Below are 144179 nucleotides of genomic sequence, written 5' to 3'. Positions count from 1 at the left end.
CATGTGTTACAATAGCGTGAGTCTGCCGTGTTCATCTGGTGAAGTCTTGATTGTGTCACCTGTTTGCAATTTACCGTTACGTGTCACCTGGACTAAACGTCAGTGTCCAACAGGCCCGTCCTTATCGTTTTCCACACGACCTTTCATCGGACATGTGAGTATTTTGACTCCACGACGTCCAATTTGGAGGACACGATGAACGTCCCGTGTCTTCATAGGACGCGTGGCCGGTAAAGAGAGGCGAACATAGCTAAATGCGGCGTATAAGTGGTGTACGTGGTATAAAGAGGGGAGAACGTTTCGTGTCGTCACCGGGACTGCGACAGAAGGTGGCTTAAACGATTCCAGAAGGAGATCCGTCAGGCTTTGTGGGATCTACTGCTTAAGCTGTGTGTTCAGGAAGAGGAGCACCGCCCTATCATAGACACGAACGAGCCTGAGTCCCAGTCCAGTACTGGGAAGCGTGAGGGATTCGTGATTGACCTTGAATAACATGGCAATGGTGACGAAAGATTCGAAAGCTAGGCTGGAATATGTAAGATCTGGACTAGATAAGAGAGACAAGAAGCCAGGTAGGTGTTGACAAAGTGTGTTCGTTGGACGACGTCCCTGTCCCGCAACCGCTCGTCGGCGCTGAGAGCCTGACGGGTTGCAGAAGTCACCGACAGTTAAGGGGCGATGCTAAGCGTTTGTCGCTACTGAATTCGATGCCTAAGCGTTTCATGGTGTCACAAAGCCGGAGTGGCGCGACACACGGCGAATGCAGTCCTGCACCTACATTCATAGCGACAGATTAAGGGCGCTACATGAGGCCATGCCATACGTATGTACCCAGTCCAGTGCTTTTGAGACATCGTCACCATTTCGGAGCGCAAGCACCAGATCGTCGGCATAGCTGTACAATGAAATGTAATTTCACGGAGCATCGTGCCCGTAATGTTCTGACAAAGGCCGTATAAAAGGTTCAAGCGCTAGAATATACAGGACTGTCGACAACGCGCATCCCTCCTGTACCTAACGTGTGGTGGAGATAGAGCGCGTCACGCGGCCGTTGATCAAGAAGGCGGATGATCACGGTAATGAAAAGCTGTGGATAACTCATGTTCAGGAGAGTGTGTGTCAACTAAGTGTTGTCGACTCGGTCGAAGGCCTGACTTAGTCCACGGATGCCAGAGGATCTGGTAATTTGTCCGTCTTCGCCGGGACTATAATATCACAACGTCAGTTCAAAACAGCTTGGATATGACTTGGTTCTCATAACGACACGCTTGGTCGGGTGATATGAGGCTAGCCAAGAGCCGTGTCAGTATTTTCATATCACAATTAAGAAGTGTCAAGGGGCGATAGTCGTGAAACACAACTCCACCTTTCGGTTGCGGTACAGCGATGATCATTTCTTCACTGAACGCAGCGGGAATTGATGTCTCCGTGTGCTGTCTCCACATGCATTACATGTAAATACTGGAACGTTCGAGAGAATTCCAAAGGGAGTTCTCTCACGTCTGATATTCTATGGCCCTCGCCTTTACTGATGGGATCAAGAACTCTCTCCTCATTAACGTCTTTCAACCGCCACAGTGGAGATCTGCTGTGTGACTTCCATCATCTTCAGTCGGTCAGGGCCATAAGCCGAGTGGAGCGTGGCTGTGCTGGTGCCGCGTTGTGTTGAAAAGCGCTGCCCATCCTCTGCAGCATGGATAAGGGTTCACTGGCGTCGTTAGCACCCACTGCTAAAGTGATACATGGATGGCCTGTTCATCGCAAACACACAGGTGTCCTTGCGCAGTCAAACGCACGTTCGAAGTGTCAGCGCATGTGTGCCGCGATCTGTCCTTTGACTCTGTTTACGGCGATCTGTTACTCTACTGAGGGTGGCAACGGAATGTATTCACGTGAGACGTTATATTAGAAGTCGAGTGACTGCCAGTTCCGTGCAGCGGCTTCGAGACTAGTGGTGTTTGCCCTTATCGGCTGACGACTGAGTGCCAGGCATCCTCGATGGCAAGTTTGAAGTTGGGGGAAGTCAGATGAGAAGTGTTAAGTTTCCGAGGGTTTTGCTTTCGTCACATCTGCTGGAGGCGAAGTGTGACAACGATTACGTAGGCAAAATGGTCAGTGAAGGCAATTGTTCATAGCTCAGCATCTCACAACGAGACATATATATTTTGTCAATACAGCGGGATGAATGGCTCGTGCAATGGGTGAACCCAGGACGATCTCCTTTCAGATGTTCCCAAGTATCCCTCAGTCTAAGGTCCCAAACAAGGGCCCCCAGTTCAGCACACGGAGAATTTCGTGAGAACTGGTCCTTTGGCGCTAGGACGTTGTTAAAGTCGCCGCCAAGAACGATATCGTCATGTGTGCAATGAAAAAGAGGAACAACTTCTCCCATTAAAAATCACGCACGCTGTCGGCGGCGTGTGGAGCTAGACCGAGCATAGACACCCCTTCAACTGTGAGCGCTATCCCTCTGGCCCAGGGGATGTGCAACACATCATAATCCTGTATAATGCACTAGTCCCGCTGGCATTGCGACGCCGCTACCAGTGCGCGAAAAGTGGAATGTGTAAGCATTATAACCATACATGGCAGGGTAGAGTGCAGTGCTGACCTCATAAAGGAAATGAAACGCCTACAACAATCCTTATGATTTTATTTATTTTGTAGCTACCAGTTTCGGTGCTTCAATGAGCCATCTTCAGGCCATAGTTGATGCTGAGTGGGTTGAAACGATCTCTATATATACCACATCAGTGGCCAACATAAGTGGTTACGCAGATAGGTCTGTAAACCTTCGAGTCAGAACTCCAACCACCATCTGCCAGTCCGCAGTATATAGGATCGCATCAACCCTTCAGCAACAGATACGGCCCGAAGATGGCGCATTGAAGCGCCGAAACTGGTAGCTACAAAATAAATAAAATCATAAGGATGGCTGTAGACGTTTCATTTTCTTACAATAGTAAACGGCCGTGGTTCCCAGGACCTTCATTCAAAAGGAAGGACATACAAAATCTTGAAGGAAGGCTATGTTGACATCAGCTGAGTTTAAGATACTCTATAACAACTTAATGGGTGCGAATGTTGTTGACATTAATGATTGCAATCCTATATATCTGAAATCCATTTCGTCTGTGAAAGGTCATCATCAGGTACTAAGGTGCGAAGGCGGCCCTTGAGCCCTGGCGCAATCACCACTTCCAACGATTCCAATCGTAGTCCCTGTGCAGCATGGGGGGGGGGGGAGGGGGGATGAAGGGGGGGCCGCCTTCATGCTTTTCATCGTCGGCCATTGACACCTCTTCTGTATCATTCATCATTCACCCATGAGATGTGAGCGAGTAATGGTGGTGGGGAGGTATCGTTTGGAACAGCGTAATGCAGACTTGGTGGTCACTCCTGCAGGGGATCGGCTGGAGGGCAGCTCGTGGGGTGGAGACGTGGCTGGCGCATTGATCTCGGTGGCCGCAAGAGATGTCCGTAAGAGACTGTCTTCGAGGGGGGGGGGGGGTGTCCGATGTCGCTTTTTATGCGTCTGTGGCGCGTGTTGCTTACGGACTTGTGACTCAGACGTAAGCTGCGGATGGTGTTTTACCGTCGCATCCCACTCCGAAAGAAAAGCACAGGTCAGAGCAGTCTTAGCTTCTACGTCCAAGACGTCAAACGCTGTGGGTGGCCGACAAATACTGCTGCCGAACAGCACTTATGCTAAAGGACTGGGGTTACTGGGTAAAATTCTTCCAGCTACAATTACCTGCATGTGACTCTATCGATGGTTAGCCCCTCGTGGGACGGGAACGTTAAGCTCGGTGCCCTTCCCCCCCTCTCTCACCCCATAACACACACACACATTACTGTCACATGCTTGTACACTTAACAAATACACTTACCCAGACGACTCTTCGCGAAGGAAAGCTGCCAGCGGGTGCGAGGGATACGGGAAACCTTTCCATTTAGAAAGCTGAACCTGCTCTTCGGGGCCTCCCAGTCGTTCATGCTATACGGTTTCACTTACTGTATTGTACAGAAAGCGAAGCAGACAGAGCAGAGAGGAGGAATTTTTATCAAAGTATTACCGGTCGCATTGCAGAGATGGCTTTCTGTCGTTTGTTTGTATTCCTCTCTCTCCGTGGCTGCATATTTACATCCTTGATGGCGGGAAGCCACGAAGCTGCAAGCCTGTAGGCGTCTTCTCTACTGAAGTTACATTCTTTCCTGTAAATCTCTATAGCTTCCCGGACGTTCCCTTTATAGATGTTGTTCTCTCTGTCCATCCCACGTTCCTTGTTGAAATCAATGTCTTGGCCGCAGAATGCCTGATGTTCCACCACCGCAGATTTCACTCATTGTTTTACTGCGTGCGGTATTTAATATGTCCTTTAACAGTCCTTCCCTTCTCGCTTAAATGCGGTGTGCTACAGCCGCACGTCACTTTAAAGATTCGCGAAGAGTACAGGTGATCTGGTGCGTCGGTTTTCGACAGGGAAATGTCTTTTACTTAGTCTGACAGGAAGATATTGCCAATATACCTTCTTCCAGTATAATTCTGCTAATCTAGTCTGTAAACCCAGAAACCAACTATAGCCTAAAATAATGAAAAGACGGTTCCTCGTCCTTCTTATTAGCATAATTAAAACACAGGTTGACAAATTTTGACTTTTTGCCTGAGGTTTTAATAAAAATATGAATTTCGGACTAACCGGTTCTGCAGATCACGAATATTAACCTGTTTTTCTACAGCTCTTCATGTTTTTGCACCGTCCTTAACATCATCGTCACCATCATCATCATCATCATCATTACAGGAAGAAGGAGCCTAAATGGGACAAAAAATGATGAAAAAAGTAACTTGAGAGACAGACGAATTAGAAGAAGTAAATACGGTGATTTTTGCGCTTAATAAGTGGAGGAAAAATTGACTTTCGTTTACGTTTGCCCGTGAATGAAGGCATCATGCCCTTCCTTTTGTGTATCACATCTCCTTCACGTGTGACACGCCATCAGTAGCCAGACATCATGTTTATTCCCCAACGACCTTGATAACGATGTTCCAGAGTTGTAAGTTGCTGATGGAACCTCTCACCATTTTCCTGTAATGCGTCAGAAAAAATATTCGAGAAAGTTTCCTATGTGGGACATTATAAAATGCAGTTTTGGGGAGACTCCATTCTAACTGTTAGAACGACTGTAGCTCATCTTCCACTACGTCGTGTAATGAAGTTGTTTATTCTGACAAGGAAGCGATGTACAACTTCTCCATGAATAATGTTCTATTTCTGACATCGAGTTCTCAAAGTGTCCATCAGACTTCAAATTAGTATATCCGGCCCAATAAATACTGCTTCGTCAGTCCATATTTGACGTCCAGTAGAAGTAGTAAAATGTGATCTGGTTTAACCAAATGTTCATTGATAATGTGCTCTGTTCTCCAAATCGCAGATATAATAATAAGGTTCTGTTTGCTGGCCGAGAGGTCACCACACTCACCCCACTCTGAAGGAGTACTTTCATGGCACTATGTGGCTCTTTTACATGTGCTTAGAATACGTAACTGGCATTGATGCTAGCTCTTTTAACTTACACAGTCACTTATACACTTCTCACATGTGTAGGAACGAAAAAAAGAGTAACCGATTACATAAAAATCTGGGCTCTAGTTATCAGTGTAAAAATGTATAGTCCGTAAAACTCTTCCAATGTTCCACATTCGGTTTTGTGATGCCTGTAGGTAGCAGCACGACCGTGGAAACGAAGCCTGTGAACTCTCTACAGATACGGAAGTCTTCTGTTATATCTGACCTGTGTTTGGCAACTGGTTTGTGTAGTATTGCTTTGATATCGTAAGTTTATGAGACTTGCTAATAAAATGATTGAAGTTATTTTTTATGGCATATCCGCTCCATTCTTATTTCACCAACAATGCATCTGGGCACGTACAAAACCTGTGGCATACCACAGAAAGAATGTCTAGATTTTTTGCAGTATTTCGGTTATGTATCATTAGAAATTCCTCAGTCGTCTTTGGTGATTATGCCGTCACAAAAGACGTCCACGAGTCTTACACACCCCACATGCTCTCATGCATTCACGGGTCGTAAATTAAAGAATCTTCTAGCATGTTTCCCACACACGGGGAGGGCATAGCGAGCATTTCGTCCAGATTTTGGAAAGAAAGAATACCGAATTATTTAAGTAATGTTAAATCTAATCACCGGTTCATAAATGAGAGGAAGTTAGAAATCTGATAACCAAAATCCTGGGTCAATTGTACGTTTTTTTAATAGGTCTAAAAAGTTAATATACAGATTTCAACAACAATATCCATTTTTCTCGGTGTTCTGGACCTACTGATATGTTGATAATGCTTAGGACCATTGGCAGTAATTCTTGCCATGCATATTGTTTAAAAATGCCCCCAAGATGCTGTTGTTCGTTAAAGGAAAAGTGTGGCTACACTGTCTTCGGGGGGGGGGGGGGGGGGGGTTGTGAGACATCCACGCAGCCCCCTGAAAGGAAGTAGGAGACCGGAACTGGCTTCCTAGTAAGATTGGCTACACAAATTGTATCCTGCGGGAGACAAACTTTCCAGCTCATTTTGTAGCATTTCCTCATCGATGCTATTTAGTATTACGATCGCTCGTAAAGATAGCCATGAGAAGTAGTAGTGTGTTTTAGTCTCCAGCACCTTGTGCAAGGATGTGCCTAGACTCATATGGGTGGGATCCTAGCTGCGTAGCACGAAGATATCTGAAACTAAGGGTGGATGCAGTCTTCTGGTCTGCTAGACGGCGGCATGTCACACGCTGATGGTACATGAGTAAGAGTTGTCACACAAGCCGCTATTTGCTTCAAAGAAATTAAAAATAAAAAATAAAAATAGCAGTTCTCTCATGCATTCACGGGTCGAAAATAGAAGAATATTCTACCATGTGCACCACACACGTGGAGGGCCTAGCGAGCATTTCGTCCAGATTTTGGAAAGAAAGCGGAGGTGGGAAATTTAAGAACGCAAGATGGCGTAGTATATTAGCAGTAATTAAAATTATAACGGCCAATCACACTCTAGTATTTTAGTGGCCATTAACATAAAACAGGCAATCAAAATGCAGCTGTTAAATTTTAAAAAAGACGTTTGAATTGTGTAAAAATGGCGTACTGTTCAAAAAATATCGCGAATACTAGAGCATTTTCAAAACAAATTATATAACCTTATCGTGAACTGCGTAAAATAGCGGCATGTCAAAGAAGAAAAGGAAAAAAATACGTAGTCAATACAGTCTTTCTATGTTGCAAATTTGGTACGATTAACTTGATTTAGTGCTTTGTTCAAAAAAGTGCTGCCAATACTACAGTATTTAAAAAAAATGGCATAAATTTCTTCACCCGATTTCCGTACATGAGCACTATTCATTACACACACACACACGCACAGAGAGAGAGAGAGAGAGAGAGACAGTGTGTGTGTGAGAGAGAGAGACTCATGTGGGACTTATTAAAAAAAAATATTGATCTGATTTATTTTTTCTCATGTTCAGAAAAGAGAACTGGAAGGAACAAAACACAGTTAAAGGTGCTGTAGATATAAATTTTAATATAAACCTTTTTTATTATGTGTTCAAACAATAACTCAGTTACAAACCACATGTAATGCCTCTTAAATTTTCATATATACACTAAAATCCTTCTAAATTTGTCTTGCAGCACAAACAGTTTATCATCCAATGGAAAAATTTAATTTAATTCTTACATATATACACTACCTACCTAGTATTATCATCTGTTGCAAAAATAAGTTCTTGCAGTTGGGAACATCTCTAACATTTAAACAAAATTTAACAGCTCTCTCTGTTTTAATAAAAACGAACTGAGACTGAAGTGCAATTCATCGGCAATTAGCTTTTCAAATATAATGCGTACGAGAAAAATGACACTTCCTTCCTAAGCCCAGGTCCACTTTATTTATACTCTTTAATCTGACTTACAGTTTGCTATAAGATGTTTTAATGTTTTTAGTGGCATTTATAATCGATGATGCTTCAGTCACATCTTGTTTTCTTTTTCCAGTCTTTGCAGTCCATTTAGTTTTGCATCGCCTTTAGATGTTTTATAATCATATGATACATAAAATATACATAAAAATGGATACCATTGGGATAATCCTGGTTAGTTTTTAGGATGACTGATTTTACTTTTCAATCATGATGACTAACATAACACCGGCTTTTATTTAACAATTTAAAATCCTCAGCACACAACTAAGTGATTCAAAAGTGGAGCTTAACTTGATGCCGCGTAACCATTAGTATGCCAGCAAAAGCAGTGAAACAAGCAACTAACTGTGATGTGTTCTATGATTTCCTTACAATAAAAAACTGTCTTGCTCAATATAAAACAATGCTGCAAAGATGACCCACGTTACGGCTCTTACATTTAGATGACTGCTGCTGGGCTGAGCTCTACCTTTACAAATGATGGTCTATTGATAGGGCGACCATTACTACCCAGGAAAAGAGAGACTTATTTATTTTTCACCATTTTTTAAACATTTTGCATGATTTTGTACCAAACATGCTTGTAGTAGCAGTATAACAATGTCTTTGCATAGGCAGTTCTATCCACTTCTTGCCAAGTTTTCCTATTCTGAATGGAGTACCCATCTTCAACTTTGCAATTAGTTTATCCACATCTACAATTTTACGTTCATTAATAGGCAATCTACTCTTCTGTCTCTCCAAGATACACTTTACTAATTGAGCTACACATTCTTCACCCAGTGAACCGGAGAGTCACATTTCTCTTGAACTGGGTATTTTCCATAAACAGTGGATAAATTTGTGACAATTTTGCTGTAACATGCAGGATGTTTGGTTACAATATTCTCTGACATGTAAGGCACTATCTGATAGAAAGTATCCACACACCCTATGTAATCTGGAAGTAACCATCAGATGTCATGAGAGGCAGACGTTTCAGTATAAAAGAAATAAAAAGAGATGTGGAATACTGTGTTATCAACGTGGAAGCAGCACCAGCAGAATGGGTTGATTCGGAGATTTTAATGACTTTTAATGTGGTCTAGTCGTTGGAGATCCCCTGAGTTACAAATCCATCAGGGATATTTAAATTCTTCTAAGACTGTCCAGCCCGACTGTTGGTGATGGGACTGTGAAGTGGAAACATGAAGGAACCACCACAGCTTAAGTAGGATCAAGTACATGCTATGTAGTGATCGACAGGGGCCATTGAATAATGTGGAGGATTATTGTAAGGAATCCCATGTAATCAGTGGAATGCATTATTTCTGAGTTCCAAAGTGCTAGTAACTATCCAGCTACCACAATGCCTGTGTGGTGGAAGTTCAAAATAATGCCCTACAATATTGTAGCAGCTCCTCATTAACCACATATTTCTTTATTCAGTGCTGATTGATGTACTAGATAGTGTGAAGAATAACATGAATGGACAATGGGTGACAGAAAACGAAAGACTGTGAGTGGATAATTACGCTATATCTTGCCACAATCCAAACATAGGACTTTCATGTGACCAATGCCTGGAGAATGCTATAATTTGCTATGTTTGGTGCCGATAGTGGAGGGCAGAGGAGATGGCGGTTGTGCAGTACGGGTTGTTTTTGTTTAGGGTGTAGTCCCCTTATTGAAAGTAAGTAAATGATGAATATATAAGGATGTGAACAATTTTACAGCATTGGGTACTATGTACAGTACACGAACAGCATGGAGCAATAAGTGCTTATATCAACATGACAATGCATCTGTGTGGACAATAACATTCCTGAAATGGAATCTCCTGTCCAGAGTCCACCCCTGAACCCAAAGCATATCTTTGAGATTAATGGAAGTGGTATCCCAATGTGCAATATCACTATGTTCTCTGGATTTGGCTCTTGAGAAAGAATGGGCTGCAGTTATTGAACAGAAACGCAGACAGCTCAATGCAAGTATCAGCAGTAGATCAGTCCAGCACAAAGGCAAAGGGTGAACACACCCCATACTAATATCAAATGTTACAATTTTGCTGTAACATGGATGGCAATTTGCTACCATTTTTCAATAACATGTAAAATTTGTTACAATTTTGTTGTAATGCAGGGAAACCAGGGTCATGTATCAAGCACTTTTTACAGTTTTTTATGCTTATGTGTAACTGAATATAAAATGCTGATACATGGGACATTTTTACATTTCATTGTTATCACATAAGAGCCTCCCAGTGTTATATGTGTTTCCTTGTTTTTTTTCCATGTTAAGGAAAAATGGGACATTAAAAAGAAAACGTAGGAATATTAAAAGAGATATATAGTGGATTGCCAAAAGAAGTAAGAGCTGTCTCTTCACTGAGGAGAATCCCTAATAGCTACAGATGAAATATCATGACAGAATAGCAGTTCTGTCAAGAAATCGAACCTTATTCTGTTGCTAATAACATTTATAGTGATAGATAATACTACAGGTAAATTACTTAAGAAAATATATTCTGTATAAACTTATTGAGTGAACATTTCAATCTAAATCGGTTTCCATATTTATTGCTAGTTTCCACAGCAAGCAAAGTGCGTCAGTATGTAAAATAACATCAAATATAATATGTATGCAGTATCTTACTGTCACTTAATGGAAAGAATAATGACATATTATATTATTTTCATTTTCAGATTGTACTTCAGCATTGGCTACCACTGGATGCAAAAAACTCTCGCCAGATTTGGTCAGAAAATGTCAGGTAGAAGAAGCTGGAGGCAAAGGAAACAATGTGTTTCTGAAAGCAGGAAGTGGTGAAGAAGAAAATTATGTGTATGATGAGGAAGATGATGATGATACTGAAAAAAGCCAGGAAAGAAAATTGTCAGGGCTTTCATGCTCATAAGGAAAACAATCTTTCCCAAACACTTAAATTCAAACAGAGATTCTAAATATTTCCAAATTATTAAGCTTGTGTTAAATAAAAGTAGTGTATTATTATTCAAAGATGATGACATGTGTATCAGTATGGAAGATAACGAAGATGCACTTGCTGTTCGCGATTGGAATGATCTGAATGAATACGTGCAGCACTTGCTAGTTTTGAAAGTGGTGGGCCATAATTCACATGGCAATGAAATAATATCTATTAAGAAGCAGCTTCATGAAACATTGATTATTGCTTGAAGTTGGAGATGATGCCATCATGTACCATTTAGTAGTCAGATGATCAAAACAAATTACAAAATGTTTTAGACAAGATATTGGTATGGTGAAATGACTGGAAATTGACTCTGAGCAAGAAAAAGTCATAAGCTGTCTCCTAGCTACGTAGGGAAAATTACCAGGTAAACCACTGCTCACATGGGAGGACTTCCCGTGTGCTGTTTGAGAGTGGAAGAGTAAAATATTCTGGGGCATTGCACCAGATGGTACTGCCTAAAGTGCACAATATTTCCATGAAACATCTTCTTGTCCTCTTCCATTTTATTTCTGCTCGAAATATTTACATTTCAGAAGTTATGTATTCCTGCAAGCATTATTGGAAGTTACCGGTCTGCCATGCCGGAGTGAGTGCCCAGTTAATCTGACTTCCCGGAGAGGCCAACGCTGTTTAAAAATGTTTCAACAACTTAAAAGCAATGGACTGGCTTTTCAGGCAGTCTTTCTCACAAGTTAAACAGTGGTAGCTAATTTTTTACTACAAGACTGCGGTTACTGCAAGTAGACATTGCCACACAGCATAGAGGTACTTGCATTTATGTTCCTTGAATCAGAGTACCTTCGAAATTTTGTTTCTTGATCCTTGAAATGTGGAAGCGAAATATGATGAGGCTGCATTACATTTTCCTTGATTATGCACATCATGAAACACATGTGTCTTGGAGATCACATTTCTTGTTCCATGAAATATGGAAGCGTAATATGATGCTGATGCCAAGAAGACATGACTTACTGACTAATGTCACTTCCTGACTAATCGCGTTTTTTGCCTTGCAGAACAAATATAAACCAGTTGGAACTAGTTTGATCTTGTTGACTCAGCATAAATGTGTGTTATAAAAGCAGAGAATGTATTTCAAATAGCTTGTTATTGTTTCTGGACGTCATAAGCGCTGTTGATATCATAGTTATGATAATCGTTGAACACTTTTTCTTTCTGCACACATAATGTATGTCTGGTATGCGCAACATAATACTTCTACTGACCAAATTTATATTGTTCTTATCAGTTACTTGTTGTAGATAAAGAAAGTGATTCTTGTCCTTGCTTGTTGCAGTACTCGAAACATCTGTGCGAAAGCAGGACATCACCATTCACTGATAGACTGTCAACATCGGAGAAGGGAGAACGGCGCTGAATATTGACCTCCAGACATAACAACAAGAAATTTGGAACGGCAGTGCTTCTTTATCTTATAACTGTCACTGTTTTAATAAGATGCTAAATGATGGCGTGAAAGTTATAAGACAGTCTATTAAATCCGTAATATGGACGTCACATCAGTGTAGACGTGAGTACAATACAGCTACTTTAGTATAAATGACATTGACGTCCATACCTGTTCTCACCAAAATTGTAATCGCAGGTACTTGAAAATGACGATTAAGCCGAAACAGTCTGTCGTAAATAAAGGTTACTTATTATAAGCAGTTATTTGGTGCATCTACTCTAATGAAGACTGGTGCTTCAGACACAGTAACTGACCAGACTACTGAAGAGCAGTCGGGACACACTACGCGACAGACATCACGCCTGCACCTTACGGCTTTCAATGACAAAATTTCTTGGGAAGTGCGAGAAAAATATAAAAATACAGTTACATTTGCCATTCGCGTTAGTTAAATGATGATTTAGTCGCTATATTTTTGGCACGGACATATTTCATTTGTGGAACAAATCTGTGTCTTGAAACTCGTTTCTGCAAGCCACTGGTTATCACTAGAAAATCAGATCGGAAAATCAGACTGCGCCCAGACTTAAAAGCAACAGTTAACACTCAGACGTTATTGATATCTTTCTCCTTACCATGTATCGATCAGCATATAGATCACGTAGGAAGAGATGCGCTCTATTCCAAATTTGCTTAGGATACCTTCAACTTCCTCTGGTTAAGGAAAGAAAAAATATCTGGTCGCCAATATGCACTCCGGTTTGTATCAATATCAGCGTCATCCCTTCAGATATGCTATCAGCGTCTTTCCATCAGACGTGCATATGCTGTCACCTTGTATCAATGTGTTCTTGAACACGTGATGTAGCAATCTTAGTCCTGTTCAAATTATTTTGATGGCATCATTGTGTCCAGGTAAACGCCCGAACAGCATCTCCAAAATTTAGAGGATACTTTTCAAGTTTTAGCTGAAGCAGGGCTCCAGTGCATTTTCAATGTTCATTTTTCAATATCGAAATTGATTATTTGACGCCCAGGGCACATCCCTCAACAAAGAATTTAGAAGGCAACTGAAAGTTAACTACTCCTAAAAATGTACGAGAACTACAAGCAGTTCTTGTCAGATTTATTGTGGTGTCACCGCCAGACACCACACTTGCTAGGTGGTAGCCTTTAAATCGGCCGCGGTCCGTTGGTATACGTCGGACCCGCGTGTCGCCACTATCAATGATGATTGCAGACCGAGCACCGCCACATGGCAGGTCTAGAGAGACTTCCTAGCACTCGCCCGAGTTGTACAGCCGACTTTGCTAGCGATGGTTCACTGACTTCTACGCTCTCATTTGCCGAGACGATAGTTAGCATAGCCTTCAGCTACATTATTTGCTACGACCTAGCAAGGCGCCAGTATCCGTACTATTGATATTGTGAATAATGTACCATAAAGAGCGAGGTCCTTCATTAATGGATTAAAGTTAAGTATTCCACCAGCTACGTCCGTTTTGCTCAATTCTAATTCCCTTGTCATGTTCCAGACCTCACGTCAGCCTGCGTGAGCTAAAACGCGTGCATTTCGGCCTCCTTTAGTTATACGGGTTGGCTCTCCTGCCAACCACAACATTTATATTTTACATTAAATTTATTCCGAATGCTGTGTAAGTTGCTGCTCCTTTGCAACGCCTCCGACTTAAAAATGTTTTGCACCAGTGGACTGGAGAATGGAAACGTTCCTTGCAAAGGCTGAAAAATTCAATTGTTAGTCACTTATGTTTATTCATTGTGATCCGTAAAAAGCAGTAGTGCTTGCAGCCGATGCATCATAACTTGGAATCGTGGCAGCTTTATCTCATAATTTAGGAAACACTGAATGCCTCATAGCATTCGTGATTAAGACATTGGTCAAGGATCAAGTCAGCTATGATGAACCGGAAACGAAAGTCTTGGCCATCATATATGGCGTCACGATGTTTCATGAATATCTCGCGACTGATCATAAGGCGTTGACTGCCCTTTTTCACACTATAAAACATGTGGTTGATGGTACAGTTCAGGATCTACGACGTTGGTTATTAATTGTTTCGAATTACAACTATGAAATTGTCTATAACCTTTCAGGAAATCGTGCAAACGCAGACACTCTGTCTCTCTTACTCATGGGAAATAACACAGAACTTGACGCACCAGAAGTTTCTTGTCTTCAAACTGATCAGTCTGATTCGCAAGCCCTGTACACATTTCCCATCAATTCTTGGAGGATAGCACAAGCTACCCAACAGAATGAACTGCTACGATTGTCCAAGACGTTTTTATGAGTCGACTCATAATACAAAATCAGTTCAGAAGCTGCAGAATGAAAGTACCACGCACAACGCAACAGCCTTCCTCGTCATAATGGTGCGGTTTTATTGCATGCGCCTAATGAACAAACATGAGTCATGATTTGCACACCTTTGCAGAAATACACTCCTGGAAATTGAAATAAGAACACCGTGAATTCATTGTCCCAGGAAGGGGAAACTTTATTGACACACTCCTGGGGTCAGATACATCACATGATCACACTGACAGAACCACAGGCACATAGACACAGGCAACAGAGCATGCACAATGTCGGCACTAGTAAAGTGTATATCCACCTTTCGCAGCAATGCAGGCTGCTATTCTCCCATGGAGACGATCGTAGAGATGCTGGATGTAGTCCTGTGGAACGGCTTGCCATGCCATTTCTACCTGGCGCCTCAGCTGGACCACCGTTCGTGCTGGACGTGCAGACCGCGTGAGACGACGCTTCATCCAGTCCCAAACATGCTCAATGGGGGACAGATCCCGAGATCTTGCTGGTCAGGATAGTTGACTTAGACCTTCTAGAGCACGTTGGGTGGCACGGGATACATGCGGACGTGCATGGTCCTGTTGGAACAGCAAGTTCAATTGCCGGTCTAGGAATGGGAGAACGATGGGTTGGATGACGGTTTGGATGTACCGTGTACTATTCAGTGTCCCCTCGACGATCACCAGAAGTGTACGGCCAGTGTAGGAGATCGCTCCCCACACCATGATGCCGGGTGTTGGCCCTGTGTGCCTCGGTCGTATGCAGTCCTGATTGTGGCGCTCACCTGCACGGCGCCAAACACGCATACGACCATCATTGGCACCAAGGCAGAAGCGACTCTCATCGCTGAAGACGACACGTCTCCATTCGTCCCTCCATTCACGCCTGTCGCGACACCACTGGAGGCGGGCTGCACGATGTTGGGGCGTGAGCGGAAGACGGCCTAACGGTGTTGGGGACCGTAGCCCAGCTTCATGGAGACGGTTGCGAATGGTCCTCGCCGATACCCCAGGAGCTACAGTGTCCCTAATTTGCTGGGAAGTGGCGGTGCGGTCCCCTACGGTCTTGGCGTGCATCCGTGCGTCGCTGCGGTCCGGTCCCAGGTCGACGGGCACGTGCACCTTTCGCCGACCACTGGCGACAACATCGATGTACTGTGGAGACCTCACGCCCCACGTGTTGAGCAATTCGGCGGTACGTCCACCCGGCCTCCCGCATGCCCACTATACGCCCTCGCTCAAAGTCCGTCAACTGCACATACGGTTCACGTCCACGCTGTCGCGGCATGCTACCAGTGTTAAAGACTGCGATGGAGCTTCGTATGCCACGGCAAACTGGCTGACACTGACGGCGGCAGTGCCCAAATCCTGCTCAGCTAGCGCTATTCGACGGCCAACACCGCGGTTCCTGGTGTGTCCGCTGTGCCGTGCGTGTGATCATTGCTTGTACAGCCCTCTCGCAGTGTCCGGTGGGTCTGACACACCGGTGTCAATGTTCTTTTTTCCATTTCCAGGAGTGTATGTTTTACGACTTTTACATAGAAGACAATGGGAAATAGTTGAAACTAAGCAGCTAGCGCACCAGCATTGTATATGGCTCAGCCTTGAGAAGCAGATTGAACAGAAGATTGACCACCATCTGCATATGTGGATAACCAAAGAGCCTGCGTCAAGAATTTTTCAATTGGCTTCGACCTGACAGTCCTCGGCAATGTATTCGTATTGATTATGCTGATTCTTTCTGTGACACCCTGTGGCTAATTATCATCGACACATACGCTAGCACTATGAAGCACTCTTTTCGGTCTTTCGTTTAGAAAGGTAGCCTCAAACAACTGTTTCAGAAGATGGTGTGCAGTTCTTCTCGTTGGAATTTCATCAGTTTTCCAACAAAATGGAATTCACCAGAGACGAATAGCTATGATCTCTCCTCATTTGAATGGTGAGGCCGAACTTTTCGTTCTCACTTCCATGGTTCACATGCCTAAACTACGTGCTTCGCATTCAAGGGAAAAAGCTTCTTTAGTGGTTTCTTAGCTGTGTAACTAAAAAGCAATCTAAATGTGAACCTTCTGTGATTGATTAATAATATTACGGAAATAGTTAATCTTAGCTACACTCTGTTCATCTCTCAATTAGCTGAAACCTAGTATAAACAAACGTATGTTCCGACATTGGTTGTCGGCTGCATTGCTCAACCACCTGTTGTCGTAACATAACTGGAGGTAGGCTTTTCTTATTTTTAAGGTAGATTTTGTTATACTAGCAGAAATGAACCTCTGTCATAAAAGCTTAGAAATCTTCAAGTTCTATTACTAATCACTGCGATAAATGTTTAAGGCATTTAGTTTTCTTATCAATCTGCGTATTAGCAGTGTCCATATGCACACGTTATTCGTATGGGCGTATCCGAAAATAGGAAAAAGAATGTAGAATGATAGTTTTATGGAGAGAGAGGGTGAAGAGGATGACTTCAGCAGTTCTTCCAAGGGCGCAGAATTACCCACCCCCGTGCGGATCTGTCTGTTATCTCGAAGGACAGACGGCAGTAATGTTTTCGCATATCTGTTCCCAAAAAGAAAGTGAACCGACAGAGCAGCTATGATGCTCTCGGCTGCTTTCAGCACTCATTAAGCGGAAAGCTATTAGCAAGCGGTTAAACGGTGCGGGGAGCCTCTGCATATGACAGCAGTTAGGAACAGCAGCGTACATTTATTTCAGCCGGCAGGAATGCACGTATTCACTCTCGCTTTAATAATCACATCTCTGGAAGCCACCGGAGCGCAAGACTATCTATGAAGTGATTCAGATAGAATTTCTGTCACCAACATACATTATCTCCAAAAGGCACTTGACTACGGAATGGCGAATGGTGTGTTTATAAACGCTATGCAGGTTTTGGATATCATTACATTAACACTACAGACAGATTTCGTGCCAAAGTACTGTGGATTTCAGACACGCGTTTCATAGACTTCTTAATAATTTGTAGTCGTTATGTGGAATCAGTTAAGATGAAAACGATGATGAGAGAAATGCAGTGGAATTTCGCTTGTTTGCGACAAGTGTCTCAACTCTTACACTGACGGAAAAAATCGCAGTACCAAGAAGGAGTTATGCGACATAAACGGAAGTTGGTAGGCGTGTTTCTATACCTGAAAGATGACGTCTGTTCAAATTTCGCGCCAGTATCGTAAAAGCGGAGCCAGTAGCGCCACTAAGAGAATGAAAATCAGCTTTGCTTTAAATGCACGACGTAACGGTCGTGAGCGCAAGTAGCGTTTGAGATTCGGCATGCTGAGCTGATGTTAGTGAAGAATGCCTCTATCAGGAGAATGATGCCATTATCACCAATTCACTGGGCTTGAACGTTGTTTTGTAAAAGGACTACGAGAAACAGGATGATCCTTCTGGGATATCGCAGAAAGGCTTCACAGAATATAGCCACTTTACATGATTGCTCGCAGCAGTGGTCAAGGGAATGTACGGTCGCAAGAAGATCGGACTCTGGATGACCACATGGCCCTACCGAGAGGATTGACCATGATGGTCGCGTTTGGCTCTGGCACATCATACTGCATCTGTATCAGCAATGTGAGCGGCAGTTGGCACCACAGTGACACAACGAACTGGTACAAACAGGTTGCTTCAAGGATAGTCCGAGCCAGACACCCTGCAACGTGAATTCCACTGACCCAAAACGACCGCCATTTGCAATTTCAGTGGTGGCCAGCGAGAGCTCATAGGAGGGCAGGGTGGAGGTCTGTCGTGTTTTCCGATGAAAGCTGATTCCACCCCGGTGCCAGTGACGGCCGTGAGTTGGTTAGGAAGAGGTCAGCTGAGGAACTGCGACCAACCTGTCTGCGCGCTAGACATTCTGTGCCTACACCTAGAGCTAAGATCTGTGGTGGTTATCCCCGCACTCTGACATCAAATTTGCACGTCAGTATGGTCGTTAGAGTATTTGTGCTGCCATTCATGAACAAAGGATCCTGTATTGACTGACCAAGTGCAACAGGCATGGAACTTCATCCCAAAAACTGACATCCAGCACACACAGCGCACAATGCATGAACGTCTACATGCTTGCTTTCAACATTATCCCGGTTACGATGGTTATTAATGTACCTGCATTTTACATTTGTAATGAATTATCTCGCGCTTAAATTAATCTGTGATCTTGCAGTGTTAATAATTTACATATTTCCTACACAAATGAGTGCCCGAAATTTGTTTACTGTACATTACTTTTATTTTGGTGTTACGATTTTTTGTCAGTGTATGTCACCAGTTACTTTGTTATGGGAAAGGACGGTATAGTACCCCCTTTTTAGGTTGTGTACTGCATGCGATCATAGTAGCGAATCTCCGTTTTAGAAAACTAGGATCTGATAGCAATGCGAATTCACTTCCTGCTACAACAAAACTGGAAGCTTCCCGGAAAACGAATATGGAGCTGCGAAATGGAGAAAATTTAGGATTTGCACACTTTGAAATGATAGTCATTTGTTTATATTTTGTGATTCATATTTTCAAATTTAATTTGTCGTTAAAAAGCTATTTATCACTCATACTCATCCTCCAGATCATAGGTACAATTACTATAGATTCCTATTGCAACTGTATTAAAATAAGAACTATTGTCTGGAAATCTGTATCATTCCGAGTTTAGGACTCGTACTACCATATAAAAGATGATTCCTTGATGATGTTACCAACCTCCAAGGATGATGGAGATGAATAAACGTATCAGTTGGAGGGAACAGACCTTTGTCCGTAAACGACCGAATGGAAAGGTATATGCGAAAATCTACTCAAGTTCCGCATAGCGCCGTGCTGCACTCACACTAAGGGCTTCAACTTTCGAACCCTGATAACGACGTACATGATTCCCGCTTTACCCCAAATTGATGCATTTCAGTTGTGCGTCATCCATGAAAGTTTGTGCTATCAGTATGGAATCACCCTGTGTATAACTCTTACCTGCAGGTACAAATTGCTCGAAATGAGTATATATTCAAAGCGTTTACATTTCCAAATTACCGAATTCATGTCACATTAGTATAAGGCCATAAGTTACAGTAATTAGCCCTGGAATAGTAATTCATTACTGCACTATGTTTGGATGCCGGCAGGTGTGGCCGTGCGGTTCTATGCGCTTCAGTCTGGAACGGCGTGACCGCTACGGTCGCAGGTTCGAATCCAGCCTCGGGCATGGATGTTTGTGACCACAGATGTTAAGTCCCATAGTGCTCAGAGCCATTTGAACCATTTATGTTTCGATATTCTTTAGCAGATAACGTGCCTCTTAGTTGTATGATAAATATAGTTTGACATTTGTGGTACAATGAAAACTAACTTTTCCGTTTTGGCGTATTCCGATTTGCGTCCATAGCTGCAAAAAGTTAATCAACATTGCTGTTACTAATACATAAATGTGTAAAAACGTGGCAAATTAGTATAACATTAAAATTTCTGATGTAATTCTTCATGCAGCATCAAGTCTCAGATAGCACCTGAAGAAGACAGCGAGGCACGCTGTTGAAATATCGCGCGAGAACGACGAGAATATGCGGCTGGATTCCCGAATATCCAAGAAGCTAAAATTTCTGTATTATCATTAAAATGTCACATGATAATTTCTGTTTAATACCAGCGACTTGTCTACAACCATATGCTCATTGCATAGATACTGTTGCAACCTAAAAACCTTTAGGTGAGGCCTGCTCAAGATTTATGCGGGAGCTATTCGATGAGTCCGCAGCTCGTGGTCGTGCGGTAGCAGCGTTCTCGCTTCCCACGCCCGGGTTGGATTCCCGGCAGGGTCAGGGATTTTCTCTGCCTCGTGATGACTGGGTGTTGTGTGCTGTCCTTAGGTTAGTTAGGTTTAAGTAGTTCTACGTTCTAGGGGACTGATGACCATCGATGTTAAGTCCCATAGTGCTCAGAGCCATTTGAACCAAGCTATTCGACGAGAACTAAGAGAGATGGGGCACTGAACAAGCCACCAGTGAGGAGCACGATTGTATCATATCTGGTCATACACAATTAGGTTTTCCCGGAATTTTCTTAGACCATTCCAGGGGTTGGATGTTAGTAATGACAAAATAAATCACAGTCGTTTCAAATCTGCTCATTCCGCAGCACTCGTATTCCTGGGGCGTTTGATGTACAGTACGAAATATTAGTCACCACAATATAAAACCTCACTGTCACTTTCGAGTCCTATAGGTGGTGTTCGAGCGGTACTAGGCAGTCATGTGCCCCTTTACTGCTGTATATCACGGCCCTGATGTGGTGTGTATCAACATGCAGGTTGTGTGGAATGAGCGCAGTAGCTTGTGTAGCTGTGGGGTCGTGACATAAAGGCAGAAAATAGCTATCGCATTCGGACGTGCCCATGACAACACCGTGAATGTAGTTTCCTGATCAGTTGGTATCGTTGAACAACAGATCCAATTCCCAGGCGCGGATGTAAATTTGAATTGTTCCTTGGGCCCCACGCCAGAGAAACACATTCGGCGTATACTGTGTGTCACAAACGATATTTGGGACACGCAATGAATGCCAAGGACGCAGAAGGCAGGGCGCCGCTTGTAATACATTCCCACGCAAAGTCGAGATGTAATCAGGGAGTGAAATGAGCGCAGTACGACAGGAACCAATGAGTAATTCTGCGGGCTTTTGCAATACGGAACCATAACATGTAACCCGAACTCAGCCGCTCTACAGCGTCCTAATACCGACGGAAAGTGCGAAGCCAAGGAGAAGTGACAACAATTGAGACACCTCGATGTGGACAAGTTCGCTGACACACACGAATAATGAGGATAAAAAACGGCACCCCGGTCGTGACGACGCTCTGTGCCCCTTGAATACCCCCGTTTCAGAGGCGTCAGTCTCAGTGTCTGGTCATCCCATCTGCATCTCTGAATCCGAAGGAATGACAGTCTCGCTTCTTACGGGGTAACTTGGTTGGCGAATGGTGCCGTGCTGCCTGCTGCCTGAGTGAAGACTTAGCCGCAGAGACTGTAGCGGAACTTAGACGCTGCCCTTTGGTCACGTCCCCTGCTGATAGAGCCTGGTCCTTTCCCTGGTGACCAAGAGACCACAAACTACCGCATGGAACCTGTTGGGCAGATCCTGAGTACCACCTTCCTGGCTGTATGTTCTACCGCCTCCCTGTCTTTACACTGTGTTGATGATTTGTAGGCTTGGGTGTCCAACTTCACGACAACCGCCGTCTGTGATATGATGTTGATACCTGCTCAAGTGCACAACTGTGATCGAGAACGTTGGGGTAGGCCGAATGAGTTAGAGGTGAACCCAGTTCCGGCTAACTTCACAACATCACAATTGGGTTCTGATTTGCTCAGTGACTACAATGGACAAAGAGCTGCATCCACATTCTTTGTCGCACCCAGACCGCAATGCTAGAAAGACAATCCGTACTATGTTTCCAGACAATGCCGTTTAACTGTCACCATGGGGCGTTGAGAGACACTCACTTCAGAGACGGTGAGCAATAAAAGCACCAAATGTTAGGAAAATCTCTGATCTGGATTCAGTCTGAGCATTGCAATTATCTTTACAGCATCCATCATTACGTAGCATCCATCATGCGGTTTTTACGATTCAACATTCAGCCAGGGAGTCCCTGTTATCGATCAGTAGGTAAATCATGAGTTATTACAGAAGATTATTGCGCTTGTAGGTGCCCATTTCAAACTTTCGATGTAACTTTGCCAACCTGACGATTAACTTTATTACCATCTAATTGTGCATTTTTGTTTCTTTGACTTTGTTTATTGCTTGTAGTCATTTCGTTATTTGTACTTTGTTTGAATAAATTGTGCTCATTCAAATCTTGCTATTGTTAGCACATTAAATATGTTGACATTAGTCTATTCCCCCTCCACCCCTTTTGGGTTCAACGCTACAGCCTTAACATTACAGTGTGTTAAATAATCCGTTTATGTACAGTAATTTAGCTTGAGTCTTGAGGTTACCTCTGTTTCATAGTTCACCAACTCCGACATAATCGCATATACAAACAGTGATTCAATACTGTAAAATGCTTTTTTATTCCAGTCTATGATCACAAATGAACTCTTTAGACGATGACCGGCTTCAGTCGGTAATGACCGCCCTCAGATCTTTTTTACGCCATGTCCTAAAGTGATACGGCCATAATGGCATCGTCAAAACATATAAATATAATCAGCATAGTATCGTCACATAGATTTAAAATATGGTGTAGAATAGGCCACATTGTTCACATCTTGGACGGTGACAAGACCCCTCACACCGTGGGGCTACACCGCACGACTGGAGAACCATACCTCCCATGATGTGTAGCGCCAGCAATGAAGTATGGATGAGGTGATGTTAAGGTCTGGTAGTGTTTTTCGTGATGGTGTGGTACCTCAATGCACTTTAAGGAAACGCTAAATGAGGAAGGATACCAAGACAAATGGTTCAAATGGCTCTGAGCACTATGGGACGTAACAGCTGAGGTCATCAATCCCCTAGAACTTAGAACTACTTAAACCTAACTAATCGAAGGACATCACACACATCCATGCCCGAGGCAGGATAAGAACCCAGACTGAAGCGCCTAGAACCGCTCGGCCACTCTGGCCGGCTATACCAAGACATTTTACAGTGTTACGTACTGTGTACAGTTGAACTAGTTGGGCAAGAAGATAATGCAGCCTGTCGTAAAGATGTATTTATGAGTCAATAGTTTCTTGACAATAATAGTCCTGTAATGGATTCAACTGATGAAAATCCCGACCTGAAACCAATGGGAAACCTTTGGGATAAGTTAGAGCGTCGAACCCAGCATCCAAAATCACTACCTTCTCTGGTTTCGGCTTTTGAAGGAGAGTGGGCTACCGTTCCTCCACAGACCTTCAAACGCTTCACTGAAAGTGTCCCCAGCAGATTCAAGCCGTCATAGAAGCGAATGGTGGACACACCCCACCTTAGTAAACACTAACAGGTTTTCGAATACTTTTCATTAGATAGTGTATAGGTCAAGGCGTTGCAATTGTATGACGTTAGTGAAGAATATGTACTCTGTGTAAAACATTTGTGTGACAGTTGGAGACAGGTCATTTCTTATGCCACAGCTCCCATACTGTTGTTATTGGCTGTCCAGCTGTCGTTGGGTTGCGGCACCGTTTTTCCATAAGTTTAATTATCACAACAGATAAACCTAACAGAGACTTCAGTCGTCAACAGTACATTGACCTTCACTATTTGCAACAGTCTGTCAATGCCGGGGTACTTTTTCAGTTCATCGAATGCAGAAATCACGTGGGTGTGAGGCGAAGAACTCGACGAAACATATTCGGAGCACATTTTCAGCCAGAAAGGAATTTCCTTAAACCCCGTTCGATTGAGAGAGGGAAAGATGAAAATTTTAGGGCGAAAGACCAGCTAAACAAGGCGGATGTGGAATGACTTCCCAATCCAATTCCTTCAGAGTGCTTTTTGTCAGTCTAGGCCAATGCGGGCGGCCATTATCGCGCAGTAGCAACACTTCACGCAGTCTTCTAGTCGCTGCTCTTGAACTGCGTCTGCAAGGCGTCGTAATTGTTCACAATAAATGTCAGCAGTGTTTGTTTCACCTCGGGGAAGCAATTCGTAGTACACTGCAGCGTTACCATTCCATCAGATGCATAATATTATCTTTGGTGGACACGCGGAGGTGTTTGTACGGGTAGTTGCTGCTTTGCTTGGGCTCAAACATTCCTTTCTTTTCCTCATGTTAGCGTAAAGACACCGGTAGGAGTGTTCGGTGCTATTCACGAGCCAGCTGATGACGAGCAACCAGAGATGCGTATATGACCACCCACAGATTTTTGTGATTTTGGGTGAGAGAATGCGACACACATCCAGCGAAATTTTGAGCCTTTGCATTGCATGAAGATGTCGTACGGTGGTGGAATGAACACAGTTCACTTTTCAGTCCTCGAATACACTGACGTGGATCATTGTGGATTAAAGCGTTTAAAGGGTCTTCACCGAACCCCGAACGTCATTTTGAACGTGGAGAGTCACTAACTTTAAACCGATGCTCTTCAAAACGAGAAAACTATTTTCTTGCCGTGCTCTGTCCGGTAGTATTACCCCAAACACGGTGCAAATGTTTCTGGCTGCCTCTGTCACTGTTAGCCCTCTATTCAATTCAAACCGTCCGCAGCTCGTGGTCTCGCTGTCGCGTTCTCGCTTCCCGAGCACGGGGTCCTGGGTTCGATTCGGGGTCAGGGATTTTTAACTGCCTGGGTGTTGCCCTCATTATTTCACCATCATTTCTGAAAGTGGCAATATTGGACTGAGCAAAGGTTGGGAATTTGAACGGACGCTGATAACCGCGCAGTTGAGCGCCCCACAAAGAAAACATCATCATCATCAACTCAAACAGAAGAAAATGTCGGAGAAGTTCCGATTTCTTCCCTGGCACTACATTTCCTAGCGACCACAGCTCCACTCACTATCTGATGAGAAAATGACAATACGTAAACTCAAAAAGCAACAGTAAACTATAAATAAAAAATTACAATCCATAAATAAACCCATAGAAACCGGGATACAAACATGCAAAACAAAAACGCCACGAACTTACGCACTCAGCTGATACAAACGACTAAATGTGCATAGAGACGTGATCGTGTAAACAGGAGACATTGGGCTGTTGAAGTGTAGCGCCCACACGTAGCTAGTAATCAGCAGGGTGGCCCCCTTCTGAAGTCCCAAGGCGCGTATTTAGACGTGGAGATAGGAAGCAACAGGTCCCAAATCAAGAGCGCGAGGGTAGCTGCGGCCACAGCGCTAAGGAGGACCTCTCTGCCGGCACGGCGCTGAGCGCCCCCCCCCCCCCCCCCCCCTAGACAGCGCGGTTAACTCCTGTTTACACGCAGCTGCAGCACTTGGGTTTAACTCTACTTGTAAACATTAAACTAATGGAGGATAAGCGTGTATAACGGAGGTAGAACATGCAGCGATGTGCCCTAGAGAGGTTTGCATTCTACGAGGGCGTGCTGAAAAGCAACGCCTTCGAAATTTTTATTCTGTTCTCAGTTTAGATTGAGGTATTACGTGTCACGTGTATTTCTCTGCCGACCGCCCAGCTTCGATGGCGCAAGTTGCAACGCTCTGCCACTAGAGGGTTTGTGACACGGCGGTGTATAACGTAACTATGTCGGTCTACTGCGAGACCCTCAGAAAATTGAAAGCTCGAATTCGCGGGGTTCGTGGGCACATGGAGAACATACGAGACTTAGAAGCAGCAAATCACACAGAAGATCACGACCAGACACAAATCTTACACCACAACATGATACATTGTACAACAGAGATTCAAACGCTGTTATAGAAACGGATGATGACATGAACACATCAATATCAGCGTATACAGGATACGTATACGTCATAGCAGCAATTTACACGACTGCAAGAATAGTACAGGTAAAATATACATGGAATTTGGAAATAAGTTGGATATAAGAAACAGAACAACGAATTTCTCTGTTTGTACAAGACATATAATTGTGCAATATGCATACTGTAAAACATGTCAGTTTTATGATATTGTACATAAACATATACTTGCAGTATCATGAAAATTAACTACACAAACACGAACGCAAAACATAGACAAGAAGTGCCTTTCGGGGACACGAGGCTGAAGGTCACCGCTCCGAAGCTCCTCTCCCACTTAGGGCGCGGGCGAATGGAGCAAGTAATTGCAGTAACAAATAGTACTGTTGAACCTCACACACCATGTGGAGTTAATTTCAAGACATACATAAATACTGTAGTGTCCGTAGTAGAGTAGGATATGCTGATTCAGGTAAGACAGGCTCGACGTTTTCACCGAAACCCTCCCACTGGCAATAGCCAGGGAAAACGACCACTTTTACGTAAATATTCCCTTTCTTATATTATTTCTTCTTAAGATGGTAGTCAAATTATTCCTTTGCTAAAATGTACTTCATGTATCACGTTTTTAATTAACGCTGTAATTATGGGAAAGGCAAGAAAAATAACAACACAGAGAAGCTGTAGGAAAAGACGAGGAGTCTGTCTCTGCAGCTTGTTACTAATTTCTAGTAGCAAACGACTCACCATACTGACCAAGGTGGTGCGTGACTCTGTAATGTTAATAAGTAGATAAATTATAAGAAAAAACCTTTTCATCAGCGTGGCAACGCCAGACCACACATGAGCTCTGTGATTTCTGGAACAATGCGACTCCTTGGGTTCGTTGTCACCGATCATCCTCCATACAGTCCTGACTTGGCCCCATCTGATTTTCATCTGTTTCCAGAACATAAACAGCACCTTAGAAGACTTCACATTCATAGTGATGAAACGGTGCAAGCACAGCTGAGGTTGTGGCTCCGTCAACAAAGTCAGACGTTGTACGACGACCGTATCAACAAACTGATGTATCGCTGGGAGAGACGTGTTCGTGGCCAGGGTGACTATGTTGAGAAATAAATATGTACACGTGAGGAATAAAGAGGAAGAATGTCAATAAAATTTCGTTTATTTAAAAAACTTTAAACGTTTTCGCACAAAAACCTCAGAGACACGTCCTCGTATAATGGCCAGTCAAATGAAAACAAGACAGATGGAAAAAGTAAGTAACCTGATTTTTATTTCAGAGGTAGTCTGTTAATATACTCTACTGGCCATTAAAATGGCTACACCAAGAAGAAATGCAGATGATAAACGGGTATTCATTAGACAAATACATTATACTAGAACTGACGTGTGAATACATTTTCACGCAATTTGGGTGCATAGATTCTGAGAAATCAGTACCCAGAACAACCACCTCTGGTCGTATTAACGGCCTTGATACGCCTGGGCATTGAGGCAAACAGAGCTTGGATGGCGTGTACAGGTACACCTGCCCATGCAGCTTCAACACGAGTAGTGACTGGCTATTGTGACGAGCCAGTTGCTCAGCCACCATTGACCAGACGTTTTCAATCTGGAGAATGTGCTGGCCAGGGCAGCAGTCGAACATTTTCTGTATCCAGAAAGGCCCGTACAGGACCTGCAACATGCGGTCGTGCATTATCCTGCTGAAATATAGGGTTTCGCAGAGATCGAATGAAGGGTAGAGCCACGGGTCGTAACTCATCTGAAATGCAACGTCCACTGTTCAAAGTGCAGTCAATGCGAACAAGAGGTGACCGAGACGTGTGCAACCAATGGCACCCCATACCATCACGCCGGGTGATACGCCAGTATGACGATGACGAATACACGCTTTCAATGTGCGTTCATTCACCGCTATGTCGCCAAACACGGTTGCGACCATCATGATGCTGTAAACAGAACCTGGATTGTGACTTCTGAAATTTTCCCGGCGTATTTGTTCTTCTAATAATTTCCGGGTATGCAGCCGGATCCCGTCGACATTCTGCCACGATATTTCGGCCCAGAGACGTCCGGCCATCATCAGGTGAGTACACAACTACTGAAGAGTCCAGGTGCAGTCGCGGTATTTATACCGATTCTCGCGCACGTGTTGACATGCGCGGCATAGCCGAGTTGTACGTGCTGCCCTCGGTGGTGAAAGTAAAAGATCATCTAGTCATTGAGTATCGAATGACGCTGTCTATTCCGCTGTGAATGTATAATTTTAATAACAGGATCCGGCTGCATACCCGGAAATTATTAGAAGAACAAATACGCCGGGAAAATTTCAGAAGTCACATCAAATACCTTTACGGGGAGGAGATCGTTCAGGATATCCACGTACTGGATAAATTACGTGAGAAAAGAGCCAGGTTGCTGTGTTCACTAAATTCAATTCAAACCGTCCGCAGCTCGTGGTCTCGCTGTCGCGTTCTCGCTTCCCGAGCACGGGGTCCTGGGTTCGATTCGGGGTCAGGGATTTTTAACTGCCTGGGTGTTGCCCTCATTATTTCATCATCATTTCTGAAAGTGGCAATATTGGACTGAGCAAAGGTTGGGAATTTGAACGGACGCTGATAACCGCGCAGTTGAGCGCCCCACAAAGAAAACATCATCATCATCAACTCAAACAGAAGAAAATGTCGGAGAAGTTCTGATTTCTTCCCTGGCACTAGATTTCCTAGCGACCACAGCTCCACTCACTATCTGATGAGAAAATGACAATACGTAAACTCAAAAAGCAACAGTAAACTATAAATAAAAAATTACAATCCATAAATAAACCCATAGAAACCGGGATACAAACATGCAGAACAAAAACGCCACGAACTTACGCACTCAGCTGATACAAACGACTAAATGTGCATAGAGACGTGATCGTGTAAACAGGAGACATTGGGCTGTTGAAGTGTAGCGCCCACACGTAGCTAGTAATCAGCAGGGTGGCCCCCTTCTGAAGTCCCAAGGCGCGTATTTAGACGTGGAGATAGGAAGCAACAGGTCCCAAATCAAGAGCGCGAGGGTAGCTGCGGCCACAGCGCTAAGGAGGACCTCTCTGCCGGCACGGCGCTGAGCGCCCCCCCCCCCCCCCCCCCCCTAGACAGCGCGGTTAACTCCTGTTTACACGCAGCTGCAGCACTTGGGTTTAACTCTACTTGTAAACATTAAACTAATGGAGGATAAGCGTGTATAACGGAGGTAGAACATGCAGCGATGTGCCCTAGAGAGGTTTGCATTCTACGAGGGCGTGCTGAAAAGCAACGCCTTCGAAATTTTTATTCTGTTCTGTTTAGATTGAGGTATTACGTGTCACGTGTATTTCTCTGCCGACCGCCCAGCTTCGATGGCGCAAGTTGCAACGCTCTGCCACTAGAGGGTTTGTGACACGGCGGTGTATAACGTAACTATGTCGGTCTACTGCGAGACCCTCAGAAAATTGAAAGCTCGAATTCGCGGGGTTCGTGGGCACATGGAGAACATACGAGACTTAGAAGCAGCAAATCACACAGAAGATCACGACCAGACACAAATCTTACACCACAACATGATACATTGTACAACAGAGATTCAAACGCTGTTATAGAAACGGATGATGACATGAACACATCAATATCAGCGTATACAGGATACGTATACGTCATAGCAGCAATTTACACGACTGCAAGAATAGTACAGGTAAAATATACATGGAATTTGGAAATAAGTTGGATATAAGAAACAGAACAACGAATTTCTCTGTTTGTACAAGACATATAATTGTGCAATATGCATACTGTAAAACATGTCAGTTTTATGATATTGTACATAAACATATACTTGCAGTATCATGAAAATTAACTACACAAACACGAACGCAAAACATAGACAAGAAGTGCCTTTCGGGGACACGAGGCTGAAGGTCACCGCTCCGAAGCTCCTCTCCCACTTAGGGCGCGGGCGAATGGAGCAAGTAATTGCAGTAACAAATAGTACTGTTGAACCTCACACACCATGTGGAGTTAATTTCAAGACATACATAAATACTGTAGTGTCCGTAGTAGAGTAGGATATGCTGATTCAGGTAAGACAGGCTCGACGTTTTCACCGAAACCCTCCCACTGGCAATAGCCAGGGAAAACGACCACTTTTACGTAAATATTCCCTTTCTTATATTATTTCTTCTTAAGATGGTAGTCAAATTATTCCTTTGCTAAAATGTACTTCATGTATCACGTTTTTAATTAACGCTGTAATTATGGGAAAGGCAAGAAAAATAACAACACAGAGAAGCTGTAGGAAAAGACGAGGAGTCTGTCTCTGCAGCTTGTTACTAATTTCTAGTAGCAAACGACTCACCATACTGACCAAGGTGGTGCGTGACTCTGTAATGTTAATAAGTAGATAAATTATAAGAAAAAACCTTTTCATCAGCGTGGCAACGCCAGACCACACATGAGCTCTGTGATTTCTGGAACAATGCGACTCCTTGGGTTCGTTGTCACCGATCATCCTCCATACAGTCCTGACTTGGCCCCATCTGATTTTCATCTGTTTCCAGAACATAAACAGCACCTTAGAAGACTTCACATTCATAGTGATGAAACGGTGCAAGCACAGCTGAGGTTGTGGCTCCGTCAACAAAGTCAGACGTTGTACGACGACCGTATCAACAAACTGATGTATCGCTGGGAGAGACGTGTTCGTGGCCAGGGTGACTATGTTGAGAAATAAATATGTACACGTGAGGAATAAAGAGGAAGAATGTCAATAAAATTTCGTTTATTTAAAAAACTTTAAACGTTTTCGCACAAAAACCTCAGAGACACGTCCTCGTATAATGGCCAGTCAAATGAAAACAAGACAGATGGAAAAAGTAAGTAACCTGATTTTTATTTCAGAGGTAGTCTGTTAATATACTCTACTGGCCATTAAAATGGCTACACCAAGAAGAAATGCAGATGATAAACGGGTATTCATTAGACAAATACATTATACTAGAACTGACGTGTGAATACATTTTCACGCAATTTGGGTGCATAGATTCTGAGAAATCAGTACCCAGAACAACCACCTCTGGTCGTATTAACGGCCTTGATACGCCTGGGCATTGAGGCAAACAGAGCTTGGATGGCGTGTACAGGTACACCTGCCCATGCAGCTTCAACACGAGTAGTGACTGGCTATTGTGACGAGCCAGTTGCTCAGCCACCATTGACCAGACGTTTTCAATCTGGAGAATGTGCTGGCCAGGGCAGCAGTCGAACATTTTCTGGATCCAGAAAGGCCCGTACAGGACCTGCAACATGCGGTCGTGCATTATCCTGCTGAAATATAGGGTTTCGCAGAGATCGAATGAAGGGTAGAGCCACGGGTCGTAACTCATCTGAAATGCAACGTCCACTGTTCAAAGTGCAGTCAATGCGAACAGGAGGTGACCGAGACGTGTGCAACCAATGGCACCCCATACCATCACGCCGGGTGATACGCCAGTATGACGATGACGAATACACGCTTTCAATGTGCGTTCACCGCTATGTCGCCAAACACGGTTGCGACCATCATGATGCTGTAAACAGAACCTGGATTGTGACTTCTGAAATTTTCCCGGCGTATTTGTTCTTCTAATAATTTCCGGGTATGCAGCCGGATCCCGTCGACATTCTGCCACGATATTTCGGCCCAGAGACGTCCGGCCATCATCAGGCGAGTACACAACTACTGAAGAGTCCAGGTGCAGTCGCGGTATTTATACCGATTCTCGCGCACGTGTTGACATGCGCGGCATAGCCGAGTTGTACGTGCTGCCCTCGGTGGTGAAAGTAAAAGATCATCTAGTCATTGAGTATCGAATGACGCTGTCTATTCCGCTGTGAATGTATAATTTTAATAACAGGATCCGGCTGCATACCCGGAAATTATTAGAAGAACAAATACGCCGGGAAAATTTCAGAAGTCACATCAAATACCTTTACGGGGAGGAGATGGTTCAGGATATCCACGTACTGGATAAATTACGTGAGAAAAGAGCCAGGTTGCTGTGTTCACTAAATTTTTTACTGAAATGTAGAAACAATAACTTGATTCCAACTTTCGCCAGAGTTGTTCATTTTATTAATAGTGTGGCCGCCAACAATATAAAACGCAAGGCGAGTCTGGCTTTATTAAGAGAACGAATCCGTTATACGCGTCGTGAGTTAGACACTGTTGCCAGGAATTTATATTATTTACATCTGAAGATTGCAGCAAGATGTTCTTCCCTTAGCTGGGACTGGATTGACGGTGTATCCTGGGCCAAGGCAGACTGGGCTCACAGGAACAGTACGAACAGGCAAAGTGCGAAGTTTAGCCAACTCGTAACAAGAAAGCCGCAAGAAGCTATCTCTGGACGATCCGTGGTGAACCTTACGGAGAAATCATTTGACGATGCGACGATGTCAGTGCTTGCGAAAGGTTTAAACTTCGCCCCTACTCCTGTTTCACTGCCTTTAACGGATTTCATCAGTTCCATTGAGGAAGCCATTAGACGTCTCCCTGCGGATAATGCAGACGAAATTCGACGTGAATCTTGCCGAACGTTGCTGAAATGTGCGCCACAACGGAGTAACATCTCGCCAGCTGAAAGAGCTGCTCTCCGCAGCCTCAGAGAAGATACTAGCACAGTCGTACTGCCTGCGGATAAGGGTAACGCCACAGTTCTTCTGACAAGGGAAGCCTACAACGAGAAGATATATTGTCAGCTAAATGATTCCACGGACCGCAGAATTGAAAAGGACCCAACAAGCCGAATATCAAGGAAAACTGCTACCCTTTTGAACGACTGTTCTCTACCTGAACAAATTATCAAGAGATTGAGACCACACAATGCAGTACCACCAAGACTCTACGGTCTTCCCAAGATACACAAGGATGGTGCCCCACTACGATTAATAGTGAGTAATATTGGTGCTGCCACCTATTCTACAGCAAAATATCTGGCCTCACTATTAAAGCCGTATGTGGGTAAGTGTTGCCACCATATACGTAATTCCGAGGATTTTGTCAGTCGCTTGAAGGAAGTTAAGCTTAGCAGCTCGGATTTATTAGTCAGCTTTGATGTGGTCTCACTGTTTACCAAAGTGCCTTTAATGGAATCGTTACATCTTATTGGTAACTTATTCAGTGCAGAAATGACGGCCTTGTTTGAACATATACTCTCCTCAACGTACTTTCTATTCAATGACGAATTCTTTGAACAAACAGACGGCGTCGTCATGGGGAGCCCTTTGTCCCCTGTGGTAACTAATCTCTTTATGGAGGACTTTGAGGAGAAAGCACTTGAGTCTGCTGTCTTAAAGCCTACGGTCTTCTGGCGGTACGTAGATGATACTTTTGTTGTATGACCTCATGGCAGACAGGAACTGGAGAAATTCCTTCATCATTTAAACTCTTTACATGAGAACATCAAATTCACGATGGAGATTGAAAAAGATGGCACTTTACCATTTCTAGACGTGCTAGTATGCCGTAAAAATGATGGGTCATTAGGACATTCTGTGTACAGGAAACCGGCTCACACAGATCTGTATCTCCAGGCGTCAAGCTGCCACCACCCAGCACAAACAGCCGGTGTTCTCAGTACCTTAATACATCGAGCGCATGTAATATCGGACGATGAAAACCTCCACGCAGAATTAGAACACTTGGAGAAGGTTTTTAAAGAGAATGGCTACACTTCACGCCAAATAAGAAAGGCCATGCGCAACTGTCATAACAAGAAGCAGCACACTGAGGACGCTGATGACGACTTTAAATCAACTGCGTTTCTTCCATACGCCGGGAATGTGTCGTCGAAAATAGGCCGACTACTGAAGAAGAATAAAATCAAGGTTATCTTCCGTCCACCAGCAAAGAACCAGGCCCTGGTTGGATCCGTTAAAGACGATTTACAACTGAAGAAAGCAGGCGTCTACAAAATTCCCTGTGAATGTGGCTCTGCATATATTGGCCAGACGACAAGAACTGTCCATGAACGATGTACAGAACATGAAAGATACACCCGTCTGCGGCAACCGTCAAAATCGGCAGTAGCAGAGCACTGTATTTCAATGGGACATTCAATGGAATACAATGGAACAAAAATTTTAGCTCCGGTTTCCGGATTTTGGGATTCCGTAATCAAGGAATCAGTGGAAATACGTCTTGCCGATAATCTTATAAATCCTGACAACGGCTTTCAACTGGATAAAACTTGGAATCCTGTTATTAAAATTATACATTCACAGCGGAATAGACAGCGTCATTCGATACTCAATGACTAGATGATCTTTTACTTTCACCACCGAGGGCAGCACGTACAACTCGGCTATGCCGCGCATGTCAACACGTGCGCGAGAATCGGTATAAATACCGCGACTGCACCTGGGCTCTTCAGTAGTTGTGTACTCACCTGATGATGGCCGGACGTCTCTGGGCCGAAATGTCGTGGCAGAATGTCGACGGGATCCGGCTGCATACCCGGAAATTATTAGAAGAACCTGGATTCATCCGAAAAAATGACGTTCTGCCATTCGCGCACCCAGGTTCGTCGTTGAGTACACCATCGCAGGCGCTCCACTCTGTGATGCAGCACCAAGGGTAAACGCAGCCATGGTCTCCGAGCTGATAGTCCATGCTGCTGCAAATGTCGTCGAACTGTTCGTGCAGATGGTTGTTGTCTTGCAAACGTCCTCGGGGATCAAGACGTGGCTGCACGATCCGTTACAGCCATGCGGATAAGATGCCTGTCATATCGACTGCTAGTGATACGAGGCCGTTGGCATCCAGCACGGCGTTCCGTATTACCCTCCTGAACCCACCGATTCCATATTCTGCTAACAGTTGCTGGATCTCGACCAACGCGAGCAGCAATGTCGCGATACGATAAACCGCAATCGCGATAGGCTACAATCCGACCTTCATCAAAGTCGGAACAGTTCAAATGGTTCAAATGGCTCTGAGCACTATGGGACTTAACATCTGTGGTCATCAGTCCTCTAGAACTTAGAACTACTTAAACCTAATTAACCTAAGGACGTCACACACATCCATGCCCGAGGCAGGATGCGAACCTGCGACCGTAGACTCGGAACCGTGATGGTACGCATTTATCCTTACACGAGGCATCACAACAACGTTTCACCAGGCAACGCCGGTCAACTGCTGTTTGTCTATAAGAAATCGGTTGGAAACTTTCCTCATGTCAACAAGTTGTAGTTGTCGCCACCGGCGCCAACCTCGTGTGAATGCTCTGTAAAGCTAATCATCTGCATATCACAGCAGCTTATTCCTGTCGGTTAAATTTCGAATCTGTAGCACGTCATCTGCGTGGTGTAGAAATTTGAATGGCCAGTAGTGTATTTATCTCAACTTGAGACACAACGCCAATGCCTTCACGGGAAAACTTTTGCCGTGGCGTACGGACCCATGGTTGTACGCTGGCATGTATCTCTTCATCCGAATCAAATCGGCGGTATGGGTGCCTTACCTAAAGGCTCCAAAAATGTGGTAATTGCATGGGGACAAGTCGGTAGTGAATGGAGACTGTGTTAGTGTTTTCCAGCGCTTTTGCAGCGTAATCTTCACAACCTTCACAACATGTCTTCTTCTCATCTCTTGTCCATTCTCCTTTTCCATCTTTTATTGCACTTGTCTCGTTTTCATTTGACTGCCACTTACACTAGTACAGTTGTTAAGGTATTACATTCGCTTTGGGTAGATGAGGATCTAAAGTCCTCTTCCGTCCATGTAAATTGATGTTTTATGTGGGTTCCGTCATTCGATGATGCCGATTCTGGAGAAGTTCCTCATAGGTGAATCCAGCTGATTTCCTTCGCTATCCTCGTCTACAACATATTGTGGTCTGTCTCTAATGATATATGCGTAGACGGGAATTTATACCTAACCTTCCATCATTTTCCTTTTTACATCTCTCTGAAAGATGCGCCGTCCACTGATGTAAGTACGTAAGTTGGCGTGACACTAGCACAACTTTTCGTATGGAGTATTCACTACCCGAAGGAGATTAGAATAGGTAAAATGCAAATTGGTTGATGAGCTAGCTTGGGAACGGTTCATGTAATCCATCAGAAGTTGTAGAGAGCAATTTTGGTTTAGCATGAAGTACACTGGTGAGACAATGCATTATGACCACTTTCTTAATAGTGCATTCGTCCATCCTTGGAAAGCAAGGAAGCAGTTATTCTATGTAGCATGGATTCGACAAGTTCTTGATAGGTTTACAGAGGTAAGAGGCACCAGATGGCTACACCTAGATCACGGAATTCCCATAAATTACGGCCCGGTTGGTTTGTGGCTGTGAAGCTGCCATCTGGTATCGTTCAAGATGTGCTCCGTCAGTTTAACTTTTGGCGGCTTTAGTGAGAAGGAGATCAATTTTGAGTTCACTGTTTGTTCCTCGAATCACTGTAGCAGGTTGCACTATGAAATGCACTGCACTATGATGTGGACAGCTATCCTGACGCAAGAAGTCATTCCCGGCGGGAAGTCAGCAAGCACCAAGCGATGCACCACTGTCATGGTGTCTTTGAATAGTACTACACATTCCATGAAAACCCAACCGAATGTCCTCCATAGCATAATATTTCCGCCGATCGGTAGGTCTTCCCAGCAGCCACTCACCTAGATGACGTCGTATGTGGACACGACCGTGGACCTGGTGTTACAAGAATCGTAATTCATCCAGCCTGGTAACAGATTCCATAGACACACTGCAAATCTTTATCCCGTGCCCACTGGAATCATAATTGGTGATGTTGTTGGGACAGGGATCAATCGTGGCTCGTTTGTTGCAGAGCCCCATGTTCAAGCATGTGCGCTGAGCGATGTTCTCCAAAACACTTGTGCCCGCACCAGCATTCTGTTGTGTCGTCGTACAGATCATTGTCCAGCCTATCTTACAGAGCGGGCAAGCCTTCTACCTACACATTCTGTGATGAGAAGTGGATATTCAACACCTTGTCGCCTATTCGTAATTTCATTTTCCTCCAACCATTTTTCATAGAGACTTACAATACAGCCGTCTATCTTCGTAACGATCTGCCATTTGTCAAAGGGTTTCAGCATTTACAGCCCGAATCGTCGCAACAATGATTCTCCATTTGTCTCAGCTAGACTGGTAAACTACACGTAGACTTCTTAGCACAGCCCCCGAGCAGCTGCCATGGGAACTAAACCCAAATTCTTTCTTTACTCTTATTATATTTTGTTAGACTTCTTCAGTTCTTATAAGAGCTTCTATAGTTTATAAAGTATACTAATAGGATGCACAAACAACTAACATAATTATTATTCATATGATTGTTACACACTCTACAAAAATAAATAAATAAAAGACGCACCATAAAGGAATTATCCGAATGGGACGGATATCCCGGAAATCCGTACATGTGATATCCACTGAAGCCCCAAAGAAACTGCGTTAGTATTCATATATAGAGATATATCAACAGACAGAATACGGCGCTGCGGTCGGCAACGCCTTTATAAGACAACGAGTGTCTCGAGCAGTTGTTAGATCGGTTACTGCTACCGAAATGGCAGGTTACCAAGATTTAAGTGAGTTTGAACGTCGTGTTATAATCGGCGCACGAGCGATGGGACACAGCAGCTCAGAGGTAGCGATGAAATGGGGATTTTCCCGTACTGCCATTTCACGAGTGCACCCTGAATGTTAGGAATACGGTAAAACAAATTCCCGACTTCTCTGCGGCCGGAATGAGGTCCTGCAAAAAGAGGACCAACGACGACTAAAGAGAATCGTTCAACGTGAGAGTAGCGCAACCCTTCAGCAAATTGCTGCGGATTTCAGTGCCGGGCCATTAAGAAGTATCAGCGTCCGAATCATTCAACGCAATACCATCAATATGGGCTTTTGAATTCGAAGGCCCGTCGACACCGACATTAGACTATTGATGACTGGAAACATGTTGCCTGGTCGGACGAGTCTCGTTTTAAATTGCATCGAGCGGATGGACGTGTACGGATATGGAGACAACTTCATGAATCAATGGAACCTGCCTGTCAGCAGGGGACTATTCAAGCTGGTGAAGGCTCTGTAATGGTGTGGGGCGTATGCAGAGGGAGTGATGTCTGACACCTGATACGTCTAGTTACGTTTCTGACAGGTCACACGTGCATAAGCATCCTGCCAGATCAGCTGCATCCATTCATGTCCATTGTGCATTCCGACGGACTTGGGCAATTCCAGCAGGACAATGCGATACTCCACACGTCCAGAATTGGTATAGAGTGGCTCCAGGAACACTCTTCTGAGTTTAAACACTTCCGCTTTCCACCAAACTCCCCAGATATGAACATCACTGAGCGAATCTGGGGTGCCTTGCAACGTGCTGTTCAGAAGAGATCTTAGCTCCCTCGTACTCTTACGGATTTATGGGCAATCCTGTAGAATTCTTCGTCTCAGTTGGCTCCAGCACTACTTAAAACATTAGTCGAGTTCCTGCCACGTCGTGTTTCGGAACTTCTACGTGCTCGCGGGGGCTCTAAGCGATATTCGGCAGGTATACCAGTTCCTTTGGCTCTCCAATGTACATGTACAGACGAACAAATTTTTATAGCTTCAGAAAAAGTGGATGATTTATTCGAGAATAAAAATTTCACAAGTTGGTCCTTTTGTCATGAGTTATTCGGTGGGACATCTCTAGACAAATCTTCGGCCTAGAAAATCATTGACTGGTGTAGAATTGCCTTCAGTGACGAATCCTGCTTCGAATTGAGTCCTGATGACAAGCTGAGACGCGTCTGGAGACGACTTGGACTGCAGTGTGATAGCAACGTAACAGTCACCCACCGTACCGCCTTTCAACCAGGAGCGATATTCTGGAGTACCACTTCATTTCATAGCATGCTCCCTTTAGTAGTTTTTCGCCGCATCCTTACAACAAAGTAAAGCGGTAAATCGGCGATACTCTACATCTCATTTTGTTGCCCTTCATGGCAAACCATCCTGGACTTACATTTCAGCAAGATTATGCCCTCCCACACATGGCGTGACTTTTTACTACTTATGTTCGTGCTTGCCAAACCATACCTTGGTCAGCAACGTCACCGCATTCTTCCCAATTGAGATCTTTTGGAGCCCTACGGTATTTTAACTATCTAACGCATCCAGTAAATCTATCTATCAATCAGCGGGATGCTGGATAACTGCTAGCATAGTGCCTAGAGTTGGATCGACATTTTATTGACTTGCTCAATTTGTGAAGCCCTTCCCCTGGAATAAATCATACAATTCTTCATCACATGTACTGAGTTCCGTCCCAAGCGGTTAATTCGTTCGAGGTGGATGAACTTTTTCTTAGAGTTTATTTTTAAATAACGTTTATTTATGGATTGTGACTATGTGTCAATAATGGGATTTAGGATCCTTCATAGTATCTCGACTCTGAATATGAAGTTATTGCAGCTAAAATTAAGTGAGTAATTAATGATTCGTGAATGGTATGGGTTTCCATTGACTTGGTTATTTGAGCTTGAGTGTTTCAGTTGCCTCGGACTAATATGTTTCGTGTACTCTATACACAAGAATCCAAACTTGCTGAAATTATACACTTGATCGCTTGATTACAGGACGACGGAAATTACGTGTGTGGGCAAATGTTTATTTCATGACACTAAGAACACAAGCTTCAAGAGACATCTGTTTTTCAATACTCTTGGTACGTACCTGAACTTCATGTTCATGCGTCATTCAGTGCTACGGACAAAGACCAGAATCGAATAACTCGTTAAGTATGCCGCCATACAGCCGCTCAACCTGGAGCGATATTCTGGGGTTCCATTTCATTTCATAACGGATTCTTTAGTAGTCATTCGTTACATCCTTACAGCAAAACAAAGTGGTACGTCGACGATCTTCTACATCTCGTTTTGTTGCCCATGTTGCTCTACGATGAGGTGAGGATGTAGCAACCTAAGGAAAACAAAAGTCAGTACTGGGCTCAAACGAAAGCTGCTGTTTGAGCTTATATTTGCACGCAAACCTCGCAACGGCTCTCAGACGTTATGAGAAAGAATAGAACTGCAGCCGTAAACGCTGGAACAACCACAGAAATGACGAGAAGCGGCTAAGCATTACGTAGGCCCTTTACAGCATAAAGGGCAGTAAGGACTGAAGCCGTTTCCTGTAAATGGCCAACAAAGCATTTGGCTCTCTAAGAAAAAAAATAAAAAGAGTTCTCAGTGCTTAACAGACGTAACCCTAACGAGCACTATATTTCCCCAGCGTTGGGGCTCATTTTCTGTTGAAAGCATCTCTTAAGGTCTGTTGGAACGTCGAAAAGCCATAGTCAGGTTTATATTGTATCTTCCAAGATCCATCTTTCTTATTTATGCAACGGTATTCGAAACTGTGAATCCAAATCGATCTAGCAATTGTGCAACAAATGTTAACATTTCCTTGAGTTTGCTGTCCATGAATCCATCAAAAGTAGGAGCTTAAAGCCTTCCACGAAATGTCTGCTTGCAAGTTGAAGTCGACCGCTTGAAATGTAGCCATCGTTTTTTCCAAGTGTTTCTAAAATTTCAAGCCTTTCCGATAAATCTACTCTGCTGCCTTTTACTTATTTGTGTAAGTTTACGGTATCCTCTAAATACTTCGCAGTATGAGCAGCAATAAATAAATGTCCTGTAAAAGTAGAACTGCTTACATTACTATCTTCCTTTCCCAATAGATGTTATTTATATATCACCTTGATTGCTCTGCCAATTTATCGAATATAGTAATCGGAGAAATTATTGCAGATCTTTTTGTAAACGCCGGAAATTGAGAACGGACCTTCAGTAATTTTGATAGTTTGCACACGGTTGTTAGTAGAAAAAGTTACCTACCACTTCTACGAGGGTTGAATGAAAAGTAATGCCTCCACCTTCGTTAATTGGGTTTGGATGGGAATATTTCAATAAATCAAACGTAGATATAATCCTTAGAATGTGATCTTTAATTAACAATATTAACTTTTCCACGTAATCACCAGCCAGTTGCATACATTTCTGCCAACGATGAAGAAGTCGACATTCTGTTGCCGCAACCACTGTCCCACAGTTCTCTCACTGTCTCCATCAGAAGCATAATGATATCCCCGCAGTTCGTCTTTCATTATCGGGAACAGATGGAAGTCAGACGGTGCTAAATCTGGACTGTATGGAGGATGCCGTAAGGTGATCAGATTCAGTCTCTGAAGTTCTGCTGTGGTGGCACGTGAAGTGTGTGGGTGTCATTGCCATGCTGCAGGAAAACATTTCCCTTTTTCTTTCGGACCCTTGTTAGCCGTCTGTCTGAGTGAAACGACGATCGTCCTGAATCAATCTGTCAAATTTTACTTGTAAAACTCGGTGGTTTGCTGTCACAGTAATACCAACTGTTCGTTTGTCACGTAGGTCCCTCAACATCTTTAAGCTCACTCGCCCAACGACGGACGGTATTCACATCAACACAATCACCATCAACTGCTTTCATTCTCTGATGCAACTCCTTTGAGGTGACACCTTCTGCTGTCAAGAATTTAATAACTGCACATTGCTTACATCGCACTGACCGACCGTCTGCGCAGGGTTCCATACTTCCTACACTGTAACACTAAGGTTTCCCGCCAACTGGAGCCGTAGGGAAGGAGCTACGGAACAAGCCAATACCTGCCACACACCAATGCTGCCAACTGTTGAAGAGTTACTAAGGTGGAGACATTACTTTTCAGTCAACCCCCGAATTTATTCACAAAAAGGCGTTTAATCCTATAGGACACATTGCCTGAAAACTGGATGGAAACGAATTTATCATTCTTTACTGTAAGCGGATCTCTTACATTGTAGAGTTGAAAATTTGTTTGGTGGTACTCTTACTGGGGATACGACCTACTACATCTTGCTTGTATTCATTCATAGTAGCATTGGATTTTATTACATTAATTTTGTTTTGAAGGTTACCAAGAGACATGGACGTTGTCATATCACTGTCCCTCAAACTACTCCCAGGCGAACAATCGAAGGGAGCCTCATGTAATAAAATGCCATATGGAGACATTACCTTGTAAAAGCTTGTTGCTCACAGCAGTCATGAAGGTAGACGACTTCAGTACACGGAATCTGGACAGTGTCTAACAGGAGAAGCGTTCGGGGACTTGGGGGTGTTCCTCTTTCCAAATGATACAACACGCCTAGTCTAACGAAAAGCCGATGAGGCGTTTAACCCGTATTTAACCTGACTGTAGATGATTCTGCGATCTTTTGGGGAGTTATTCCCGTCATAAGGTGGAGATCTGTGAGGGGACGATGTGTGGGTGGAGACTGATGGCTATTTACCACAATCCGAATGCGGCACAGCTTTCTGCTGTAGAAAAGCCAGAAGTGGCTTTCAGGGTCAGAGATGGGGTCAGTGTCACCTGGGTCAGAGCTTACGTCGTCTCTCTCTCTCTCCTTTCTTCTTTTTTATGACAGGTGTTTTACATTTGGAATCGCAGTTGAAAATATTTATAAGTGGTGACATCCAGTGCAGTTCGCGCATTCGTACTGGCGGCTAAAATATACGCTAGCAATCGTCACTGTTGTTACGTAGGCAAATAATTCCAATTTACTGATGTTGTCAACACACACGGCTAGCTGAAAAATACTCGTGGTTTGTGTAAAACTGTAGTAGTTAGTGCCCGATAGTTAAATACTGTTGGAGAGAGAGACACGATATAATCACTTCAGTAGCTGCACTGTTATTCGCAATCTTACGTAAATTCTTTATTAGACACTAACCTTATATACCGTTAATTATGTTTTGAATAATATTTATGCCAGTGACAACAAGATTTTTACCAGTCAGCGATTTTCTCATAAGCAAGTCTCAGCCTCAATTATTATCTTTGAGTTCGTCGTGTGTGTTTAATGAAAACTTTCTGCCAAAAATATTTTCTTACCCTGATAGCAAAATATTTAAAGTATTTTTTTTATGTTATCTTGTGCTTAATTATATTTCACGTAATGATTGCCAATGCGCCATTACGGCAAAGGAAGAGCAGATGGCCAAAGATAAAACTTAAATTCCAGCTATAATTACACTCCTGGAAATGGAAAAAAGAACACATTGGCACCGGTGTGACAGACCCCCCATACTTGCTCCGGACACTGCGAGAGGGCTGTACAAGCAATGATCACACGCACGGCACAGCGGACACACCAGGAACCGCGGTGTTGGCCGTCGAATGGCGCTAGCTGCGCAGCATTTGTCTACCGCCGTCGTCAGTGTCAGCCAGTTTGCCGTGGCATACGGAGCTCCATCGCAGTCTTTAACACTGGTAGCATGCCGCGACAGCGTGGACGTGAACCGTATGTGCAGTTGACGGACTTTGAGCGAGGGCGTATAGTGGGCATGTGGGAGGCCGGGTGGACGTACCGCCGAATTGCTCAACACGTGGGGCGTGAGGTCTCCACAGTACATCGATGTTGTCGCCAGTGGTCGGCGGAAGGTGCACGTGCCCGTCGACCTGGGACCGGACCGCAGCGACGCACGGATGCACGCCAAGACCGTAGGATCCTACGCAGTGCCGTAGGGGACCGCACCGCCACTTCCCAGCAAATTAGGGACACTGTTGCTCCTGGGGTATCGGCGAGGACCATTCACAACCGTCTCCATGAAGCTGGGCTACGGTCCCGCACACCGTTAGGCCGTCTTCCGCTCACGCCCCAACATCGTGCAGCCCGCCTCCAGTGGTGTCGCGACAGGCGTGAATGGAGGGACGAATGGAGACGTGTCGTCTTCAGCGATGAGAGTCGCTTCTGCCTTGGTGCCAATGATGGTCGTATGCGTGTTTGGCGCCGTGCAGGTGAGCGCCACAATCAGGACTGCATACGACCGAGGCACACAGGGCCAACACCCGGCGACATGGTGTGGGGAGCGATCTCCTACACTGGCCGCACACCTCTGGCGATCGTCGAGGGGACACTGAATAGTGCACGGTACATCCAAACCGTCATCGAACCCATCGTTCTACCATTCGTAGACCGGCAAGGGAACTTGCTGTTCCAACAGGACAATGCAAGTCCGCATGTATCCTGTGCCACCCAACGTGCTCTAGAAGGTGTAAGTCAACTACCCTGGCCAGCAAGATCTCCAGATCTGACCCCATTGAGCATGTTTGGGACTGGATGAAGCGTCGTCTCACGCGGTCTGCACGTCCAGCACGAACGCTGGTCCAACTGAGGCTGCAGGTGGAAATGGCATGGCAAGCCGTTCCACAGGACTACATCCAGCATCTCTACGATCGTCTCCATGGGAGAATAGCAGCCTGCATTCCTGCGAAAGGTGGATATACACTGTACTAGTGCCGACATTGTGGATGCTCTGTTGCCTGTGTCTATGTGCCTGTGGTTCTGTCAGTGTGATCATGTGATGTATCTGACCTCAGGAATGTTTCAATACAGTTTCCCCTTCCTGGGACAATGAATTCACGTTGTTCTTATTTCAATTTCCAGGAGTGTATTTGCACTTAATTATATTCACATGGAGGGAGGGGTATGAAATGTGATTAAAAGGAAAAATATTTTTGTACATATATTGCAAAAAACTTTATGTACAATTAACAAAACAGTGCGTTCAGAAGCAGCCTCGTACCAAAGCGCTTAATAGGTTCGGGAACTGAACAATAGTGATTATTTTATTCATTCAAGCACTTATCCTACAATTATGTAAAAAATCCTTAGTATTTGTTACAGAGAAATATATTTATGGCTAATATTTTTATGTGCAAAACACGTAAACGAGGAAAGTTTTCTCGTTCCAAAAAAATATTTCCATTGATAACACATTTACATACGTAAATTCGCACAGTTTTATTCGTTATTGACACAGTTCACTTGTGGTTCTCATAACGTTTTTCTACGGTTTTAGAAAGCGTTCCAGGAGACGGTGCAGGCTGACACTGACGTCTGTGTGTAGAGTAGACAAGTTTGCAAAGGTTTACGCTCCTCACATTCGGCAGGCATGTTCCCATAAAAACAATAATTACATTTAATAACTGTAGACAGTAAAAGTACATGAGTATAATATGTCATAAACAGACATGCATAGCTGGTCATGGCATGCCAAACCGCACGTGATCTGGATATGTGGGTTGTGTGCGGTCTCAGGCTCTGCCTGCCTCGCCCCTGCTGGGTCTGTCTGGGAAGTACCCGAGCAGCGCTACGTTTCGTTTAGTATTGCGGTTTGGCAGTTTTCGGTCGGCACAGCTCCCTTACAGTGGAGCACAGTCGTTATGTCGGCGCTGTTTATCCGTCGCTACCAGATGTACCGGTATGAAATGAGCATTCTTTTATGAAAATGAAACACTAATTTTGAATTGAAAAGTAAAAACATTTAATTCAAAGTACTGACCATTGCTTTCTATACATTTTGACCACCTTTCTGGCAATTTGTGGACGATACGCCAATAGAAATGTCCGTCTTTTGAAGCAAACCAATCAGATACCAAATCCTCGACTTCTTAGTAGGAATCGAAGTGTTCGTCAGTCAATGCGTGTCTCATTGATGAAAACAAATAGTAGTCGGAAGGGGCCAAGACTGGTGAATACGGCGGGTTGGGTAGCAGCTCCCAGCCAAGTGTTTTGATTGTATACTGAACCAGTTTTGCTTTGTGTGCAGGTGCATTGTCGTGTAAAAAAATTACTTTGCCGTATCTTCTGGCGCATTCTGGTCTTTTTTCGATCAATGCATAGTTCATATTTATTTGTTGTCTGTAGTGATTAGTATTCACAGTATCACCGGGTTTTAGAGACTCATGATACACCAAACCTTTCTGCTCCCACCAAACACAGAGCATTGTCTTCTTGCCGAATCGATCTGGTTTTGCAGTCGATGTTGATGGTTGTCCCGGATAAACCCACGATTTTTCCCGTTTAGGATTCTTAAAATAAATCTATTTTTCATCGGCAGTAACAATTCGATGCAAAATGGATTTTTTTTTGTCTTCGAAGCAAAATTTGACAAATGGTTTTTCGGTTTTCCGTATGTCTTTCATACAATTCATGTGGCACCCATTTTCCACACTTTTGGATCTTTACCATAGCTTTCAAACGCTCAGAAATTGTTTGTTGTGCAACATTTAGCGTTGCTGCCATTTGCTTCTGACTCAAAGTATCATCTTCATCCAATATTGCTTGCAATTCGGCTTCTTCTAACTTTTTTGGTGGTCTTCCACGTTCTTCATTTCTTACATCAAAATCATTGTTTCTGAACCGTTGAAACCATCTTTTGCATGTTGCTTCTGATAGAGCATGATCACCATATGCCTCGACAAGCATTCGATGCGACTCTGCAGCACTTTTATTTGAAATGAAAACAAAAAATTATTGTTTTCGGGAAATCATCACTTTCTGGTGCAAGATTCGACATCGTTAACACGATGGAAACATATGATGTTGTTTGTTCCATGACTTGATGTATACTAAATGTCTTTGACAGATGTCATACCAACCAAACAAAAAATAGTTAAGGCTCGTTCGCATCAAATGTTCCCTATCGACACATTTGTATCTTAACGCTCATTTCATAACGGTACACCTGGTATTTCTTCGTGGTGTGAAAGACATTCACAGCCACTGGACCAGTAGGTGGTTACAAAAAAAAGTGGTAATCAAGCGATCTATCATCAAAAACGATTAAAACGAGTGGGAACGGCAGAAGCTAGGAATGAGAATTCTCAATATCTGTTATGCAGTCACATAATTGATGGGCAGTGCAAATTTCCTATGAAATGACAGTACAGTGTAGAACATACTTAAAAGATTTAGTTGACAATGAAACAGCAAAAAATTACAACGATTCATTCTTCTATACATCAAGAAACGCTTTGTGGCAAATTAGCAGGGGTAGAGCACGTGCAGAAATCGATAGTACGAATAGTAAAATTTCTGAAGTCACACACGTTATTTCACTGGCACTTGCAGCGATTTTCGACGGAACTGAATGACGAGTATGGAAACTTCATGGGTATAATACCGCAAAGTAGGTTGGTAACGTTAAGTGCCATGCCTGTAATGATTTAAATCCCGCTATTGTTAAAATTATGAAGGAAAAACAAAAGCCGGAAAAAAATTCGAGCATCTGGAATGGATGGCTGACGTCGCATTTTAAGTGGACGTGTCTTCACACTGCTCACAATAAGACTTTGTAAGGTGAGAAACAACTTACTCCTAATCTGATGGGGATTCATTTAAAAAGAAAATCGTATTTTAGGAGGTACAAATTCTGAAAAACACACTTCAGTTCCCTAAGCGCTTACTGGCGATAAAGAGAATCTGTCATGTTACTCGCATGTAGGAATGCTGATCAATTGCCTAGAGTTGGTACAAGCCAACGTGAATTCGTTGTACAGCTGAACTCTAGCAGGCCCGGGAGTCATGACGTGCTGTAGCTGATCCGGTCACGTAACTGGTATTGGCTAGAGAGGAACAAAGAGGAGCAGTGTGGCCAGAAATGGGGAAAAAGGGAGATGGCTATGCTGGACAATAGTCGCTCACTTAACAGAATGAGGAATGGAACAGCAATAGTGGACACCGAGAGACGCTGAAAGATGGCTTCTTGCAGCTTGAACGTTAACCCGTTTGTGGGCTGTATAAAAATGATTGATTGAGAATCTAGTACGGTCGTACACAATGAAAGTTACCCTGGCAGGGTTGTACATAATGAAAGTTATCCTGGCAGGATAGTACACAATGAAAGTGATCCTGGGATGGGACGCCACAATGAAAGTTAACCCTTGGGGTGACTATATAAAAGTGATGATTTGATTGACAACGAAAGCAAAATTTAGTTTACTGACTGTTCTTATTTTCCCAAAATTAAAAACAAAGACAGACTTGTTTAACGTTAATCAGATTCGGGTAGAATACCGTAAACAACTAACAGGTGGTTTAAGACCACACTGGACAAGGATCCTGAGTGGCAGAAATAAGTTCCCTGGCCCTCAAAAATGTGTATAACGCAAATTGTTCGGCTGCTGTGCAGACGTTGATCGATGATATACAGAAGTCTCGATAGGTGCAGCTGAGAGCAAGTGGCGACTGGGATTTGTACGCCCTGACAAGGTCGGAGCAGCAGTACTCTATCCTGTTTGCTATGTGTGGCAATGTAACTTGTAGCTGGTGAGTCGTGTGTAGCAGAGGCCTGGCATAAGGCAGCACTTGTAAATCGATTGCGGCCATGAAAGAAATGCAAAATCTCACGATCTAGCGATCAGGCAGACGGATCGCAATTTACTCTCTACCAGAGCCCTGAAATCATGGTAGATTTCAGTGTGTGACACACTCGTTTGCTGGTCGTACCGAAGACCAATTTGGCTCACTTATTCTTTTTTGGTTTACCAGTCTTGACATGTGGCATCCTTGTGCGCTCTGTCGTATAAGTGGCCTCCTTAAGTTTTCGTGGAGGGAGAAGATGTTTATCTCTGAAGTCGCGTCACTTCCCGAGGCAACAAGTGAATGGATACAATCTTAAAGATCTTTCTCTAAGTAGCCTGTGCCTTGGAGCATGTTAGTTCTAGTTATGAGGTGTCATAAAGATTTTATCTCTCAACGTTTCTCAGATGCCAGAGCTTCTTCTAAGACTGAGCGGCCGATGGAAGTGGGTCTCAGGACTATTTGCAGTATCAGCGAACACGAAAACGTGTAAACTTTTATTAGGTGTGACGCAGTACACAATGCCTGGTATACGACTCCACTGTGCAGGCGCGTCCCTTCAGTCTGTTGCCCCCAGCCCAGCCTTCAGCTGGCGCCATTGCAAGTATAGCTTGGCATTGTTCTGCTGGAGACCTGTCTGCCCTGTACGGCAGCGGGCCTGTCTTGCAAGATTTACTGAGGGATGAACTCGCCGCCATTTGCTTTCAACTTCCAAAATGCCATTTCTACGATCTAAGAACCATAAAAATTCCTCATGCTTTTAGCGCCCTACCAGACTCTATCAACGCCTGCTCACATCATTAACGTTCTAGGGTCTTGCTCAAGTTGCGTAACGTCGTAACAAAATCTTTATTAAAAATACGCGAGAGAGTAACTTGTCCTCTCTGTAGCTCTTTGATATTCGACAGTAATTCACTGACAAATATTAAAGCAAATCTAAATACATCTACAATTTAAAAAAAATGAGTTACAACCAAAGACATAACGATATTTCCTTTATCTTTAAAAGAACAAAAGTTAGTAATTTACAGTGGCTAAACATTTTCCAAATGTACTTCCGAAATGACAACTTTTAAATGCTTCATGTAATTTCGATAACCGATACCTCACGGGGTTGCATTACGCTGTAGCTATCATCCCTGAAAGCTACATGTAGATATCAATTTTATTTCTTGTTTTAGTACGTTTTCTATATCTTTTCATTATGCAAATGATATTAAGAACATCTCATTCTCCACAGTAGCACAGCAACTGATGCGCTATGAATACTTCATATCTTGTCATACTAGTTACTGTGTTACTATTTTTGCTAGATATTTACTTAACTGTTGATTACAGTTGCTAATATAAAATGATGATGATTTAGGAAGTAGTGAATCACAACGCTGGATGACACCACTACTGTAAAAAGAACCAAAAGATGCTTCTCTCGAGAAAGTCTAAACAGTTGTTTGATTTAAACAATACTTTGTGACAATCTGTTGTTATTTAAACTGAGTGCACTCACACAAGAGTACTGACTTATTTTGTTATAAACAAATATTTATTTAAATCAGAGTGTGACCATGTTTATAATATTTATTTTGTTTAAATATTGTAGAATCATATTACCCTAGTCTGGGAAATGATCAAGTTAATTCAAGTCATATCCATAGAACTTACGAATGATTTGATTTTGGTGGGGATGGCCTTCTGGCAATAGAGAGCAGACAGTGCTGGAAGAGCGCCGGAGTCGAAAGAAAACAGGGACTTTGAAGCGAAGAACTCAAGGAAGCGTTTCTGCACACTTCATGGGTAAATCTTGAAGAAGGCAGACCTGCCTGTGGTATCATGTGGTAGTTGATCGTGTTGGTGATAGATTCTGAACGATGAATGGGCGCTACTGTACTTTAACTTTTGAAGGGACTTACATTTCGAGAGATTTGAATGTGCTCTATTGTAGGACTCTAACATTGTCCGCTCGTATTACTGAGCAGCTATTCTTTGCATCATGTATGTTAATTTGTAAATCGAACTCTGAGCTACTTTGAGCTGGTTAATATTTTGCGTATTGTGATCAAGGACTACTTAGTCTTGATATTCTGCTACCAGTCTGCGTGCATTTTAATTGGATATCATAGGACCACTTTCCAATAATCTGAGATGTACTTTCTTGAATAAACATTATTCAATATAATTGTCTGTCGTGTACATCAATTAGAGATATTAGAATAGAACCATTTTTATTAAATTATTCATTTATCTTTTATTTTATATTTCTGTGTATTAATTAGCAATTCTAGATAACGTACTGACTATCTGATTGTAGGATCACAGCTGCAGTTTATTATTTGCAGCGATTTAGCTGATGGACATGAAAGCAGATGTACATGGCTCGACCCTATGGCTACATTGAACTATTTCTTTTAAACAGGACTGTGCATAGCTCAACTACGTAATGTGCTAGCAACGCCAGGTAAAGTCGCAACTGGTTTACTGTTATGGACTGCTGAGTAGGTTGCAACTACTCAGAAGAAGAAAACCGTTATGTAGCGTCGCAAATGAGAGGTTTGAAGAATTCATTGTGGCGTTAGAAGAATTACATGGATAGTTCTCTAAACATTTTGACGACAGTGCCAGTCTTACATCTGTTTTCGAGCTGTTTTCTAGAGCGTTTACCATTCCAATCGAAAGCGGCCCTGTTCATGTGAAATGTAACTGACTGATCTGTAGTGTGAAATTGTCTGCGTCTGTCTGTATGCCCCAGTTTTTACCAGGTAAAATTACATCTTCGGATCGCGAGGAAAAATTAAATAATGCCGAAAATTTGTTGCTTTTGCAGTCTGTATTGTTGAGGTTATGAAATAGGAAACCAAGTCGTATGCAGTGCGACTGCGTTGTCATCTAAATATGACGACGAATAAATTTAGAACAGTCTTTCTACCAAGGTCAGCGGTGTTATTTATTTATCGGATGACAATATTATAAATCAAATTACGTACATAAAATAAGAACAAAATTGAAGGTCAATTTTCAAGAATGGTAGGCTGCGCTCTTGCTCCACGTTCCACTTCAAATTCTGTGATCTATGTTTCGACCCCTCTGCTGGGATCTCCTTCAGGATATTCTGGTGTTTACGGTTAGTGCACACTCAGGTAACCTTGGGCACTAGAAGATCGACTAGAAGAAACTGAAAAGTAACGTGACCCTAACAACCTAGAAAATCTTACCTTCAATGGCAGTTGTCACCAAAGCTTCCAGATTTACGTAAGAATAACACTCATAAAGAAATATCTATCTTACAAATATGGTTAACTGAACCATTCAGAACGTCTTCGAATTGTCCCGTGAAGGCTCATACTGAACATTTCTGCCCTTTATGTTGGATTTTTTGCTTATCTGTTGCCCTGTCACACTTCGGAGATATGTTTAGTTTGTGTTTGTGTAATGAGTCTCACGTTTCCTACTGTTCGCTCTAATTCGGTGTAGAATGACGCAGAATTGTCTTGGGAGATGAGAGCCAGTCAGGTCTCCAGAGCCATCAGTCTTATTTAGAGTCCGCAGTGAAAATTTCTGCACTATATGCTGCATTTTTTGGCGATCTGCTCCACTGTCTCTCTTTGGAGACTTGTTTGGTTTCCATTTAGACCCCGCATTTTTGACACTGTTGGTTCTAATGCGGTGCTCTGAGATACATCGCGATTACTTGAGATCCGCAGTTACAGTGTCACCCCCGCCTTTCTTGCAGTATTTGCACAATATGAGAGTTGTTCCTTTACAAGCATATGACTTCCGCAAAGGGTGATTTTCTAGAGCAGAGTCGTATGACATTTATACAGTATAATCAGGGAACGAATGAAAGGGAAGTTGGTTATTGTTTCAAATTTTTAAAAAACGTTTTAGAAGCACCCCTTGACTTCGCTGCTGTGATTAAAGTGAATGATTTAGGACTGGTAGCCAGAAAGTGGTAATAAATTATCATTAATAACGCCCAAAATTATTCACAATGTTTTATTCTGTTCGATGTTTGTTTTCTTGGTCTGTGGGCAAGTTGAATGGAAGCAACAGTATTCTGCTATTGAAACCAGCACTAAATTTGTTGTTCATAATGTTGATGCCAAAGAGCCCCATATAGTGACACATAGCTTCTATATAATGATTTTCCTTGTACGGTGTTTTTCAGGTGTCTTTGAAATTTGTTTCTTACAACTTAACGTCCCGTCTACAGTAACTTCTCGGTACTTCGGAGTTTTATTGCGGATTAAGGTGACATTGTTGAAAGCAATTCTAACTTAAATGATTCCAAGTTTGTTGGTTCAGGTGAAGTCATGTAGCCTCCATCTTAGCTGAATTGGCCTGGAAGCTTCATTTATCGATATACAGTAGTTACCCATTGAAAACAAATCTTTGTTAGTCAGTCGTCCGGTATCTCATAGTTAATGTATGCCACATATCGAGAGAAACACAACCATGTCTGACGGAACGTTTTGATGTTAGTGGAGCTGTAGGTCGTAGGTGTAAGTGCAGATATTTCTATTCGTGCCTGAGGACAGTGAACTGAACATTATACCAGTATTTACGTCTTTGAAGACTAATAATTATGGGTACTACGAATATTGTGTTTTTAGGTTTGTTTAGTACTTCCGAGTACAAATGGCACGAGCAAGTCATTAATGTTAATTTGACCTGGGCAGCACGTCAGGTACTGGAGCGTTGACGCTTCGCGCAAAACGGGTAATCTATACCGACAGGCATAGTTTACTTAGCGGAGCTGTAACGACCATACAGAAAACGTCGCACAGTAAATTGTGTGACATGTTTGTGGGAAGACTATTAGACCCAGAGAAAAAAATAACTGAGACAATGAAGTGGGTTTATCACAATATCTGTACCATTACCCCTAAGACCCTGTATTGTGCCAAACGTTGGGACCCTCACTTGTACGTCATGTGACAACTTACAAAGTCACACACGTGACAGTTTTGAAAACTGACTGTATTTCACAAGCAAACTCAGATTCACCTGTGAACAAATTGGAGATCACAGCACATTTTTCTCGAATCTGTCAGAAGAATTCTCTCTGGCCTGAAAACCTTCGTTGCTGATACCTTACACAATATGCATACCATATAGATCGAAAGGGCAGATTACAGTACACTGCAGTTGAACTTGCTACACATACGTGATATCACGCATCAGCAACAAACGTGTTTCAGAGAATACGTTTATTTGCCCAGTATATTAAAGTTCTCCTCATGTGACTGACTGATGGAGTGTGGAAATAATGGCTGTTTAGACACTCCATTTCGCTATATTATTAGCCTAACTTTAACTTCAGAGTCTCTGCATCATAGATTAGTAGGAGGCTCGAGAAGATCCACATTTTTCGGCCCGCAGAAAGTTGATTCTTGGTTTGTTTTGGCAGAGGGTTTTGCCTGTCGTATAGTGCGATTTGAGACTTTAAGCATTTGTATTCGACTATTTCGACAGTCAATTAGACCACTAAACGTTCTCAGCGACCTCATGTGAGCACCTTCGACATATCCTGTCAGTATGACTCGTACACTTGAGCAATATTCTAATAGTGGCCACGCAAGATTTTAGTTAGCTGACACTTTCGTAGACAAAATGCAGTTTCTCAAGACTTTACCAATAAAGAGAAGTCGGCCGTTGATTTATGTAGACTTGAGTTTATATGATTTTTCCGCTTTAATTGTGTGGTATGACTAACTATAGCTACGATTAAAAGCTCTTGCATTAAGTGAAGTGCGTCACTTTATATTTCTCTACGGCTGCAGCTACGAAAAGCTGAGGCTGCAGCTGATGCTATCCAACAAGCCGTTTACATGTAACATGCAAATTATACATTTTCGTTGGAAACTCAAGAAATTAGCGTATGTGGATAATTCAGTTTGAAATTAATGGTTATACAGTTTGCATTACTTTAATTTCTGATTTTAATAGAGCAGCTTGCTTTACATTCCAGGTTGAAAGAGGAGCAAAACGAGACGATCTACGACCGCAAGTAAATCCCAACGGAAACATTATCTGGCTTGCACAACATCCATAAATTGGCCACATTTTCGGGCCTGTTGTCTTCCAGCTTTATTTTATTTAATCTACATCTTATATTACGGCTGGCAATGGTACGTGTGAGACGTGCGCAGTTATCTACTGTAATTTTCTTATTTTCTTTGGGGCATACTTTTTTATCGTCATCTACACTTCAGGTTATAGGAACATGACTGCTACAGTAGCCATGTCTGACTAGACTTTCTCTCCATCTTAGTTTATAACTTTTAATTTTGAGTAGTAATCTATCACTGCATGTTACACACTAAGCTCATTTCAAAGTATCCTGATATCTTAATATCTATTTCTGAGAATTTAGTAGTTCCTTTTTTTCCAAACTCACCGTATGTAAGTCTGGCTGTAGTTTCACACACTTCCCCTCTTTCAGAAAATCACAGATCTTGTGATATTGTTTTTAATAATATTTCAGTAATATTTTATGTTCCCATGTGTTGTCCCTCCTATCTTAAGCACTATAAAATTGAAATAATTACCACAAGCATAGCCACAGTGACATGTATATACGCCGATTCTTGATAAATGTTTAATCTTGTATTCGTTCCAACTTTCAGACTTAAATTATATCTCATTTTAAAATTTTATACTATTCAATAATTTTTGTTTATACAAAAATAACAAAAACTTCGCGAATTATATTTACAACCAAAGCCGTTTTACGTTTGTTTATAAACATCAAGCTATCAACCTTTTGCCAAACACAGAGATAGTTTATTCCCTTATTGACACTGTACGTATGTCTTTATATTTGGCATGAAATAGCACATGTGCGTGACCGAACCATTGTCGGCTCCACACTCACTCTATTTTAAATTAAGCCTTTTAGTTGTTAAGGGATTTGCGTCCATGCTTTTTACGTGATGTCGTTTTTTTATTTTTCCGTAACCTCTGATTTCTTGCACGCTCAAAGTCATCGAACAAGCTAAAAGTTGCTACAAATAATTGTGGCAAAAGCTGAGACAAAGTGGCACCACACGCTACACCCAGATTAGTCATCTCACTATTGCCATTGCTGTTGCTAACTTTATCTACAGTTTTACATTGCGCCATCTGGTAATTCCTTCGGTGTCATCTCACTTTCATAATATTGTATAATGTTCATTGGATCAGAAGTGCCGTCAATTTGACCTCCACTACAGCGATTACTTCAGAGATCTCCATTAATGCTCATTCGAGTCTACTCTCTGTATTATTAATACTTCTAAACTTTTTTCTTGCAGCCGTTCCTTAACATCTGTGATTTCCTGTGTGGAGTGAACACATGTGTGGTCTATTGAGCCTTCCGTCACAGTATTTGTGATCAGTTTCATACCGAGTACTTCATAACTTTCTAGCAAAACTTTTCGAATCTCTAAATTTTAGAGATTGATGTGTTACACTACTGAATTTATGAACTTTTGATCTGATGTTTGAGTCGTTGTTGTGAAACTGTGAGCTACTGCATCATTTCGTTATACACTGGCGGAAAAAAAATGCAACACCCTCAAGGTCAAGGTTATTTTCTTACCAAGTGAGGTGACAGGTAGTTCATCATTGTAGGTGTGTATGACACCAAATTCATACAAATGAAATACGCATGTCACAGTAAAAGGTTATCAAACAGCCGCACCAATATCCCCCTCTTTCTGCGTCCCGGGGCATGTATTCTGGCACGAAAACTGCCATACAAATGTCGAATGGCATCCTGCGATAGATTGTGCCTAGCATCTTGTAACGTTTGTTGCTATTCTGCCACAGTTCTTGCAGGCCCTGGAGAATGATTACGTTTTCACTTAATCATGTCCCATACATGGTCAGGTGGTGAGAGATCTGGTGATCTTGCTCCCAGAACAGTAGTTATACACCACAGACAGCATGCTGCGTCGCAGGATCCGTATGCGAACAGCATTGTCCTGCTGAGAAAGCACATTATATTCCTATCGAGGCAATGGTAATAACACGGGGATTACAGTCTGTGCAATAAGGCGGGCAATGGTTACTCTAACTTGCAGAAATACCAAATGTAACCGCGAGTTGTAATTGACAGGCCTCCACCCCATGGAGATTACGAAGGTGGTTATGTATTGTGGGCGAATGCATTCTGCAATAGGCAGCTGACCAAGTGTAAGCGGTTACGCCTATCACTCGCATACAGACAGAACCTACTCTCATACATGAAAAGCAGAGAACGCCATTCCTCTCTCTAGTCAACTCTTTCACGGTACCAGAGTAGCTATGCTCGGCGGTGTCGTCGTGTTAGTGATAGCCAGGCCAGAGGCACGGATGATCTTAATCCTACTGCAGCCAGACGGTTCCTGGTGACATAGCAGGTACCAGATGTGCCTGGATTTCGTCTCTGGATGATGTTCAATCGGCCACTGATGCTAGCACAGTGCGTCGATCTTGACGTCCTTCTGTACTACGCAGACGTCCAGAATTCGTCCTACAGGTGTGATAACATCCGATAGACCGCTGTTGAAATCAGTCACACACCACCGATACAATGTGCGTAACACCTGCAGCAATCCGTCGACACGGCCATACAGGTTCCACGTCCACGTTCAAATGGCTGGAGTCGTTCAGCAGCAGTATTTACTCGCCAGTGGGGCGTGGTAGCACCCTATGACGAATATTGTAAACACTTTTCACCTGTAAACTGAACACAGTTACTACTAGCAGAATAAAGGCAGAGAGTGCACAGGCAGTCCAGAGTAGCGTCTGATCTCCAATGATCACTAACACTACAACCCTTCTGTGTGCACGTTTCACACCTTGGTGCTGCTGAGGCTGTTGCAGTTTTTTCCGGCTGTGTATGGTGCTCAGTTAGGCTCGAATTTACGTCCCTTTGATTTCACTCTCTGTTCTCTTTTTGGATTGATAAAATATCACACAGCATTTTTTCTGACTTTTCCTTTACAAAATCAATGTAATCACTGTCTCACCACTCTCACTTGACACTGACTAAAAAAATGTCAACCATGTTCAGTTATTATCTCTGCTACTCTTCCTGATCAGTTCAACACGAGAAATGCTCCCTAACATCAGCGAACTGCGTTTCCGTGTAGTGAACTTTTATCTCACAATGACCCAAATAATAGGTTCCTCTTTTGTGATAATGACTGTATGATATTTCATAGCTAATCCAATGGAGAGGCAATAACAGTACACGTACTATCTGAAGGTAATTATCTTTCCCGAAATTGAAGTAATCTATATTAATCTATATCTACTTGACTATTCTGCAACTCGCCTTAAGTGACCACAGAGGGTTCTTCGAACCACCTTCAGACCAGTTCTCTACCATTCCACTCCCGAACACTGCCCTGGAGAAACGAACACTGAAGTCGTTCCGTACTAGATCTGATTTCCCACGTTTTATTATAAAAATGATTTCTGCCTATGTAGACGGGCGTTTACAAAATATTTTCGGATGCGGAGGAGAATGTTGACGATCGAAATTTCGTCGCCACAACGAAAAACACCTTTCTCTAAACCATTGTCACCTCAACTCACGTATCATGTCCGTGACACTCTCTCCCCTATTTAGTGGTAATACAAAACGAACGGTCCTTCTTTTTCGATGTCCGCCGTTAATCCTATCCTCTAAGAATCCCATATCTCGCAGCAGGCACCAGCAGGGGCGGGCAAGTGTAGCGTCTCTTTAGTAGATCTGTTGCATCTTCCAAGTGTTCTGACAATAAAACGCAGTATTTGGTTCGCCTTCCCCACGACATATTCTATATGGTCGGTCAAATTTAAGTTATTCATAACCGTAATCCCTACGTGATTGTAGTCCTTGGAGGACGCCAGATATCACGAAATGTGACCTCTCTTACAGGAAATCACGAATCCAATCGCACAACTGACTTTGTACTCCATAGCCGCTTGTGAGGAACGGTGGCAAAAGCCTTCTGGAAATCTAGAAATATGTGAACTACCCTGTCGATAGTATGTATTACTTCGTGTGAATAAAGAACTAATTGTATTTCACAACAAAGACATTTTCTGAGACCACGCTGATTGCGTCAATAGGTCACTTTTTTCGAGGTAATGTATGATGACCAAACGTAGAAGCCTGCTACAAATCGACGTTAGGGGATACGTATCCGTTATTCAGCAGGTTATTCCGAATTCCTTTTTTCAGTATCAGTGTGAGCTGCATAGCTTTGCAGTCTGTAGATATGGGTCTTTCATCAAGCGTTTGAGATTAAAGCCTTTTTTGTATTTTCCTCAGACCTTCTAAACTGAAAAACTGCCCAATCTACTCCACACAACCCCCGTTACCAGTGTGTGTAACAGCCTGAGCTATAAAGCGGAACATGATACCCGTCATATGGTGCAAGTCAAAGGGATCTCCCGCCTACACGATCGCAGAATCATATGAACCTCTGATTGAGACATTTCTCCGTGCCAAAGATCCCGAAAGGGTCCTGTCAACGAGGCTACGGATAGTGAGCTTTTCCTTTATCTTAAAAGCAGTACTATTAGTTCTTATTACTTCAGATAGCGGCCGGACTGCGGATGGTGAACCGGCAACTGTGTTGGTATCTTAAGGCTTCGAGTTCTTTTGACTCTGTTATAGGGCGGTTTTCACCAAGGCAATTCTGCTGCTCACAGTTTGGTCCGTCTGGAATCTGTTATCATATCAGCCAGCGAAGCGTCAACACATTATTGTTGTCTTCTTCGACCTGCAATAGGCTTATGACACTATATGGCATCACCACATCTTCGTCATTGTGCATGATGAGTTGTCTGAGACCCGCTCCAGATTTTTGTCTAAGACTTCTTGCCACACTGAACATACTGGGTTAAAGTCATTGCTTCCCACAGTACCCCACATATAAAAGAGAACTGGTCCCACAGGGCTCTGTATCGAGTTTGCCCCTTTTTCTAGCGGCTGTCAATGGTCTAGCTGCAGCTGTGTGGTCTACAATGTCACCCTTCCTGTATGCTGACGACTTATGCATCTGCTCTTGGTCCCCAACTGTGGGTGTTGCTAAACGCCGTCTGCAACTGCCATGTGTAGGGCACATTCCTGCGCTCTCGTCCCTGGTTTCTGGCTTTCAGCTGCCAAGACATGTGTCATGCCCTTCTATCATCACTGTACTGCCCATCTGTTCCCAGAACTCTACCTCGATGACCAATCGCTCTATCTGGTGGAGTGTTATAGCTTTTTCAGTCTGGTATTTGATGCATTTCTCACCTTCCAAGCTTAAATGAACATGCTGTTCACATCTCACTCAGTAACACCAGCTGTGGCATAGTCAACTCTACAGTCTTGTAGCTCTACAAAGCTCTGATCCGGTCTCGTTTTGATTATGGGAGTGTGGCATGTGGTTCTGCATCACCTTCACCATTGTGGATGCTGGACCAAATACACCTCTGTGCCTTTCGGACCAGATGCCATTAGGACTAGCCATGTGAACAGCGTACTCGTGGAGGCCAGGATCACTCACTCCCTCATACAGATCAGATGCCAACAACATCCACTCAATTTTGTGATTCACATTTCCTGCTCCACTGAGCATCTAAAATTCCGAGTCCTTTTTCTTGCTAAGGAGGTCCACTTCCCCCAACAGACGCCCGACTTTGGAATTACAATCACAGTTTGCGTGAAGGGTCTCTGTTCTGATCTCCACTTACACCCACTGTTGCATCTTATTAGGGAACAATTGCTTACGCCCCCGTGATATGTACCCTGTCCTTGGATCTGTCTCGATCTAACCTGTGGTCTGACAGACTCTGTTGATCCCGCGGTTCCTCGCGGTCTCTTCCTGTCCGTCCTTGATGGAGTTCTTGGTTTGCAACAGGTATCCACTGATAGCTGTACAGACTATGGATGAACTGGTTTTGCCTGCACACATTCAGGGTACAATGAACTAAACTCCCTGCTCAACAGATGCGGTGGATTCACTGCAGAATTGGTGGCCATCGCTCTAGATCTCATTCACATTCGTTCTTGTACTTGCCATATGTTCTTCATCAGCAGTGAGTCCCTGAATATTCACGCTACTGACCAGTATTACCGTGGGCACTCACTGGTTATGGCTATCTGGAATCTTCTTTCTGACCTCCGCCAAGCTTGATTGTTGGTCATCTTTGACTGGACCCCAGGTCATGTGGGGATCACAGGGAATGAACATACTGTTTGACCAAGTTGACTGCCAGGATGCCAAACATGCGAAACTGGACTTCCGGTCGACTCTACATCGTCAGTTTTTGGATGCCTGGATCATGAAGTGATGTGCCCGTCCTTCTCTGAATAAAATGTGAACCATAAAGGGGACCACAACAATGGCCACACTTGGCTGACTCACAGTCACATCCTCCAACGTTAGAATCCACTCGCTGTCAGTGTGATGAAATCTGATGATAGCCCGTATCCTAGTGGAATGCCCTAATTTGATCACCTTATGATGAAACCGTAAACTTGCTGACACGCTACCTCTTGTGCTAGTGGGAGACACCTAAGTGGTTGATTTGGTTTTACGTTTTACTCATGAAAGTGGTATCTACTCTGTGACGTAGGGCACATTAGCCTCGTCGGCTGCATGGAGGGCCGGAAGGGTGCCCCGTTCTCTGCTTCAACCCGAGTGACCAACGGCTGCCCTTGCTCGGTGGTCTTGTCTGACTCCTGCCCTTCTCACTTTTTTTGATTCTCGTTACTTTTTTTACAGCAGTCGTTGGTTTACTGTCTCGTTGTCGCTGTTCTTTTGCGATTTTATCCATTTTTCTGTATCGCTAGTTTTCTTGTGGCAATGGAGGATGTGGAAGCACCGAACAGTTGCAGAGGGTACGCCTTACATCGCATAATGTGTCCCGAGGGCCTGCAAATATTTTGGCGGGCCCATCCCCACTTTTTCTTGGTTTTCTTGATTATCGGATACCATCGGGATCATTGGCACCTGTGTTTTGTGACCTTCTTCTCTGCGGACTGTGCCCAGTTTCACACATAAAGGATAAAGGAACTGATGACCTGTTAGTTCGGTCCTTTTGACCACACCAATCCTTCCATTCATCTATATGGAATGAGCACTTTCGTGATGACGGACTGCTATCGTAATTCCAGGTAACTGCAATATTTCGAAAGTGAAGTGATCTGCAGCTGTGGCTATACTAGTTTCAAAAATGAAGCTTCAGTGAACCAGAAATTCTTGTAACCAAAAGCCAGTGTTAATTAATGTTATTCCAATCAGTGTGTGTTCAGTGTTTCGTAATCTTAATGCAATAATTCTGTGCACTTAGGGGTGCTCATTGCTTATTAATGATTTACTAAATTACAGCAGTTGCTCATAAAGAATTACATAATGTTAGTCACCTGTTCAGTGTTTTTCACTTTGATATAAATTGTTAGTAACGAGCCACAAGAGCTAGCTAACGTGACCTCAATACTAAGAGAGATCATTATAATTATCACTAGCAAATTCCTCTATTATTATTAGGCAATGTATTTCTTGTGTCACAATACATATGTACTGCAAAGAAACCGAATGTGAAGAGATTTAAACTATCGTTCTTTGAGCATGACAGCGCCTAAATACTGAAGAACGTAATGAAGTTGCACTTAATGATTGTAGTGCTGGAAGAACCTGTTTCGATACCAAAATTACTGCCACATTTACTGTCGCACATAATAAACAAAACTGCAATAGAATGTAAATTCCAGAAATCCGGGAACTACTTCTGTAAACTGTAATATTTTCCAAAAATGGATGTAAAAATAAGCAAACTCACTGACGTCATATGTGGGGTTCCGGAACGTAAACAACATGAGTTCTTGACAACGTGCATCTGTCAGATTTAAAATTCCCATCAAAGAGAACTAAGCTTCATTATTCTGATCGGTCGTAGGCAGAAGCTTAATGGCAGACGCCATAGCTCGAACACGTTTTACCAAATAGAACAGTCAAAAACGCGCAAAATTATCTATTCTAGGAGCACGCAGACAGTACAATGACGCAAGGAGGGCATGACGCATCTCTTGACATACAAAGCAACCTCTCAAAAGCTACGTAAAGACACACAAAATAGCAAATAAATAGGGGAAATCAGGCTGTAACAACATATCCAGGTAAAAAGACATAGCAACGCTATGGTCGAAACCAGCTGAGTGACGCCACCTGCACTATGTTGTACAGAAAGGTCGACTGGCTACCCTCTTCCCGTCTTGGTGCTGTGAAAAGGAAACTGATAGGTAAGCCTCTATCTTTTTAGTTTTATTAACATATACTCATTGATTACTGCTAAAGGTAATTACATGATTGAGAGAAGTGTGTTATCTTGTAATGCATACCGTTAGCTATATTTTGAGGGGTAGGAGGTTCTGTTAGAGCACGCAGTAGCTGAACGTCTCTCGAATGTACCATTTGGCAGGGTAAAATGACTGTAATTTTACTCGATGTGGATACTAGTTCTATTCTGTGTGATCTTGATATTAATTAAGATACTGATTTTACCTATGTGTTTAAATTGTACAACAACAGCAGTAGATCACTCCATAATAAAATGAATTCAACGAAACATTAAACATGAACTGATAAATTTGCAATGATACGCAAATGCACTGAATTTATGCAGGCCAAATATTACCTGAATTCCCCTTTCATATGGTTGACAATAAAATAAGGAAATCGTCAAGACAGTTTTGGGATCCGATACAGATGCAGCAGGCTATAGATGTTGTTATCAGAAGTAAAATGCGTTGCCTACTACTGTCCATAGTATTCGGGGTTCCTCAGGCTACGCTTAGAAGACGATATTGGAATACAAACAAAATCTTCAGTGGTGGTCAGAAAGGACTGAGTAGATTCCAGCCGACTTTCAACACTGCATTGGAGAATGAACCGGTACAATAGCTGATAGAACTGCAGCCGCGCATGATTGATATGACTTTGGAGGAGGTGAGACAACTTGCGCCACAAATAACCGAGAAAAATTGTATAGATCACAGATTCAACAGGGAAAAGAAGATGGCTGGGTGGGACTAGATTGCTGGCTTTTTAAAGCGAAACCCAGACCTTAGCCTAAGTCAACCTGAGGTGAGTTCTGTGTCTGTGGTATCAGGTTTCAACAAACCTGTTGTCGAAAAATTATTTTCGATTTTTGAAGAAGTAATGTATAGTGAAGCGTTTCACCAGTTAAAGTTTACAATGTTGATGAATCTGATTGTGAGCAGTGTCCAGAAACCTTTGAGAGTATTTATACAAAGAGGATCAAAGCATATAGGAGCAGTAACCAGTGCAGAAAGAGGTGTTCATGTTACTGTAATATGCTGCCTGAGGCTCTCTGGCTTTGTCCCAACAATGTTAATTTACCCTAGACAAAACGAGAAGAAAGATTTAACCTACTGGGCAGCGTTAGGAATTGTTGGAGTTGCCCAGGAAACGGTCAGGATGACGGGAGACATTGTTTTTGCAGTGGCTCAAGCATTTGTTCTTTTGTAAAGCCCTTTCTAGCCAATAAAGTAATCCTGCTAGATGGGTGTACAATCCATAAGAATGTTGAAGCTGCCTGTTTTGCGAAAGAGAATGTATCATTATGATCTGTTTTCTTGCACACTTCACCAATATGCTCCATCCACTAGATGTCACATTTCTGGCCTGCTAAAAACTTATTTTGATCAAGAGGTAACAAAGTGTCGTAAGTGTAATCCAGGAAGAACATTTTCCCCGTATCCAATGTGTCTTCTATTTGCGAAAGCCTACGGGAAAGCAGCAACCCTTGCTAGTCCTGCTAGTGACTTCCAATACGCTGGACTGCGATCTCGAAACTATGAGATGTTTCCAGAACACCCCTTTGCTCCAGCAACAACTACAGATATTCCGTATTGTACACTTCCAAATACATCTGAAGTGTATGCTGAGGCGACCACCTCTCTTTGTGAAAACAAAGACAAAGAACCAAAGAAAGATGTTGAGCCCGTAGACATGAATGTGACTGCCACTCAAGTGGTAGTGACATGCATGTGCCCTGTTCCTTCCAGTTCATAAAAAAGTAGTACATTTACTGTGCTCACCAACAGCCCCTACGTAAAGCAACTTCAACAGAGACTTGAAGAGAAACACGGAAAAGAAGAAAGCACTGCAAAGAAATTTGAAGAGGAAACTTAGTTTTGCAAAAGCAATATTGACGAAAACTACCTTTTTCGGCAACAACAGTGATGCTTCCGACGATTCTCACTGTTTGTATTACTTGGAACGTACTCGCACCTAAAACTCGGAGAGCACTGGTTAAGGTGGCAGCAATGCAGTTTGTGGGCACACAATGAATATGCTGGAGTAAGCCCCAGAACAAAAACTTTGTTTGGGATGTCTGCAAATAGCTAGGATTGATGAGAATTATTTTTTCAAAAACTGATTTTGTTGTTTCATTGATTAACATTTGTAATTCCACTTTCGGTCTTCACTTTTTGCACGAGTGAACTCAGAAACCTTAGCTGATCCGTTAAAACTGTTCCAGGAATAGTCTTGTATTTATTCTTAAGTATAAATCTATTAAATATCGTATATCAAATATCTAATGTTTTTCTGAATGCTTATTTTTCTTACTCCTATGTCCCTTTATCCTGATGTCTGCTTAAAATGACATACACTTTTTACAAGAATGTCAAAAACATATGGTTACATTAATTTAAAAGCATGTCACCACAATAGCGAAACCTACAACTGAAAGAAGCATGGTACTGATACATATGTTACTTCACACCATGGTTTATGAAGCAATATTGATCTAAAAGCTAAATGGTACGTCATTTTCGCCAGACTTCCCCTATAAACGGGAGCTGAAGTAATCAAAGAGTGGTGTAAGAGAAATAATAGTCCAACAATGATAACATGGATTTTTTCAGTCTAATTACTACAACACAAAATTTATTGAGACGACCACATAATTGATAAAGTCAATAAAAATTACGTGAGAAATTATTCGGGCTGCTTCCAGTGTCTTTACCGAGGGAGAGCTTTATGGGAACGAAAAATTACGGAGTTGCTTATCTGTGCGTGATGGATGACTTCGGGCTATGTCGTCAGCAGCTGGCGGCGGCGAAATTGTAGCAGATCCATCACCGTTAACTGCAGCTGTTACATCCTCTTCAAGCGTGTTTAATCCATTTGGCCGTGAGAATGCTCCTCTGCCGATTCCCATTGGATAAACGCTGGTCGAAAGTAGCTACCATCTTAATTCATTGACGTTCGCAAGACGATAGTATTCCTGTTACGAGACACACTTATTACTGTCAACTTCACAGCTTCCTAAAATCTGCAAAATTAATGTAAAGTCGCGAATTCTGAAATTTCAGTTCGTCGTTTCTTGCCACGTGCATCACTGTCCGGAGGATAAACTTAACATGCAAGAACTTGAGTTAGTTTGCAGATGAAACATTAAAGAACACGTTAGTTTTGGTAACTCATCGTCACTAAATCAATCCGCCAAAACAGCAATCACTGCTTATCCCCCTCCCCCCTTATGCATTGTCAGTTTATAAAATTTCGCATGATGTACACTACCCGAATTACTCTAGCACATTTATTACACACTATTCGTTGCAATATTCAGTCCATAAGATATTCAGAACGTAAGTGTTAGCCAGTAAATGATATAATTTACACCCACACGACACTGACCCCTTAATCACAGTGTACACGCAAGCTCGCAGCTCTGTTCTGCTCATACCTCTCTCGCTCTGTCCCTCTCGTGTAGCAGTTCTTTTAAAGCCGAGTTTACACATGCATCTACAGTGACGCAACAGCTCGTGGAATTCTCCAGTGGCACCGCGAGCTAACGTTAACACATGGCGCCACAAATTCTACTTAGTTGCATGGCCTTCAATATGGCGTCAAGTGAAATCGTATGGGAGGGTAGTAAAACTATATGGCATTAAAGCAGTGACAATAGTTAAGTTCAAGAAAAACTAAACGCAGATGTTGGATCCGAAAATATATTTCTCACAGGATCAAAACAGGGGGAATAAATTACACTCCTGGAAATGGAAAAAAGAACACATTGACACCGGTGTGTCAGACCCACCATACTTGCTCCGGACACTGCGAGAGGGCTGTACAAGCAATGATCACACGCACGGCACAGCGGACACACCAGGAACCGCGGTGTTGGACGTCGAATGGCGCTAGCTGCGCAGCATTTGTGCACCGCCACCGTCAGTGTCAGCCAGTTTGCCGTGGCATACGGAGCTCCATCGCAGTCTTTAACACTGGTAGCATGCCGCGACAGCGTGGACGTGAACCGTATGTGCAGTTGACGGAATTTGAGCGAGGGCGTATAGTGGGCATGCGGGAGGCCGGGTGGACGTACCGCCGAATTGCTCAACACGTGGGGCGTGAGGTCTCCACAGTACATCGATGTTGTCGCCAGTGGTCGGCGGAAGGTGCACGTGCCCGTCGACCTGGGACCGGACCGCAGCGACGCACGGATGCACGCCAAGACCGTAGGATCCTACGCAGTGCCGTAGGGGACCGCACCGCCACTTCCCAGCAAATTAGGGACACTGTTGCTCCTGGGGTATCGGCGAGGACCATTCGCAACCGTCTCCATGAAGCTGGGCTACGGTCCCGCACACCGTTAGGCCGTCATCCGCTCACGCCCCAACATCGTGCAGCCCGCCTCCAGTGGTGTCGCGACAGGCGTGAATGGAGGGACGAATGGAGACGTGTCGTCTTCAGCGATGAGAGTCGCTTCTGCCTTGGTGCCAATGATGGTCGTATACGTGTTTGGCGCCATGCAGGTGAGCGCCACAATCAGGACTGCATACGACCGAGGCACACAGGGCCAACACCCGGCATCATGGTGCGGGGAGCGATCTCCTACACTGGCCTCACACCTCTGGCGATCGTCGAGGGGACACTGAATAGTGCACGGTACATCCAAACCGTCATCGAACCCATCGTTCTACCATTCCTAGACCGGCAAGGGAACTTGCTGTTCCAACAGGACAATGCAAGTCCGCATGTATCCTGTGCCACCCAACGTGCTCTAGAAGGTGTAAGTCAACTACCCTGGCCAGCAAGATCTCCGGATCTGTCCCCCATTGAGCATGTTTGGGACTGGATGAAGCGTCGTCTCACGCTGTCTGCACGTCCAGCACGAACGCTGGTCCAACTGAGGCTGCAGGTGGAAATGGCATGGCAAGCCGTTCCACAGGTCTACATCCAGCATCTCTACGATCGTCTCCATGGGAGAATAGCAGCCTGCATTGCTGCGAAAGGTGGATATACACTGTACTAGTGCCGACATTGTGGATGCTCTGTTGCCTGTGTCTATGTGCCTGTGGTTCTGTCAGTGTGATCATGTGATGTATCTGACCCCAGGAATGTGTCAATAAAGTTTCCCCTTCCTGGGACAATGAATTCACGGTGTTCTTATTTCAATTTCCAGGAGTGTACATCGTAACAACATTGCTATAGAATAAGTTTTAAAGGATTTTGGAGAGATGAAAAGGCTAATACAACTGTTGTAATGAACAGAACAACATACAACTTCAGACTTCTTGCTAACCAACAACATAACAGAAATACATAGAGATCCAATATCAAGAATACAAAAAGACATTAAACATATTTTAAAAACATCAACTTCGTACTTACCATCCAAGAGGCAAGAAACATTGCAACAATGAACCCACAACCACTTCGTCTTAGATTGAGACCAAAGGTACAGAAAAACGGGTCCCCCATCAGGCCTACAGTGAACTGTAGGAACAGCCCAACATTCAAACACAATAAAATGCTTTTCGAAATTCTCAAAAAAGCTTGCACATTCAATACTGAGACAACACTCAAAAACACAGCAGGATTTAGTCAACATGCTAAAAATGGACGTTTGAATACAACATATTTACTCCCCTGTGCCAATAGACCCCACACTTTAAATCCAGCCTACAAAAGCAGCAAAAAAATCCGTTCAACTCGCATTACTGAACTAATGTACCTGCTCGAATTCACACTTTCGCACAAATATTTTAAATTTAACAATGTTGTCTACAAATTGATGCCCTGGCAATGGGGCCAAACCTTCCCAGACTGTTAGCTCAAACATTTACAAATAATTTAGAAGACCAAATCCTGAGTTCCAACTACCACCTCCTCAAAAATATCATCTACTACTACACATATGTAGACGATATCACCATTTTAATCAATTACACAAAGGATGACATCAACGAGTTGAACCAATTATTCAACAACTCCCATGAAAACGTAAAATTCACAGTTGAACATCAAGTGGGTCAAAGTACAAATTTTTTAGACCTTAACATTAGAATAAGGAATAACAGATGTCAGTCTGAAATTTATTGGATGCCTATCATAACACATACTACAATCCACAACTCCTCTTGTCACCCCGCAGCCCACAAAATGGCAGAATTCTGGCACATGATTGACAGAGCTATCCAACTACCTCTCTCTGAAGACAAATGTGAACGAGAGATTGAAATAATAAAATAAACAGCTATTGCAAAGCGTTATAACACCTTCGTAGTATTCACCCCAAAACACTCAATAGCGGCAAAGCAATCAAACCACAGAAAAAGAAAACATCTTCAATACAGTCCCCTTTCTAGGTAATATTCCGTATCAAATTGCCGACGTCTCCAAATGGAAAGGCATAAACATATCCTTTAACAAAGACAACAAAATTGGTCAGAAATTACATCAACACACGAAACCCACTTCATCACACAGATGTGTACAAAATGTTTGGATTGTGACTACATCAAGTAGACCAGACAGGCAGGTCGTTTGAGATTTAGAGAGCAACATTTGTAAATGGCCGTCATAATTATGGAATAGATTTATTTTGTTTTATTTTCATACTAACCATTATTATTTACTTTTCAGAATTTCACAACAACTGCAAACACATGTTCGTTGCTCAGAAGAAATTTACACCTCATAGGGTACACGTTGCATTCCTGATATTACTGTGTATCTACATTCTGATTAGTGGACAGCAATGTACAAGAAGCAGCGTGTTCGCCTTTCTATATCTACATCCACATACGTACTCCGCAAGTAGAACGATAGTAAAAAGACTGTCTATATGCCTTCATAGGAACCTTAATTTCTCTTCTCTTTGTGGTCCATACGCAAAAACTATGCTGATGGTCGCAGAACCGTTCTGCATTCAACTTCAAATGTCGGTTTTCTAAATTTTTCTCAATTGTGTTTCTCAAAAAGAACGTCGCCTTCTGTCCAGGGAACCCCATTTGAATGTCCGAATCATTTCTGTGACTCTTGCAAGTTGCTCGAACCCATCGGTATCAAATCTAGCAGCCCGCCTCTGAATTGCTTCGATGCCTTCCTTTAATCCGACTTCGTATGGATCGCGAACACTCAAACAGTTGTCAAGAGTAAGTCCCACTAGCGGCCTGCATGCGGTCTCCCTTACTGATGAAGCACAGCTTCCAAAATTTCTTTCAATAAACCGAAGTCTACCATTCGCCTTCCCTATCACAGTCCACAGTCTTCATAAGCTCGTTCCATTTCATACCGCTTTGCGACGTTACGTCCAGATATTTAAACAAAATGACTGAGTCAATTAGGACACTACTAATGCTGTATCCGAACATTACGGGTTTGTTTTTCCTACTTATCTGCATTAACTTACATATTTCTACAATTAGAGCTAGCTGTCATTCATGATATCAATTAGAATTTTTGTCTGAGTCGTTCTGTATCATCGCACGATGACTCAACGTCGACACCTTCCTGTACACCACAGCATCATCAACTAACTATCACAAACTGCTGTTCGCTCTGTCCGCCAAATCATTTATGTGTGCAGAAAATAATAGTGTCCCTACCATACTTCACTGGGGCACTGCTGCCGATATTCTTGTTTCTGATGAAACACTCGCGGCCGAGGACAACATACTGGGTCTTCGAGCAACTCACATGTCTTCGAACCAATTCTATACGCTCGCACCTTAGCTAATAGTCTGCAAAGGGGCGCCGTGTCAAATGCTTCCCGGAAATCTAGAAGTGTGGTATCTGCCTATTGCCCTTCATCCGTAGTTCGCAGTATATCATGTGAGCTCAGGACAGTAGTACTCTAACAGATAATGTATTTGCACAGCAAGAGGATGTAGAACGAACACTTGCTTTCCCTGTGGTAAATGGATTATCTGACCATGATCTACATCTACATCTACATCCGTACTCCGCAAGCCACCTGACGGTGTGTGGCGGAGGGTACCCTGAGTACCTCTATCGGTTCTCCCTTCTATTCCAGTCTCGTATTGTACGTGGAAAGAAGGATTGTCGGTATGCTTCTGTGTGGGCTCTAATCTCTCTGATTTTATCCTCATGGTCTCTTCGCGATATATACGTAGGAGGGAGCAATATACTGCTTGACTCTTCGGTGAAGGTATGTTCTCGAAACTTTAACAAAAGCCCGTACCGAGCTACTGAGCGTCTCTCCTGCAGAGTCTTCCACTGGAGTTTATCTATCATCTCCGTAACGCTTTCGCAATTACTAAATGATCCTGTAACGAAGCGCGCTGCTCTCCGTTGGATCTTCTCTATCTCTTCTATCAACCCTACCTGGTGCGGATCCCACACTGCTGAGCAGTATTCAAGCATTGGGCGAACAAGCGTACTGTAACCTACTTCCTTTGTTGTCGGATTGCATTTCCTTAGGATTCTTCCAATGCACAACTGATTAACTTACAAAACCTAACAGGGCGTACACATCAAAAACCATTAAGTAAAAGTGTGAAGGTGCTCAACCCGGTATCTAGAGATCACTTCAGAGAAAGTTCAGGAAATGTAAACTGGGAAGGTGTATATAATGAGCAAATGCTAATGATAAATGCAGCATATTTCTTGATAAATTTATATCCTTTTTTGAACACTGTTTTCGAAAGAAAATTACTAAATGTAACACCACAAACTTTTCAAAGAAACCTTGAATTACTCCAGATATTAAAGTGTCTTCAGAAAGAAAAAAGGAAACTGTATCTGACAGAAGCAACTAGTAAAGATACAGAAGTAGTTTTACACTATAAAAATTATTGTAACATACTCAGAAAAGTTGTACGGAAATCAAGAAATATGTCTGTTAGAGAAGAAATTAACAACTCCAGCAAAAAAATCAAATCAATATGAAATGTTGTCAGAAGGGAGACAGGAAAAGTAAGCACTGGGGTAGGTAGTATTACTGTTAAAGAGAATGAGACCCTCTTAACCAACAGTACACAGGTAGCCAGTGTAGGCCTATTTAACAAGCACTTCTTAAGTGTAGGAGAAAAATTGGGGAGAATAGTTCAAAAGAAAATGCCAGGCAGTACATGGAAGAGTTAGTTTTGAAAAATTTTAGTCAGATTAAGTGTCATCTAATAACCTCTTGTGAAATAAGGAAAATTATTAAATCTTTGAAAAATAAATGTTCTGTTGCAGTAGATGACATCACTAACGAGTTATTAAAACAATGTTTTGAGTCACATATGTAATGCATCACTGTCTCAGGGTATTTTTACAGACAGGTTAAAATACGCCATTGTCAGACCCCTCTACATAAAGGGGGAAACCACAGATGTCAATAATTACTGGCTAGTATCCTTGCTTACCCATTTTCAAAAATCTTTGAGAACGTAATGTACTCAAGAGTGGTTAGCCATCTCAACAGTAATGGGATACTTAGTAAATCACAGTTCGGATTTCTGAAATGCTGTACCGCTGAGACAGCAATATACAGTTTCACTGTCCACATAGTAGAGTCTTTAAATAGTAAAATGTCACCAGTAGGAATATTCTGTGGTTTATCCAAAGCATTTGATTGTGTGAACCATGGAATTATGCTAGAGAAATTACAATTCTATGGTACAAGTGGAACAGCATATGAGTGGTTTAAGTAATATCTACAGCACAGGCAGCAAACGGTCTCTTTATACGCTTCAAGTGATTCAAAGGAGTTTGCCACTTCATCTAACTGGGGTGAAATTACATTAGGTGCTCCACAAGGTTTGATCATGGGTCCCATCCTGTTCTTGATGTATGTTAATGACCGCCCTTCTTATGTGAAACAATATGCTGAACTGACAGCGTTTGCTGATGATACAAACATAATTATTAATCCTGTAAAAGAAAGTCCGATAGAAAATGATACAAATAAGGTCTTTGGAAAAGTTATTAATTGTTTTTCTGCGAATGGGCTTGCTTTGAACTTCACAGTACATCCGATTTTCTGCTGCAAAAATTATAATTTCTTCAATAAACATAACATACCAAAAGAAGTCAGTAGCCAGGGTAGAGCATATTAAGTTTTTGTATGTACATATAGATGAGAATCTTAATGGGAAAACTCTTATTTTGGATCTCCTAAAGCGACTAGGATCAGCAACTTTTGCAATCAGAATAATTGCCAATTTTGAGGATGTAGAAATTAGTAAGCTAACATACTTCGTATACTTCCACTCACTGATGTCATATGGAATAATATTCTGGGGCAACTCAACACTTAGGCAAAAGGTGTTCACTACTCAAAAGAAAGTAGTTAGAATAATGTATGGGGTTCCTAGTCGCACATCTTGTAGGCACCTGGTTAAAAGGTGAGGAATTCTTACAACTGCTTCACAGTACATTTACTCAGTAATAAAATTTGTTCTCAGTAACATGGACCAGTTTAAAATCAACAGCGACATTCATGATTACAATACCAGAAAAAAGAAAGACCTACACTATCCTTTACTTAACCTATCTTTGGCACAGAAAGGGGTAATATATGCTGCTATAAAACTTTTTGATAAATTACCATATGAAATAAAATATCTGACAGACAGCAGTAACAGCTTCAAAACAAATTGAAATCATACCTTCTTGACAACTCCTTCTCTACCATAGATGAATTCTTGAATATGAGTAAATAAACCTGGAGATACAATATATGCATTTTGTGCCTTTTAAGGGAATGGGATAGATAATAGAAAATGGTTGAAATGGCTCTGAGCACTAAGGGACTTACAATCTGAGGTCATCAGTCCCCTAGAACTTAGAACTACTTAAACGTAACTAACCTAAGGACATCACACACATCCATGCCCGGGGCAGGATTGGAACCTGCGACCGTTGCGGTCGCGCGGTACTAGACTGAAGCGCCTAGAACTGCTCGGCCACACTGGCCGCCGATAGATAATAGAAATATTCAGGTATAACACCATAATGCAAAAAAGAAATCCTTGTTCCCTGTGCGCATTTCTTGTGCATTTGCCACGTTCCACATCATAACGGTTTTTCCTTGCTATCGATCAATGGAACGCGTAACTAAGTAACTAACTGAGAAAAGAGCGAACTGAGTTTAGCACCGCGGTTTTTTCTAAAACATCCATGGACATAACTTCTAACTCTCAAGAATATTTAGTGTATTCGAATTGACTATACGTTCAAGGATTCCGCTGCAAACTGATGTTGGGGATTTTGGTCTTTAATTTTACGAGTCCGTTCTTTTACCCTTCCTATATACAGGAGTGACCTGCATTTTGTGCTGGGCGAGATATTCGCGATAAGAGCAAACTAAGTAAGATTCAATCCGGCACTTTCTTCTATACATTGTTGTCTTCGTCTGGCTATAAACAAAAATATCACGTTGTTATATCTGTAGATCGAGGTGGCCAGGCAAGGTTTACAGAGTGATAAATCTACCGTTTGGAGGGAGTGTGATGGAAATGCTCCGTCACACGTGTTGTAGAATGTGAAAGCCTTTTTACGTATTGAACATACATTATATTCCATGAGGCCAGCGGAACGTGCCCTATTCTTTAAGAACGGAAATTCAAAGATCCCTTCACTAACGATAAAATCAATTGTGCATGAAATATTCTGTAGCTCGGAAAGCAGTCAGAATAAAGGATACATTTATCTGAACTTGTTTCCTTGAAATGAGAAGTCTCTGCCACACCCCGCAATATTGATCTTTTTCTGCAGAAGTCCTATCTGTAGGGCCGAGGTCTTTTCCTTTCTACTCCTGGAGACTTTTAAATGGAAATCTCGTGACGTGGAATAAAAGCTCCTCGAATCAGTGGCGGCTTTGGCGCGGGTCTTCGCTTCAGCTTCCTCACGGAGGAGTATTAAATTCTTATTTCAGTCTCCACTAACTCAGGCGGCCCGGGAATCTCCAATTTTCCTAGACAACTAGAGCTGATAGCTGGGTAGGGTGCTCTGTATGTCATCGGCAAAATAAAGTGAACACCCTGACAGGAACACCTCATATCAGAAAGTTATATTCTGTGTCATCATTTGTTTTGTTCCTGGGCAACAACTCTGAAGGAGATCCGAACTGTCAGTACCACGGTCGTTGTTCAACTGTTGTTATGACGTGCCTTGTACACTTCCAATGACGCCAAATTCTCAGTGTTCTCTTAATTAGACATCTCTAACAATCATCGATGATCCACTTGGGACATCTAAAATCGTGTCTGTTAAATACAGTTGCGAAATAAGAAATACTGGAATAGAAACAATGAATGAGTAAAGACAATTGTTACTCCTAATGACCCACGGCCACGACAACGATTTCTGAGCTTAAAATGATTCTAGAAAACAAAACCAACAAAACCAGAACATCTAGAACTGCACGAACAAAATATCCTTCGCAGCTCCGTCTGTTGCGCTTTCACAACTCAACTGCTGAATAGAATTTGAAAAATTTGGTATGTAGATAGTTTCAAGGCTGAGGAAGAACATAGGCTACTTTGGAAAGCGTGTAGGACAACTTATTTTTTGATTTGGGGAATATAAACCGAGAAACGGAAGAATAATTACTATTCAAAAAGCTGTTTACTCTCTGACTTTTGAACTTGATCGTATTAGTAAAAATATTTTTGTTGTTTGATATGTTGTACATAATACGATTCAACGTAATGAATACAATGTTTATACAATCCTCATATTATTCATTCTGTACCAGTCCGGACTTCCATACTAATATTATAAATCAGAAAGTAACTCTGTTTTCGCTGCTTTACCACTGACTCGATTCCAATGATATTTAATATGGAGATAGCTTGAACCGTGAGGAAGACCATGGGCTACTTTTGAAATTCGTTTCTTTTTGAGTATTATTAAAGTTTATATACGGTATACATTAGTGGCATGCAGACGACACTGGCGCGATGGTCAGCCACTCTTAGTCTACATCTAGATGTACATGGTTACTCTGCAATTCACACTTAAGTGCCTGATGGAGGGTTCATCGAACCATTTCCATACTAGTTCTCTACCATTCTACTGTCGAATTGTGCCTGGGGAAAAGGAACACCTAAATCTTTCCGTTCGAGTTCTGATTTCTCTTATTTATTATGATGATCATTTCTCACTACGTAGGTGGGTGTCAACAAAATATTTTTGCATTCGGAAGAGCAAGTTGGCGATTGGAATTTCGTAAATAGATCTCGCCACAAAAAAAGCCGTCTTTGTTTCAGTGACTCCACCCCAACTCGAGTATCATATCAGTGAGACTCTCACCCCTATTGCGTGGTAACATGAAACGAGCTGTCCTTCTTTGCACTTTTTCGATGTCCTCTGTCAGTCCTACCTGGTAATGATCCGACACCGCACAGCAGTATTCCAGCAGAGGACGGACAAGTGTGCTGTAGGCTGTCTCTCTAGTTTGTGTGTCGCATCTTCTAAGTGTTTTGCTAACAAAGCGCAGTCTTTATTTAGCATTCCCCACAATATTAACTGTGTTTTCTTCCCAACTTAAGTTGCTCGTAAATGTAATTCCTAGGTATTTAGTCGAACTGACAGCCCTTAGATTTGTGCGATTTATCGTGTACCCAAAATTTATCGGATTTCTTTTAGTACCCATGTGAAAAACTTCGCATTCTTTAGTGCCACTTTTCGCACCATACAGAAATTATCTCTCGATCATTTTTAATTGGAATTGACCTTTTAATGATTTTACTAAACGGTAAATGACAGCGTCATCTGCAAACAATCTAAGGGGGCTGCTCAGATTATCACCTAGATCATTTATGTAAATCAGGAACAGCAGAATGCCTATGATACTATCTTGCGGAACGCCAGATATCACTTCTGTTGTTCTCGATGATTTACCATCTATCACTACGAACTGTGACCTCTCTGAGAGGAAATCACGAATTAGACTACAGATTAGTCCGTGAAAGGGCAAATCTAATTTTATTGTGGGCGTTGTTTATGACACTGAGTTCCTACACCAACTGCCGCAGCTGGAGAGTTTTGGTGGAAATAGTACAGTGAAATCGGACGGTAAGCCCGAAAACCATATTTAAAACTATTACTATAAACCTCACAAACGTAAGTCTAATTTAGCGCATAGTTCGAAGAGAGTTCAAGCTGCGTATGTCACTCAAATCCAACGAACCTCAAAGCAATTTCATGCCCTCCGCAACTCAGATGAGGCTGTATTTGACTATGGTCTATTAACTGACTAAGTTAATCATAATTTAGTCATCATAGAGGATAAATCAAAAATACAGGCACCATAACTCATTTAAATGTTAGGGAGAAATGATTCGTATGTGTTGCTCTGGTGACAAAATCTCACATCTAGTTCTGAGTGAGCCAGCGAAACCTCTGAAAACTGTACTTCCACACAAATGTAAGGAATCTATCCATGTTTTTTAAATAATTAGAAAATATAATTCAGGCTTTCAGATTCGATACACAGTAAAATAACAGAAACACACTCATTATGTACCTATATGCCACCACTGCATACATTTTTTTATATAAGCAGTCAGATCCACAAGAAAGTGTACGCCATGATTTCGAATGTAATGTCCGCAGTGAAACATCTGGTAGTGGTCTCGAATCTGTCATCAGTGCGCTTTTGTACAGTGTATAGATAAACAGTGTAAGAGTTGACTGTTTTGTTTTGTCGGTTGCATTTTAAAATGAGTGCAAAATATCTGAAGCGTCACGAGGCAGCGTTCTTTGTAAATCATCTTTTTGGGCCTGGTCTCCTCTTTCAAAAGCGTGCTGTACGAAGCGTGAAATGTTGCTTCAACGGACTATCAAAGACACGGTAAAAGTGCATGTTTGGGGATGTTTTTCTAAACGCAGTTTTGGCTGTTTGCACTTATCTGCAGCCAGCTTAAACGCTAAAAAATATGCAATATTTATCGATAATGGTTTCTGAAATCCGTTAAGAAGCTATTTGGTTCGAACGAGGCAAACTGGGTGCTTCGAGAGGATAATGATCCAAAACATAGCAGCTGTCTCTGTACAGCGTGGAAACAAGATAATGGGGTGTCCACGATGGATTGACCTGCAGTGTCTGCAGATGCAAATCCGATCGAAAATGCTTGGTTGTATATTAAGGTGAAGCTTAAAGGAAAGCTAATATATACTTTTAAGTTGCTGCCACATAAAATGAGGTCGATATGGAGGTCATTACTGAGAGAATTGCAGAAAATTTGGTGAAAAGCATGCCAAAAAGGTGCCAATTTGTAACAAATAATGGTAGCGATTGGATTAATTATTAGGTAATTGTGCAATTACAAATAACATGTATTTCATGTAAACATATAATAGTGTCTTATTTCATATATATAACGGCATAAACTTTCTTGTGGAACTAAGTGTGCATCCCTACAGCACTAATATACTGACATCTTCACCATCACATTTCACAACAAAATATTGACACGCGAGCGAAAAATCGCGTAACAGCTAATATTAAATAAAAATTCTACTAATGGGTTCTACTTCAGAGGGCTGAAGATCTGATTCCACTTTTATTTGCTGTGAAAGCACCCTGTATGCTTAGTGACTCACCTACGGATACAGCTAGGTGGCGAGACTCAAAATAACTGTTGGAGGCATGTCTTGCAGTTCTAACCAAAGGTGAAGGTATTCCAGCTGACGGAAACGTTGAATATACGGGGTGTTTCCGCAAGAGCGTGCAAAAACGTAACAAGACGTGGAGGATGTTCCATTGAACAATTTGAGACAGGGAACCTGGGATCGGAAAAGCCACCTGAAGGAGATAATAAGAATAAAATTACTTTACTGTATACTTTTTATTTAATTTAGTTACAGTTAACTGCAAATACCATCACTGACACAGTGGAAGTACCATTCGTACTGTTGAGCCGTGCACGGCTCGTGTTCATCCCATTAATTGTTTGTCATCTTCTATTACGGTAGCGCCGCCTCGTTTTCTTATTCCATATTCTGGCGTCACAACTTCCTGCCTTACGTGCCCATGAGTGGCAGCAGAGCGTGTATCAATAAGCGCACTTCGTACCATCTCTGTAGAGACCGATAGTATTTCCGGGTCGTCGTGTGCCGGGTAGTCAGTGAGTGGGAGGCGCACCAGCAGTGCAGTCGCGACGGACCAGCACTGCAGTCTGTCAGTTGGCGTGGAGCAGCAAACAAGCCCCCAACGCGCGGAGTCGCGCTGGAGCCGCTGGCGGCATGAACGCGCGGTTGGAGTGTGAGGTGCTGCTTGCAAATGCTACGAAGTTCGTCGCCCACCGATAATGGACATGAAAGTTGAGTCCTCACTTAACTTACTATCAAGCCTCAGCTGTTTGCATTTCTTCGTTTGATCCTGGTTGGCGCGTTTGGGACATACCCACGAGCAACAATGTGTATGTATTTAAGTCGGCTAAGATTCCAGCCATCTTCCTGTGAATTTATTTAATTTATACCCTGTTATGGAAGTTCACCAGTGGTATCTTCTGCCTTGTGGCCATTGATGTTCCGGTTACCTGCCCTGGTCGTTGACGTAATTTGAGGCAGTGTACTTTCCTTGTCGTGTTGTTGCTGTCCAGTGCGGCGTGTAGTTCGACAGCTGAGTTGTTGTTGGTCGTTGTGGGCGCCAATATTCTGTGTGTCGTGTATTGAAATCTTGTGGTCATTTTGCTGGTCGCGTGGAGCAGAATTGATTTGGTTGAATGGTCGGTCGGGTGTCTGTCGGTTGGCTTGCCTCCAGATTAAGAAGTCGTTGGACAGGCTGCCTGTCTCACCTAAATGGGCGTTAATGTTACAATCCCAGGCCGACCCTTGGAAACTACTGAGTGTCTATTCTTGTGTGTTACGTAGCAATTTGCCTGTTTGGATTTTAGTTATTTGCTTGATGTGTGGCTTTCAGCAGAGTATCAATATCTCTAAAATTAATGTTCTTGTCTTGCCCTTAAGGCATGAGATATATTTTTACATGGGTCCTTCAGTCGAATTTTGCTAGAGAGGTTTTAAGATAAGGCCTTTGGCCTTTTAGATTGATACTCTTTCTCGGCCTTTAGCCCTTAAACATGTTTTGTTGATATGTGGCTTTCAGCCGAGTATTAATATGTCTTAAATGAATGTCGTTGTCTTGCCCTTAAGGCATGAGATTGTTATTCTATATTTTGTGTGAAATGTTTTGAGATACGGCGTTCTGCCCTTTAAAATTGAAACTCTCCTTCTAGGGCTTAAGCTGTTAAATTATTTGTTGGTGAGCGGCCTTCAGCCGAGTTTTAATATCTCTTAAATTATTCTTCTTCTCTTGCCCTTAAGGCATAAGATTGTTATGCTTTTGAATGGGGCCAGCAGCCCAATTTGCATGAAATATTTTAGGATAAGGCCTTCTCCCTTTTGATTGAAACTCCTCTTATTGCTTAATATGCGACCTCGAGTCTAGTTCCATTAAAATTAAATTGCTAATGCCTTCAGCCGATTAGATTAAAGATTTAGAAAATATTCTTGGGTGGAACCTCCAGAAGAACCTTGTATTTCTATTTTGCTTAAGCCTTGTATCTTGGATTTTGAATGTGGCCTTAATCCGATCTAAGGTTAATAAAAGGTGGTCGATTAAAGTTTTGACTGGTTTTCATCCTTGTTGTAATACTGTATGTTGATAAATAAAGTTTTTATGTTGAGTGCAACTGACAAGAACTCATTTTGGCCCATTTCCTCAACCTAATCCGCTCTCTCCTGCTAGCCCAGGCATTTCAACTGTATTTTACAAAATGTGCTGAAACTGACGGCCATCAGCCTCGATGCAAGCATGACATCGGCGAACAAGATTCTGACGCAGCATGACAAATGCCCCTGGTGTGTTTCGAATCACATCACAGGGAGCTAGAATTTTGGCAACTAATTCCATGATCCACTGGGGTTTCATACACGAGTGACTTTAGACATCACCATAGGAAAGAATCAGTTCATTCAGTCAGGTGACCTCGCAGGCCATGGAATAGACCTCACATTCCAGTCCAGCAGCCGGGAAATACAGCACCGAGATGGTTACAGACATCACACGAAGGTAGGCTGTGCACAGTCACCTTGTATCCACATCCTCTCACGAGCAACCAAGGGTGCGCTCTCTAATAACTCAGGTACAACTCTTTGCACGAATCTCAAGCATTGGTGGCCATTCAGACGGCCAGTGAGTTGTCACCTACAATGCCGGCCCAGATATTCACAGCAAAACGTACTTGATGATGAATCTATTACAGCATGAGAGTTTTCCTCATCCCCCACATGGCTGTTACTGCTGTTCCAAATACCATCACGATCAAATGAGGCCTCGTCAGTAAGCAGCACGATTTGGAGGAAATCTGGTAGCTCAATCCATTGTTGGTGCAACGACTGACACAATGCGACATTGATGCAAAGTCAGTCACAAGCATCCATGGACTAGTTGAGGGTGAAATGGGTTTAGTTGTTTTTCGTGGACTACTCGCTACACGCTGGTATGTACAGCACACACTTCATGAGCAGTACGACGAGTACTTGTGGTGGGGTCCGCTGCAACGCGATCCAGCACCTTCTCTTCAAAATCGGATATGCGAGTGGTTCTCATGTTGCCAGGTCAGTCGTTTCTTCTTTCCAATGAACCAGTCTCCCGCATTCTTCGATCAAGAGACATGACTGATGATGCCTGTTAGGAAATCGTTCCCTGTACAGCCTTTCAGCAGCGAGAACAGTGCAAAGTACTTTTCCACACACAAGGTGCATGTCCGTGAGTTCTGCGAAACTCTACCGGTACTGCTCCATCCTACTGCACTGAGTAATGAATGGCTCTGTCGTTGATTCATAGCACGTTCTGTCATGGAACAATGTGAATACACTTAAGCACCAAAGAAACTTGTATAGACATGTATATTGTCCAGAATACGGTGCTCCGGTCGGCAACGCCTATACAAGACAGCAAGTGTCTGGCGCAGTTATTGGAAAGATTGCTACCGCTAAAATGGCAGGTTATCAAGATATAAGTGAATTTGAACGTGGTGTTATAGTCAGCACACGGGCAATGATTAACAGTACCTCCGATACAGCAGTGAAGTGAGGATTTTCCCGTGCGACCATTTCACGAGTGTACCGTATCAGGAATCCGGTAGAACATCAAATCTCCTACATCGCTGCGGCTGGGAAAGATCCTGCAAGAACGACGACAGAAGAGAGTCGTTCAACGTGACAGAAGTGCAACCCTTCCGCTGGTTTCTGCACATTTCAGTACTGGGCCATCAACAAGTGTCAGCGTGCGAGCTACTCAACGAAATATCATTGATATGGGCTTTCGGAGCTGAAGGACCTCTCATGTACCCTTGATGACCGCACGACACAAGGCCTAACGTTTCGCCTGCGGACATCGACACTTACCTTGGACTGTTGTTGACGGGAAGCTTGTTGCCTGGTCGGACTAGTCTCGTTTTAAATTGTATCAAGCGGATGGACGTGTACGGGTATGGTGACAACCTCATGAATCCATGGACCACGCATATCTGCAGGGGACTGTTCAAGCTGGTGGAGGGTCTGTAATGGTGTGGGGCGTGTGCTGATGGAGTGACATAAGACTCCTGGTACGACTAGATACGACTCTGGCAGGTGACACTTACGTAAGGATCCTGTCTGATCGCCTGCATCCATTCATGTCAATTGTGCATTCCGACGGTCTTGGGCAATTACAGCAGTACAATGCGACACGTCAAACGTCCAGAATTGCTGCAGGTTGGCTCCAGGAGCACTCTTCTGAGTTTAAAAATTTCCACTGGCCACTACACTCTCCCGGCATGAAGTTTATTGAGCATATCTGGGATGCGTCGCAACTTGCTATTCAAAATAGATCTCCACCCCCTCTTACTCTTACGGATTTATGAACAGCCCTGCACAATTCATGGTGTCAATTCGCTCCAGCAGTAGTTCAGACATTAGTGGTGTCCGTGCTGCATGCTATCGGGGGCCCTACACGATATTAGGAAGGCGTGCCAGTTTCTTTGGCTATTCAGTCTACGATGGGACAGAGCCAGCTGATGGACAAGTAAAGTAAACAAAAACTGAATCATGACTTCCTAGTAATCACGCTCATCCTCCTTGTTTGCTTGCACGAAATAAAGAATGTACATGTAAATAAGCAGCACAGTACGTGTAAACTTGTACGCATGTTAGTTATAAATAACCTGGAAAACAGTAATGTTAGACAAAGAAGTAGACAAGTTTACTTCCATATCTCTTTAACCTGGCTTCACCAACCCAAAGTTCCCTACTGCAAATTGTTCAGTTGTGCATTCTGCATGTCCTGTTATATTTTTGGAGGCTCTTAGGAAAACACCCGGTATATTCAATACTTCCGCCTGCTAGAGTACCTTAACCTTTGGTTGGGAACTCGAAGGAATGTCTTCGGCAGTGACTTTCAGTCTAGCGAGCCAGTTGTACTGTTTGGTGCGGGGAATGCGGTTAGCTAGGAAGGTGTAGTACGGTCACCATAGACACACTCCTGTTTTCCGGCTGCTGTCGTGAACAACACTCCTCGGTCGTTGCCTTCAGCGTGTTGTAAAATTTAGATCCTTTCTCCTGTGGTGGTGTGATGGGCACACTAAAACTATATATACCGACCGAGGTGGCGCAGTGGTTAGCACACTGGACTCGCATTCGGCAGGACGACGGTTCAATCCCGCGTCCGGCCATCCTGATTTAGGTTTTCCGTGATTTCCCTATATCACTTCAGGCAAAGGCCGGATGGTTCCTTTGAAAGGGCAGGGCCGATTTCCTTCTCCATCCTTCCCTAATCCGAGCTTGTACTCCGTCTCTAATGACCTCGTTGTCGATGGGACGTTAAACACTAATCTGCTCCTCCACTAAAACTATATTGCCCGGGGTTCTTAGTAAGATGGTTGCTTGCTCGCGTTGTATTTGCGTAATTATATGAAATGTGATTTTTGTACCTTATTTACAATCTTGGACAGGAATACGGAAATAGTGCGAGAAATTTATGCACGAACATAAATGCAGATGCTTGCGCTATTGTATTTGTCCACTAGCAGCATTTGTATAAGGTCCTCACTACGTTGCGTATGTCATTTATGGTCATAACTGTATGGTTGGAAGTGCGTTACATCAGAGTTACGTGAATTTGAACGTGGGGAACAGTTGATGCCCATATGGTAGGCGGTTCCGTAACAAAGACACAGCAGGCGTTTGTTGTTTCAAGAGACATTGTATCGAAGATCTTGACTACAAAGAAGGAGAGTGGAAAATAAATCACCCGGTAAATCACAACGTGGACGAAAGTGTATACAGTGATCGTGGCGACGGTCATCGAAGAGGATTGTGACGATAAAGAACATAACAGCTCCAAAACTCACTGCAGAACAGCTTCAAAAGTCACTGCAAAATTATACACTCCACTCGCGAAAGCTATCAGAAAAACAGTGGTGCCAAAACCATAAAGCTTGGACTATGGACCAGTGGAAGAATGTCATTTGGTCGGGTACGTATTGTTTCACACTGTTACCACCTTCTGGCCGAGTTTAATTGCAAAGCTCCAAACATGGTGGAGGTTCAGTGATGATATGGGCCGTCATATGGTGGTATCTGATGAGCTTCATTGTTACTCTGTAAGGTAGCGTTACTACAAAGAATTATGTGATCATTTCGGCTGATCGCATCCATTCCACGGTACGATGTTTATTCCTCACAGGTGATGCTGTGCTCCAATATTGTAGGACCGCTGCTCACACGGCTCACATAGTCCAGGACTTATCCTGTGATCACGAGTTATCTCATCTCGCCTTGCCACCACAGTCAGCATATCTCAATATTATTGAGCATTTGTGATCTACTTTGGAGAAAAGAAAGCGTGATCGCTGTCCACATGCGTCGTCGTTACCTGAATTTGTCACTGTTTTACAGGAAGAATGTTTTAAGATTCCCTTGAAAACCCTGTCGAACCTGTATTGATCCATTACGATACAACCTGAAGCGATTTTGAATGCGAAGGGATTTCCTACACGGTACTAGGCTTGCTAATGTGTAGGCTTGGTAATGTGATGTTTCCATATTTTTGTCCTCTCCTGTACGTGAGGTACTCTGCAGTTGCACTTCATGTGAGCAATGCTGGTTCTCCGTTCGAAAACGCATCTTGTTCAGAACCCATGAAGATCGATATCTAACTTCTGTCTGGTCATCAGCACATACAGGGTCTCTTACTTCATTACGTTCCCACTCATTATATAATTTTACAAGCCTTGGTGTGATTGGGGTGGTACTTCTTTTTGTCTTTTGTAAACGTATGGTACCGTCCGTCTCGTTTTCCGTTGAAGGACATTTGTAACTGATATGCATGAAGTTTTGTATCCATTTTCTGAATAATACTGCAAATGACATTCAATTTTTCGTGTAACATGGGTTTTCTGCGTAATTTTTTCCGGTGTTAAAAACATGCAGACGGGCTCATTCAGACATTGTTCATGAAACGACGTTATATCGTAAAAATGAGGCAAAGTGAACTGTCATCAAGACAGATAAAATTTCCTGTTTTAAATGAAATTGTCAGCTAACAAGGTAAGTGCGGGTCGCAGTGTGACTTCAAGAGTTCTTTAGTGACGAAGGTGCTGAGACTTTGCGATTAAATGTGTCATTTGCAGATTGTTAGGTATCGCAGAAGACAGTGTGGAAGTCCACCTCCACTGCATGAACCATTTCGATATGGAGTGATTCACCAGGGCTTATAGGTTGCATTACACTAGTTGTAAAGATCATGGGTTCATATTGTAGTAGCTATGTTAACGGTTGCTTTTATTGTTACGTTGCTGTATGTTAGTGAGATCGCGTTGATGTTCATTTATGGGTCAGATATAATACAAAGGGGAATGTTTCAGGGCACTTCATAATGTGCTTAAATGTGAATACTTGCAGCTGATGAACTGGGTTCTCACAAAATGTGATAGTAAAACACGGCAATAACCACATGTTGCAAGCTGGAAATCCTCGAGCGGTAGTGGGAGCATGTTCGCTCAAGAATCGACGTGGTGGCAAGAATTATGGATAGGAGAATCAAAGGACCATGCACCTTATGGGACAAATTAATAGGTGTTTATTATCAATTTTTTTCCATTTGGAGACCATTATCCATGCAGAAAGACAAGGTATGTGATATAGCAAAGATGGAACACCTCATTCAAGAAAACTTCACAAAAACGTCGAAGATGGAGAAAGAAATGGAAATGAGCGTTTGGCGTCATTGGGCGGGAGGCCCCTTGCGGGGCAGGTCCGGCTGCGTTGGTGCACGTCTTATTACATTCGACGCCAAATTTGGGCGACCTGCGCGCCAGATGGGGATGAAATAATGATGAAGACAGCACAACATTCAGTCCCTGAGCTGAGAAAATCCCCGACCCAGCCGGGAATCGATCCCGGGCCCGTATGACGGCAATCAGTCACGCTGACCACTTTTTTGTTTTGTTTTTATTTATTTATGTTTAATAAAGATCACTCTGTTAAAAGGAACATGTAGATCATTTCATCGTATAGTATGTGCATTACATATTGAGTGGTGAGAGAAGCGTGAGGGTCATTATCAGCTGTCAAATGTGCACAGCGACTGCACCCGGCACATCCCAACTGTGTGGGGGGTCAAGGAAGACTGCCTGAAGATAGTTGGCAAAAGTTTTCCGATAGTGTGACCATCTATGAACCTCATTGTGGGCTTGCTGCAAGAAATACCAAAAGTCAAGTCGCGACTTGGCAGCATCCCCATAGAGGTACGCGATCGTCCAACCTTTGACCCAGATGATCGACTGTGATTTAGTCGCCGGAAAGTAGTCACTCTCCGGATGTAAGAAGGAAGCAGGGGTAATATGTTGCGGGATCACACGGAGGTAGCAAGCCACCATCTGTCTTCCTAGCAGCCAGACGTCCTCCACCGCGATACAAGTTAAGCGGTGATGGTCGTCATCCACTTGGTGGAATTTCGGGCATAGTGGAGTGTCCACTAGTCCAATTGTATGCAGCCGTTGGTTGGTGTTGAACTTGCCACAGGCAACAGAGAACCACAGTGCCCGAACGAAGGTAGGAAGGAATTTTTGGTGCACATGTCTCCAAATCTTCGGCCAATGCAGCTGGGGTGTTTGAGTTCAATGACATTACGACTTATCCGTCGTAACAGCCAAAAATAAAAATCCTTCGCTCATGGTGGTCTCGTGCGCGGAAGCTCGTCTCTGACATAACTAAGTTCCACGATACATGTTGAGACATGCGCAAAATGTGGCGTAATGTTGCCCACCGCCACCGGAGGTGTGAGGGACGCTGGAACCAGGAGATCCAGTAGGCGGGATGTAAGGGAATCACGTTCGCTACGCCATTGCTTGTACATCGTGGCTAGAAGGAGCGCCATCGCTCGGCAGTGAATATTCGTAAGTCCGAGTCCCTCCTTGTCCGTAGGGAGTGTGAGCGTTTCGTATCGCACCTTGAGGGGCGATCCAATCATCACAAAATAGCCTATTGCTGATTGAAGTCGACGTCCGAGCGTGAGTGGTAGAGACAGGATCTGCGAAATATGTACCATTCGAGAAACCAAATAAGTGTTCAGATACTCGACTCGCTGCAAAGCATGAAGGCGCCGTAGGAGATGTTGTCGGACTATGGTACGTGTTGTCTGTAAAATACGTCGGTAGTTAACTGCAGCAGTATGTTTAACAGTTGAGGTAAAGTCTATACCGAGATAGCGGAATCGTTGTGCATAAGGAAACGGACTGATTTCTTCCGGCGTAAGGCCCCTTCCAACCGGAATTGCCGCCGATTTGTTCATGTGCACTGCACTACCCGCCGTCACACTGTGGTCCAACAACAGTTCAAGGACCGGCTTCACCTCTTCCTCAGAACGAACGAGCAGCAGGAGGTCGTCCGCATAGGCACGACATTTGAAGGCGTAGCCCCGTAGTTCTATCCCAGAAAGAAAATTGGTTAGCCTCCCAATTAATGGTTCCAACGGTATCGCGAACAGCAGCATCGAAAGAGGGCAGCCCTGGCGAATGGATTGTCGAATTTGAATGGGCCCTGCTACACGCCCATTAACCTGTACCAAGGATTGTTCGCCCCCATAAAACCTTCTAATCAGACCAGTAAAACGGTCTGGAAATCCCACTTGTTCCAGTACAGTGTACAGATAGTTGTGGCGCACCTTATCAAAAGCACTGTCAAAATCAACCGCCACCATCGCTGCTTTAAGCCGGCACTCCTCCGCCAGCGCTATCACATCACGGCATTCGCCAGTAGCTGTTTGCACATTCACCGATCCACCCGGTGTCGTCTGTTCTGGAGAGAGAACGCTACGAATTAACATACGACATCGGGACGCTAACAACCGTGCAGAGATCTTATAGTCGGCATTAAGCAGGATGATGGGGCGATAATGTGTGACCGTAGCCGGCCGCGGTGGTCTCGCGGTTCTAGGCTCGCAGTCCGGAACCGTGCGACAGCTACGGTCGCAGGGTCGAATCCTGCCTCGGGTATGGATGTGTGTGATGTGCTTAGGTTAGTTAGGTTTAAGTAGTTCTAAGTTCTATGGGACTGATGACCACAACAGTTGAGTCCCATAGTGCTCAGAGCCATTTGAACCATTTGTGACCGTAATTCAAGGCTTCGGTTTATGCACTGGCACCAGGAGGCCTTCCATAAAAGCCGGTGGAATAGGCGCATCGGAATTTAACATCTGGTTGTACATTTCCGTCCATCGGGGTGCCATTTCGTTGCGAAATTCTCGATAAAATTCAGCAGGAAGCCCATCAATGCCTGGGGACCGATTCAACGCACCTTGTGCGATCGCGTCATGTACTTCCTCACAGCTAATTTAACATCTGGTTGTACATTTCCGTCCATCGGGGTGCCATTTCGTTGCGAAATTCTCGATAAAATTCAGCAGGAAGCCCATCAATGCCTGGGGACAGATTCAACGCAACTTGTGCGATCGCATCATGTACTTCCTCACAGCTAATGGCTTCCAGTAAGGTTTCCGCAGCTTCCACCGTCAGTGTACGGGAGACATTGTAAGAGGTCCATATTTAAAGAATTTGTTACTAGCGCACTCGAGCTGATGTAATTTCGATGTATTGCTCACGCGCTGATTGCGATTTGTAAGCTGTAAGAGAATCTGAGACCAAAGAGCAGTGTTGACTGCAGTAAGAACTGTGTGTTAGTAGCAGTAAGTAGTTGCTAGCGAGCAGTCTGGTGTATCGTGTTGGCTGGGCCGGTCGTGTGCAGCGATGATGGAGCCTGAGCGTTGTAGGTTAAGGTAAAAGCAGCCTCGCGCATATGTAGTATTGTTACATCAAGTCCCATGTAAATGTTTAAAAAAATCTGTTAATAATAATCTTTCTCATAAAAAGTAACTTTTGACAATTTAAAGAATTCACTAATTTCTCCAATCCTTGGCCATCCCGATTCTTGAAAAGAAAAATCAGTTCTTTCCTTTTATATAAGACGAATCTATCGGCCAGCATTGCACTTAGCTGCGCCATGAAAATTTCTTATAGGAGCAGATATATACGCGTTATCCGGCGATCTAGGATTTTTCAGTTTATTCAGAATGATACACTCCTGGAAATTGAAATAAGAACACCGTGAATTCATTGTCCCAGGTAGGGGAAACTTTATTGAAACATTCCTGGGGTCAGATACATCACATGATCACACTGACAGAACCATAGCCACATAGACACAGGTAACAGAGCATGCACAATGTCGGCACTAGTACAGTGTATATCCACCTTTCGCAGCAATGCAGGCTGCTATTCTCCCATGGAGACGATCGTAGAGATGCTGGATGTAGTCCTGTGGAACGGCTTGCCATGCCATTTCCACCTGGCGCCTCAGTTGGAGCAGCGTTCGTGCTGGACGTGCAGACCGCGTGAGACGACGCTTCATCCAGTCCCAAACATGCTCAATGGGGGACAGATCCGGAGATCTTGCTGGCCAGGGTAGTTGACGTACACCTTCTAGAGCACGTTGGGTGGCGCGGGACACATGCGGACGTGCATTGTCCTGTTGGAACAGCAAGTTCCGTTGCCGGTCTACGAATGGTAGAACGATGGGTTCGATGGCGGTTTGGATGTACCGTGCACTATTCAGTGTCCCCTCGACGATCACCAGAGGTGTACGGCCAGTGTAGGAGATCGCTCCCCACACCATGATGCCGGGTGTTGGCCCTGTGTGCCTCGGTCGTATGCAGTCCTGATTGTGGCGCTCACCTGCACGGCGCCAAACACGCATACGACCATCATTGGCACCAAGGCAGAAGCGACTCTCATCACTGAAGACGACACGTCTCCATTCGTCCCTCCATTCACGCCTGTCGCGACACCACTGGAGGCGGGCTGCACGATGTTGGGGCGTGAGCGGAAGACGGCCTAACGGTGTGCGGGACCGTAGCCCAGCTTCATGGAGACGGTTGCGAATGGTCCTCGCCGATACCCCAGGAGCAACAGTGTCCCTCATTTGCTGGGAAGTGGCGGTGCGGTCCCCTACGGCACTGCGTAGGATCCTACGGTCTTGGCGTGCATCCGTGCGTCGCTGCGGTCCGGTCCCAGGTCGACGGGCACGTGCACCTTCCGCCGACCACTGGCGACAACATCGATGTACTGTGGAGACCTCACGCCCCACGTGTTGAGCAATTCGGCGGTACGTCCACCCGGCCTCCCGCATGCCCACTATACGCCCTCACTCAAAGTCCGTCAACAGAACATACGGTTCACGTCCACGCTGTCGCGGCATCCTACCACTGTTAAAGACTGCGATGGAGCTCCGTATGCCACGGCAAACTGGCTGACACTGACGGCGGCGGTGCACAAATGCTGCGCAGCTAGCGCCATTCGACGGCCAACACCGCGGTTCCTGGTATGTCCGCTGTGCCGTGCGTGTGATCATTGCTTGTACAGACCTCTCGCAGTGTCCGGAGCTAGTATGGTGGGTCTGACACACCGGTGTCAATGTGTTCTTTTTTCCATTTCCAGGAGTGTATATCAGGGCCATCACGCAGCATTGCTGACGTCCAAAATTTACCAGGTTAAATTGACTGTCTATTATTGAAAGATTATAAGTGACCCACATTTTTTTATTGAGAGATTAGTCACATTTTATTATTGATACGTTATGCAATTTTCCTGTTGGTAGGTTATACTGAATGTGAACGACATAATTATATTTTTTTTACTGTTGAGACGTTTAGGAATTTTTCTGTTTTGAGGTTACACTAAATGAGAATATTATTCATATTATTTTATTTTGTTGGGAAGATACAATTGGTATTTTGTGGGGAGGTTACACTTGTCGACAACCGGCCAGGATCGTATTTTTGTGAATTTCTGAGAAGTAGTCAGCTATATACATGCTCTTATTTACTTAATATTGAAAGTAGTTTGCCTCTGGCGCAACGCATTTACTAATTTGTCACTTTTTCTTTCACAGATCATCGGCAATTTATTGCTCTTTGTTGTAACTGCATTTGTTCCATTTTTGCTTTGTCTTTGTTTGATTTTGTGCTTAACTTTGAGTTGTGAAAATGCCGCGAAAAACTGCTAACAGTATATCGCGAGTCGTAATGGGTGAAAAAGCCGACTTTAATAATTTGACTGATAATACTAGCGACACTCAGTGTCTTGATGATAATCCTCCAGTTACAGACAATCAGTGCGTACCGACCACCAGTAATGATTCTAATCTAAATGATGAGCAAACAAATTCAATTGTGTCCAATGTAAATTTAACGACAATTGATGACGCGGCACTTTCCGTTACAATGAACGCTGTCCAGTTTGACACTCCTGATTTGCAAAATTTACGTAGAGAACAGATAATTGTTTCTAACGAAGGTGAACAACATACACAAACCACGTCAGATTTATTTGATTCCGCTCTGGTGACCAACAGTGCACATCCGAGGCAGTATTGCTACAACTTGATGAAAAACTCAGACAGTCGAATGAAAAAGAAGACAACAATTACAAACAACTTAATGAAAATCTAGACAACAATTCCAAACATTCGAATGAAAAACAAGACAACAATTACAAACAACTTAATGAAAAACTAGACAACAATTACAAACAGTCGGATGAAAAACAAGATAACAATTACAAACAACTTCATGAAAATCTCAAATAGATTAATGAAAAACTTGACACCTTTACTGAACAGCTTACTGAACGGATTACAGCCGTTGCCGAGCAGTGTAATGAAACTAAAAAACAGCTACGTGAGGAAATTAAGGCTAGTGCTAGGAATAGTAGTGAATAAATTAGATCCGTTGCACAAGAAAAAATTGTAATACACATGCAGCCACAACCAAATTACTTAGAGATGAAATTAGTGCAGTCGCTGAACAATGTTCTGAAAACGCAACACAGTTACGGGACGAGTTTAATTTAATGTCATCAGAACTTTCACGCACACTGGATGCGAAAGTAGACACGAAATTTGAACAACAAAACAGCCAAATTGACGAACGTTTTAATCACCACCTACAAAACAGTGAAACGCGTTACCGTAAATTCATACAGGAACAGAACAAAGTAAAGAAACAAGTCATGGAAACAATTACTGCACAGAGGCAGGAAGATAAGCGTAAATTATTTACTACAGCAAAGACATACGTAGAGAATAACACTGCTACAGTATCAGACGAAATCAATACTATTAAACAGTTGAACACCGAATTGCATGATGAAATCTCCGATCTTAAAACAAAAACAGACACACACACACAGTAGACTTTCAGACAGTGACCAACAGACTTGAACAATTAGAATTAATACAGGATCCCGATGCCATTAAAGCAGACGTTAAGAAATTGAACAAAGCTACCCGTAAAATCCAAAAACAAATTAATGCTTTTGACACTAAAAATGATGATCAGGTTAAAGCATTGACTGAAAAATTTGATGAATTGGCCAGTCGTATTGACGTTATCGAAAATAACAATGACACCAAATCAGACGATACGTCACCAATTTCTTTCAATCAAACACCCGAATTCCAAAATTTACAGCAGACAATCAGTGAGATAGGTTCGTCCAATAATACATTGCGTAGAAAAGTGTCGTCTTTACAGCAAGAAGTGACGGAGATGAAAAATGCCACTCTCCGAACATTTCTCACACTCACACAGCAAGTACAATTTAGGTAATTTACAGAGAGTACGTGACTTAGATTCCGAACAGTCACAGACAAACAGATTATCATACAATCCTGAACCTGTTCAGACATACAGAGACAAAAAATTTTGATTACAAGCACTTTCTGTCCGTTAGGAAATTTAAGGTATTTAAAAGTGACAGAACACAGATTCACTCTTTGGATTGGATACAACAATTTAGCTTTGCTTTTCCATCAACTTGGCCCGTGACACACGAACTTGAATTTATTTGCAGTTTTTTGGAAGGCGAACCGGCAACTCGTATGAGACCGATCGCGAGACAGTGCTACTCGGTAGAGGAATTTCAGAATTCCTTTCTGTCAGCGTATTGGTCGAAGACGACACAGCGCGAAATCAAGGATCAATTAATTAGCTTACCAAATTATGAGAACTCAAATTTTCCCACTGTTACGCAATTTTTTGAGCACATGGTCCAACAAAACCAATACTTAAGTGAGCCATACAGTGAACCAGCAATTATGTATTTCTAAATTACCACGATCGTTAAGAGTATCACTTTTAACAGGTCAGCAGACAGAAAATATTTCGGCATTCAGAGATCTGTTATAGCTTTTGGAAGTTCAGCAATCAGACTATTCTTTCATTAACAAAATTTTTTCACATCATAATCAAGCAAACAAGTATACGGAAATTACGATCAGCCATGCTATTTTAATAGCAAAGGTGATAGACGGTCCAGGAATGACAACCACCAGAACTTTAATAACAGACCAAATTTTAATTATCAGTATCCTCATAGTTATCAGCAACAGCAAAGACAATTTGGCAACAATAGAGGCTTTTCCCCACAACATCAACAAAACCAGTCGGTTAGCATACCTAACCAACAATGTAGTCTGCAAGGTCAACCAAGCTTTAATGTTTCGCCGCCTACACGTATAGTGTCGCTCCACCAAATAGTAACGCACAGCAACAAGGAAATCACTACGTACAGAAAACACACTATTTCAACTCATATCGCAATGCGCCGTATAGCAACGATTATTATGACAGACGTAAAAGTAATGAGCACAGTGTTCAGCGTAACAGTCGGTCTTACCAACAGCAGAATCATCGGCAACAACAGATTATCATGAATGAACCAGACAGTAGATATCATCCCGAACGTAATACGTCAAGGAGAACAGAACAGTACAAATAGTGGAAATGCCACAGCATCCTCCCGCAAATAACAGCACGTCAGATAGAATTTGACTAGATACAGCACAGATTGAACCTTCCAGCGATGTAAGCAATACTTTTGATACACAGACTCTTGTTCAGGAAAATATTATTACTTTTGACGACATCCGAGACACTCTTTTGCATGAAAAACCAGTTATTCAAAAAACCATTTCCCACCCTGTCATTGAAGTAAAGATTGGATCATCCACATTTTCAGCAGTAATCGACTCTGGATCACCTATGTCAGTTATAAATGAGGAAACTTTCAACGAATGTAATGAAGAGAATACTTATCCTACGTTACCATTAGGCAAAACTAAAGTAAAAGGAGCAGTATCTGGTAAAGGAGTAGATGTAAAACTAGAGACACACTTATCATTTTGTATTGCAGGTCATATGTTCCACTCAAATTTTTGGATTGTTCCCTTATTGACAACAGACGTTATTTTAGGTACGAATTTTTTGGTACAACACGACGCAATTATTGACTTTCAAAATTCCTATTTAATGTTAAAGGATTAAAATGTACAACTGGCGTTAGAATTTCAGCACTCTTTATCTGCAGAAGAACAAACAATTAATCGGACAGAGGTCATTTCTGCATCACGTAACATAAACTGTCATTCCACATTGTTCACAGATACGTATGTTCACAACTACAATACACCAGACGAAGCCGACTATGGCGTTATACAAATGATTTCCGATAAGGTTAAACAGAGCAGTGCAAATACAGACGACAAACGTACGCAACTACGCAAAATTCTTTTACAGCAAGCTCCAGTTTTTGACAACATCCCTGGTACTATGTCCGGTTTCATGTGTGAATTTCAAGTTAAACAGCACAACACATTTAAAGCTAAACATTATCCCATTCCGTATATTCACAGAGAACAGGTTAAGAAAGAATTGCAAGCTATGCTTGACCAAGGTATTATTGAACCGGCAGTTAGTCCGTACATAAACCCGCTCCATATTGTTAAGAAAGAGGATGGATCACTTCGACTCGTACTTGATTCCCGTCACATCAACGACATTATTATTAATGAAACAGATCGCCCACAGACACTAGAAGAACTTCTACAGAAATTTCATGGTACTGCTGTTTATTCCACATTAGATTTGAGATCGGGATTTTGGCAAATTCAGCTCCATCCGAACTGCAGAAAGTACACAGCATTTCTCTGTTTTGGTGACTGTTATCAATTTTGTAAATTACCGTTCGGTTTAACAATTTCTTCAGCAGCGTTTATTCGCTGTTTGAATACTATACTGCCGACAGAACTTAAAGACAGAATCACAACGTATGTAGACGACATTCTTATTGCAGAAGCTAACTGGTCTGAACATAATCTGATTCTGGAACAACTGTTCCAAACTTTTCGTGCACAAGGATTCACAGTTAATCTTAACAAATCGCCCTTTGGCAGAACTTCCATAAAATTTCTTGGACATGTAATTTCAGCAGAAGGCATTGCGCCTGACCCGGGAAAACTTCAAGCTTTACGTGACATTACTGTTCCAACGACGAAGAAACAATTACGCAGCTTTCTGGGTTTAATTAACTTTTTCCGTAAATTTATTCATTACTCTGCTTTAGACACCCCTAGATTGTGCCAACTGACGGGTAAAAACACTATTTGGTCCTGGGATAGCCAAGCACAGTCTGAAACAAGCTTTGTTGAACGCACCACTTTTATCACACCCAGATCTCACTATAAATTTTTCCATTGCCACTGACAGTTGTAACACAGCTTTAGGCGTACACATTTTTCAGGAAATTGAAGAAGACGGTAATACAGTAATTAAAACCATCGCTTTTGCAAGTCGCATTCTGTCACCTGCTGAACGCAATTATTCTGTTACAGAACTTGAAACATTATATGTTGTATGGGCATTTACCCGATTTAGGCATTTTCTTTATGGAAGACATACTACCGTTTACCCAGAGCACAGAGCTATCCAGTTTTTACTTTCCGCTAAATTTACACTCGACAGATTAAGCAGATGGAAACTTTATTTACAGGAATTTAATTTTACAATTGTTCACATTCCCGGTACACAAAATATTGTAGCAGACGCACTATCCCGTTCTCTCTGTAACAATCAGCAATAAATCGCAACCAACTTCTGCCAAGCAAATTCTAGCGTCATGTATATTCAACATTTCTCATTCGAAAATTTCATTTCATCGTCATTACGAGACATAGCACAAGAGCAGAACAAAGACAACGTATGGAAAGGAATTAAACACCTTTGGCAAGATAAGAATAACGTTACCATTACAAACCATTATACTGTACGCAATAACATTATGTTCCGCCGCTCTCACCCTGACGGCAACAACTGGTTGTTATGCATTCCTGACGACCTTGTTAACAAATTAATTTGGTTTACTCATTTGAGTTACGCATATTATGGAGCCAGAAAATGTTTTTTTTATACTGAGACAGAATTGTTATTTTGCGAACATGGAGAAACGAATTCGACGAGTTGTAGCGTCATGTAAAATCTGCCAGAAAGCTAAATCAGACACGACTTCACATATTCCTCCGTTACATCCCATTGTACCTGTTAAATTGAGACACATGACCGCTGTAGACATTTTTGGACCGATTCCCAGAACTAATAGAGGTTTTTGCTGTTGAACTCATTTCGAAATTTGTTACCTTCACTCCGTTGCTCAAAGCTACTGCTAAATCTATTTCGAATGCATTTGTAAAACATTTTTTATTTCATGTAGGGCATGTATTGAAAGTAATTGCCGACAATGGACCACAATTTCGATCTGCGATATGGACACGTATGTTACAAGCTAGAAACATTTCTCCGTTCTATCTATCCAGGTATCACGCTTCTTTGAACCCTTCTGAACGACTGATGAAAGAAATTGGTAAACTGTGTAGAATGTACTGCCATAAAAGACATATTGATTGGGATACACACATACTCTCATTCCAGGATGTAATTAACTCCATACCAAATGAATCTACTATGTTATCTCCGACTGTTATATTGAAAAATGTTGAACCACCTAACAAAATTAAAGAATTAGTATCCTTTCCTACATTTCGTCGACTACGCCACCATGAAATAATTGACATTGCGCTGAACAACATCAAACGTGCCGCACAGCGCCGGAGAAGACAGCAAAAACAGGTTTCTACACGCCATGACTTTCACATTGGATAAAAGATATTATCCAACAGAGGAAAGAGTAGAAGCCAGTAAATTTGAACTTATATACGCAGGTCCATACAGAATTCGCAGCATTCCTCACCCCAATGTAATACATGTTGAAACTTTTGAGAACCAGAAAAAGCAAAGGCAATCACCATGTCTCCAATATTAAACCCTTTATTGAATGAACATACTTTATGATTTATCACATTGTAATGCCTTGTCCGGCTATTGATATGAACACTTACTGATGATTATCATATTTTTTTCCTGGCAAGTGCCCGGCAAGGTAAGGTTAGCAGGTCGCTTTTCTTGTCGTTATATATCAGACCGTGCACATTTTCGATTTTTTGGCTGTGTATGATTGTTTTCCTATCGAAAGTAGAATTTTTGCCTGTATGCACTACCAAATGTTGAAGATGTAACAAACACCAGTTGACTTTGACGTTTTTCCTTATGATATCTCAATATCTTGACTATTCTACATTTTTTGCTACTACATTATGATATTGTGTGTATATTTAATGCACTTAAAAACTTCCTGTGTTTTTGACCTAATACGTTTTCAGTCATGCTATGCTGTATGCTTAATTAGATTACTAGAAACAAGTTTTTATTTAATGGGTATATGATTTAAATGCAAGATATTAATCCATATTCATCATTTTTCAGAAAGCAATAAAGTGTAAAAGAAATTAATTAAACAACCACAGCGGTTTACTATGAAATAGAAATTTTACCATCAGAATGAATGAAAGAAAGTGCAATATATTGTCATGAAGAGCAAATGGATCAGAATTAACAAGCATTAACCAGAATATACTATACACATCGTATGATAGCAGTCTTGATTAATTATTTTTCTTTCAGCATACAAGGCGATTCTGTCAGACAGAAGTACAGATGTTAATTTTAGTGATGAAATATGCTAGAAGTAAGAAACTCCATACTATATGAAGTAATGAATGATAATAAATAGTTGTATGAAGTAAATGGTAATATGAATATGCATAATGAAGTGTATATTTTTTGCAGATGATAGTAAATGTTGATGAATAGTTATATGAAGAATATGGTAATATGAATAATGAAGTTTTTCTTTGCAGATGACGATAATGATGAAGTTTATATATTTACTGTTAGTTAAGAAATGATATGTAGTTATTTAAGTATTTGTTGCAGTTCCTTTTGACAGTATGTCTTATGTCACATGGTATAATGACTGCATGTTTTGGAAAAGACAGCTAGAGTACATACATATTAAGTACACATTTCATTACCTATTAATTCGAAGTTCACTATTTTTCAACATAATATGCATTTCTTCTTTCTGCTCAATAATCCATTTTGTATTTTTCCAGGAGAAGCTTTTCGTGACATAACATGCTATAAGCAGTTAGTTATTAAACCTGTTCTAGTACTTGCATTTTTTTACCCAGTTGTGCCTATCATTTAAGAATGTGATCACATATACTGTACTTATTTCATAACCTTGCTACAGCAGACTGATGACGAATGACGTTAATAATCCTTATTTCCAGCAATAAGTCAAAAGCAAATATTTTCATGCCCCAGCAATTTATTGTCGATCCCAGTGCAATGCATTACTAGCAAAAAAAAAAAAAAAAAAAAAAAAAAATATATATATATATATATATATATATATATATATATATATATATATATATATATATATATATATATATTACAAGTCCCAACTATTACCAGTATACAACTAAATAATGCTACCAGTTTAAGATATATTTTAGTCCTAAACATAATGCAAATTTTCTCTATATTGATTCCATTATGTCTATGTATTATTCGACTACCGACCTTGAGTAATAGTTCCGATGTCTTACATTTTAAATATGTCTTATGTCACTTACATGGTATCATATATAAACACTAGTAGCTTGATGCTAGACTCAGTTGCTCCTGTTTTAAATGATGACTTGTGAATAACACTGAATAATGTTTTGTAACACTATATGAATACTTTGTAACTGGCAGATGAATGCCACTGATTCAATCAGATGAGTTATGAATAGTGTTCTCTAATACTCAATACTTACTACATCTTTAGTAACTAGCCAATGAGTGCCAATAATTGTTCATATCGGTTGATACACTAGTGTAATTCTATGATTACTAGCATGAGACTTAATGTGTCCTTCACCTTCTGACCTAATTACCAGCAATTACTGCAATATCCGTTTATCCTGTCCATCCTCATGATCATGGAGCACTATATTGGTTTTTGCACTAATTCTACGTTGCTGTAAGAGTATGGATTCTACAAGAATATGGTGTTGACATATCAAGCTGTCCACCATCTTGAATGATGGAGATGTTATTATGGTCCTACTGTTTGGTGTACCTAATGTACTACCAAAATGATAACACTAAATATTAATACAACATTTCAGTGTCTTGGCTACACTGATAAATACTTGAGGGAAGAGAACTTCAAATTGTCTCACTTGGTGTTGTGCTTCTGTAGAAAGATATGGACTTTCAGTGCACCTACGTGCAACCTACTGTGGTACAACCATGATGCAATCCTTCCCATTCGTTCCTAGTTTTTATAAAATGGTAAAGACTTATACAGTGCGTTTAAATTTTTGTAAAACGATAGAGACTAATACAATACGTGTGCACTTCATTTCATTTGTTAACAAGATCAGTTGTCGTAAATATGCTCTACAGAGCGTGTGCACTTTATTTCACTCCTTGATATATTTATTTGCCGTAAAAATGCTAAAGACTTATACAGTGAGTGTGCATTTTATTTCATTTCTCAATTTGTTTAAATACTTGCAAAATTTTAAAAACTTTTATAGTGCGTGTGCACTTTAATTCATTTGTTAATGTGATCAGTTCATGTAAAAATGCTAAACACTTATGCAGTACGTGTGCACTTTATATCATTTGTTAATATATTTTGTACTCACTGCGTATATACTTTGTCATTTCTGAATATGTTTTGTAATCAGTGCTTGTGCACTCTATTTAATTTCTTAATATGTTCTGCACTTATCAATGATGTATATACTCTATGACTGTAGACACAGTAACTAAATAGATTATAGAAAAATTTGTTGCTCATGGCAAGTCCAATTGACTCACCATCGCTGCAAAATTGTTGCCCCCCAGTGGAGGGTTATGTAAGAGGTCCATAATTAAAGAATTTGTTGCTAGCGCACTCCAGCTGATGTAATTTCGATGTATTGCTCACGCGATGCCTGCGATATGTAAGCTGTAAGAGAATCTGAGACCAAAGAGCAGTGTTGACTGCAGTAAGAACTGTGTGTTAGTAGCAGTAAGTAGTTGCTAGCGAGCAGTCTGGTGTATCGTGTTGGCTGGGCCGGTCGTGTGCAGCGATGGCGGAGCCTGAGAGTTGTAGGTTAAGGTAAAAGCAGCCTCGCGCATATGTAGTATTGTTACACCAAGTCCCATGTAAATGTTTAAAAAAATCTGTTAATAATAATCTTTCTCATAAAAAGTAACTTTTGACATTAATCTCAATTTAAAGAATTCACTAATTTCTCCAATCCTTGGCCATCCCGATTATTGAAAAGAAAAATCAGTTCTCTCCTTTTATATAAGACGAATCTATCGGCCAGCATTGCACTTAGCTGCGCCAGGAAAATTTCTTATAGGAGCAGACATATACGCGTTATCCGGCGATCTAATTAAGGTAAGATTTTTCAGTTTATTCAGAATGATGTATCAGGGCCATGACGCAGCATTGCTGACGTCCAAAATTTACCAGGTTAGATTGACTGTCAATTACTGAAAGGTTATAAGTGACCCAATTTTTTTTTTATTGAGAAATTAGTCACATTTTATTATTGATACGTTACGCAATTTTCCTGTTGGTAGGTTATACTGAATGTGAACGACATAATTATATTTTTTTACTGTTGAGAGGTTTAGGAATTTTTCTGTTTTGAGGTTACACTAAATGAGAATATTATTCATATTATTTTATTTTGTTGGGAAGTTACACTTGGTATTTTGTGGGGAGGTTACAACATGCGTGGCTATACGTTCGAGGTCATCGACAGGGGCTGCTTCTTCCCGATAGATGTGTTGGTAATAGTCGACGAATACAGAGACAATGTCCGCTTGACGCGTCACTCTTCGATCTTCGCGGGTAATTAATTCCCGTACCAAAACGCGTCGTCGGTGCTTTCGTTCATTCGCGACGTGCTGCATGGAAGGAATCTCCTGCCTTATCGTATCGTGACATCTGGCTCGCACCATGGTTCCCTGAAGATGTTTCTGAGCTAAAGCCACTAGTTTAGCTTTTATCGTTTTGCGTTCGATCCTGACGTCCTGTCTCGGCGGACCATCGTCCAGGTCGCGCAGCGCTGCAAGATAAAAGTCGGTAGTACGGCGGCGCCATTCTGCCATCTCCCTGCTACATGAGATAAACGTACGGCGAAGCGCCGGTTTAGCACAAGTCAGCCACCAATCAAGCTTCGTCGCATACCTTCCAATCCTTCGCTCGCACATCGTCTATGTCTCAAGGATCCGTTGACGGCATTCAGGATCATGTAGATGTTGAATGTTTAGTTTCCACGGGGCCTTACTGTTCCTATCCTCTCTACGGGGAAGAAGCACCGTACAGATGTAAGCGCTGTGATCGGAAAATGCCAATGGCCAGCGTTCCGCGTCCTGGACATCGTTTGCATGAGCCCGTGAGATATAAATGCGATCTAATCTGCTCGCCGAATGACTTGTCACATAGGTGTATCACGGTGCATCTCCATGTCGTAATTCCCACGTGTCACTAAGTAGAAGGTTGTTGACAACGATTCGGAACTCCTGGCTGATGTTTGCTTGCGGCCATTGGTCTTTCCGGCTGAGAACACAGTTGAAATCTCCACCAATTATTACACATTCATAACATCCATAGAATAGTGGACCAATGTCTTCTGCATAAAATCGCGCCCTTTCCCGCCACCGATTATAGCCCAACGGTGCATAAAGATTGATGATGCGTGTCCCAAACGTCGTGAAAGCCATTCCCCTGGCCGACGGAAGATATGACACGTTTTCCACTGGGAAGCCATCTCGCACGTAAGCTGCCACCCCACTCCCATTGTGATCTCCATGCGACGAATAGGACTGGTAGCCTGCGATGTATGGGAGTGCAGCTATGTGGACTTCCTGCAGCAAAGCAATATCCACATCAGATGCCCAAATCGTTACCTTCAGTAGGTGTATTTTGACCGGTGAACGCACGTCATTTATATTTAACGTCGCAATACGGTTCGCATGGCGTTGAATCCCACTCTGTCGAGGCGCAACAACATCACCCTGCTTCGGCGCTGGGGGCTGAGTTAGAAGACGTTCTCTCGCCCCTCTCCCTTCACCTTCAGCAATTATTGGGCCGTCTTCATGAGTGCCGGCTGCCTCTGTATGACGTCCGGCGCCTCCTCAATATCGTCATACCACATCTTTTCAGGCTGTGATATATTCGTGTCCATAGCCATAGTATCTGCGTCTGGAGAGCCAACTGGCTGTGATTCCTCTTCACCACGTCCCGGTACCGTCAATGTGACAGACCGCTGTGGGTCTGATCGAACAGTTCCCACTGCCTCATCCGATTTCGTAGAGGCCGTTGTGTCGTCTTGGTCCACAGGCACATCGTCGTCGGGGCAAGGGGGTCATCCCGAGGAGATGTCGTGCGACGCCGCCGTTTCCTCCATTTCGGGGAACGTTGTTTGCGTGATCTTCCTTCCGTGTCCTCAGATTGTAGGGAATCACGGCTGCCCGACAGAAAAGCATCCGTAGGAACTGGAAGTTTTTCGAGTCCCATCGTTGTACTTGGCGGGAATTCGGTCGAAACTAATGTCCTCTCCAGACGGAACAGCATCCGTAGTGGTTGGAACTGCTTCGTGTACTTTCGGTGTGCTTGGTGGGAGTTCGGTCTCATCTGATGTTGTCGCTGTAGATTGTATGCTCGACGGAGCAGCATCCTCTGTCATCCCGACGTCTGCTACAAGGTTTCGGAGAGTGCCGTCTTGATCTTCCACCGGGCCTGTGTCCTTTCGGTCATCAGCGGACGCAGTGAGGGCTTTGGCATAGCTGATCGGTAGTACTATCATCGCCGGCGACGGCTCCAGCACATCTGAAGGCAGTTGCGTAATTCGCCGTTGCACACAGTTCGACCTGAGGTGTCCCTCTTGGCCACAGCCAGAACATGTACGTGGTTGACCATCGTAAATCGACAACCACCAATTGTCAGATAGGACGGTAAATGCTTCTGAAGATCAATAGTGATCTGTCGTACTCCGTTAAGAACGGGGTACGTGGCGAATTGTGTCCAGCGTTCTGCCGTGTGACCATGTACCGCGCCGTATGGCTTAAAAGCCTCGATAACTTCTTCAGCCGGGAGCTCAAATGGCAGCTCAAAAACTCGGATTGTCCGTATACCCAGACCAGCATGTTCTAAAGTTACCGTGCCGACATTCCCGTCACTATGGCAAAATCGGAGACCTGCTTTTGTCGCCTGTAGAATTCTCTCACACGCCGCGTCATTTACCATTTTAACATGCACCGTGGGAGTGATGATGGACAGGTGAATTCCGACAATATCGTTTGGCGGTATCTTGACGTCCTCTCGAATAAATCGTTCCACTGCTAAAGCCTTTGGTCGTTCGTAGTCTTTGCAGAAATTGAATCGTAAATTAGTTTTCCTGTACTTGTTCGCCATGATTATTGTTACTAGCCCGCGCGCAGACTAAGTCCACAAGTAAACAAACACTCGCCCACGCCGCACAGGCGGAAGTATCGGACCTCCGCTTCGCACGGCCGCTAGCGCTGAACTACCACTCAGCTATCCGGGAGGACAGAAGATGGAGACATCGAATACGTCCACTATCATGGCCTCCCTTTTCACCTGGCTTTAAGCAGTAGCTATGGGGAAGCGTAAAGGAATTGATATATTTTATGTCCGTGGAGGACGTGCACAGGTTACAGTAGCACGCATTTCATGCATATGGCGAATTCCGAGATTAGCCTTGTGCATTCGCACAAGTTTGTGATCCTTTAAGAAGGATTTGGCAGCTCCCTTCCTTAAAATGAAATGAGGCCGATTAATTAATTTATTTAAATGTTTTACCTTCAGTCCCGAACGCTCCAGTTCACAATATATGCTTGGGGCCAACCAACGCTATAAGGAGTCTAAATAAAAATAATCCTTGCGAAAATTAGTTCACAGTTATAAACATCGTAGCGGGGGCCCTAGAGCTACGAATTGACTCCATTCAATAAATAACGAACCCGACAATGATTAAAAATTGCTAAATACACTACTGGCCATTAAAATTGCTACACCAAGAAGAAATGCAGATGATAACGGGTATTCATTGGACAATTGACATGTGATTACATCTTCACGCAATTTGGTTGCATAGATCCTGAGTATTCAGTACCCAGAACAACACCATCTGGCCGTAATAACGGCCTTGATACGCCTGGGCATTGAGTCCAACAGAGCTTGGATGGTGTGTACAGGTACAGCTGCCCGTGCAGCTTCAACACGATACCACAGTTCATCTAGAGTAGTGACTGGCGTATTGTGACGAGCCAGTTGCTCGGCCACCATTGACCAGACGTTTCCAATTGGTGAGAGATCTGCAGAAAGTGCTGGCCAGGACAGCAGTCGAACATTTTCTGTATCCAGAAAGGCCCGTACAGGACCTGCAACACGCGGTCGTGCATTATCCTGCTGAAATGTAGGGTTTCGCAGGGATCCAATGAAGGGTAGAGCCACGGGTCGTAACACAACTGAATACACGCTTCCAGTGTGCGTTCACCGGGATGTCGCCAAACATGGATGCGACCATCATGATGCTGTAAACAGAACCTGGATTTATCCAAAAAAATGACGTTTTGCCATTAGTGCATCCAGATTCGTCGTTGAGTACACCATCGCAAGCGCTTCTATATGTGATTCAGCGTCAAGGGTAACCGCAGACATGGTCTCCAAGCTGATAGTCCATGCTGCTACAAACGTCATCGAACTGTTCGCGCAGATGATTGTTGTCTTCAGAATGAGATATTCACTCTGCAGCGGAGTGTGCGCTGATATGAAACTTCCTGGCAGATTAAAACTGTGTGCCCGACCGAGACTCGAACTCGGGACCTTTGCCTTTCGCGGGCAAGTGCTCTACCAACTGAGCTACCGAAGCACGACTCACGTTCGGTACTCACAACTTTACTTCTGCCAGTATCCGTCTCCTACCTTCCAAACTTTACAGAAGCTCTTCTGCGAACCTTGCAGAACTAGCACTCCTGAAAGAAAGGATACTGCGGAGACATGGCTTAGCCACAGCCTGGGGGACGTTTCCAGAATGAGATTTTCACTCTGCAGCGGAGTGTGCGCTGATATGAAACTTCCTGGCAGATTAAAACTGTGCCCGACCGAGACTCGAACTCGGGACCTTTGCCTTTCGCGGGCAAGTGCTCTACCAACTGAGCTACCGAAGCAAGACTCACGTCCGGTACTCACAACTTTACTTCTGCCAGTATCCGTCTCCTACCTTCCAAACTTTACGGAAGCTCTTCTGCGAACCTTGCAGAACTAGCACTCCTGAAAGAAAGGATACTGTGGAGACATGGCTTAGCCACAGCCTGGGGGATGTTTCCAGAATGAGATTTTCACTCTGCAGCGGAGTGTGCGCTGATATGAAACTTCCTGGCAGATTAAAACTGTGTGCCCGACCGAGACTCGAACTCGGGACCTTTGCCTTTCGCGGGCAAGTGCTCTACCAACTGAGCTACCGAAGCACGACTCACTCTGCGAACCTTGCAGAACTAGCACTCCTGAAAGAAAGGATACTGCGGAGACATGGCTTAGCCACAGCCTGGGGGATGTTTCTAGAATGAGATTTTCACTCTGCAGCGGAGTGTGCGCTGATATGAAACTTCCTGGCAGATTAAAACTGTGTGCCCGACCGAGACTCGAACTCGATTGTTGTCTTGCAAACGTCGCCATCTCCTGACTCAGGGATCGAGACGTGGCTGCACGATCCGTTCCAGCCATGCGGATAAGATTCCTCTCATCTCGACCGGTAGTGATACGAGGCCGTTGGGATCCAGCACGGCGTTCCGTATTACGCTCCTGAACCCACCGATTCCATATTCTGTTAACAGTCATTGGATAACGACTAAGGTGAGCAGCAATGTCGCGATACGATAAACCGCAATCACGATAGGCTACAATACGACCTTTATCAAAGTTGGAAACGTGATGGTACGCATTTCTCCTACTTACACGAGGCATCACAACAACGTTTCACCAGGCAACGCCGGTCAACTGCTGTTTGTGTATGAGAAATCGGTTGGAAACTTTCCTCATGTCAACACGTTGTATGTGTCGCCACCGGCGCCAACCTTGTGGGAATGCTCTGAAAAGCTAATCATTTGCATATCGCAGCATCTTCTTCCTGTCGGTTAAATTTCACGTCTCTAGCACGTCATCTTCGTGGTGCAGCAATTTTAATGGCCAGTAGTGTATTTATGGGAATTTGATATATACATTAATCTCCTTTTCCCCCTCTCTCTGTCCATCTCCTTCTTCTCCTCTATACGTCCATTTTCTTATCCTCCCTCCCCTCTTTGTCCATCACGTGCCCCACCTCTCTCTTTGCTGTGTGTATCCTCCTCCTCCACTTCGGGCTGATACATCTTCTTATTCCCCTTGTCTATGTCAATTTCTTCGCCCCCTTCTTTGTCCATCTACTTCTCCCTCTCTCTCAGATCGTAGGCCTTGTATATTGTTGCAAATTCAGGTGCTGCAGTAGTATTCTAGACAAAAGTTGGTAAGCCATTAAAACAACTTTTCTGTGAATACCGACTGCAAGGAAGAAAACAAAACAGCACATTGCTGTGCACACAGTTTTTGCTGAAAAATATGTATGGGAGAAAAAAAATTATGGTTTGTCTGTGACACTATGGTGGTTCAAACTGATTGTGTGAAAGAAAACAAAACGGCACATATCCACACCAGAACATAGCTCAGCATTTTATTTCCTACAGTCGGTTTTAACAGATAAATTGTACATTTTTGTTTAAAGATATGGTAACATGAATAATTATTAGACTGACCTGTAACAGTGTGAAGTAGATTGGTCAAGAACGTCGTGAGATTTCTGCTAGAAACGTTTCGATATTATAATTCATGTATATATTGATATATTTTATGTGTTAAATAATTTGGATCCTTCGTTCGTCCGAATGTTTATTATACTGTCGTGTAAAAATTTGAAGTAAATAAGTCGAAGGCTTTTCGAGTATTTTCGTAATTAATGTGTTTACTTATTATGAGATAGCGCTACTGTAATGTATAAAAGCACACGAGTTTTCGAATGCAAGGTTGTGTCGAAATTGCAAAACAGTCTGTGAGGAACTTTCGGAGATTTAAGATATCGAATAAAAACATTTACATTTTTAACTGTGTAGACAAATGTTCCGCCGTTGAATACCAATGAATGCAATTTGACAAAACAAACAGCAAATAACTGACTCAGCTTTACGTAGCGATTTTAAAGTTACTGAGAATTAAATGACAATAACATAATATCAAATCACTGAGTAAGATAAACCAGTGATCACTGCATTAAAATCTCAACATACCTCGAATAAAGTTACAGGCACTGCACCTCGTAGTAATAACTTCTTAGCAGCCTTTAAGAAAACATTAATAATGACTGGAATATCCCCAGGCATGCAGAATTATAAACGAATACAAGAGCAAAGACTGACTGTTATAGTTTCTTTTTAAGACTCCCTTGTTTCTTTAGAGAGAGAGAGAGAGAGAGAGAGAGAGAGAGAGAGAGAGGAGGGTTGTGGCTGCTATGCCTCTTATACAACTGTCCTGTGTGTCCACCACACTTAGTAGGCCCGCAGATAGTAATTCCGCAAAGCGCGAAGCTGCGCTGCGACTCCGACCTGTTTTGGCTGATTATTTGAAACAAAATCTTTACAAAATTATTAATAAAATATTTTTTTCTCCCGCTTTTCGCCCTTCTTATGTCACTCAACACCGTTTCAAAATTCATCATCCTCTCCTTACATTTATAATCAATGACTTTCCGAAATAAAAAGAGAAAATACAGTATCTTTACTAGGATGGATGTAGTATCCGTAAGAATCTCTTGTAATCAGAGCAAGTAACTAATGTAGTGCACACAAATGGCTTTCATAGGACGGAGCCGTCCATAGCTAAACAAGTATTGGCAGCGCCTTTTGCACCATTGGCAGCTGACTGTCAAAATTAATCATTGTTAAAAGCTGCATTATAAAGTACACAGCTGTACCACTATTTTTTATTGAAGACAGTCGATGTCGACCCAACATCAGACTACGTTCGTGACTCCTGCACAAAAAGCGAAAAAGAAGATAACAAGTGTTTACGATTCTAATACATAACCACACGTGTAAAGAAATTACATTTAAACCAACACATTTTAAAAGAAGAGAATACATACAAAAACAACTCACATATGCAGTTTCACAGGTACAATACTAATTAGAACTTAAAGACAGTTGTATTATTATTATTATTATAAAGTGTTATTTATGTCCTGACAGCACCTGAGCCTGTTGTATGCTTCCTGATATCAAGTTTTGCACTGATTGGGCTGAAGACCTTACGATGGACGCCTTAAACATTGAAGAGATGTAATGATCATTAATTTGATCAACATATTACTATCCATATAAATTTTGTTTCTTTAGCACTAAGCGATGTGATTCGGCAATCTTAAAACATACTTGGTCTATTAGTGAACAAACAATAATGTAAAGTGTGGTGCATGTTAATCGAATAACGAGCATTACTGGCATCTGTGAGATGCAGTCAGATTGACTATATCAGTAATCATTGTATCTCTGCAATGTTTAAGGCATCGATGACAAGATCTTTGGCCTGTTCGATTCATAACGTGATAATATTGCGCGTGCAGTCGCCTCTGATATTGTCAGGACATAAATGTTACGCATAGATAGATAGTAATGGAACACTCTGCTATTTACGGTTGGTGCTGCAATTGTGAGAATGCGTAGATGAGTGCCTTTTGTAAACACTCTGTTGCATTAATAAGTGATGGTACACATGTAATGTCTAACACATAATGTTTATTTATTCGAACTGCACATACTTGTTATACGGTTTTGTCTTTTTGGTGCAGAAGACCCTTAGATGGCCTACTGATGGGTCGACACCGATTGCCTTCAATAGAAAATGGTGGTACAGCTGTGTATTTTATAATGTAATTTTTAACCTTTCTAAAAGCTGTTCAGTACCACCTACACAAAATATAAATAAGCGCAATATAATTCAAGTAAACAGACGAAAAGTTCCATTAATCACCGGAATTAAGTGTTTAGGAGTTAATGACATGTTAAAAGTACTTGTGAGAAAAGCAGATGTCTGACTCATATTTGTTGTGAGAAATCTGAGAAAGAGTGATTCATGTTAGGAAGAGGTCGCCAGCAGCAAAATTCTCATGCTTCTAGTTTATGAGCACTGTTCGCTGAACTGGGACCGTTACAAGCTAGATGAACTGAATAGCTAAAAAAAAAAAAATAGATTCGAAGGGGAGCTGCACGACTTGCCACGGTTTAGTCAGCGTGAGAGGCTTTACAAAAACGACTTTATGTAATGCGCAGAGCCTGGCGAAATTTCCGGAGCCCACGTTCCCCGAACAGAGAAGAAATTTACAGGTTTCTGCATCATACTACTGGCATATTACGTAGATAGTTCGAGAAATTCGAGTTCATTCCGACGGTATCGCATTCTACGAGGGTTGTTGAATAAGTACTGCAGCACTTTTCTTTCCTCGACCAATTTCGGCTAAAAAAAATGTAGTTCGTTGTGGGACATGTTGGACTATTTCCGCATCAGCCTTTATAGTTTCATAAAGTTTCGACTGGTGGCGGCTCTATACGTAGACTTCAAAATGGCATCTCTAACGGAAGTGGGTTCCAAGCAAAGAATTGTCATTGGGTTTCTTTTGGCGGAAAACCAGATATTCATAGACACATAATGCTTATAGACTTGACAGTCAACAAAAGCAGGGAGTTTCTTTGGACGACGCGTCTGTCATCATCGTGGTGCAAACCTGTCTGATTTCCGCGTGCTGGCCGGCCGTACACAGCAGTGACTCCTGCAATGTTGGACGTGCGGACACGCTCATTCGAGGTGATCGACAGATCACAGTCAAAACCCTCTGCACAAATGGACATTCTGCTGGTAGTGCTGCCACACTCCTCCTCCCTCATGGCACAACGATCTGCTCTGAAGTGTGTTGTGCCACCATCAGGAAACTGAAGAAACGACATCAGTATGTTCGTTGGCACAAAAATAGAACTTCCCCTTCTCTATGACAGCTTAAGGTCTCACACTACTCTATGACCTGAGAGACGCTCATAAAACTTCATTGGACTGTTCTTCCTCATCAACCCTGCAATTCGGATCTTACTCCTTCTCCTTCTGGCTTCCACCTGTACTCCGCGGAAAGTAGTACGTGGATGATAGGGGGAGGAGAGGGCTTATCGATACAGTAAGACGTTGGCACCAATGTTGACCAGTAGAGTGGTACCATGAGGGCATACAGACCCTCGCAGTAAAGTGGCGTAAGACAGTAACATTGAAAGAGGATTATGTAGAAAAGTAGGGTTTTGTAGCCCAAAGAATGGGAAATAGTATGATGTACTGTAATCCTGAATAAAATCCACTTGTTTTCTGCAAAAAGAAGTATTGTATTATTTAATCAATGCCCCTCATACGTTTGTGTGCACCAAGCTTGAGTGGATTAGGAAAGGGGAATGTGGGGAGGGGGAAGGAAAAAAATGCTCTACACCATATAGGTACTTGTGGAGTACAGATCTAGATACACGAAGTGCGACAATAAAGTAATGAGACTGATTTTATTTGCAAGATGTGGCAACCCTGCAGGCTTGCATAGGCACAATATCTTTGACCTTGGTCTATAAGCTGCTTCTTGTCCAAGCGGCACATCGATGCAACTGCTCAGTCATGAGTTGTGCTGTATCAAGTTAACACGTGTTGGTGTCTCTCGTCACGGAAATGGAACCGCATAATATTGCGCAACGGTATGCCATTTCTTTTTGCGTAAAATTGGGTTCAAACGTGGCGACAACTTACAGTAAGCTTCACAAGGCTTTTAGAGCGGAGGTTATGTCAAGAACTCAAGTTTTTCGTTGGCATAAAATGCTTAGTCAAGACAGAACGAATGTTGAAGATCAAGACGGCAGTGGACGATCATGAACCTCACGGACGGACGGCCAGGGTGCGTGAACTCGAACGATCTGATCGAAGATTATCCGTGAAAATGGTTGCAGAAGAACTGAACATCAATCGAGAAACATTTCGTCTAATAATAACTGAAGATCTTGGTATGAGAAAGATTTGAGAAAAATGGTCCCCAAAAATCTAACACCATAATAGCGAGAAACACGGAAAAATGTGTCAGCCGACCTGTTAGAGCAAAGGTAAATCAATGAAAAATTATTGAGCCCTGTTACCACTGGTGGTGAAAGTTGGTTTTTTCAGTACGATCCAGAGACAAAACACTGATGTTCGCAATGGTGCTCAAAGGGATCACCCAGACCAAAAGAAGCTCGCATGTCAAAGTCAAAAGTGAAATGCATGCTTGTGTGCTTCTCTGATTCCAAGGGAATTGTTCGTAAAGAGTGGGTGCCTCCTGGACAAACAGTTAACCAATATTACTACAAAGAAATTTTAGAAAGACTTCGTAAAAGAGTTCTTCGTGTCCGTGCCAACATTGCTGAAAATTGGATTCTGCATCACGATAATGCGGTATCCCACACTGCTCTGTCAGTACAGCAAGTTTTAACCTCAGAACAAATTTCAGTACTACCACAGTCACCGTATTCACCAGATATCGCTCCATGTGACTTTTTTTTGTTTCTAAGAGTCAAAACGGTGGTCAAAAAACACCATTTTCAAACAACACAAGATGTCCAAAAAGCTGTGATGATGGTCTTGGAGGATATTACAGAAGATGTGTTCCTGAAATGCTACCATCAATGGCAGAAGCGCTGGAAAAGTGTGTGCAGTCAGGAGGGAAACACTTTGAAGAAGACAACACTAAACTTGACTAAAACGATATGCAACATTTTTTTCACGTCATATTACTTTATTGTCGTACCTCGTACATAAGGAATTATATAAAATTCCATTGATTATTAATGAGGAGGGAATGATTACGAACAGAATTAAGGCTGCTTTTGATACAAAAGATGGTCTTGCTCTATACACTATACTGAGTGTCAGTTTACAGCTTTTCTCCAATACTAAGAACGATATTGTGGAAAGACTAAGACAGTTGGATCAATATCTGACTGGAAATTAGTTTTACCAGCACACGAAAATGTCGGACCTATGTTGTTCCTTCCTGTAGGGAAAGAGCAACGTTAAGATTCGCAGATAACAGTATCATATGTCCGCAGAGGTAATCTGTTAGAGTCTAGGCCTCACATACCATTATATCTTAATGAGGGTGGAATTAATTATTTCCGTAACTGTGATGTTACCGTTGCGGCGGAATGTAACAGATTAATCGAGATACTGGCGCTGGCGGGCAGCAGCAGGTTCCAGAATTTCCCACCTCGAATATCGCAGCGGGCCGCGTTTTTGCGACAATGAATGCTGCGGCGCGGGGTCGACGCTCTCATTAGGCAGTCGGTCGGCGCCGCGGCGAATTAACAGCAGCAGGGGTTAGCGCGTCTGGTGGAAGTTATTGCTGGGCAGATATGGTGGGATTGTGAGCTCGTGGGCGCGAAGCTGTGGCCGACCGCAAAGTGGCGAGGTGGCTGTGTGGGTGCGAGGAACGGGGTGGAGCGCTACTGCGCTAGGCTTTCCGACCGAGAGCGCGCGCAGGCGAGCTGGCGGCTCGTAAACGTGGAGACAAAAAGAGTGTCGACGGTAAGCCACCCCAGCGCTAAAGCCAGGGCCGACACAACCCCCAGCATTTAAATTACTTCAAGCCTGCGGGAATCTCTGAAAAGAGACCTCTGTTTTGCTGTATAGAGTTCCCGCTTATCCAAGAGACCCTAGACAGAGATAACCACAGGTACGTTTCATTTACATACAATTTTTCATAGATTCTCCGTTACTGTAGCTTCTACGCTAGGGGCTGTCTTCAGTAGTGATACACTGCTAGTGGTGAAAACTGCGACATCAGAAAGGTTTCAAAATAACTAAATGTATTAAATTATTAAGTGGTTAGGGGTATAAATGGTGCGAAAATTAATGTAGGGAGATGTCAATGACCCTATTTCAACGAGACATCAAGGTGAAGTGAGCTTTCCAGAATTCGAATCGAGAACAGCTGCCAATATAAGTAACGTAGAGGTAAATATCCTCGGAATAGTGAAGCAACTCGAATCACTTAATAAAAGCAAGTCTTCTGGCCCAGATTGTATACCAGTTAGGTTCCTTTCGGATTACGCTGATGCATTAGCTCCATACTTAACAATCATATACAATCGTTCGCTCGACGAAATATCCGTACCGAAAGACTGGAAAGTTGCACAGGTCACACCAGTATTCAAGAAAGGTAGTAGGAGTAATCCACTAAATTACAGGCCCATATCGTTAACGTCGATATGCAGCAGGATTTTAGAACATATATTGTGTTCGAACATTATGAATTACCTCGAAGGAAACGGTCTATTGACACATAGTCAACATGGGTTTAGAAAACATCGTTCGTGTGAAATACAACTATGTCTTTATACACATGAGTGCTGAGTGCTATTGTCAAGGGTTTTCAGATCAATTCCATATTTCTCGATTTCAGGAAGGCTTTTGACACTACCACGCAAGCAGCTCGTAGTAAAATTGCGTGATTATGGAATATCGTCTCAGTTATGTGACTGGATTTATGATTTTCTGTCAGAGAGGTCACAGTTCCTAGTAAATGACGGAAAGTCATCGAGTAAAACAGAAGTGATTTCAGGCGTTCTCCGAGGAAGTGTTGTAGTCCCTTTCCTGTTCCTTACCTATATTAATGATTCTGGAGACAATGTGAGCAGCCGTCTTCGGTTGTTTGCAGATGACGCTGTCGCTTATGGACTAATAAAGTCATTGGAAGATCAAAAAAAACTGAAAAACGATTTAGAAAAAAATATCTGAATGGTGCGAAAGGGGTAGTTATTCCTAAATAACGAAAAATGTGAGGCGATCCACATGAGTACTAAAAGGAACTCGTTAAACTTCGGTTATACGATAAATCAGTATAATCTAAAAGCTGTAAATTCAACTAAATACATAGGTATTACAATTACGAACAACTTAAACTGGAAAGAACACATAGAAAATGTTGTGGGGAAGGCTAACCAAAGGTTGCGTTTTATTGGGAGGACACTTAGAAAAAGTAACAGACCTACTAAGGAGACTGCCTTCACTACTCTTGTCCGTCCTCTTTTAGAACACTGCTGCACGGTGTGGGATCCTTACCAGGTAGGACTGACGGAGTACATTGAAAAAGTTCAAAGGAAGGCGGCAAATAATGTGATTTGCAGAGTATCCACGTAGATGTAAATGTATCGTTGCATGGTGATTCAACACAGAGCCGGAGTGCATCGATTGTAGTGGATTGCGACTAGTGGCGAGCTAGTCAGTCGACAACGGATGACATTGACGTCTAAAAGATATTAAGTAGGGCTACTGTCGAATACCCTCTGTAACGATGAGAAGATGCTCGCATCCGTTATCTTGTTGAAAAGTAACATTGTGAAGTCCTCGAAGACAGGGCACAGTCCCCGGGCTTAATATTGGCGTAGCTATATCGTGGTGTTCCATGGGCCCTTGCTTACTCTGCAAGGCCACATTACTGCCTAGGGCTGCGTGACATTTTTCCCTGATCAATTTCATCCTATGGTACATTGTTCCCCGGTTTGACAGTGTTCAAAGACTACATGGCCACTGTTCATACAACTTTCATCGTTCAGGTTTTGTAAACGCGAGGATGAACTGCGCCAGCACTGGCCACCACAGTCAGCAAACCTCAGTGTTATTAAGCCTTTGTGTTCTACTTTGATGAGAAAGGAGCGTGATTTCTCATCACATCCACTATTTTACAGGAAGAATGGTATAAGATTCACATGAAAACAGTACAGGGCTGTATTTATCAACCCCGAGACGAGTGAAAGCTATCTTAAATGCCTACGGTTTTTTACAGCGTATTAGGCATTGTACCAGGGGAGTCAGAGAACAAACTGGTATTGTTGCTGGTCCTGTATAATTTGTCGTTTCTTTATAATGATAACTTTATATGTCTGTTACACTTCCCTGGGGCACACCCTACGTTACTTTTATTTCTGTTTAACATCAGCGGTCACCATATCGTCAAGTCTAAGGTCATTATTTTTAGTGTTATAAGTGCACGTTTGTGTATGTAATTACTTTGAAGAAGTGCTGAGGAGCGCCAAAAACACCGTTCCCACCACACGCGCTCCCAAGGAGGGATGTAAGCAACGGTTAAATAAAAAAAAAGATAGGAAAGTGCTACAGAGAAACAGCTCAGCAGGTAACCGATCTCGTGTCTGCGACAACAGGTCAGCAGACAGGATTGCATTTATTATAGTTGGATGCTGTCTATACCGATCCTAGCGGTGGTGCATGGACGGTAACAGTTGACTTCATTCGACAGTATCCGAACTCAACTATTGCCATTTGGCAACATGTGGTATTCTCGGATCTGCCAGCCATATACCGCGTTTTGCCACACAGTGCCCACAAATGGACGGAAGAGAAGGATCATCACTGCAAAGTATACCCTATCCAGCCAGACCTCCACTCGGCCTTTAACAGCTTTGGGATATACTGCAGAAAGCATGGCTCCTACCATTCGCAGAAATTGGACCACGACCTGATCACTGACCAGCTGTGCGCACTGCAATTGCAGGCTGGCCTGAACAGTGGCGGGTGTCAGTAGCAATGTGACGCGACAGGCTGCGTGACGTCATCTAAAGAAAAGGAGTGGCATGCAGCGGTGACTGGCTAGGACTTCGATCTCATCTCCTCCCCTGGATGTTGCACCTGGTTCCACCGAAAGATATCTTCTTTAATGAAGTGTTCTCATCTGCTCCTTGACTCCCTCTTATTTCGAGCGTCTGTTTGTCTTCAGAGTATTGATCTTTCGGTGTAGAAGCTCTCAGAACTTTAAGTGGCTGTGACTGATCTTGACACTGGTTTTCGACCCGGTCCTCTGTCTTGAAGAAACGACGTCTCTTTTAAGTACGTCTTGCTGCAGTGACAGACTGAAAAACAACCGAACAAGTGTTCCATACGCCCATTAGAACGATGACATAACTCGTTACTTCTCTTTCGACGTTCTCGTCTCTCTTGAGACCGTGTAAGAGGTCCATGACTAAAGAATTTGTTGCTAGCGTACTCGAGCTGATGTAATTTCGATGGATTGCTCACGTGCTGCCTGCGATATGTAAGCTGTAAGAGAATCTCAGACCAAAGAGCAGTGTTGACTGCAGTAGGAACTGTGTAGCAGTTGGAGTAAGTAGTAGCTAGCAGTCTGGTGTATCGTGTTGGCTGGGCCGGTCGTGGTGGAGCGATGGCGGAGCCTGAGCGTTGTAGTATAAGGTAAAAGCAGCCTCGCGAATATGTAGTATTGTTATATCATGTCCCATGTAAATGTTTTTAAAAAAATCTCTTAATAATAATCTTTCTCATAAAAAGTAAGTTTTGACATTAATCTCAATTTAAAGAAATCACTAATTTCTCCAATCCTTGGCCAACCCGATTATTGAAAAGAAAAATCAGTTCTTTCCTTTTATATAAGACGAATCTATCGACCGGCATTGCACTGGCCTGTGCCAGAAAAGATTAGTTTCATATAGGAGCAGATATATATGCGTTATCCGGTGACTAGACTGAGGTAAGAATTTTCAATTTATTCAGTATGATCTTTCAGGGCCATGACGCAGCACTGATGACGTCCAAAATTTACCAGGTTAAATTGACAGTCAATTATTGAAAGGTTATAAGTGAGAGACAATTTTATCGAGAGGTTAGTCACATTGTATTATTGGGAGTTTACGGAATTTCTTTTTGTGGGGAGGTTACAACCGATATATGTTATGTTCATTGACGTCCACTTCTGTGAAGAATATTGTTTCCAGGTATTTTGCAGCTCCTGTGTAGATAAGATATGTTTTTCCATCTATGTTTTCTTTGGTTTCCTTTCTGTTACCTGCTACTTGAGCTGCTATGGACCTGAGTAGACTATGGGCATCGTTGATCTGAACGTCATGCCGTGTTATACCTGCTGTCGCCACTCCACTTTGATCTAAGGCGGGAACTGCTCTGTCATTTGAGAGCTAGGCGTTTGAACACTTCCTGTGTGTTTCAGTAGATGACCTGTTCCCGTGAGGAAGATACTGTGTTACTCGCCTAAACCACTTTGGGAACAGCCTCAAAACCTTGCAGTCTTGTCAGTGTACTTTCAATTTAATTTCAGCCTGCAAAGCTAATTTATGAAATGTTTGTGAAGGAAAGGTATGAGAAAGTCAGATTTATTTTACTAAATTCTTATGCTTTGATGCCGCGGGACGTTACGGCAGTACTCTGATACAACCTGAAACACATACTGCTTTCCTCAATCGGTTTTGGTAACTATTTTATTGTAGACCTATAAAAACTTGAAGCCACTCCAATCTACATCATTTACAACATTCAGTTTTATATCTAGAGTTAATGAAAGTAATGAAGTTATTTATTATCCAGGTACTTCTGAAGAGAAGTTTCTGGCATAAAAAACTAAATTGGATTTGTATGCAATTTTTCGTCTTTTTTCACGTGGTCTAGGGAGACACCTGTCTCACTTTCTTTGGAGACCAAATTACTCACAATTCTATATCTTTTTGTGTAATGGGACTAATCTACGAAGTAGTACAAATAAAAAAATCAAACTTGAAAAATAAGTCCTACCCTAAACTTCATCCGCTGAGCGTGAACATTTAAGAAATTTCAGTGACTACATTGACATTCTTAGGTCCTGATTGGAGGATCTGATCTGGTTGTGCAGAATTTTTCAGATTCACAACGACTCCAGATAGAAGTATAGTTATTTCATGCCAGTCATACCAAAGCTAATACACTACATCCTATAAACGGACTGAATAAAACACTTTGTATGGTACAATAGCTACCTTCCATCAAAAGTGAAAGACTGCAGAGGTTGACCGTTTTGGCTTGGAAATGGGGACAGCACACCTCGCTCTGCCCTCTCTTTCTATCTGTATTAGGGTCTGTGACCCGTTATTTCACTAGATCAGGGTGTTATAAGAAATAATTTATCATGTGAAAGTAGTATTTTTCGAAGGTGATGGTTTTATTTTAGATTTTTCCTATTTTGAACTACCAGGGGCACCCATTCCCCTCATCATTTTTATTTATTGTGGTTGAATGAATAGTAATGCCTCCACTTCCATTAATTGTGTGTGCATGGGAATATTTCAATAAATCAAACGCAGAAATAATCCTTAGAATGTGATCTTTAATTACCAATATTCACTTTTCCTCATAATCACCAGCCAAATGGATACATTTCTGCCAACGATGAACAAGTTTTCTGAAGCCGTCACCCTGTTTCCGCAACCACAGTCTCACAGTTCTCTCAACGCCTTCATCAGAATCACAATGATGTCCTCGCAGATCGCCTTTCATTGTCGGGAACAGATAGAAGTCAGACGGTGCTTAATCTGGACTATATGGAGGATGCCGTACGGTGGTGAGATACAGTCTCTGAAGTTCTGCTGTGGTGGCATTGTCATGCTGCAGGGAAACATTTCCCTTTTCCTTTCGTACCCTTGTTAGCCGTCGTTTCAGATTTCGCAGCATTATGATGTAACGCTCTGAATTTATTGTTGTTCCACGCTCAAGGAAATCAACGTGGAGAACACCATCTGCGTCCCAGAATACTGTGGCCGTGAATTTTCCAGCTGAGGACTGCAAATTTAATTTCTTTTTCAGGGTGAGTCTTTGTGTCAATATTCCATAGACTGACGTTTCTCACAAGCGACTTCTAATCAAGCTGCGGAGCTATGGGGTATCGTCTCAGTTGTGCGACTGGATTCGTGATTTCCTGTCAGGAAGGTCGCAGTTCGTAGTAATAGACGGCAAATCATCGAGTAAAACTGAAGTGATATCAGGTGTTCACCAGGGAAGCGTCCTGGGACCTCTACTGTTCCTGATCTATATAAATGACCTGGGTGACAATCTGAGCAGTTCTCTTAGACTGTTCGCAGATGATGCTGTAATTTACCGTCTAGTAAGGTCATCCGAAGACCAGTATCAGCTGCAAAGCGATTTAGAAAAGATTGCTGTATGGTGTGTCAGGTGGCAGTTGACGCTAAATAACGAAAAGTGTGAGATGATCCACATGAGTTCCAAAAGAAATCCGTTGGAATTCGATTACTCGATAAATAGTACAATTCTCAAGGCTGTCAATTCAACTAAGTACCTGGGTGTTAAAATTACGAACAACTTCAGTTGGAAGGACCACATAGATAATATTGTCGGGAAGGCGAGCCAAAGGTTGCGTTTCATTGGCAGGGCACTTAGAAGATGCAACAAGTCCACTAAAGAGACAGCTTACACTACACTCGTTCGTCCTCTGTTAGAATATTGCTGCGCGGTGTGGGATCCTTACCAGGTGGGATTGACGGAGGACATCGAAAGGGTGCAAAAAAGGGCAGCTCGTTTTGTATTATCGCGTTATAGGGGAGAGATTGTGGCAGATATGATACACGAGTTGGGATGGAAGTCATTACAGCATAGACGTTTTTCGTCGCGGCGAGACCTTTTTACGAAATTTCAGTCACCAACTTTCTCTTCCGAATGCGAAAATATTTTGTTGAGCCCAACCTACATAGGTAGGAATGATCATCAAAATAAAGTAAGAGAAATCAGAGCTCGAACAGAAAGGTTTAGGTGTTCGTTTTTCCCGCTCGCTGTTCGGGAGTGGAATAGTAGAGAGATAGTATGATTGTGGTTCGATGAACCCTCTGCCAAGCACTTAAATGTGAATTGCAGAGTAGTCATGTAGATGTAGATGTAGATGTGTACCGACGTTTCGTCTCGTGTCACAATTGAACGGAGTTTTAAGTCTATGCGCTTTCATTTCAGAAGTCAGAATACGGAGTACCCATCGTGACAAATCTTCCGATAGCAAAGCAAAGCAATAAAGTGACCCATACGTTCTTATAAAATGCCGATTGTGCTTTCAGCTTCCCTTTCGGTGATACGACGATCGTTGTTGTTGTTGTGGTCTTCAGTCCTGAGACTGGTTTGATGCAGCTCTCCATGCTACTCTATCCTGTGCAAGCTTCTTCATCTCCCAGTACCTACTGCAACCTACATACTGCTGAATCTGCTTAGTGTATTCATCTCTTGGTCTCCCTCTACGATTTTTACCCTCCACGCTGCCCTCCAATACTAAATTGGTGATCCATTGATGCCTCAGAACATGTCCTACCAACCGATCAATTCTTCTGCTCAAGTTGTGCTACAAACTTCTCTTCTCTCCAATCCTATTCAATACTTCCTAATTAGTTATGTGATCTACCCATTTAATCTTCAGCATTCTTCTGTAGCACCACATTTCGAAAGCTTCTATTCTCTTCTTGTCCAAACTATTCATCGTCCATGTTTCACTTCCATACATGGCTACACTCCATACAAATACTTTCAGAAATGACTTCCTGACACTTAAATCTATACTCGATGTTATCCAATTTCTTTTCTTCAGAAACGCTTTCCTTGCCATTGCCAGTCTACATTTTATATCCTCTCTACTTCGAGCATCATCAGTTATTTTTCTCCCCAAATAGCAAAACTCCTTTACTACTTTAAGTGTCTCATTTCCTAATCTAATTCCTTCAGCATCACCCAACTTAATTCGACTACATTCCATTATCCTCGTTTTTCTTTTGTTGATGTTCATTTTATATCCTCCTTTCAAGACACTATCCCTTCCGTTAAACTGCTCTTCCAAGCCCTTTGCTGTGTCTGACAGAATTACGATGTCATCGGCGAACCTCAAAGTTTTTATTTCTTCTCCATGGATTTTAATACCTACGCCGAATTTTTCTTTTGTTTCCTTTACTGCTTGCTCAGTATACAGATTGAATAACATCGGGGAGAGACTACAACCCTGTCTTACTCCCTTCTCAACCACTGCTTCCATTTCATGTCCCTCGAATCTTCTAACTGCCATCTGGTTTATGTACAAATTGTAAATAGCCTTTCGCTCCCTGTATTTTACCCCTGCCACCTTCAGAATTTGAGAGAGAGTATTCCAGTCAACATTGTCAAAAGCTTTCTCTAAGTCTACAAATGCTAGAAACGTAGGTTTGCCCTTCCTGAATCTAGCTTCTAATATAAGTCGTAGGGTCAGTATTGCTTCACGTGTTCCAACGTTTCTACGGAAGCCAAACTGATCTTCCCCGCGGTCGGCTTCTACTAGTTTTTCTATTCGTCTGTAAAGAATTCGTGTTGGTATTTTGCAGCTGTGACTTATTAAACTGATAGTTCGGTAATTTTCACATCTGTCAACACCTGCTTTCTTTGGGATTGGAATTATTATATTTTTCTTGAAGTCTGAGGGTATTTCGCCTGTCTCATACATCTTGCTCACCAGATGGTAGAGTTTTGTCAGGAATGGCTCTCCCGAGGCCGTCAGTAGTTCCAATGTAATGTTGTCTGCTCTGGGGGCCTTGTTTCGACTCAGGTCTTTCAGTGCTCTGTCAAACTCTACACGCAGTATCGTATCTCCCATTTCATCTTCATCTACATCCTCTTCCAGTTCCATAATATTGTCCTCAAGTACATCGCCCTTGTATAGACCCTCTATATACTCCTTCCACCTTTCTGCTTTCTCTTCTTGGCTTAAAACTGGGTTTCCATCTGAGCTTTTGATGTTCATACAGTTGGTTCTCTTATCTCCAAAGGTCTCTTTAATTTTCCTGTAGGCAGTATCTATCTTACCCCTAGTGAGATAAGCCTCTACATCCTTACATTTGTCCTCTAGCCATCCCTGCTTAGCCTTTTTGCACTTCCTGTCGATCTTATTTCTGAGACGTCTGTATTCCTTTTTGCCTGCTTCATTTACTGCATTTTTATATTTTCGCATTTCATCAATTAAATTCAATGTTTCTTCTGTTACCCAAGGATTTCTTCTAGCCCTTGTCTTTTTACCTACTTGATCCTCTGCTGCCTTCACTACTTCATCCCTCAATCCCTCAAAGCTACCCATTCTCCTTCTACTGTATTTCTTTCCACCATTCCTGTCAATTGCTCCATTATGTTCTCCCTGAAACTCTGTACAACCTCTGGTTCTTTTAGTTTATCCATGTCCCATCTCCTTAAATTTCCACCTTTTTGCAGTTTCTTCAGTTTCAATCTACATCCTGAATCAATCTGTCAACGTTTTGCTTATGAAGCGCCGTGGTTGCTGTCAGTAACGTCCAACTCTTTGTTTGTCACGAAGGTCAGATGTAGTAGTAGTAGAGGGGTTTTGGGCGCACGACAGCAAGGTCTTCAGCGCCCGTTCAGTAACTTAGTGAGACGGGTGTCAAGAAAAATCCCTGAACAGTAATATAAAACGAAACGGAAAACATGGGTAACAATCGTTGAAAAACATGTGCTCACCCACACCAAAGCGTGGGATGAAGCAGAGCGTCAGCAGCAAAACATGGACAACACTGGAAGAAAATGATAGAGGGAGCTAAAGCAATGTAGCAGATGGAAGTGGCTGGCTGACCGCAAGGAAAAAAGGGGAGGAGTCAGCCAGTCTGCAATACACTAAAACCTCCAGCCTAAAAGTTTAGGCCAGAGTCCAGACGCATCACAAAACATAAAAACCCTAGACACACACGTCTCATCATTAGCTAAAACAGAAGGCAGATCCCCATCAACTTGTGCTTCTGCACGTGCATCACGGTATAAAATGCAGTCTGTTAAAATCTGCCGGACAGAGATGTGCACACCACAAGCATCACAAAATGGAGGATCCTCCCGCCGTAATAAAAAGCTATGTGTGACATGACAGTGTCCGATCCGAAGACGCGTGAGGGCCACCTCCTCCCGCCTGAGCAACCGGCAGGAGGAACGCCACGGCCGAGTTGTTGACTTTATCAACCGCAGTTTATTGGCCGTCATCGCCAGCCATTCGTACTCCCACAACTCCATGCACTTCCTGTGGAGTGCAGCGATGACTGACTGCAAGCGAATAGGACACTGGACCACATCCTGCTCTCTGCAGGCTTCCTTGGCAGCCCGATCGGCCTGTTTATTGCCACATATGCCGACATGACCAGGCACTCAGCATACTTCTGTACCCCGCTGTTGGAGCAAGTACAGTTGGTCATGTATCAGCTGGATCATCTCCTCAGTCGGGTACAGGTTCTGCAGTGTTTGTAAGGCACTAAGAGAATCGGAGCAGAGACGAAATCGATCGCCCCGAACACGATTCATCTGCTCCAGTGCCTTCAGGATCGCGTGGAGCTCCGCTGCGAAAATGGTATATTCAGCAGGGAGGCGAACACTACAGAACAGCCAAGGAAATTCTCCTGTTTGGAGCCATCAGTGTAAACGACAGTGAAACCATGATGCACATCTAAAATGTTAAAAAACAGAGATTGGAATGTAAAATCTGGTGTGCGAACTTTCTTAAAATTAGTCAAATCTAAAATAAGTTTGGGTCTCCGGAGGAGCCAAGGTGGAGATCTGCTCCAACCGCGACGCGAAACACGAAGACCAGTCATAGACATCGCAGCGAGGCAATCCTGTGCGCGAATCCCATAGGGCTGCGTCGCACGTTGCCGGTTATGAAATAACCGTGCCAGAGGAGGTTGAGCAACGGTATGGTATGCAGGTGCGTATGGTCTGGACAAAGTTTTATACGCCTGGCGCACTGTAAGTAGCCGTCGCCGCATACGAAGTGGCGGTTCACCAGCCTCTGCACAGAGGCTTGGTATGGGGCTAGTTCGGAATGCCCCAGTGGCCAACCGAAGCCCTTCATGGTGCACAACGTCCAACATCTTTAAGTAAGAAGGCCTCGCAGATCCATACACCGTGCACCCATAATCGAGCCGAGATCGCACTAACGCCCTGTAAAACTGGAGCAGACATGTCCTGTCAGCTCCCCATGTACAGTGGCTAAGACATTTTAAAATACTTAAAGCCTTAAGTGACCGCCGTTTCAGGTCTTTAAGATGAGGTAACCATGTGAGCTTCGAGTCAAAAATGAGCTCCAGAAACCTCACCGTGTCTTTAAAAGTAAGAATAGTGCCCCTCATCCGCAACTCAGGAAAGGTTAAAATCGAACGAGAACGGTTAAAAAGAACACATACAGACTTCTCGGTGGAAAACTTAAAACCACTCTTCCGCGCCCAGTCATCCAAACGGTTAATCGTAAGTTGCAACTGTCGAGTTGTCGTATCAAGGCTTGAAGAAGAGCAAAACAAAGAGAAATCATCCACAAACAAAGGACACTGGACAGGACTTTTCACTATGGACGTAATGCTATTAATAACGATGGCAAAGAGAGTCACACTTAAAACGCTAAACTGAGGGACACCGTTCTCCTGCTCAAAGCGATCAGACAGGACGTCACCAATTCGGTATCTAAAATATCGTGGCGAGAGGAAAGACTGAATAAAAAGAGGAAGACAACCACGAAAACCCCATTCGTGAAGTTGCTCCAGGATGAGACGCCTCCAAGTGGTATCGTAGGCCTTCTCAATGTCGAAAAATACACCTAGAAGGTGATGACGGCGTAGGAAAGCTTGCTGTATAGCCGCCTCCAGGAGGGCAAGGTTATCGAAGGTGGAACGAAACTACCTGAACCCACACTGAAAGCGACTAAGGAGTTGCCGGGATTCTAACATCCAGACAAGGCGGCGGTTGACCATCCGCTGCAAGGTCTTCCCTATGCAACTAGTGAGGGCAACACTACTTGGGCTCGTGCGGTCTTTCCCAGGTTTTAAAAAAGGGATTAAAACTGCCTCACGCCACGCGTCAGGAAAGTGACCCAACGCCCAAATGGCATTAAAAAGTGCGAGGAGGATTGCTTTGTTGCGCATTGTGAGGTGCCATAGCATACTGTAATGGATCCTGTCGTGATCAGGGGATGTTTCACGAGCTCCAGAGAATGCAGAATCCAACTCCCACATAGAAAATGGGCAGTTGTAAACTTCATGAGAGGTGGACTGGAAGTCCAGACTACATCTCTCAGCAACGGCCCTATGGCGCTGGAAACCTGGATCCTGACTGGTTGTTGCAGTAACTGTGGCAAAATACGCTGCCATAGTCTGGGCAATGTTTCTCGGATCCGTGTGGAGAGTGCCGTTATTCATGACAGCAGCTATGGGGCGCCTCCCTCCTCTGCCAGAAATTCTCCTAATGGTCTCCCACACAATGGAACTTTTGGTGTAACGATTAATGGTGTTCAGGAACTGTTGGCATGACCTCTTCTTGCTCTCACGAATAATGCGGCAACACCTTGCCCTCGCCACCCGAAATACTGCAAGATTCTCAGCAGTCGGCCGAGACTTGTACTGACGCAGAGCCGCACGCCTGGTCCTGATTGCAGAGCGGCATTCGGCACTCCACCAAGGCACAGGTGGCCTCCTCCGGGGGCCCGTGGACTGTGGAATGGATGCTGCAGCGGCGTGGTGGACCGTTTCGGTAATATGATCCACCCACACCTCAACAGTCGCACAGTGTTCGCATTGGGCCAACTGGCTATAAAGTGTCCAGTCGCCTCCACTGATCACCCATCGTGGTGGTCTCCTTTCGGGGCCCACACCATCTGGCAGGTGAATCCAGATGGGGAAATGATCACTGCCATGCCAGTCAGCGACCACTTCCCAGTGAGCACTGGCGGCAAGAGCTGGAGAGCAAAGCAACAGATCAATGGCAGAGAACGACTCAGTCGCCGTGCAGAAATGAGTACTCTGTCCTCCATTGAGCAAGTAGCCACAGGATGACAGGAGAAGCCTCTCAATTGCTCTACCCCTGGGGCAGGTAATTGCAGAGCCCCAAAGCACATTGTGGGCATTAAAATCACCACAAATAATGAATGGCTGGGGGAGCTGTGTAAGAAGGTCGGTGAGGGCCGCTTCATCAACAGCTTCATGTGAGGCAAGTAAAGCGAACATACAGTCAATGGATGACGCACGTGCACAGACACAGCGACGGCCTGTAAAGTCGTCGTAAGTGAGAGTGGCGAGGAGTGGTAGTCCGTCCTGACGAAAATACCTATGCCTCCTCTACCTCTTTCTCCACGCACGTCGTCCTTTTTGTGGAGTATATAGCCTCGTATCTCAGGGGAGTATGATGGATGGAAATACGTCTCCTGGAGACATAGACACAGTGGTCTACCCTGAGAGAGTAGACGAAGTTCCTCCACATGCGTCCTGAACCCTTGCAAGTTCCACTGAAGTATGGGAGCCATCTATGTTGGGATTAGCACCTTCATCCTGTCTCTCCGACGGGACGGGGAGACCGCAGCAGATGGAGAGGCAAGCGTGGGACGAGATGATTTCCCCACACATACATCGAATTCCATCAACTCAGGAAAAGAGTCAGATGAAGCCTCACGTAAAACAAGATCTGCATGGTAAGATGGTTTACCACGGGATTTGACCCGCTGTTGCTGCTGTACAGGAACTTTCTGCGGTTTGGTGGGCTTTGGGGGAGCTGATGTGGGAGTGGTAATTGGCGCACTGGGCTTGGGAACAGCCTCAGCTGCTGGAGGCGCCACGGGCTGGCCTAAGTTTGCCACTGTTCCTTTGTCTGTCGTTCGAGTAGGGGCTACAGGCTTAGAAACACTGGCTGCGTTCCAAGTGCACTGACAGCTGCAGGTGTTAGTGCCAACACTCACCACCTCGGTCTGCGTTGAGGCATCGACTTTTGGAGTAGTCTTCTGAACCAGCGATACAAAAGATGTAGCAAATGTGGGAGGTTGCATCGACTTATAGATCTTCTTGGCCTCACCATAGGGGATACGCTTGGTTGTTTTTATTTCCTGGACTTTGCGTTCCTCTAAAAATATTCGGCAGTCCCTACTCCACAAACAGGGTGGTTCCCAGAGCAATTAATACATTTAACCGGAGACGCGCTACCAACTCCTTCATGAGCAGCCTTACCACAGTTTCCACAAGTCGCTTCGCCTTTACATCCTAAGGTGGTATGCCCAAAACGCTGGAATTTAAAACAGCGCATTGGAGTCGGGAAATAAGGCCTCACACTAAGGCGAAGGAAGCCAGCTTTAACATGTTAAGGAAGTTTTGTGCTACTGAAGGTCAGAATAAAGGAGTCGGATTTGACAAGATTGCCATCAACCCTCTTCATGATGTGTTGAACATCAATGATACCTTCCAGAGCCCACTCACGTTGCAGTTCGTCCTTGGGAATGTCAACGAGATCCCGGCATGTCACAACACCTCTGCTGTAGTTCAAGGTGCTGTGCAGTTCAGTGTCTATGGCATGCTCCCCAAGGCATTTAGCAGCTTGCAGGTTAGTTTCTTGCTGGGAAGTGGAAGTTTCCACTAGCATGGTCCCATTACGTAAGCGCTTCACCGATTTTAAGGAGCCACAGATGCCCTCCAATCCCTTTTGTATATAGAAGGGCGAAACCTTCTCGAAACTACCTTCCTTCCGTTTCACAATGAGAAACACATTTGGATTACCAGAATGCATTCTGTTACCTAAGACTGGACTTGTCAAAGAAGTGCCGGAGTCAGGGGGACTGACTGCACGAGCCGTCTTAAGAGACTGGATGTTAGAACCTTCCAGCGGCCCACCCTTTCCGCTGGGAGGAAGAAAAGAGGATTTCGAAGGATCCATCTCAGTCCCACGAGCAGCTAGGGAACTAGTCCACCTAGACAGAGCCCCGCGTGCCTAGGTAAGCCTTATACAACTGAGGTGCGACAGGTTCCCCAGAGGTTGCCCGCTAACGACTGTTCCTCTTCAACAGCCATGCATCTCATCAGCGCGCAGCACACCTTGAGATTGAGGGGTTGTTTATAGAGGTTTATTCCATCCTCGCGATCCGGGCGGTCAAGCCAAGATCCCCACCCCCTGAGACACACAACATTCCACCGCCGCGCCGCACCGTGGTCGTTGAATCATGCCCAGAGCTTACGGTGACAGGGGACTGGCGGCGCTCACCAGTCCCCAGCTCAGGAACCCCGGGGTCACCAAGCCCGTACCCAGCAAATGAATGCTGAGCCCCTGAAGGCTTGTCACGCTGGTCAGATGTTCCCACCTCAGCATCTTTAAACTTACTTGCCCAACGACGCGCAGTACTCACATCAACAGAACCACCATAAACTGCTATCATTCTCTAATGGATCTCCTTCGGGGTGACACCTTCTGCTGTCAAGAATTCAATGACTGCACGTTGGTTAAATCGCATTTACCGACCGTCTATGCAGGATACCATACCTTATACTTTAACAACACAACCATTCAATGCTAAGGCTTCCCGCCAACTGGGGCTGTAGAGCATAGGCTAGAGAACAAGCCAGTACCTGCCGCATACCAATGCTGCCAACTGTTGAAGAGCTACGAAGGTGGAGGCATTACGTTTCAGTCAACACTCCTATTTATTTATTTATTGTGTTAACTGTCTTTTGATTGGTTTAATGCATCCGGCACGAACTCCTCTCTTGTGCCAACCTCGTCATCTCAGAATCTCAGATCAGCATTTGCTTCCTGTGTCCTGAATTATTTGTTGAATAAATTCCAGTATCGGTGCTCATCTGTATATTTTGACTTCTGATACTCCCTCTGGCACCTTGGAAACTACTCTCTGACGTCCTATTATCCTGTCCCTTCCTTTTGTCAGTGTTTCCCTTATTCTCGTTTCTTCGCCTATGCTGCGAAGAACCTCCTCATTCGTTACCTTATCTGGCTACCTAATTGTCAGTTCTGTAGCATCACATCTAAAATGGATAGATTCTATTTCTCTTTTGGTTTCCCCACAGTCCGTGTTTGATGACCACACAATGCTGTGATCCGAATGCACATTTTCAGAAATTTTTTCCTCAAATCAAGGCCTATGTTTGATACTAGTAATCTTCTCTTGGCCCGGTATTTCCATTTTGCCAGTGCTAGTGTGCGTTTCACGTCCTACTTGTTCCGTCTGTCTTGGGTTATTTTGTTTTCAAGCCAACAGAATTCATTAGCTTCGTCTACTTCATGATCACCTATTTTGATATTAAGCTTCTCGCTATTGTCTTTACTTCTGCTTCTCCTACTTTCGTTTTTCTTCGGTTTACTCTCATTTGTCAATCCGTATTCTATACTCATTAGAAACTTCATTCGACTCAACAAATCCTGTAACTCTTCTTCACATTCAGTGGGATAGCAATGACGTCAGCGATTCTTATCATTGATGACCTTTCACTCTGAATTTTAATCCCACTCTTGAACCTTTATTTTATTTCCGTTATTCCTTTTACGACGTACACAGTTAACAGCAGAGGCAACATACTGCATCCTTGTTAAGTATGTATTTTAATCCGAAAACGTCTTTCTTGGGTTTCCAGCCTTATTCCTCCCTCTTGGTTCTTGTACATATTCTATATCACCCATCCTTTCCTATAACTTACTCATATTTCTCTCAGAATTTCGAACATCTTACACCAGATAACATTGCCGAACGCTTTTTTCAGGTCGACAAATCCTGTAAAGGCGTCTTAATTTTTCATCAGTCTTGCTTACATCATCCGGCGTAACGTAAAGACTACCTCTATGGTGCCTTCCCTAAAGCCAAACCGATTGTCATCTAACACATCCTCAGTTCCCTTTTCCACTTTTCCGCGTATTATCCTTGTCAGTGGCTTGGATGCATGAGTAGTTAAACTGATTGTGCCAAAGTTCTCGAACTTTTTAACTTCGGTATTGGGTGGATGATATTTTTCCAAAAGTATGATGAGATGTCGCCACGAACTTGAGCAGCCGTGGGGTTCCACTTCCCCCAATGATTTTCGATATTCCGAAGGTTTTTTATCCATCCATTCTGCCGTATTTGATATCAAGTCTATCAGAGCTCTTTTGAATTCAGACTACAATACTGAATTCCCTGTCCTTCCATATAGACCCCTATTTCTTCTTCTATCACGTCATCAGACCATGTGTCCCCTTTACAGAGGTTTTCAATGTACTCTTTCTATCTACCCGCTCTCTCTTCTCAGCTTTCGACTGTGGAAATCCCGTTGTATTCTCAATGTTGGCACTCTTGTCAATAAAATTCTTCTGGGTTAGAGACCGCATTGTCATTTATAAAATTCCAACGTTTCGGCGTCTGTTGCATGACGCCTTCCTCAGGGTGTGTTGCTAACTGCTGAATGTGCGCAAGTGTGGGTACATATATACTATGGAAGAGTGTTGGGATTGGATGTGAGGATGAGGAGGAAGGGTACTAGGAGTTCATTTTATTGGCGTTTGCATTGCGTCTTGTTATTGGCGGAAATAGGCGTTTTCCATTGGAGTTTCCTTTACTGCCTGCCATTGGTGGAAATCGGCGAATAGGAGACTTAGCGGCGACTGCAGCGTAGCGTTGTTTACTAACTGCCTAGTATCGACTAGGCCGCGTCAGCGCTCTGTGTACCATCCTCCGCTGTGGCCTACCGCACGCCTGTTGCTTTGCGCGAGCTGTCCTTCCGCAAAGCTGTCACAGCAGGCAGCCAAGACGCTGGAAGTCTGTACCCGTCTTCTCTGTTCATATTATCGGGTCGCTTGGCTATTTCTATAGCCTCTCTAATCTTCCTCCTCAAACTAAATGGCTGTTTCGCCAGTACTCGGGCCTCTCGAAATTCGATGTTCATCCTGCACTGCTCATGATGTTCTGACACCGCTGATTTTCTATATTGTTTGAGGCGGCTATATCTCTCATGTTCAGTTAGCCTCGTGCTTATTGGACGCCCAGTCTCACCTACATACACCAGTCCACATTCACACTCGATTTCATAAACTCCGGCGGCATGAAACTTGTCAATTGTATCTTTTGTCGAGCCCAGATTGTCTTTTATTTTGTTGTTGCTACGAAAAATCGGCTTAATACCTGCCCGACGGAGAATTTTGCCCAGACGTTCAGTAACCCCTTGTACATACGGTAGCACGGCGGTGTTCTGTGCTTCGTTCTGTATTTCCCTGTTGCCCTCCTCCTCCGGCGCCATGGTTTTGCGTATCAGCCTCATGTCGTAGCCATTAGCTCCAAAAATGGTCCTGAGGTTCTGCAGCTCAGCTTGCAGGTTGTATTCATCGCTGATACTGAAGGCTCTCTTAGTTAAAGTTCGCAGGGCCGAATTCTTTCGGATAGGATGGTGGTGGGAGGATGCATGCAGGTACCTGTCCGTGTTGGTGGGCTTCCTGTAAACTCTGTGTCCAAGCTTCCCGTCTGGCTTACGATAAACTTCTACGTCGAGGAAAGGCAATACCTCGTTCTTTTCAATCTCCATGGTAAAATGAATTTTGCTGTGGCACTCTTGTTTTTAATTTCGCCAAAGATTGTTTCGACTTTTTTATACGCTGAGACAGTCCAACCGGCATTCATTTCTTTTTTTATTTTTTCACATTTTTCTTGCAGCCATTTCACGTTGGCTTTCCTGCACTTTCTATATATTTCATCCTTAAGTGATTTATATTTCTGTATTCTTGTCTTTCCCTTGACAATGTTCTGCATTTTTTTCTGCCTATCAGTTGAAATATTTCTCTTACCAAGGGTTTCTTCGCTGTTATTTTCCTTCTACCTACGTTTGTCTGTCCAAAACCTGTGTTACCTATTTTTTAGAGACGTGTACTGCTCCTCAACGTAACTGTGTACTCTGGTTTTCCTTACTGCAGTATCCACATGTGTAGAAAACTTCAATGGCCCATCGAACAGAGGCCGGTGTGAGGTGGAGGTTACACCATTAAGTTAAGTAACGGATTAGACTTTGTACGTATGTACTGTTTGTATTTTCCTTTTTTTCGTTTATAAATGTATAGCCATGGTGTTCTTTTAATCATTGACAAAGGTCTTCTGAGTCACTTGTGGGTTTTATTGTTCTGAAGAAGGTGTAGTTATCTACGCCGAAACATAGATTAACACTAGGTGCTTTTTTCGCATTCGAGGCGGGTTTCTGGTTTTTTAATATGTTAACCAACGATTGCTGACGCGCTGCGATGTTGAAGTTTCTCAAACGCGTCTCATCATTCCTCAGTACTTTAGTATCTTATTTCCTTCCACACAGTTGCTTCTGGACGGGTCTGTTAAACTGCAGTCTGCTCTTCATCATTAATAAAATGTGATCTGAGTCTATATCTGCTCCTAGTTTCGCCTTAAAACCCAGTATCTGATTTCCGAATCTGTGTCTGAGCTTGATGTAATTCATCTGCAATATTCTCCTGTCTCCGGGTCGTTTCCAAGTGTACCACTTCCTCCTGTCCTTCTTGAACAGGATACTCACTGTCACCAACTGTCATTTATTGTTGAACTCAGTGTCTCTACTCTATCATTCCTATTGCCAAGTCCATGTTCTTCGTAACTCTTTCTTCTACTTTTTCCCTACAACTGCATTCCAATCACCTATGGTTATTAGATTTCCATCTCGTTTTACAAAGTGGATTATCTGTTCTGTGTGTTCGTATAGTTTCTCTAACGCTTCCTAATCTGCCTGTGACGTTGCCTTGTACACCTGAACTATATTTGCCAGTGTTGGTTTGGTATCAGTTCTGATGATAACTACCCTATGACTGAGTTGTCGGCAGTAATTCAATTTCTGTCCTACTTTCCTATTGATAACTAACTCTACTCCCGTTATACCATATTATGATGCTGTTGAGATGACTCTAAATTCGTCTCACCAAAAATACTTATCTTCTTTCCATTTCATTTCACTACTCCCCACTATGTCTAGACTGAGTCTTTGCATTTCCATTTTCAGCACTCTGTTACAGATTACTGCGGCCACTACTCACGGAGCTGTGCTGAGTGAATAGTGTGTATTGCGCGAAGGCGTGCTGAAGTGAATATCCATACAAATTGTAAAAATGGATGTAGGTACCTATGTACGTATGTGTATATGTGTGTAAGTTCCACATCTCCATGAAAGCACTGGCCTGATTTCAACCGAACTTGGTACAAATATCAGTTACTGTCTGAAAAGAATCACTACAGGATTAAGAACCACCCACCTATCAAAGGTGTGAGGATGAAAAAGTAGTGTAGACCACGACGCGAGACTACCTATACTTTAGTCATCCGATGTCTGAGAATGAGAGAACTTGGAGACTAGCATCAAACCTTACATGTGATTTCAAACATATACGTAACTTGTTCGCAGAGACTATCCCCAAAAAATTATTAAAGGAAAAATGTTATCTCTTACTACATTTTCGCTGTTCATGTAGTGAAACTGACTGTTGTAGCACGAATTATTAATTTATTGTTTCTTTAAACTAACTACATATGCCACTGAATGTACCTGAAAAATTACATCACGGTACGGCGCTTAGTTTAAGAGATACGACGCCATGATGTGCGAAGAACTACCGCATAATAGTGCACGATGCAAGATGTTTAAATTTATTACTTCGTTCCTACCAGTTCTACTCGCAACACTTTTCGCAAATAGTATCCACTTTTACCGCTGAATGTACTTACAAAAATACACACCGTTGTACGATACGTCAAATACAGAGACGCGAGAATAAAACCTGCCGCATCATGCATGACCTTTCCATTTATTGCTTTTTTGCTACTAATACTATTCGCAGCATATTTTGCAGACACTATCACATATGTCGTTGAGAGTACCTACACGAAAGAAATCGTTGTACGATACATAGTTCATGAGAAATGACGACACAAACAAATGAGATGCGTGAAAAACTGCTGAATCAAGCATGACGTTTCAATTTATTACTTCATTAGCACTAACTCTATTCTCAGCACGCTTCGTAGACAGCATCCATATATGCCGCTGAAAGTACCTAGAAAAATTTATCATTGTCATAAACATCGAGCAGCTTGGAAATGAAACTGCGGGATGAAATTCCCTATATGTGTTGAAATACGAGTGAAAATTGTTAAATATATATGAAATATATTTCACATATGTGTATGCGGTCAAACCCTAAACCTATTTAACGATTCCAAAAATGGTTCAAATGGCTCTGAGCACTATGGGACTTAACATCTAAGGTCATCAGTCCCCTAGACCTTAGAACTACTTAAACCTAACTAACCTAAGGACATCACACACATCCATGCCCAAGGCAGGATTCGAACCTGCGACCGAAACAGTCGTGCGGTTCTGGACTAGAGCGCCTAACGATTCCAATCAGATTTAGTACACATATTAGTTACAGTCTGGGAAGAAGTACAGGAGGGGTGAGAACCACCACTGAGTGTGATAATATGGAGAGAGAAGGGAAGACAAGGAGATGGACAGACAACGAAGGGGAGGAGGATAAAGACAAGGTTAGGAGGAGGAGGAGATGGATAGAGATAGAGGAGGGGAACAAAGAAATGAAGGTGAAGGAGGAAGAGGAGGAAGAGATGGATATAGGAAGGGGGAGGGAGAAACACAGAGATGGGGAGGAGGAAATGTACCGAGAAAGGGATGGGGAGAAGATGGAGAGAGATTGGGGGATTAGGAGATGGACACAGAAAACAAAGGGGAGTAGGTGAACGGCGAGAGGGGTAGGAGGAAATGAGCAGAGAGAAAGGGAGAAGGAGATGGCAAAGATAGGGGAAGGATGAGATTGACAATGAGAGGTGGAGACAAGACTAAAAAGGGAAGTAGGAGATGGATAGAGGGTGGAGGAGCAGATTACCAGAGAGAATAGACAGGAGGAGATGGATAGATACAGTGGCAGGAGGGGAAGGACATTGAGTGGGGGGGGGGAGGAGGGAGGAAGTGGACAGAGAAGAGATGGTGGAGATGGACAAAGAGAGTAAAGTAATAAAGAAAGCCAGCTGATGTCAGTCTTCGTGCGCAATGCGAGTGGTTGCACGAAAGTTATAAGTGATTAAAACTCTTATTACAACTGTTTCATAGTCTGCGGTTTTTATATTGATTTGGTATGGTTCTTGTTGTTGAACCAGTCGTTCATTCAGATATATTAGGAATTGCTATATTCTCTTATATGAATGAATTTCTTTCATATGTAACTGGTGTACCAGTCACTTAGACGTAAGAAAGGGTAGTTGAGTAGTACATTTGTAGAGGGGGGTGAGGCTTCATGATGACGTAAGCCAAGGCTAAAAGGCAGAATGGAAAAAAGTAACTAACAGCGAATTCACTCAGTTTTCTATTACGGTGTAGAAAAGTGATTATTCTCCTCTTAATGAGTTACTTGGCTGAAGGCCGTATGTTGTGAAGTGTTACCTCGTTACTTGGATTTCCCATGTGGGGCCAAGTTGAATTGTTTTGTATTAATCATTGTCTTCATTAAAAGAAGATATTTTCTGTTTTTCAAGTCCTGTTCTAGTTTATTCCGGCCTCAAGGAACCTGTTGTTTATAACAGTATTTTCTGCCTTGTTAAACTAGTCTTCGCCTGGTAAATTAATTGTTAATAAAAGTATTAAGCCTAAGGTCTTCACAAATTTCAGCCCGAACCCCACTCCACCTAAATACCAAGCCACATGAGAGAACAGCAAAGACATTGAGAAAGGAGTTGGTTTCAGGAGATACTGGAACGACGTATAGGAAGATTAAATGCAACTGTGAAGAAGTTAAAGGTAATATTGTTAACTAATGAGATGAAGGTGAACAGCCTGTCTTAAAAGCTGAAGAAAAGACAAGGAGATGTTAGGAGTGCATCGAAGACTAGTACCATGACGAGGAACTGCGAATCGTGTGATAGAAGAGAACCTGGAAGTTAATCTGGAGGGAAAAAAGTAATTTAGTAATGTGTTCAGAATTTCAGACAGTAGCGAATCATTTGACGTAAAACAAGTCTGCAGACGTTCAGTCTGTACTATGAAAGTTGTTGAGAGTTTCGATAGGTGTAAGAACTAGAAGATGATTTAATTTTGTGTCGAGAATCTATGGTATAGGTGAGCTGCCATTAGTCTATCATGAAAGCATTATCATCATATTATAGGGCTTCTGGTCGAAATGAAATATGGGTAATGCAAAAACAGGTATAGTAATGAATAATAAAATATGAATATAAGTAAGGTTTTATGAACAGTATAGAGAACGCATTATCCAGCTAAGACAGATACAAAGAAACATTAGAACAAGTTTACGTGTCCCATCTCTTCACAGATGATTACGAGGGTGATAGAACGTATGAAATCAATTACTCACATAGGGGAGACGAAAATTGTGCGAATGTCTGGATTTCGATAGTATGTAAAGGACGAGAAGGGAAAATTGTAGATGAACATGGACTGGAGGGAAGAGACGAAAGGTGAAAGCGCCAAGTAGAAACTCGTTAAAATCACACTTTAATGACTGCTGACGCTTGGTTTAAAAATCATGAATGAGGATTGTATGCGTTGAAGAGACCTGACACACCTAACAGCTCATAGAGCTTGAATAATAGTCAGACAGTGAGTTCGAAATCAGTTTTTAAATTTTAAAATCTTTACAAGAACAGATGGGGGCTGTGACAATTATTTATTGGTGATTGACTACAGATTACAACTGGAGAAATTAAAGGAAAGTGGTTAATTAGAGAAACACAACATGGTAAATTGAAAGAAACAGAGGCTTTTGACAAATTCAAATTAGGTAACTATTGGCTGAAACATCGTAAAGGATTATTAAAGAAAATGAATGGATAGCTCTGAGAGAGGAAATAGTGAAGGCGGCAGAGAATCAGCTGGGCAAGGCCAGTAAAAACTCTTAGGTAACAAAGGAGATATTGAATTTAACTGTATATAGAAATGCAGCAAATGAAGTACGCAAAAGCAAACACAGACGTCTAAAAAGGAGATTGATAGAAAGCTCTAAATGGAAAAATAGGACAAAACCAAAGCTGTAGAATCAGGCATGACCGCCTATATGATAATTAAAGATACCTTCGGAGAAGTGAGATGTACCTGTATGAATATTAAGAGGTCAGATGAAAAGCCAATACTAAGCAAAAAGGAAACACTGAAAGCTAGAAGGAACATATAGAGGGAAAACAGAAGTGAAAGAAACTTGAACACAGTATTATAGAAATAGAAGAGGAAGTAAATGAAGAATATACTGGAGATAAAATACTACATGATGAATATGACAGATCACTGAAAAACATATGTTCAAGTAAGATCCTGAGAGGTGCCAATGTTAGTGAACCATCAATCTAGCAATTCATGTTTGCTAAATACTGACAGAATGTAATGACTGAAGACTGGAAAAAACTGCAGCCGATCTCTAAGAAGAGCGGTTCCGGCTTTGGAGAAATTTTGTAATACGCTAAGCAATACTGACTCCGGGACTTACCTTAAAATATAGATAAACCTATGATTATCGAATTTGTAAAGCTTCTGTCAATGTTCATTCGATTATAATCTTTGAAATTTTGGTGTTATGGATAAAATACAGGGAGCAAAGGGTTTTCTAGAAGTTATGCGGAAACCAGACTGTAGGTTGTAAATGTACGAGTAGAAGGGCATGTAACGAAGGGAAATGTGTGAATGAATAAGAAACGCTTATAGCCTATGTCTTATGCTATTCAAGTCGTACACTGAGCAGAATAGTGAAGGGAATGAAGGAGACATTTGGAAAGTAAATTGCTGTGCAGAGAGAACAAATGAAAATACTGAGGTTTTCCGATGATATTGTAATTCTGTCAAGGACGGCAAAGAAATAGGGACATCAGTCCATGGGAATGGATATATTGAAAATAGGTTAGAAGATGAACATCAATAAAAATCAAACATAGCTAATGGAATGTAGCCAAATTAATTCAGACAGTGCTGAGAGAATTAGATTTGATAATGAGACAATAAAAGTAATTGCTGAATTCTGTTGTTTGGCAACAAAATAAGCAACGATGACCGAAGTAGAGAGGGTAATAGTAACAAAAGCATTCCTGAAAAGTAGAATTTTTTTCGTTAACGAACATATTTTTTATACTGGGTGCGACAAATAAAAGTGGCCTGGAGAACAGAGTTCCAGGGTACAAAGAAACACAGAAGAGGAAAGAAAATACAGCACTAACCTGATTATAGAAGAAGTTTAAAGTGAACACCACTCTTGTTTTGGCGCTTTTGGAGCGTGGTCAGCAAGTTGCTGAAGGCGGATAGAAGCTGGACTACTGGAATTGCCGCAGTATCATCCAGAATGTCTTGCCCCAGCTCTTGAAAACTATGAGGGTTGTTGCAATATAACCTCGAATTGATGTATCCCCACACAGAGTAATCGCAAACTGACAGACCAGTTGACCTGTGAGGCCAATTAGTGCCGCGACCTTACTGACCTCTGCTAACAGCTCTGTTAGGCGTGAAGATTGTGTAAGTTTCGACCGGCTGTATGGGCAGTTGCTCCATCCTGTTGGAAGTAACTGTAGTCTTTTCCTCCTCTGTTAATGCTGCCACAAATTCAAGCAAAGCCGAATCAACTCCTCTGGGTGTGCAGCTCACTCTGCATATGTTACGAAGACTTTTATGAAAGTATTTAAAGGTGTGCAGCCATGTATGCAAGTGAAAATGGTCGAGAAACATCATCATCATCATCATCATCATCATCATCATTGAAGACATTATGCCTTTCAGCGTTCAGTCTGGAGCATAGCCCTCCTTATAAAATTCCTCCATGATCCCCTATTCAGTGCTAACATTGGTGCCTCTTCTGATGTTAAACCTATTACTTCTAAATCATTCTTAAGCGAATCCAGGTACCTTCTCCTTGGTCTGCCCCGACTCTTTCTACCCTTTGCTGCTGAACCCATGAGTCTCTTGCGTAACCTTGCTTTTCCCATGCGTGTAACACGATCCCACCATCTAAGCCTGTTCGCCCTGACTGCTACATCTATATAGTTCATTCCCAGTTTTTCTTTGATTTCCTGATTGTGGACACCCTCCTGCAATTGTTCCCATCTACTAGTACCTGCAATCATCCTAGCTACTTTCATATCCGTACCCTCAACCTTGTTGATAAGGTAACCTGAATCCACCCAGATTTCGCTCCCGTACAACAAAGTTGGTCGAAAGATTGAACGGTGCACAGATAACTTAGTCTTGGTACTGACTTCCTTCTTGCAGAAGAGAGTAGATCGTAGCTGAGCGCTGAGTGCGTTAGCTTTGCTACACCTCGCTTCCAGTTCTTTCACTATGTTGCCATCCTGTGAGAATATGCATCCTAAGTACATGAAACCGTCCACCTGTTCTAACTTTGTTCCTCCTATTTGGCACCCAATCCATTTATACTTCTTTCCCACTCTTCCTCCTGCCTCGTCGAGAAACAGTGCAGAAAAAAACAGAAGGTTTTGAAGTGTTGGCTAAAGGTGAATGGTGAACATTAGCTGGAGAAAGAATGAGGAACTACTGAATTGATGGCACAATTTTACTGAAAAAAAAGGTATTGGTTAATGGGACCCCTCCTGAGGTATCAGCTAATAGTCAGTTTGGTAATGAAGAGTAGGAAACTTATCGATATGTTGATTCAGTGCGACTCTAAGAATCCGACATTCACATACTTTTAGATGCTTTATTTAACATTCTAAGAAGAAAATACAGAAATGATGAGTCAGAGAAAGTCAGAAATTTTCCCCTCTACGTTTGTACGTGATGTATATTCTGTTTCCTTCTACTCTAGTGCAAGCTTTAAATACGTCTCCTTCATTCCGTTTCTAGCGCACCCTGTGCCATGTTTCGTCCTGCGTGAATGCGGATGTTGCGTAAAGATAGATAAAGCACGGTGCAGCGCGTGAATGTTGTAGCCTGCCGACACGTACAGTGGTACTATTTTTGCGGTGTTAGTTGGCGCTGTTCCGCAGGTGTGAGGTGTGTGTTACACCGCGCAGCTTTATTGGGTTAACCGACCGTTCCGACAGCTCGCAGCGACTAATGAAATTTATTAGCGCACCCGCTCCGTTTATACCGAAAACTTTGTTTACATTTCCCGGCGGCGGCGTTTGTGGATCGTGTTAGAGGGGCGAAGCAATATGGCGCCTCCGGTCGCGGCAGAGAGGAAACGACGCTGGGTGGGAAGGAGGGGTAGGGGTAGCGGTTGGAGAAATTGGGTTACAGCCGCCTCACAGAGGAGGCTGCGTTTTTGACCTCGTCGTGCCTTTCCAGCTCGTGAAGGTGTGCGCGTGCGCAGGGCGGCGCCCGCGTGGAGCTGCCGGGCACGGAAGTCAATTCGGCGACTATCGAGTTTCGCGGTCGTCGGCTGGAATCAGCGGCGTTTCAATCCGTCCCTCGGCCGCTGCGGACTCTCGAAAGCTGCTGCGAAACCTGCCTATGGTGCTTCCGGTAAAATTCCATCGGTGTGAATACCGTTTAACGTTCGGAGTCCAGTCATTCGAAGGCATGTTTTGACATCATGTCCTCCTTACTGCTTCTAGTCTGACGCGAAAAATAGTTACTGTAACGAAATGAACTACGGAAAGGCTTGGTAACATCTTGCGGTCGCATGAATTCGCTTAAAGATCCCAATTCATTCATCCATCCATCCATATTGCTCCTTGGATACCACCAAGGAAGAGAACCTACCAGCAAGTGAAACGTATGGAGATATGCGTCAACATAAAAACAACATAGAGTCGTAGTATACAGGGTGAGTCACCTAACGTTACCGCTGGCTATAGTTCGTAAACCACATCAAATACTGACGAACCGATTCCACAGACCGAAAGTGAGGAGAGGGGCTACAGTAATTGTTAAATCAAACCATACAAAAATCCACGGAAGTATGTTTTTTAACACAAACCTGCGTTTTTTTTTAAATGGAACCACGTTAGTTCTGTTAGCACATCTGAACATATAAACAAATACGTAATCTGTGCCGTTTGTTGCATTGTAAAATGTTAATTACATCCGGAGATAATGTAACCTAAAGTTGACGCTTGAGTACCACTCCTCCGCTGTCCGATCGTGTGTACGTTTCAATCTCTGCATCTAGGTACTAATATAATTCGTAGAAAGAGTGGCTGATAGCTTTCTTTTGGATTCGTGCGGTAGGTATTCCCAATTTTTGACTCTGCTCTTAGACCTGAGGTGGTTGAGCAGATTGCCACCAGATTACATATTCCGAGCCTGAATCCTGCACAAGCAGGGAAATTGTACAAACTAATTATTTCTGTTTGTTACGTTGTGACTGTGTTCATAACAGCTCAGATGAAACAGATTTTATTGGAAAGTGAGTGTAGAGAATTCCAAGATCATTACAACGGTTTATGCAATTACGTATGTTCACCTATTTGGTACAACAGTCATATTTCTCACTTCTTCTGATTAAGAATTTCATTTACTTTATAGATAGATAAGTCCATAAGACAACAGGGAGCCAAAATATGCAAAATATAGCAATCCTCCTGTTTTTAGGCTAACACAGTGAGAAGTGGTTCTAAGACACTGATCTGAGCTTCTTGGTTAGTTTATCCATGTGTTGACTCCATTTTAACTTGCCATACAGGTGGACACCAGGAATTTTACACTGTGCTTCATTGAGTGTATGACCATTAATGTTTGCCTCTTTTGCTAAAATGTCGTTATTGTTTGTTTGAAAGGAGATAACATGAATCTTCGTGAGATTAAGATTTAAACTGTTAGCTGTAAGCCTGTTCACCTGTCGGATGAGCCATGTCTGCTAGATTTGAGTTTGGATCCGTCATTGGTATACTTTTGTCATCACCAAATTCAACAATATTGAACCGTCCTTTAAAGACACTGAAAGATCATTTACATATGTTAGAAATAACAGTTGACCCTGGACCGATCGGCTTCATTTTACTCTGCGGAATTTATCTTCAGGAGGGTCATAATTTTGGTGTACGACAATGTTCACCATTCACTGAGGCTGTGTGAATTCGGTAATGCACATCATATAGATAGCTCAAAGTATCTTTCGGAGAATTTAAAAACGATGGTATCAAAAACAAGAGTGCAGAAGATACTGCGATGATGAACACAGAGGACAGAGTCTATAAGTGGAACATTACTCTAAAGACTTCTACAGAGGCGAGGAACATTGTGATACCGTGATAGAAGAGGAAATAGGTGTCGGGTTGGAGGACGTTGGTGATTTAATATTATAGTCAAAGTTTTATGGAACAAAGGGGTTAGCCACAAAACAAGGCGGAAGGAATAGATAATATTCCTTCGGAATTTCTTAAAGCATTGCGGTAAGCATTAAAGAGCGATTATGCAACCTAATATGCATATCCTATGAGACTAGAGGCATTCTCGAATTTTCGAAGAATACTATCCACTCAGTCTCATAGACAAAAGAAACAAATACACGCGGAAACTGTCAAGTAGTGTGCTTGACAACTCAAGCATCTAAGCTGCTGGCCAGTAAAATGAGAAAAAAACAGTACTCTTACATAACGATGAGTTCGGTTTTAGGAAAGATAAAGTTACCGGAATCGTAGTTCTTACCTTGAACTTGATAATCGAAGTAAGAATTAATAAAATCGAAAGCACTTTCAAAGGATTTCTCGGCGTAAGGAAACCGTTCGACAGCGTTCAAGTCCTTAGAAAAGCAATTATACACTACAGGCAAAGATCAGTAACATACACTATGCACAAGAGTCCACAATGAACAACAAGAATAGAAGACCGGGAGATATTACTCAAATTAAAAATGGAGTGAAGCAAATATGCAGCATTTCTCCTCTCCTACTGAAATGGTATGCAGTGGCTGAAATAAAAGAAAGATTCAAAAATTGGGATTATGATTCAGGGTAAAAGGACTTCAGTGACAAGATACGATGATGACATTGCCACTCTTTGTGAAATTGGCAGAGACTCAGAGTATCTGATGAATGGGATGAACATTCAACCGAGCGCTAAATGCGGGCTGTGATTGAACCAAATAAAGGGTATTAGATGAAAATAAAGAATATTGCTATCTTGAAAATAAAATAACACAGCAAGGACGCGCAAAGAAGACTGTAAAAAGCAGAAAAGAAATTAGGAAGGCTGCTGCGATCAATCATTGGAGTAGGGTATCACAGGCAGTTCTGGAACAGATAATAATCTAAGTTAAGTTCATGACACAAGCCATCAGGGCATTTACCTGTTGTAAATCCAAGGGCTGGATGTAACCTAATACCTATTACGTGTTCAGATAACACTCCTTCCACTGCCCATGCCTCTAGAGTCATTGCATAACTTAAAACTGCGGAAAACGAATGTCTCGAATCCACAGGGATGGTTCTAAGATCCAAATCAAGATCACCTTTCCCCCCATTCATGTAGACCAATAGGATGACTTAAGGTGCTGGGAAAATTGAGTTCCGCCATCCCCTGCCATTCTCTCTGCAACCCAATTTGTGAATGTTGTCATTCAAGGTCTGTGCATCGTAGCTAGATGATCACCATGAAGCTTCATCAGAGGTCAGCCACAACCTCCAGAGAGAGAATAAGAAGACTGCTATATTTGAATATAAATTGTAGTGCGTCCATTTCTCTCATTATTTTTCATTTATTAATATTGTATGTCATTCTTGTAAATACTTACTATTTTGTTTTCCTTGCCGGCCGTTGGTGGCCGAGCGGTTCTAGGCCCTTCAGTCTGGAACCGCGCGATCATTACAGTCGCAGGTTCGAATCCTGCCTCGGGCATGGATGTGTGTGATGTCCTTAGATTAGTTAGGTTGAAGTAGTTCTAAGTTCTAGGGGACTGATGACCTGAGACGTTAAGTCCCATAGTGCTCAGAGCCATTTGAACCTTTTTTTTCTTTTTTGCAACAGCACAACGTCCCTCTGATGCTGTGGAATATATTGGGCCAGGACACACAGCTGTTCGAGCTTATATTATCTGTATCACACCTGGGTTATGGGATTA

The sequence above is a fragment of the Schistocerca gregaria genome, chromosome 7, assembly GCF_023897955.1.
Source record: "Schistocerca gregaria isolate iqSchGreg1 chromosome 7, iqSchGreg1.2, whole genome shotgun sequence".
Classification (NCBI taxonomy): domain Eukaryota; kingdom Metazoa; phylum Arthropoda; class Insecta; order Orthoptera; family Acrididae; genus Schistocerca; species Schistocerca gregaria.
This window is presented reverse-complemented; position numbering follows the sequence as displayed.